The 144,179-nt window shown below is 36.6% G+C and overlaps 1 protein-coding gene across 4 annotated transcripts; it reads left to right on the top strand.

The window, feature by feature from the left end:
• The first annotated feature begins 33,625 nt into the window (after positions 1-33,625).
• Positions 33,626-127,061, top strand: TMTC4 (transmembrane O-mannosyltransferase targeting cadherins 4). 4 transcript variants are annotated; one of them, XM_020964015.2, is made up of 19 exons: positions 33,627-33,802; positions 45,389-45,604; positions 52,914-53,029; positions 54,392-54,608; positions 66,388-66,475; positions 79,575-79,675; positions 94,891-94,983; positions 95,221-95,385; positions 96,243-96,445; positions 98,317-98,488; positions 98,567-98,698; positions 107,415-107,494; positions 107,799-107,906; positions 107,999-108,140; positions 115,454-115,568; positions 117,538-117,650; positions 123,986-124,055; positions 124,225-124,309; positions 125,777-125,890. In XM_020964015.2, exons 1-19 carry the CDS (start codon positions 33,695-33,697, stop codon positions 125,805-125,807), a joined length of 2,355 nt encoding a protein of 784 aa, XP_020819674.1. In that variant the 5' UTR covers positions 33,627-33,694; the 3' UTR covers positions 125,808-125,890. The 4 variants fall into 4 exon arrangements, with proteins under 4 accessions (XP_020819676.1, XP_020819674.1, XP_020819675.1 ...); XM_020964014.2 differs by lacking the exon at positions 124,225-124,309 and having other exon boundaries at positions 33,628-33,802; positions 125,777-127,061; XM_020964016.2 differs by lacking the exons at positions 98,567-98,698; positions 124,225-124,309 and having other exon boundaries at positions 125,777-127,061.
• Positions 127,062-144,179: the final 17,118 nt, after the last annotated feature.

The raw sequence follows: 144,179 nt of genomic DNA, 5'->3' as shown, positions 1-144,179 counted from the left end.
GGCAAAGCTGTAAATCAGCTGGAAATTTATTTATTGTTTTGTTGATTGTGTAGATTAAAGAAAATGATGGGGGAAAATGTTAACAATGGAGACTTATCCTAAAAGTGTATCTAGCGTCCTTTTATTTTTTTTTCATAGTCATTCATTAACCATTTACCAGCACATTCCTGAGGTGATATAGCTCATCTCACCTGAGGGCTTATTCCCTGATGCTGGCTGAGTTGTAGATGTAACCTGTGGCTTCTAGAGATCAAGTTGTATCTTTATCTCTTCATGGTAAAAATAAAATGGAATCCCCCATTCTCTTAGGTGTATCAAGTCAAGCCTTACACTTTCTCTAGCTTACCAAATAAAGGTTTATTCTCTTTAGTATTTGCAAGCTAATTAGTGTCATCTGTGGAAACCTGTAGGTCACCAAAAGCATTTGGACTAATACAATGATCTTAGACAGATATTTGTCTGTGTTACCTTCAACCATCTCCAAAGACTGTGGACACTTTGGATAAGTGTAGCACAAAACCAAACAAAAATGGTGGCCCAGCCTTTACTTTCTCATAACCTGGCCAAACTCAACCAACAAGAGGCTGTCGGATCTACTCTGCTATACAGTCAGTTTTTTTCTTCTTCCATTTTGTGGTGTCACCATAGAAGGACAAATAACAGAGACTGGAAGAAACAGAGAAAAGTCCTTCTGCAAATGAGATAATCTGCCTCAGTCAATTAAAATTTGACCTTAATTTTTATCTATTCACTATGGCTCTGAATAGAGGTCAGAAGACAGAGGTATTGGACTTCAAAAATAAAAAGGTAGTTTAGTTCGATAAGTTGAAACAGATTGTATGTGGATGACATCAGCCTTTGTTATCTAATTATAGCATCCAAGCATTAATTTGCTGTCCGAGAAGCAAGCCCTCATGCAGATCAAGGCAGAGATGCATATTGTGGAAGAAATAAAATCAGTGAAACTGAGTTGACTGCTGTGTTCACATAATTTTTTATTACAACAGTCAAAATCTATTTATCTTTGCTATCTACATAAAAATAGACTAAAGCAGACTTTGAAAGTACCACCTGATAGGTGTTACAAAAATAAGTGGAAAGATATAAATAGATTGCTAAATTATCATACAAAACTTCGTCTTCCCCTTTTTTCTTATTTCCCACTTCTTTCTTTCTCTCATGCGGACTAGTGTATGGGGCAGCACAAGCAGACTGGGATGCTTGGCACCTAGGCATTTAAGGTGTAGAATTTTATATATATATATAGGGCAGCTAGGTGGTGCAGTGGATAGGTGCTGGGCCTGGAGTCAGGAAGACTCGTCTTCATTACTTCAAATCTGGCCTCAGATACTTATCAGCTGTGTGACCCTCAGCAACTCATTTAACTCTGTTTGCCTCAGTTCCTCATCCATAAAAAATGAGCTGGAGAAGGAAAGAAGGAATGATTTCTATGGCCACTCCAACATGCCAAGAAAACCCCAAATGGAGTCACAGAGAGGCTGTCATGACTAAAAAATGATGTAAAAATGACAAAATTTAGATAGATATGTATCTGTGTGTGTATGTGTGTACACGCTCATGTATTTGGACATAGCCACTGAGAGAATTGGTTTTTGTTGTTGTTGTTGCAACATATTTGTTACAAAAAATTTGCTTTCTTTTTTGTAGGGTGGAGAGTGAGAGGACAAAAAGGTAGGTTTCTGTTAATTTTTTTTAAAATAGAGAGGTGGGGGGCAGCTAGGTGGCACAGTGGGTAGGACCTGAGTTCAAATCCTACCTCAGACAGCTATGTGACTCCGGGCAAGTCACTTAATCCCAATTGCCTTACCAAAAAATAAAATAAAATAAAACAAGATAGAGAGGTAGGGGATGCTACAGATGTGAAATGCTTCATAAACTTTGGATGAAATCACTGCATTATTCATTTTACTTTGATGTTTTACTTAAGTTTTACTTAAAATTTACATTTTACATGTGTTACAAGAGACCTCTCACTAAGCAAGTAATCTGTAAATGTAGCAAACAAAATATAGATTGTTTTTAATATGTAAAAATGAAAACAATGAAGAAAGTAACCTGTGGTTGTCATGTCAAAGCAAAACACACAGAAAGTTTTACGTAAAAAGGAAAATGTAAAAATGTGAAAAAAATAAATGAATTGAGGAAAGGTTGAGAGATATTAATTATATGTTTGATTGAAGGAATGAATGAAAAGCATTTAAGTGCTTACTCTGTAAAGCAGGTATATTCAAGTCTTTTTTATTCTGTGACATGTTTGCAAATATTAAAATGTCAGTCTGCAACAGGACCTAAAGGGGTAAGTATTTGGAGTCTGATCAGGAATATTTCATAGTGTAGGGTGGGATCTGTCTCCCTGGAGCATTTTTTGGGGATGACACAAAAGTATCCTGAAACTTGTCAAACTTGCCCCCTCCATTACTACATTGAGTAAAACTTACATGGAAAACCCCTCCTTCCATCAGAAAGAACCTAAAAAAATATCACTAAGGATTACAAACTCCTGAGCAGAACACCAAAGACCTTATACGGGAAAGGGTGGTATGTTCCTCAATGTCACTAAATTAAAATAGAAGATTCAGAAGAGAATAGTAGATGTGCAAAGTGATTGATTTAGTGAAGAAGAATCAGAGAATGGGATTTAAAATCAGAGAATAGGATTTGGATTTCTGAACCAGCACTTAAGATTTAAATATGATCATTACTTAACCAGGGATGTACTGTATATTAGGTAGCCCAAGAAGAATATATTTGAATGAGATGTATTTCTGTACCCAACTGTATATTCTTCCATCCTTCAACAAGTTCAAATGAGAGTAACATTCAATTGTTTCCCACTTCTCCTAACCCTTTCCTCCTTGCTTGCAGAGACTTCTATTTCTATACCTTTATTATATGTGACAATTTTCCCCACCCCTTCTCTCCCTCCCCCCACAAATGTATTCCTCTTCCCCTCCCTATGCATTCTTCTTTTAAGATCATCAAAATTTGATAGAACTACTCCCAGGCCTTCTGTCTAATTAGACTTCTTCTATGACCCTTAATGATGATAAAGTTCTGATGGGATACAGGTATCCTCTTCCCATATTAGAATGTAAACAGTTCATCCTTATTTAACCCCTTATAATTGCTCATTTATTTTTACCTTTTAATGTCTCTTTTGATTCCTGTGTTTGTATGCCAAAATTTCTCTGCAGCTCTGATCTTTTCATTCAGAATGCTTGGAGGTCCTTTATTTCATTAAAGATCTATTTCCCCCGCCCCTCCCCCAGTAGGATAATACTCACATTTGCTGGATAAGTGATTCATAGTTGTAAGTTTATATCCTTTTTTTTCCTTTAAAGAGCTTTTTTCCAAGCTCTTTATTTCTTTAAAGTCATGGCTGTTAAATCTTATGTGATACTGACTACAACTCTTCAGTACATGAATTCTTTCTGGCCTTAGAGAAAAAACCACTTGCTGAGGAAAAAGTTGTTCAAGGTGTCTTGTTTTCCAGTAGCTAATTAACATATGACTCTTATAAGGACTTTGAGTTTGATAGCTGGGAAGCCCTGATAGTTATAACTTTTTATGACTGAGAATTGTTTATTGCCCGTCTGTAGCAAGTCTGACAAAAATTAAACTTTAGCTGCTCATCCTAATTTAGAGGAGAGTCATTTAATTCAAGGAGAATCTGCTTTGAGGCAGGAAAAGATAGAACAAGCAAAGGAAGTGGGAGTGGGTAGGAAAAGGAATCCAAAAAAGCAAATCAAAGACAGGAAAAACAGAGCAGAGACTGATCCTTGCTGCCTGAAAGAAGCAGACTGGAGATAATCAGACCCTAGTTGAGCTTAACTGAGTAGAAGACTTCATCTGATACTTCCCCTTACTTCATGAAAGGAATAGCACCCAGATGAAAGGATGGCTCATAGAAAAGCAGCTGAACTGATCATTGAAATAAGAGCTTAGAGCCTTAATTGCCCCCAAGAGTAGTACAATGGAGAAAGATAGTTTTTGCAACTATAGCTGAGAGCTGACCTGGTTGGAAAAAAAGCATTAATGCTAGTAGCTGATTGGAGGAAAAAGAATCCTAGACTTTATAACTCAACTGATTGATAGGTATAACCTCCCTAGAATTCCTTATTTCTTCAAAGCAGCCTAGCCAGGTTTTTTCAAGGGTCAAAATAATAACTCCACAACTAGGGGTTTTGAACTAGGAACAAAAAAACCTTCCCCCTAATAAAAAAAGGGGGTGGGAGCAGGGGAAGAGGATATGACTGACTATACTAAGCTTAAGTAGTCCCCAAATAAAAATATTAACCCAGTGCCACAAGATTTAATTTGGGGCCTACAAACATAGCTTTCCAAAAGGGTTTCATTATCTTTTGTGAGCAGCAAAGTAAACAAATTTCTAGCTCTTTGCTCTGAAAAGAGGGCTACTTGACCAACATTCAAATGAAGTAGCTAGTTTATGCAAATGTATTGTTTTGTGCCTTTGAGGTCTCTGGTAACTTTTTTTTGTTAAGTAAATGTGGGGGTTTTTTTCCTTCTCTTTGATTCTTTACCCTCTCTTTAAACCACACTGTGCCAATCTACTAAAGATAAGCTACTCAACTTCTTGAGAGGTTAAAAGAATAACAAGAATCTGCGTGACAGCCCTCCTAGCTTATTTTGTGTCTTTTCATGAACATAATGTTCAAGTAGCATATCAGTACAGGGGTAACACTCTGAGGATAAGATACTATCTGATTATTTTTCCACATGAAAGTTTTATGATATTGGAACAACAGACTTATCACAGAGGAAAGGGATACCTTATCTTAGGTGTAGTGAATGTCCCCAGGCCTGATTGTCTCTAGCATCATTCAAAAGGAGAGACTACATTTATAAGATGCATGAGCAATGGACATGGTAACATTACCAGGAAAGGACCATAATTGGTAAGTAGCATATTACCAGACAAGAGATTTTAAAAACAGATATGGGCTAAGGGTAAGTACACTTGAAGATGGGAAATGTAATCCAAGAAAAGAGACAGTAACAAAAACCAAAGGCCTAAAGTCTATCCACAAACGTCCAAAATTTGAGCAAAAACACAAACAGTATCAGACATCCTAGTTTGTACTCCTTTGATATGAATGCGAGAAATATTTACTATTTGATTATCTTCTTTGTCAGTTGTGTTGCTTCATGTCTTAATTAAATGCCTTTGGGATTGAATCTGTCTCCTGAATGGCCTAGCAAGGAAGAACAAGATTGCATTAGAGGAGGACTCAGGAATTGAGGTGAATAAGCTTTTACCCATAACTGTCACACTGAATCTAGGAGTAATGAAGAATATTACATGAACAAACTTGAATCACTCTTCTGATCAAGATATGCCAAAGTTTTGAGACAAAGACCATTGGTAATCCACAGTTGACTATAAATGAACAAGCAAGAGTGTGTTTGATACCTGGCCATGAAGAATGTTAGGGCCATGGATCAGAAGAGAAGCCCTCTGGCATTGTCTGTTGAGGTTCATTCCTCTTGTCAGAGTTCCTCTACCAGAAAATTGCCAGTTCTATACATTCAATATCTAACCTCTAATCTACTCCTGTCCAGAGTATAAATGGAAATATGGAGTTGAAGGATAGGGCATCTTCACTAAAGTCCTACTGTGAAGCCTAATAGTGATATAGAGATTAGTCTAGGTTCTCAAAGGCTGTAGGTTTGGCAGACTCAAGTAATTTAAAATGGATCTCAGACCTGTGTTACCCCCCTTTCCTTACCCAGTAACAGAAGAAAAAAAGTAGGCTTTGGTTGTTAATAATAACACAATTTTTAGATTGTCCATAAAAATTAATTTTAACAGTCAGTTCTCTAATATGACATGTTTGTCCAATGATGGAAAATTTGACACATTGCCAGAAAAAAAAAAAACAGAAAAGACTATAGAACTTTAATAGAAAACTTCAACAACCATAATAGAGAGCTACTTAAAGTACACAGGCAAGAATCACACAGCTTGAGAAAACACAGGTAGGTTATGTTTGGTAACCATGTAAGGAATGTCAATATCAGTAAGATCAAGTATTGAACTATTAAGTGAATGGGACATTTGACAGTAGATTTATATTTCATTGCATAGAATAATAGACCTGGTAGGATCCTTGGAAATCATGGAATTCAAACCCCTCATTTCTAGATGAGGAAACTGAGAGTGAAATGAGACAATTTGAGACAGGGTAGAATAATGGATAAAATACTGGACTTGAAATCAGAAAAACTTGGATCTGAATCTTCTTATCCTGAATCCTCTTACATATGCTGTCATAAATTACTTAACCTCTCTCAGTCTCCGTTCACTTATCTGTAAAATGGGGATAATAACATTTGCAATAGCTACCTCATACTACTATGATGATGAGGCGTACATGAGATAATACATGTTAAGCATTTTGCAAGCCTTTAAAAGCCATTCAGCCAAAAATCTTATTTCAGTTTTAAGCTTTAACAGTTTTTGGGACACTCCAAATACATGTGAGCTATGATGATGATGATGATGATGATGATGATGATGATGATGATAAGGAGTCTTGTCCCCAGGTCACGTGGCTAGTCAATGCCAGAGCTAAGATAAGAACCTAGGTCCTTTGACTCCCCATCAAATGGCTTATTCAAATAGTATTGCACTATAGAGTTGGAATCTTAAGATATAACAGACTTTAAAGAGTGAAATCTTTTGTTGCTGTTATGTCTTCTTTTTTCATACATCATTATAAAGGATGAGGATAAAGGGATGGAGGGGTGGGAAATACAGCAGGGAAGAAGTGATATAAAAACAAAAGCTATCTTTTTTTTAAAAAATTCTCAGTAAAAATTTTTTTTTAAAGAAACCATAGAGGTCACCCATTTTAACCTGTTCCTGAAGAATAAAGCAACATTAGTGACAAGTGATGGTTCTGCTTGAAGATCTTCAGTGAAAAGGAATTCACTACCTCTCAAGGAAGTTCATTCTATTTTATACAACTAGAAGTGTAAGGAAATTTTTCCTTTTGTGGATCTTGCTCCCTATAACTTCCACCTAGTCATTTTACATCGATCCCCCAGAACCATATAGAACAAGCCTAATCACTCCTTCACTTAACAACCCTTAAAATAATCTGAAACAGATCAAGTCCCAAATCTTCTCTTGTCCTAACTAAGCATACTCAACTCCTTCAACTAATCCTCTTAGGGCATGGTTTTCTGTTGCCTCTCTACCCTAATCAATTTCCTTTGAACATACTCCAATTTGTCAATGTCACTTCTAAAATGTGCCATCAAGAACTGAACATATGACTTCACATATGGTCGGATTAAAGCATAATAAAATAGGAATATGACCTCTTTTATTTTGGAGGCTTTTTATTAAGATAATAGCTAATGTTAATACAGCACATTAAGGTTTGCAAAATGCTTTATATATTTGATCTTCATAATAACCTTCTGAGATAGGTGCATAATTATCCTCATTTTACAGATGAAGAAACTGAGTCTAAGCAAAGTTAAGTGACTTGCCCAGGATCACAGTTAAGTGCCTCAGGTAGCATTTGAACTCAGGTCTTCCTGATTCTAAGATCAACATTCTAGTCACTGTGCCACCTAGGTGCCTAGGCTGCATTCATTTTTTTTTTTGCCTGCCACATCCCATTGTTGATTTGTATTTAACTGGTAATCCACCTGAGTCATAACCACCTAGACACATTTCCCCTATATCGAAACTTATGCAGCTGATAATTGAACCTAAGTGAAGAAAATGCCATTAATCCCTATTAAATTGCATCTTATTAGCTTTGGCTGAACAGTCCCAGACTGTTGGGATCTCTCTGGATCCAAGTTCTTTCTCCCATCTAACATGTTAGCTATCCTTGAAAATTGGAGAACCATTCCACCTAAGCCTTCATTCAAGTTTCTGTAAAAGCCCTAACACACCTGCCTCCCATTCAGGAAACCAAGAGAACATGGAGAACACAACCCACACAGGCAGACCCCTTGGGGAGGCTGAGCTAGCTATGGCTTCCCAAGATAAAGTCCACAGATGCTCCTGAAGGAGTGCAACAAAGTGCTAGAAGCTTTTTGCTCTAGAACCTTTCTCTTGACCTGCCTTGTTTCCCATCTTCCTGATTTAATGCTTTAGCACTCAGTTCTGATTTCCATCTCTCCTCTTGTATTCCATTGTCTCTCTGCTCTCTCCTGCATTTTGATAAGTTACACAGGTAGGTCCTCTCAGACTATCTGGCAGACCTGTGGTTGCCCTCTTCCCCTACAAATAAGCCCCAGCTTCTTTGTGAAGAAGTCTTACACAAACATAATGACTGACTAGCCCCAAGGCCATGGTACTCTGTCCCCATGTAGGTAACCTATGTGGAGAGACCTTAACTGCCACCCTGGAAGATTTTTTAGCCATTTCAACTACTAGAGGCCTAGATGGAGGGATACTAAGACATAGAATCATTCTATTTAAGTTAAAAGAGATCTTGGAGATCACCTAGTCCAGGCCCTTCATTCTACAGATGAGGAAACACATAGAGGTAGAGTGCCTTGCCCAAGATCATACAAGTTGTTAACTAGCAGAACTAGGATTCCAGCCCAGGCCTGATGACTCCAAAACCTGTGCTTTCTCTGTATCAGTTGTTTTTCAGTTGTGTCCTGTTATTCACAACCCCATTTGGGGTTTTCTTGGCAGAGATACTGGAGTAGTTTGCCATTTCCTTCTCCAGCTCATTTTACAAAAGAGGAAACTGAGGCAAAGAGGGTTAAGTTAATTGCCCGGGGTCACACAGCTAGTAAGTCTGAGGCTGGATTTAAAATCAGGAAAATGAGTCTTCTTGACTCCAAGTCCAGCACTCAATCCACTGTGCCACCTAGAATTTTTACTATACTGAGTAAAATATTGAACAGAACAGAGCCCTATAGCATTCTACCTCACTCTCCACTAACCACCAGGTTGATATCAAATTATTAGTTAACACTCGTGGGTTTCCTAATCCCTCAAACTTCATATACCCTCTCTGAACTCTACTCTGTTTATAGCTTAGATGTATCTGGTTATTTACATATCTCACCCATTAGAATATGAGTTCCTTGAGGACCAGGACTGTTTTTGCCTTTCATTGTGTGCCCAAATCAGCTTGCATTTATTAAGTGCCTACTATGTGCCAGGCACTGTACTAAGATCAGGGGACACAAAAAAAGTTAAAATATGGTCCCTGTTCTCAAGGAGCTCAGAAGCTAACAGGGGAGATGGCATACAAACAACTATGTACAAACAACATAATACAGAGACTGGCACATAGTAAGCACTTAAATATTTAATGATTAGGATATGCAATTTGAGCCTTTTTTTTAAATCAACCTATCATCTCTCTGACTACCTTGCTTCAAACTGTTAGTATAGCATAGAAATAGGAATTGCTGCCTTTGACCTCATAAGGAAAGTGAAGGTCATAGATTTAGAGCCCTCCTACAGCAGTTTGAGTTTTTCCTCTGTAGAAGTAACATAGTTTTGGATGGTGGAAATAGGAAAAAGGAGAATGGAAAACTAAGGTCATATGAGGTAGAATATTTCAGATATAATCCCAGGAAATAAGGCACCACTTATTTACATTTCTACCCAACTTTAAAATTGAATAATGCAGTAGATTAGATGAAACTTAGCTCAGCACCATATGGAAGTACAATAGAATAAATACAATAAGGGATGATAGAGTTGTTCCTAGAATAATTATCTACCATTAGGAAAAAATATTTTTAAGCACGATTATGTGTGATTTCTTCATTATACAGTCTTTTTTATCTAAACTTGCTCCAGCTTGCAAGATCTTTTATAACCAGAAGTTCCAAGACTGTGCACCAACAATCCTGCTGTGCAAGAAAAACCACATTTGAAAAAAAAATCAGAATTCGTTCTTCCAAGTTGTCAGAGAACACTTATCTATGTAGTTCTCTTTTTTTCTATCCAGTAAATCAAAGAAAATATTCTGAGGATATGAAATCACTTTGATAACAAATGTTGTGGAAAGATTTTTATAAATTAAGATTTATGCAGATTGAAAATCAACCCACATTCAGCCTGAAAAGAAATGGCGGTAGCATAGAAGTTTATAACCCAGCCCTCATGAAAATCTGATACTAGTCTTAGAGGAGAGAGTAATCCCTTCTAGAAAGACAAGCAAAGACTAGGAAGTATATTGAAAAATAAATTTTTGGCAATCAAAAACAAAGCAATCACCTGCTCTGCCCAACATTTAATAGTAAAAAATCTCTTAATGACTGTAATGACGACAAGAGCGATTTACGTAAACCTTTGGAAGGAAGCCCCCTGAGAAAAATTCCCAAGGGTGAGAAAAATTTGTCTCAACTTCAAGGCTAAAAAGATTATGTCTTCTCTGTGACTGTGGGTAGCCCATTATACTCAGTGAAGTCGTAAAGGAAGAATTAGATTAAAAGAACTCAATGAAACTTTGTTAACCCTAAATTCCCTCTTCTATTTTCAAAGTATTCCAAGGGGTTGCTGTTCAGAATCTGTACCAATAATGCTGGGAAAAAATTTATACATTGGAAGAACTCACTGCCTTCGAAATCAATGGCATGACTCTAGTCCAAAATAGGTGTGGGAAATTGAAATTTCTGAAGTAAATAACCAAGTATCCTTATCCCATTCTTTCAATATATATTTGATACCTTTACATTTGTGGTGGTGGTGGTGGTGGTGGTGTTTCAAAACTATAATTTCATTCATTGTGTTGGAAGTTCCCATAAAAGAAAGCACCACAATGCAGTTTAGTAACTGTTCCAACAACTGAGAGCTGGGGTGGAGAACCTGGAGGCTGGAGAGCCACTCTTGGCCCTCTAGGTCTTTGGGTGTGGCCCTTTGACTGAATCCAAACATCCAGAACAAATCCTTTTAATAAGGGGATTTCCCAAAGACCGGACCAAAATAACTGAACAAAAAATGTTACCTTGAAATCTGACTCCACCCTCAGAGTGTCCTTCTAAAAAGTCAGTTTAATGTTTTCATAAAATTAATTTCAGATACAAGGAAGTACAATTATATAGACTTGAAGTAGAAATGGGGGTTGTGAGAGATAGGTGGGGCAGAGATTTGTATACAAATAAGAAAACATCCAGAACTCTCTTTTATTTTTAATTAGCAAATTTTACACTGTGACTACTGAACAATCTTTTTAGGAAACAGCCAGAAGTTAGAACTGCTCTTATCAGCCAAACTAAGTTTCAGAAAATGATCAAAGAAAGTCACACCCTTCCTCAGGGCTAGCTACCCCTTTGAGGAGGGATGAAGAAAGCCATTCTTTCACCATTTTTTGAGTGTTTAAAAGGCTGTCAAGGTTTGAAAATCTATTAGAGCCATAGAATCACAAAAATATTTAAACTGGAAAGAGCCTTAAAATTTATCTAGTCTAACTCCCTCATTTAACAGATAAAAAAAATGAGGCCCATAGGGGATAAGTGACTTACTTAAGGTCACGGAGTTATTTAAAAACCAAATATCCTGTCTCAGAGTTCAGTTCTCTTCTACTACCTTATCCTATACTAGATAGCCCAAGTGCCTTAGGACTTAAATATTAGAATTAAATATAATTGCATAGGTTTCAAAAGCTTATTTATTTAATATCCCTTATTTCATATAAGAAACTCTTAAACTGAACCTATATACTATATATTTATCGAACCATAGCTGAGAGGAATGTGATAGAAAGTCAATACGAGATGATTAAAAGCATTTCTGTGCCTGAGGGTAGACCCAATTGAGATAGATAGCATTCATTTATAGTAAACCCAATCTGTGGGGTTGTATGGTTTTGTAAATTTTCTGCTGGGGAAGAAACTTAAAGGGTATGCTCAAATGCTTTGAATTTTAGTTTATGCAGCAGAAGGGAAGGGAACCAGCATTTATATTGCACCTACCAAGTGTCAAGTACTGGGCTAAGTGCTTTTACAAAGATCTCATTTGATCCTCACAATAACCCTGGGAGGTAGGTGTCATTATCAACCCATTTTACAGTGGAGGAAACTAAAGCCAGCAAAAGTTAAGTGACTTGCCTAGGGTTACACATCTAGAAAATGTCTGAGATTGGATTTGAATTTAGTTTTTCCTAAGTCAAAGTCTAGTGCTCTCTATCCACTGTCTCACCACTTTCTTTAGACAGAGGTGGTCTGTAGAAAGTAAAGGTCAATATCAATAACAAAACCAACAGAAATCATATGATTATCTCAGTAAATGCAGACAAAGCCTTTGACAATATACAATAACCCTTCTTATTAAAAACATTAAGAGCATAGGAATAAAGGGAGCTTTCCTTAAAATGATAAGTAATATTTATCTGAAATCATCAGCAAGCATTATCTGTAATGGAGATAAGCTAAAAGCCTTCCCAATAAGATCAGAAGTGAACCAAGGGCTCCCATTACCATCTAAATTATTTGATATTGTACTAGAAATGTTAGTTATAGAAATAAGAGAAGAAAAAGAAATTGAAGGAATTAGAATAGGCAATGAGGAAACAAAACTATCACTTTTTGCAAATGATGTGATATTATGCTTCAAAAATCCTAGAGAATCAACTAAAAAACTACTTGAAATAATTAACAACTTTAGAAAACTTGTAGGATACAAGATAAACCCACATAAAACATTAGCATTTCTATGTATTGCCAACAAAATTCAGCAGCAAGAGATAGAAAGAGAAATTCATTTAAAATAACTGTAGACCATATAAAGTAGTCTACCTGCCAAGACAAATCCGAGAACTACATGAACACAATTATAAAACACTTTTCACACAAATAAAGTCAGATCTAAACAACTGGAAAAATATTAATTGCTCATGGGTAGGCCAAGCCAATATAATAATGATAATTATACCTAAATCAATCTATTTATTCAGTGCCATATCAGACTACAAAAAAAATCATCTTGCAGAGCTAGAAAAAATAAAAATTCATCTGGAAGAACAAAAGGTCAAGGATATCAAGGAAATCAAGGAAAAAAATGTGAAGGAAGGTGGTCTAGCCATATCATATCTCAAACTCTGTTATAAAGCAGTAATTATCAAAACAATCTAGGACTGGCTAAGAAATAGAGTGGTAGATCAGTGGAAAAGATTAAGTACATATTACAGTATAGCAAATGACCTAGTAATCTCTAATATATGATAAACCCAAAGATCCAGATTTTTGGAACAAAAATTATTATTTGACAAAAGCTGCTGAGAAAACTAGAAAACTGTCAGAAACTAGGTATAGACCAACATCTCATGCCATGTACCAAAATAAGGTCAAAATAGGCACATGACTTACATATAAGGGGTAGCAAAATAGAAGAGCAAGGATAGTCTACCTCACAGACTTATGGATAAAGGGAAAATTTAAGACCAAAGAGACTACAAAGGGTATTACAAAATGTAACATAGATAATTCTGACTGCATAAAAGTGAAAAGTTTTTACACAAACAAAACCAATGTAACCGAAATTAAAAAGAAAGAAAACTGAGGGAAAAGATTTTGCAGACCTCTGATAAAGGTCTCAAAAATGAGTCAAATTTACAAAAATACAAATACAAATCCCCCAATTGATAAATGGTCAAAGGATATGAACTGGCAGTTTTCAGACAAAGAAAGCTATCTATAGTCATATAAAAAAATGCTCAAAATCACTACTGTGTGGTACAGCGACTCTAAATCAATTAAACTCAGAGACTTCTCAAGGTGGAAGCAAAAGTTACTTTTTATTACAATCTCAAGAGAAGAGCATCTGCTCCCCAGGGACATTTCCAGGAGGAGAGAGGTGAGGCACAGAAAGGAAAATGAGATTATATATCCTAATGCAAAAAACCTCTACCCACCACTATGCCTTACTCCCATTGGCTGGGGAGACCGGCTTACATTCTAGTCACGAAAATTCAAAGACAAAGAACAAGGAAACAATGCAAACATACATGTCCTTATTTAGTAAATCTAATGCTGACGCAGCAGTGGTGTGGTGATCAGAAGGGAGTTTAGGGCCGAATTCCCATGAGTTATGTAATTTCTAGGAAACCGAAATTTACTGCAATTTCCCCTCCCTAACCCCTTCCCACTTATCCCAGAAACAAGAAAAGGTGGGAAGCTTTTCAAAGGGCAAGCAGTTCAGGTTGGGGGCAGGTTATTTTTTCTGCTAAGCATTTAAAAAAAAAACAGGGTCTGAGCAGGGGAGGGTTTTGAAAGCAACAATCAAGAAATATTAACAAGTATTGATCCCCTGAGAGGCTTCACTTTTGAGAGATCATCTCTCACACTATTGATTGGAGAAATTTAAATTAAAACAACTCTGAAATACCACCTCATACTTGTCAGATTGGCTAATATGCCAAAAAAAAAGGAAAATGATAAATGTTGGAGGGGATATGGACCAATTAGGCTATGAATTGGAAATTGAGAGGATACCCATGAACTTGAGAATGGTTAAACAAGCTGTGGTATATGATTGTGATGGAATATTATTGTACTATACAAATGATGAGCAGGATGACTTCAGAAAAACCTGTAAAGATTTACATGAACTGATGCAAAGCAAAGTGAGCAAAACAAGGAAAATGGTATACACAGTAACAGCAATAATGTATGATGAAGAATTGTGAATGACTTACCTAATCTCAGCGACACAATGATCCAAGATAATCCCAAAGAACTCATGATGAAGTACGCTATCTGCCCCTAGAAAAAGAACGATACTGTCTTAATACAGACTGAGCCATGGTCTTCCTTTCTTTCCTTCTCTCTCTCTCTCTTTTTCTTTCTCTCTTTCTTGTACAAAATGATAAATATAGAAATATTTTACATGATTATACATGTATAAACTATATTGGATTGCTTACCATCTCGGGAGGAGGAGAGAGAAGAGGGGAAGGAAGGAACGGCAGAATTTGGAACTCAAAACTTTTTTTTAAAATGTTAAAATTTTAACACGAAGTTGAGGGGAAAATAAAATATTATAAAATGAAAAAAAAAGAAAGTAAGGGTCACATGGCAGGCCAATCAGGTAGCCTTTTTGAGCAAAAGAAGGTGGCCCCTAAGTATGTGAAAAAAGAAATCAGCTATCTTCCTTATGTTTAACCCCTCTAAAACACTGATTGACCTATGAAGTTATGACCAGCCCTTGACAAATTCTGGAATACTAGAAGTTAGATTATCTCATTAATTCTGAAAAAAGGGAAAACTCCAGACAAAAGTATAGACTTTGGATAATGAAACATACTACCTCAAAAGGTACTATAGGCAGAAAAAAAATTTAAATCCTATATATAGGTTCAAATATATATGTTATATTTAGTCATTTCCAATTCTTCATGACCTCTTTTGGAGTTTTCTTGGCAAAAATAATGGAGTGGTTTGCCATTTCCTTCTCCACCTCATTTTAGAGATAAGTAACTGAAGCAAATAGGGTTAAGTGATTTGCCCAGGATCACACCACTAATAAATGTCTGACGCCAGATTTGAATTCAGGTATTGCTGACTCCAGGCCCAGCACTCTATCCACTGCACCACCTAACCATCCTCAAATATGTGTGTGTGTGTGTGTGTGTGTGTGTATGTATATATATATATATGTATGTATGTATATATATATGTATGTATGTATATGTATATATGTATGTGTGTGTGTTCATAAATGACTAATCAAAAATGGGAAACTAAAGTATGAGGGGTGGGGGGTGGAGGTGGAAAGATAGTCTTAATTTTTTTATGCTTTGACACCTAATAAGAAATAACCATGTCCTCTTACTTTTCTCTTGAGATTGGTTTAAGAGTATGCCTCCTTTAGATTTAGCAAACCTGAGTAAGTGGCCAAAAAGAAAAAAGGAAAAACCCAGAGTCTCTGAAATGTGAAAGTAAAGACTTTTTCACGTGTAAAGGAAACATTCCACCCATTGGAAATCATCTAAGCCTTTAATAGCATATGGAAAGGCCAGCAAAAGCAATAAACGCCCCCCACATCACTGATTCTGTATTTTTGTCCCTAGCCACACATCTGCATTGACCTAACAAAAATCTCAGAAATGTAACTAGAGTGGTCACCATGAGTTAGGGTGGGGTCTCTCACTGTGGGAAAGCTGATCTGAATCAAGAGAACTTGTCAGACAGGAGAAGTTAAGTTTCTCCCATCTCCTACCTGGAAATGACAAATCTTAGAGCCAAGGCCTTGAGGGATTGTTTCTGCTGACAGTCTATGTCCTTACTGAAAAGAGCACTAAAATACTCCACCTGGTAGACAGTGGAGCTGCCCATCAAAGAGCAAGTTCTGGGAGTCCAGTGGATCAGCCTTTTTAGTAGAGATGCCAAATTCTGAAGAGCGAAATAGCCAAGCAATCTGCCTGGCCCAGCCTGAAGAAGCTGAGAAATCTGCCTGAGCTAGCCCAGTAACAGGAGAGAAAACAGGAGATATCTGCCTAATCTCTAGCCCAGCAGCAGCCTGATGAGGAGTCAGCTCAGTAGCCTAGCAATTTATTAGGCCCAGGCCAGCAGTGATCAACTCATCCAACCAAAGAGCTGTGATCTTAGATGAACCTGCCTCACTGAGCAGAAAAGCAGCTTCTGCATCAATAACACTATATCCTTCAGTAAATTTTGCGAAGACTTTCTTCGGAAAGATAGGACATTGTGGTCCTGTTGTTGTGGAGTGGTGACTTGCCTTGTCCATGTGTACCCCACCTCTTTGCCTCAATACCATCGTACTTTAAGTCAGTGCCTACTCTCCTCCACTCCAGACTCTGCGTGTAGGTATAGGAGAGTACATTCTAGGTTTGGGAGAAAATGTTTTATAACTACTGTCACTTGTTTGAGAAAATGTCTTTTTTAAAAGTTAACTGATCTACTGCTTGATTGTTAATAGAAAGCACATTGATGAAGACCTACAATGTATTACATTATCCCAGGGTTTTCCCTAGGATCCAGAGGTACCTCCTCTAGGGCCCTATCCTGCTAGTGTGATTATAACTGGGAAAGTTACCCAGAGGGATTGCTATATCACCATTAACAAAGCAAGGAGCTAGAATCTGACATAATTTTTAATATGTTATTTCAGCTTGCAAATCTGTATTCAAGTCAATGTTTTCTTTTGAGTTTCAGATGTCTAAAGTAAAGACCATTCTTATATATTTACATTGGTAAGTTTTTAAAGTTAATCATGTCTGGTAGGATAGAAAATATTAATTGACTTCTTGGATTTATATTGCCCTTTTCCTTCAGAAAGCTCAAGGTAAGAAAATGAGAAAACTTAAGTGGAATATTCACTGAAAACCAACCATATTGTAGATGCCTGATCAATATTATACAGCAATCCTTTAAATATAAGTATAATTTATATATATATATATATATAATTATATATTACATATAAATATATAGTTATATATAAATATAAGTAAAATTTATGCTTGATCAATACTATACAATGAACCACAGCAATCCTTTAAATATAAGTAAAATTTATCAGCTCTAACTCATAATTTAGACTTTTATTAACTGTGCTTCCCACAAACACAGATACCTCTGATAAATCATTTTTATTTGACCCCAAATAATTTTGGGAAGCTAAAGAAATAAAAGCCAAGCCATAGCTAAGACAGCATGGTTAACTAGGCCATAGGAAAATGGCCATAGGAGGACATAGAAGAGTATCTTACAAGGGTATGCTAGGGCTAGCTTGAACCAGTTCAGGAGAGCTGGTTGTTAAATTTTCAGTGTGAACATTTACACCTTGGATATCAGCAAATTCTACAAATTAGGCCCTGACTTATTGTATTGTTGATTGTTTAGACTTAAGAAAGTAGTGTAGAAAACATAAAAAATGCAGATAAAACTTAAAAGTGTCATTGCATTTTTTACCTTTCAGAGAGCCAATTACTGAACATTTACCAACACACTATTGAATCTTGATATCATTGCTATGATAAAAAAAAAAAACTTTTCTTGAAAGAAATTCTTAAAATGTCAATACTTTCCTACAAACACCTGTTCTGGCTCTCATACATAATCAATCTATTTTTGTATTTTCAAGAAACTCAACAGGTATACCAGGTTCAATTCTACACAAACTTGAAAACTGGAAATTGGGTAATTGTTTCTCTGGGTAGCAGCTGGATATTTTCTAAAAATAATAATTTACATTATGTTGTACTCAGGCTTGGATAATTTGTCATTTAGTACTTTGTAGAAAGGCACAAAAACGCTGAAATACTGTTTCTTGCATGTATACTCTACTAAGTGCCTCTCTGTTCACAGCATAGCTTTTAAAACTAGGGTTTAAAAACAAAAATAGGCCCACCACTTACATAAATACAATTTCTAACCAGCCGCTAAATGTTTGAGTACTTCGGTTTGCAGAATTGTATCCTAGTCAATGTTTTCTTTTTAAAATGAAGGTGATTCATTAGGCAGAACTTGGGTTTTTCTTAATGTTGTATGAAATGTAATTTATCCAAAATAATACGGAAATTTCAGGTAGAATCTTTTCTGGAAAAGAGTTCTGTTTTTAACATTCTATCAAAAACTGTGGAAAGGTCAACATGAAAATAAGACATGGTTGTAAAGTGTTTTAAATTCATTTACTATGAAAAAATGTGAAAGTAGAAAGCAGAGATGACCTTGCAAGCAATCAGTCAACACATGTGCTAAGTTCTGGAGATACAAAGACAAAAGGGCGGCCATCACTGTCCTTTAGGAAATTACTTCTAAGCAAGGGAGACACATACACACACACACACACACACACACACACACACACACACACACACACACACACAGAATATAACAAGCTGATTTGGGTTGATTCTATATAGTTTATACACAGAATATAACAAGATGATTTAACAGATGAAAGAATCAGGAAGGACTTAATGTAGATTTGGGTTGATTCTATATAGTTTATACACAGAACGTAACAAGATGATTTAACAGATGAAAGAATCAGGAAGGACTTGATGTAGATTTGGGTTGATTCTATATAGTTTATACACAGAATATAACAAGATGATTTAACAGATGAAAGAATCAGGAAGGACTTCATGTAGATTTGGGTTGATTTTATATAGTTTATACACAGAATATAACAAGATGATTTAACAGATGAAAGAATCAGGAATCAGGAAGGACTTCATGTAGATTTGGGTTGATTCTATATAGTTTATGCACAGAATGTAACAAGATGATTTAACAGATGAAAGAATCAGGAAGGACTTCATGTAGAAGGTGGTACTTGAGCTGAGCCTTAAAAGAAATTGAGGGTTCTCAGAGATGGAAGTGAACTGGGAAAACATTCCAGGTATGGAAGACAACTAATACAAAATCCGGAGGCAGGCAGTGGATTGTCACACTTGAGGAACAATAAAAGGCAAATTTGACTGGATTCTAGTGTATGGAAGGGGGGTAATATGTAAAAAGTCTGGAAAGGTAAGTTGGTAGAGGTTGTAAAGGCCTTTAAATGCAAAATATAGGCATTTATGGTTGATCTTTGAAGTGACAGGAAACTATCAGAGTTCTTCAGGAGTAATAGAGTAATGTGAGCAGCTAGGTGACATGGTGGATAGAGCACTAGGTTTGGAGTGAGGAAGACTCACCTTCATGAGTTCAAATCTGGCCTCAGACACTTACTAGCTGTGTGACTCTGGGAAAGTCACTCAACCCTGTTTGCCTTGGTTCCTCATTTGTAAAATGAGCTGAAGAAGGAAATGGAAAACTTCTCTAGTATTTTTGCCAAGAAAACCCCAAAATGGGGTCACAGAGAGTTGAGCATGACTGAAAAATAAACAACAAGAGGTCAGAACTGAACTTTATGAAAAACATGGGCAGCTGAATAGAAAAAGGATTGGAGTGGAGAGAGACATGAGGCAGATAGACCAATAGTGCAAGCAAGAGAGATTAAGGACCTTAGCTAGGAAAATGACTATGTGAACAGAGAAAAGGGGATGGATATATGAGGTGTCATGGATTTGGCAGCTGATCGGATATATAGGATAAAGAGTCAAGGATGGCACCAAGGTTGTGACCTGGGTAGCTAGCAGAATGGTGGCACCCTAGACAAAAATAGGAGTGTCTGAAAGAAAAATGGGGGGAAAAGAAAATGTGCTCAGCTCTGGACATGTTGAGCTTGAGATGCCCATGAGACATCCAGTTTGAAATGTCAAATTAAGTAGCTGCCAATGCCAACTCAGAAGAAACAGTAGGGCTGGATATATAGCTCTGGGAATCTTCAGCATAGAAATATGAATTAAGCCCATAGATATTAATGAGGTATGTGTGAAAGAGAGAGTAACTAGTTAAGACAAGTGCCAGAACAGAGCCAAGATGTACATGCAAAATTAAGGGATAAGATATGGATGGTGATCCAACATAGGAGACTGAAAAAAAAAATGGTCAGATATAGGAGAACCATAAGAGAGCAGTGTCATGAAAACCCAAAACTGGGTTTTGCATAATGTGAATGCATAAATTAATGAATTCAAAAGCATTTATTAAGAGCTTACCATATACTGAGCAATGTGTTAAGCTCTGGGGATATAAACACCATAATGATGAAAGTCCCTGATCTAAGGCACTTATATTCAAAAAAGGTAGAAAGGACACATATAGGGGAGTGGTGGTCAGGGAGGGAAATTTTGGTTGGAAAGTTATAAGAGGATGAATGGATGAATCAAAGGCAAGTAAATTGATACACCTTTTCCAGGAGTAATAACAGAGTTGATGTGATTATGGTTGTAGAACTGGAGGAGATGGTGGTAAGTGAAGAGAAGTTTGGGAAGGGAAGTAAGGTGTGGCTTGGGCTTGGACCTACATGTAGTAGGCAACTGAGGCAATTGCCATACTAGTGCAGGAGTTCTGTGTTTGAAAGGGTTAAGTTCTCTAGGGCTAGCTTCTGAACTGGGTGGCATATATAGCTTAGGGAAGAAAGGTTTAAAATAGCTTCTGTGGGGAGTGGGATAAACAAACGATTAGGAAATAGTAAAAGAATTGACTTGCAACTGCAAGGACTCCATTGAGATTAAATGACATAAATGTGCCTGTGGACACAGTCAACACAGTTGCATGTCCTTTTCCAGCTCCATTCACACAGAACACAAGTAGGAGAAGAGGAGGCAGATAGATGGTGTAAGTAATCCAGGGTTTGGTTTTGGTAAGGCATGAGTGGCAATCAACCAAGGCAGTAAGAGTTTGGAAAGCAGAGGACAACATGGAGTTAAACTGGGGTGAGATTGGGAGGGGAGGAAAGTAAAACCAGAACAAGGGAGATGGCCTAGGAAAGTACTGAGGAGAGGAGGTATTACAAGTCACTGTGAGAACAAAGATAAGTATTAGGAGGAGTAAGAAGAGATAGAATGACAGGCTATGATAAAATTGCTTACCTTCTCAATGAGGAGGAAGGAGAGGGATAATGGGAGAGAGAGAATTTGGAACTAAACATTTTTTAAAACGAATGTTTAAAATACATGTTTTTACATGTACCTGGAAAAAATAACACGTTTTCAAAAAGGTTATGATCAGAAAAAGAAATTTCAGAGTTCTTGATCATGGAAATGGAGCAATTGTTGGTAATGACAGTGTCATGGGTGGTACCATCTCCACATATAGTGAAGTACACTGGAAAAGTAGATCACAGGATTGGATAGATTGAGGAACTGGGAAATTAGAGTGTTTGAGGGTATATCAAGATGTTTGTTTAAATCCCTCGATATAATGGGAAGATGAAGGGAATAAACATTTATATATCACCTGCTATGTGCCCGGCACTATGCTAAGTGTTTTTTTATAAATATTATCTCATTTGATATAAGGGTAGTAGTTGGGGTAGAAAAAAATAACTACGAACCACATGCTGAACTTCTCAGGAAAGGAGGAAGAATGACTTGAAGACCAATAGAGAACAGCCACCAGGATCTGTCTTGGGTAATACATTCGGGTAGAATAAATCTCAAAAGAATAAATATTGCTGAGTGATGGTGGCAGAGGGAAAGTCCAGAAATGGCAGTGAGGAGCAAAGAATATTCTGATACCCTAGGACTAATGTGTCATGTTGTATGAGAAAAGGTGTAGCCAGCGCCAAAGAGTGTGGCTAGGAATGCAAAGTATTTGTGGTGATCCAAATCTGTGTGACTGCCAGCAGATGGAAGGAGCATGAAAGAAAGAGGGGCTACAATGAAGGGAAATTTGTTAATTATGAAATTATCATTCCAGAAGACTCAGTAGATGGAGTGGTAAGAGCCTAGGGGTAGGGTTAAAATGGATGGAAAGGAAAGAAAAAGGCAGTTGGAAATGTGAGTCTAGAGGTCAGCAGACCTGGGCTGGAAAAGTAGATTTGAGAATAATCAGCATAGAGATAATGATTAAAATCTATGGGAGTGGATAAGATCACCAAGTAAAGTAGTATAGATGGAGAAGAGGGCCCAAGGCAGAGCTCCGTGGGACACCCACAGTAGATGAGTGTGACCTGAATGAAGATCCAATAAAAGAGACTTACAAGGAGTGGTCAGATAGGTTAAAAGGAGAACCAGGAGAAGAAAGTAGTGTCCAAAAAACTTAGAGAGAAGAAATATCAAGAAGAAGGTGATTGACAGTGTCATAGAATGTAATAGAATTATTACTGCTTTGGCAAAGAATTATGAGTATGAAGAATTCAGAAAAACATGAGAAGACACGAAAGTGATGCCAAGTGAAGAAATCCAAACCAAGCAAGCACAATAAATACAAACATGTAAATAAAGAAAACACTAAGCAGTAACAAAACTTACATCAGGGAATGTATATATTATACATAAAAATATATATAATGAAAATATATATATTTTCAGGCATGACCAATGTGTGAACTTGACTATTCTTGTCTTTTATAAGGGAGAGCTTCCATTTTTTGTGGGGTTGAGGAGAGTTGTTCAGGGGGCTACAGAGGTAGTATTTGTGATAGCCAAAAGAGAAAAAGTGTGTCAATGAAATATTCAAAAGTAGACAGAAGTCAGTAGGCGTAAAGAAGAGCACTCAGACATGTGGACAATATGAATACTCCCATATTAAATTTAATCTATTCATCTATCTATATATCTATCTATATTTTACAAATCAGGTCTTGGTTTATTGTTTTATTGATTTTCTAGACTGAAGAAAATGACAGAGAAAATGTTAATAATTCAGATTAAACTTAAGAGGATGTCACCATTGTTTTTCCTGGATTACCAATTTAGAAATTAAAACATCTTAACATTATGAAAATAGTTTTGACTTTTTGGACCCCCAGAAAGGGTCTCAAGGATCTCCAGGGATCTATGGGTCACACTTTGATTACCACAGGTATAGATGACCTTAGTGGTCCGTTCTAACTGTGACAGTCTGATTTCTACCACTGTTTTACTATAGCCTTTTATGGCCTTCAAGTATATTAACATCACAAGGGTCCTATATGACCCATTTGGAGATTGTTTCCAGATCTCCCCTTCGGCCTGCTCTGCCTAAAGCCAGAAAAGAGTCTCAAAGAAGGCTTATCCATGAGACTCCAATTTCATTCTTTTGGAGAATATTCTCTCTCTCTCTTTTTAAATAATACTTTATTATTCCCCAATTATATGGGGTTTTTGTTGTTGTTGTTGTTGTTGTTGGGGTTTTTTTGCTTTTTGATGAGGGAATCGAGGTTAAGTGACTTGCCCAGGGTCACACAGCTAGTCAGTGTCAAGAGGCCAGATTTGAAATCAGGTCCTCCTAATTCCAATGCTAGAGCTCTATCTACCATTCTACCTAACTACCCCTCCCCAATTACATGTTGAGACAATTTTTTAACATTTGCGGTTTTTTTAAGTTTTGAGTTCTAAATTCTATTCTTCCCTCCTTTCCTCCCCTTCTTTCAGACAGTAAGCAACCCAATATAGGTTTACATGTACAATCATGTCAAACATTTCCATATTAGTCACTTTGTACAAGATGACTTGAGTTGAAAAAAAGAAGAATGAAAGTGCACAAATCCTTTAAAACCAAACTACATGAAATAGAAAATCTTAGTTTCATGTACAACTCCCTCTGTTCTTTGTATATGGAAATGTTCATGTTTCCTGATGTTTATCAAGTTCATAATAATTTTTTTTAGAAAAATGAAAATCATGACAACACTTACTAGCTGTGTGACCCTGGGCAAGTCACTTAACCCCAATTGCCTAAAAATTAAAAAAAAAAGAAAAAGAAAAATGAAAATCAGGTATTTTCTGTCTCTACTTGTCATACCCAATGCTTGATCTAGTGTCTGATTTGAGAGAAATTTGTAAAAAATAGTAAAGCCTGATCCAAACATACCATGGTCATTCACTACCATGACTGAAACTACTCTCTCAAAAGACCAGAAATTATCTCCCAATCACCAGGTGCTATGACATTTTTTCAATGCTTATTGAAATCTCTGCAACATTTGACATTGTTCACCATCCCTTACTTCTTCAAACTCTTATCCTTTGATTTCCTGGGCCCTACTATTCTGACTCTTTATGATAACTCCTCTTTCTCTTTGACCCATTGTCTCCTTCTATGCTTCAAGTGTGAGCATGCCCCCAAAGTTCTATTATCAGTCCCTTTCTCTCTCTATCTTCCTTCCCTTAGTAATTTTTCTGTTCCCATAACTTCAACTATTGCTTCTATACAGCTGACTTCCAAGTCTTTATCTTCAGCTCTGACCTGTCTCCCAAATCCAGGCTAGTCGATCTTTCCAGCTGTCTGCAATATATTTCCAGTGTTACATTATTTATTAAAAAAAACCAAGTTAATTATCTCTTTAGCTCCAGATCTAAAACCAATTCTACCTGATTCTCCATTTCTATTAATGCCACATTCCTGGTCATCCTGACTCAAAATTTAAATTATCTTTTATTCTTCTCTTTCCTTTGCTCCCCACTTTCAATCAGTAAATAAATTCTATATATTCTTCCTTTCCTTCCTTTGACCACCGTCTTAGTTCAAATCTTTATCACATTAAACCTATATTATTAAAATAGCTTCCTAACAGATCTCTCTGCTTTCGAACTCTTCTCCCTTCCAATCTATGTGGCACAGTGAGATTACATTAACATTCTTAAAGCAATATTCTGATCATGTCATTGTCCTGAATTCCACATTGCTTACAGAATAAAGTCCAAGTTCCTCCCCTTTGGGAGGTAGTGTGGTTTCATAGAAAAAGCCCTAAACTTGGAGTGACTGGACCTGAGTTTGAATCCTAGTTACTACCTCTGTGACGTTGGGCAAATCCCTTAACCTCTACTGGCTTCAATTCTCTTATCTTTAAGAAGAGGGAAGTGGGCTAGATGACCAATAAACTCACTTATAGCTCTGGACCTAAAATACAACTTTCCCAAGCTTATCATCCATTAATTTCTCAACACAAACCCCGTGCTTCAGCTAATGTTTCATCACCACATCCCATGTTTATACTTCTGAGACTTTGCTAATGCCGTGAGAGAAGCTAAGGGTGTTGCCATGGAGAAAATGCTACACTTGGAGTAAGGAACACTTGAGTTCAAATACTGCTCAGAACTTACTATGTGACCCTAGACAAGTCATTTAACTTCTCTCAGCCTCAGTTTCCCCATCTGTAAAATAGGGATAGTAATAGCACCTAGCTCCCAGGGTTAGAGCAACAATCAAGTGACATAATATGTAAAGCACTTTGCAAACCTTAAAGTGCTATATAAAAGTGCTACTATTATATATTAAATTATATGCTAATATAATTTAATACATATTAAAATATTAGATATTAAAGAACTACTATTATTGTTATTATTAGTATTATTCTCTTTTACCTAAATATCTTCTGTCCATCTTCACTATTAAAATCTGGCTTATCTTTCAAAGCCCAGCTTGAAAGCTTCTTTTTCCAATATTTTCCTCCTTATCCTTCAGCCAGAAGTGATTTTTCCCTTTGCACTCTGACAGCACCTGTACTGTTCATACAGTGCTTGTCAAACTCTTTTTTCTACTACAGATGTCAGCATATTGTCATGGAAAGATTTGGGTTTGGAGTCAGAGGACCTGGATGTGAATCTTAGCTCTGTTACTTAACACTGGATAGCTACTCTGAGCCTTCACTTCCTCTGCTGTAACACCAGTAGATTGGGCTACATGTATGTGGGGGGGAATGTTAAGAACCTGCGGCCTTGGGACCACATGTGGTCCTCTAGGTCTTCAAGTGTGGCCCTTTGACTGTTCAGGGCCATGCTTGAGAACCTAGAGGGCCACCAGTGGCCTCAAGGCAGAAGGTTCCCCATCCCTGGGCTAGATGATCATTAGGACATGAATCCAAGGATCCAATATTTCTCTTTATGTTATATCTCTCCTACTAGACTACTACTGTCAACTTGAGAACAAGAACTCCCTTTTCTATAAGAACTTCCCTTCTATATGTCCATCCTAAATAATACATTGGGACATAGTCAGTGTCCAACCAATGTATGTTGAATGAATGATATGGGACAGGACAGTTAAAGAGGAAATAAGCATTTATAAAGGGCCTACTTTATGCCATGTACTGTGCTAAGTGCCTTTTACAAATAATTATCTCATTTGATCCTGACAGCAATCCTGGGAGATTAGGGCTATTAAGACCCGTTTTACAGTTAAAGAAGCTGAAGCAGACTGAGGCTGTGATTTGCCTAAAGTCATACAACTAGTAAATGTCTAAGGATGAATTTGAACTCAGGTCTGTCCCAATTCTAGGGCTAACACTACCACCTAGACCACCACTGTATCACCTAGCTGCCTCTAGATTGTGGAAAATACTCTCTGACCAAGTATAGTACCATACTGGGACCTACACAATTAGGAGGCAACATGATGATACTAGTACAAGTTTGTGGTATTTGGTGGAAATATATAGCATAGATAGGAAGAAAGACGAGTCAGCAAGCAGGGGAATTTGTGAGGAAGCTGTTGTAATAGTCTTAAGTTTATTTAAGGTGATAAAAGCCTGAACTAGAGTGGTAAGGGAAGGAAGAAAAGGAGGAATAGACAGGACTTGTTTACTAATATCAGCTTCTCAATCTCAATTCTTCCAGTGAAGATAATATAATAATACTTAACTGGTTACCCTACAAAGTATACTAAAAATAAGAGGTATTAAGTAGTGAGCCATAAAGGTTTCTAGTTTGTTCTAAGGTCCCAAACGTAATAGACTTCTCTTAATGACTTAAGTTAATTTTTCTTTTTTAATTTCAACACTGCATTATCATAACAAAACACCATTCTGCTCCCTGAGACAGGTTATAGCAGGAAAAACACTGGAACCAGAGTTGAATCCTGAATCTGTTATTTACTTACTGTGTGACCTTGGCCAATTCCCTCTGTCTCTGAGCTTCAATTTTTTATTCTGTAAAATGGTGGTAAGGTCTGTATTACTTTCCTCTTAGAGTTCACATGAGAATCAAATGAGAAAGTAAATAACAGGTATAAAAAATCTCTGTAAATGTTTGCTACTAGTGTGTCAAAAAGAGACTTTGTCGGGGCCAGCTGGGTGGTGCAGTGGATAGAGCACCAGCCCTGAGTTCAAATCTAGCCCAGGCCAAACACTTGACACTTACTAGCTGTGACCCTGGGTAAGTCACTTAACCCCAATTACCTTAAAAAAAAAAGACTTTTTCATGTTTACCATTCTACCATGAAAGACTATATATTTATTACAGAGGAGAGGGAGCATAGCAGAGATGTATCAAGAACAGCAGATAGAATGAGAAATTGGAGTAAGAAAATTATGAATTCAAATCCTGCCTCAGAAACTTACTGGTTATGTGATACTAGACAAGTCACTTAACCTCTCTTGGCCTCAGCTTATCATCTATAAAATGAAGGGGTTGGCCTAAATTGCCTCTAAAGTCCCTTCCAACTCTAGATCTATGACCTAGATTGAGTTCCTTCCTTCAAGGCCCCAGCTCAGGGTCACCTTCTTGATGAAGTGTTTCCTGATCCCCTAATTAAAACATTATTACCCTTCTCAAATTTTCTTACATGACTTTAACTGGATGTCTCTTTCCCCCTTATTACTTTTTACCCTATATTATGTACAAGTCATATTTCTTTATTAGATTTTGAGCTCCTTTAGGGCAAGAATAGGATTATTTTTCATGTTTGTGTAGAATCTGGGGCCACTAGAAAAACCTATCCCCGGTTCAAGGCTCCTTTTGTTTATCAAGGTGTACTGGTTAGAATGTTTCTTCCTGCTGAGTAGAGACTGTCCATCTTTTAGAACATAGCTCTAGCTAAGTAAGATCCATCACATTCAACCAAGGAACTATTAAAGCTCCTGGTTTTCATGGCTTCTTTCAAGACTCAGCTCAAATACCACCTTCTGCAGGAGGGCCTTTCCTGGTCCCTGCCTACAGCTAGTGCCTTCCCTCTGAAATTACTTTCCTTCTGACATGCATACTATCTTATATGGATGTAGTCATTTGGATGTTGTCTTCCCTCATTAAAACGTGAGTTTCTTGAGAGAAAGAACAGTGTCTTTGCTTTTCTTTATATCCCTAGCACTTAACACATAGTAACAAAAGGTTAGTAAATTTTTGTTGACTGGCTCAATTAGAACTCATCCGTCTAAAGCTCTCATTTTACAGATAAGTTTCCTCTCAGTTACATGACCTCCACCAAAATTCAAGTCCGTATCATCTCTCACCTGCATTACTGAACTAGGTTCCAATTTGAATTAATAGTTTTCAAAACCTCTCCAAACCGTGCCACACAGCTGAAAAATAATCTTCATAAAGCATAAGACTGACTTCCACTCCTCTACTCAAGAAACTCACTGGGACAAAATACAAACTCTTCAGCTTGGTATTAAAAGTCCTTTCACAGTGTCTTAAGGTTTGTTGCTGAGTTAAGCCCCCTCAGAGTTGTAAGAGAAACTGTCACTCTGAGAAAGAAGTTGCTTCAGTTTTGAATAAAACAAACTGGGAGATATGGAAATAAAAATTGTTGTATGATTTGGGAGACAAATACAGGACATGTTGGTGAATGTTTACAAACTGGCTCTAAAAATGTACACATGACACATTTTTAAATTTAATCTGCATTATTAAATTTTTCTCTATCACTTTAGACAATCAACAAAACAATAAACCATGCCATGATTTGCAGCATTTGCTGATTTCTAAGGTATAAATACTAACATCCAAAATTTAATAATCAGCTTTCATTAATGAGCTGGCTCCAGCAAAATTCTGGACAAATACAACTTATCTGATTATTAGACAAAAAATGAGAATTTGATTATCAATCATAAACTGAATTGGGGCTGTTCACAGAGAAGATCCAAAGTTTGAATCAAGAAGGATAAAAGAAAAGAGGGAGAAGTGAAAAGGGGATATTTTAGAACTGTATAAGCTAAGTTTGAAGTTAGAAGCAATAGATATTAGTTGTTATTGGTGAGTAAGTTTAGCTGAGAAGAACTGATTGCAAACAGAGAACCACAGAACTCACTCAAAAAGATCAATTAGTTTGGCTGAAATGTCACGTCCAGAGAAGTGTCAGCCAAGCATAGCGAGTATCAACTTTTGTGAGCAGTTCCTGAGACAGAAAGAAAGCACTGAAGTTTACAGTTGTAGAGTTGTGACTTACCTTAAATACATGGGTTTTCCTCATTTATGTGCCTCCGGGCAAGTTTCTGTGTGTATGCCTATTCTTCCCCCCAAATACTGAGTATATTAATAGGACAGTCCAGTTTAGGTATACGCATGGCTTATATTTCTTTTTATGCTATTGCTTCATTATATGAATACCCATGATATTATTCTTTATTTCCTCCTTATTGTTAAGTAAATGTTTAAGAACTAAAAGTATCACTGTAAGGAACTGATGGTGAAATAGAAATGCACCATTGGAGGTGTGAGAGAAGGCTTAAATGCCAGAGTGATGAGTAATGGGAGTTTATTTTCCTTCAGCAAGGTTACCCTTAGAACTTGGAAAGAATTGGAATGTAACTTCTTGGTCGTAGTCATTCTCTAGGAATCTAGACTTGCTATTGTAAAAGTGAGTGATATAATTATATGATTTTTTTAACTTTTATTTTTGATATGTAATCAATTATGTTAATGGTTTTCCTTATATTAACCGTCTCTGCCTTCCTGGTATAAATCCCACTTGGCCATAATGTATAATATAATCTTTGTAATATATTGCTGCAATCTTTTAAGTAGTATCTTTTTTTAAGATTTTTGCATCCTTATCCATTAATGAAATCGGTCTATAATTTTCTTTCTGTGCTACTCTTCCTGGTTTAGGTAACAGTATCATATTTGCTTCATAAAAAGAATTTGGTAGGATCCCTTCTTTGCCTATTATTCCAAATAATTATTTAATATTGGAATTAGTTGATCTTTAAATGTTTGATAAAATTCATTTGTAAATCCATGGGGGAAGGAAGAAAAAAAGGAGGAAAAAAAGAAATTTATATGATAACTTTATTATATATTTAAAAGGAATAGCAAGTTGTATATAATAGATTTGCAGTTTCATGTGCAATCATCTTATTTTTTATTATACAATGTTATGGAAACGTTTGTTTTATTCTATAAATTAAAAATAAAGTAACTTTTTAAAAAAGTGAGTGAGATAGCCCAGAGAGTGAGTAGGTAGGTGACCACATGTCCATGTTGGAGGTATGAGATTCTACTGTCTTACATAAACCAATTATATACATTTCCAGGTTTATTTTACATTGCTCACCTTAAAATATCATACCCATTCCAGCCAAAGTGGCCTATTTGTGATTCCCTCCACTTGGCATTACCATATTCTGCCTCTGGGTTTTTGCAAAGGTTCTTCCCCATGCCTAGAATGCATTCTCTCCTGAGTTCTACCTTTCAGAATCTCTAGTTTCCATCAAAGGCTCAGCTCATGTGCCAACTCCTATGGGAAGCCTTTCCTGATCTCCTGAGCTGTTCAAGCTCTTCCTCCTCAAACTGTATATACCTATGTGTTTATACGTATACCCCTGGAAGAATGTACCTCCCCAAGAACAATGACCAATTTCCTTTTGTCTTTGTATCCTCAGGGTCTAGCATGGCACCTTCAACACAGCAGGAACTTAATAAGTGCTTTTTGGATTAGACTGTCACCTGTGGTCAGAAGGGCCCCTTCTCACAAGTAGCTCCACTCTGGACTCTCACAGAGCCTGGATTCATCTTGGAATTGGCCTGACCCCAAAGAGAAGGAGTCAGGCTTCTCTCTACCTTTTTTTGGGGGGGCAAGGTAGTTGAGGTTATGAATTGCCCAGGCTCACATAGCTAGTGTGTCAAGTGTCTGGTCTGAGATCTGATTTGAACTCAGGTCCTCCTGACTCTAGGGCCAGTGTTCTATCCGCTGCACCACCTAGCTGCTCCAAACTATGTCATAGGAAATTTTTTTTTTTGGTAAGGCAATTGGGATTAAGTGACTTGCCCTAGTCACATAACCAGCGAGTGTTATGCGTCTGAGGTCACATTTGAACTCAGGCTTTACTGACTCCCGTACTGGTGCTGTATCCACTGCGCCACCTAGCTGTCCAGGCTTCTATTGCACTCTCAGCTTGTTATGACTCCAGCCCAGACTATGATTCCAAGGAAAAGGTCTAAAATAAAGCCTAAGTATGGCTCATGTCAAGGGTCTCCTGAAAATGGATTAAAAGGTCTCTTCCAGAAACGGTATTCAATATACAGAATGAACATCAGTTATAGGACAACTATTTCTTTCCTCCACTACAAAAGAAATGTTTAAAATAAAAAAGATTCATGATCCTGAATCAACAAATACTCAAAACATAAGACAATAATCGAACACACCTATTATAGGAGGTAAAGACAACACTGTGGGACTACTGAACAGATATTCACATTCACCTAGGATCTATGCTATCTAAGTAACTCACAAGGTACAGATCTTCTGGCCAGCCAGCAAGTGGACTTTTGGTCCCTTCTGGTTCAAGAATATCCTATTTACATTTCTCTTCCAAGAAGTGATAGAGTTGCAAGAACTATCTTTTGCTGGTTAGCCAAGCATCCACTGAAGAACACAAGAACTCTTGAGCTCATAAAGTGACAACGTCCACTTCTCAGACTCACTTGGAAGTTTGGTGACCAGTGTTCCTTATTTATGTGCAATGTAAGTTCCTCTAGGATAGAAATTTGTCATTTTTTCCCAATCCCTAGCACAGCGCCTTCCACATAACAGTTACTTTTTAAAAATTAAACTAAAAGCTCCTAGCTTAGGGATCATGGAGAAGATAGAACATAACCAAAGTTAGAAAGGAATAGGATTTCAACTGGGGAAGATGTCAAGGAAATATATTCCCGTCATGGGAAACCACATTAGGTTAGAAAGGACAAAACAAGATATGGAATTAGATATGGGATACTGGTTTAGTTGGAAAGTAATAGAGGTTTGAGAGTAATATGAAAAAAGACTGGAAGGGTATGTTAGAGAGATTGTGGCAGGCCTTAATAACCAGGACATAGAGTATGTATTTTACCTCATCATCGATGACAGGGTATCACTGGGTTGCAGGTTTAACAAGTGGCTTTCAAAAAAAAAAGTATGGCAGGACACCCTTTTAAGTTTTATCTGCATTATCAACATTTGCTCCATCACTTTTTTAAGTCAAGAAAATCAACAAAACAATAAAGTAAGTCCTAATTTCTGGAGTTTGCCAGTATCTGAACTATAAATGCTCAGAATGAAAATTTAACAAACAGCTTTGTTGGCTCCAGCACACCACTGAGTGCAGTGATGCTATCATATTTGTGCATTAGGAAGATGACTCCAGAAGACAGGGAAATCAGTTAGGAGTCCAGGAGAGAGACGGTGGCTGCAGAAAATGATTAAAAGAGATCTTGTAGAGATACAGTCACGAGGAGACGGCTGGTAGGTGATAGGGAATCATTGAGAACTTTAGAAGTTTTGCACCTGGATTGCGGAGGATAGTGGGTGCCACCAACAGAAAGGTGGGAGAAGTAGCTGGATTGGGAGGAAGAAGACCATGAATTCAGTTCTGCACACGTGGGGCTGGCCATTCATAACTGTCAAATGGACTTCCGGATGGAGGAAGAAGGGATGGCGCAAATGTTGGAGCAGAGAAGTTGACAGAAGACGCAGAAAAGAGAGAAGGGGGGAGAGAAAAGGAGGAAGAGGCTGGAAAAAAAAGAACTTTTTAAAGCTTTGGGGGAAGAGAAATAATGGGTGACAGAGAATGCTGGAGGAGTGGGGAGGACTTGATGAGTAAAGCTACCACGCTTACACAAACCCAGGGCCTGCTTCCCAGGGTTTAGGAACTCTCTCCTTCAGCCTGCTCCTTCCTCTTCCCCGCCCCCTGGCCCGCCTTCATGCCCAGCTCCCCAAGGTGGCTTCGTCCGCTCCTCTTCCTCCCAGAGAGTCTGACCCCTCCCTCTCCCGTCTCCCCAAGGCCCGACTCCCTCCGGCATGATGTCACCGGCGAGTTTGCCAATGAGCTGGCGGGGGGCCGGCCGGTCGCCTAGAACTGACAAGCTGCGCCAGCCAATCAGAGCGCGGAGGAGGCCGGACGGAGGAGGAGAGAGGGTGCGTGTGTGTGTGTGGATGCGTGTGTCCGCGCGCTGGTGGAGGGACTCGCGGCGGCAGCGCGCGACAGGGGGCGGGGGGGAGGGAAGTGGCGCGCGGGATGGCGAGCGAGCGGCCCCTCCCCCCTACCCAGCTCCGGGGCGCTGAGAGCGGCCGGGAGTTTTCGCACCCGGGAGGGAGATGCCACCCTGGCTCTGGCTTGTTGCAGGTAACGCTCGGGGCGGCCCCCGGAGCTAGTGGCGGCGGCTCCTCCGGGGGATTTGTAAAGGGGGAAGAGTTGGGGTGAAAGAGGGGAAGGAAGAGGAGCCCCGTGCTCCTACCCCGCAGCCCCCCCCACCCCGAGTCTAGGTGGGATGGAGGGGTCGAGGACTGCATCTGCTTGGGCTGCAGAGGGGCCTCTGCAAGGGCTTGGGGAGGGGGACAGTCTCACCCATTTCCCGGGGCGCTGCGCTTGTGAATTGAATGAGTTGGGTTCCAGCCCTACTCATCCCCTTACTGCCCACCAGCTCCCCCAGGGTGAGGGGCTTGAGCTCTTGAGAGCCTGGGCAGGGATTAGCGAAGAGTTTGAGCCGCGGTGGTCAGAAGGCACTGGCCAGAGGCCACTGGAGCCCCGGTGCTAAGCAGTGCATGGTTCCCTGGGACAAAGGAAGGAGTGGAAGAACGCCCTGCGTGCCACGCTCTGGCTCGGGTCCACGGCAGGAGCTCGGCTGGGGTGAAGGGGGGCTCCCGCTTGCAACCCCCTCCCCCTCCCGTTTAAATCTCCCCGCCTCCCCACTTTGAGCCGGACAGCCGCAGAGACTGGCTGAGTCCAACCAGGACACTGGCGAACCCATCAGCCACCCGCCCCATCCCACCTCGTTCCTATTGTATTCCTTTCCTCTACCCCTGGAGGGGAATGGCCACCTGGTTCTCACCGGTTTTCCCCCAGTGAGGTTTCCTGGGCCATACCCCAAAGCTACTGCATTATCTTGAGCACTTCATATCGAGAGCTGGCAGAATTTGTGATGGATAAAACCCAGGTGCTTGGCCGATTGCCCCTGGGTTAAAGGGTGTGCAAGCTGAAGGGGTGCACAGCAGCCAGATATGATAAAGCCCCACCAGAAAACAAAAACAAACAAAAAATAAATACAAAGGAGCATGCTTACCAGGGCTTACAAACCAGTGAGTTATAGGTGTGGATTTGGACTTTTTGAAAAGGAGAGCAGGTGCTGCCACCATCTCCTCACATCAGGCATACGCTGCATGGCTCCTATTTTGTTTCAGTGTAGTTGGGGTTTTTTGTTTTGCTTTTGTCTGTCTTCATAGTAACAAGACAATGTAGAATTGTCTATCCTGCCATAAAAATTATTAAAGTGAGGGTGCCTGTTCCATTTCCCACTGTCCTGGAATGAATAGATGAGGTGAATTATTCAATTTCTTAAGAAACATTTATACTAGTGGACTGACTAGTTCTCCTCCCTTTCCATCTGCTCATCCCATTCTTATACCCACAAGCAATGCCTGTCTTGCCGCTGATGGAAGTATAGTTAAATGATGCCAGCCGACTGGGATGAGAAAATGGCTACAAGCTAGCAAGCTGGAAACTTTCTGGGAGAGTTGAGTTATGGGCAGCTGCTTCATTGTGAATTGTTAACGACGTAGTTCCATGCTGTGTGGCATTCATCTTTTTATTAAATTTAAAACCATGAGTGTGATTATGAGAGAAAGAAAAGTTGTCTTTTAGTTCAGCACTGCTTGGTGAAGGGTGGGTAGATAGAATTTTCTCTAGCTTTGACAGAGCTGGTGATTGTGACAACGCAGACAAGAAGGCAGTTCTTCAAGGTGCCCAATTGACCCCAGTAACGAAGAGCCACAAATGAGCTTCACTTTTATCTTTTATTTACAGATGATGGAAATCACTGATCGTATTAGAGTGATATTCTGTTTCAGTGAGATGGCTCTCAAAGACTGAAAGACCTTTCCACACCACAAACATGAAGATTGCCCTGTAGTTAGGACAGTGACCAATTTTTGCAGGCACTGTCATTGTCTGGGCATGCACTTCAGTTTGACCATTTCTGATGGCTCTTCCTCAGGTTGGTCCTTCTGCTGCAGTCCATAGTGCTATCGGATTTGCTTGAACCTTTTCTCTCACCATCAGCATTACTCTATTTATAGCAAATGACTTACCTTCCTTTTTCTCATGGAAGATCAAAACTCTACTCCCCTGCATTCCTCTTAACTTCTCAGCAACATCATCTACTCTTTCCTTTGGTTATGGAAGAAGAGTTACCCTATTCCCCATTAAAACAAATTCTTCTATTTGTATCCTTAATTCCAGCAGACCTTTAGGATCTTGCTGTGAGTTCTGACCTACCTTCAGAGTTCCAGGTGTATGTATTTACAGGCCATCTCCTCCCACCCTTAAGTTTAATATATCACAAAATGAGGTCACTTTCTTTCCCCTTAACCCTGCTTAAGGGTTTCCTCCTTATTTACCTGTTGCTATTTGTGGTACTACCAGCTTTCACTCAATCTCTCATGTTCATAATCTGGTTTACCCATTCTCTTGCCTTGATCTATAATTAGTCATCAGATCCTGTCAATATTACCTCCATAATATCTCTTGCATCAGGCCCTCCTCTCTTATCATTTCTGTCATCTTTGCAGATGAAACATCTATGTGTTGAATCCCCCATTAGAATGTGAACCCTGAGAGTAAGGAACTGTCTCACTTTTCTCTGTGCATCTTCAGTATTTACTACAGTGTTCTGCACGTAATAAGCTTTTCTCATTTAACTTTCATCTTTAGAGGTCTTCATTACTACCCACCTAGGCCACCATAATAGCCTTCTTATCATCCTGCTTCCATTCCCTTCTTCCTGCTACTGTCAGGATTATCTTGTTCTCCTAATGTTATTCCTTCTCGGAAATCGTTAGTGACTCCTTTTTGCCAGCTAAGTGACAGTTCAAATTTGACATGAAGTGATCTAGAGCAGTGGTGTCAAATTCAAGTAGAATCTCTGTGTTGTATTACATTTTTATTGATTTTGTTAAACATTTCGCAATTACATTTTAATCTGAATCAGGCTGTACTGGGTAGTTTTACCCTTGAGTTTGTCACCTCTGATCTAGAGCCACCTTTCTAGCCTTATATCACCTTAGTCCCCTTCCTGTACAGACTACTCCAGCCATGTTGTACTCTTTTTCCTTGCAATGAACTTTGCACTTTCCCACCTCCATGTGTTTACTGATGCTGTTATCCCTCTGCCTAAATTTTGTATTTCTGCAGCCTTCTTCCGTGCAGAATTTCTATCCAAATTTTAAAGACAAACTCAAATGCCAGGTTTTCCCCACCAACTCACCCCACCCCCAAAATCCCCAATCTCCCTAGTCAGAAATAACTTTCCTATGCAGAACTCAAAGAGCATTTTGTTTTGTGACTCTAATTAGTGTGTAGTACAGTTTATCACAGTTATCTGTGGTTTATTCTCCCAAAAGACTGAAAGCTTCATGAGGGCGTGGATAATGCATTATCTAAACTTGGTCTTCCCTAGCACAGGCACATAATAATGTTTGCCAAACTAAATTGCTTAGAGATACATATTATCTCTGACTCTGTATTTGTACCTTATATCTTAGGAACTGTTACAAATCTGCCATTTGAGCCTGTTGTATTTTTTTAAATTCACATTCCATCTACAGCCAGATTCTTACAGCTCTTTCTCCTGATCCAGAATCAGAGAATCTGGATTCAAATACTACCTCATACATTTACTCAGCATATCACTTAGTCTCCCTGGGCCTCAGTTTCCTCATTTGTAAAATGAAGGGGCTGGACTAGATGATCTCTGAGGTCCTTCCAGCTCTAGGGCTATTTTCCCCTGATCTTCTAAGTACTTTTTAGGTCTTCCTTTTTCTTTCTGTGGCAATTCTTCTTGCATACTTTATTCTAACAGTTACTTCCTACCTATTTTCTGTGCTTTCCTCAGTATTCTATACATTTTCCTTATATGTAATTACTAAATAACTTTACCAAATACTATTTATTCTAGCACACTTTCCAGTAATGACTTAGAGGACACCTGTTGTGTAAAATGTAGCTCTTCATCATCTAGACTTGAATCAGGCTTGAATCTCTTTGCAGAGAGAATCTAAAACTGCTCTTTTTTTCCTCTCACCATCAGCATTCCTCTCTATTTACAGCAAAATAAGTTGATATATAGAAAGAAGCCAGGTAGCCCAGTGAATAATGTTGGACTTGGAGTCAGGGAGATTTTAGTTAACCTCTCTTTCTTATTTGTGAAATGGGGATAATAGTAGCACTTAATTCGTAAGGTTGTCGTGAGGATCCAGTGAAATACTGTATATTGTATTTTCATTTATTTTGTTAAACATTTCCCAATTACATTTTAATCTGGTTTAGGCTGTACTGGGTACTTTTGCCCTTGAGTTTGACACCTGTGATCTAGAGCCACCCTTTCTTTCTAGCCTTATATCACATTACTTCCCTTCATGTAGAGGACACTCCAACATTATCTGAGGAACTCCCTGGCTTCTTTCTATATGTCATCTCATTTCATCCTCACAACTCTGTAAGGTAGTGCTATTATTGTCCACATTCCACAGATGAGCAAAATGAGGCTAAATAAGTGACTTTCTTAGAGTCACATACCTAGTAAGTATCTGAGGCAAGGTTAGAACCCACATCATCCTGATTCCAAGTCAAGCACTCTATCCACCATAGCACATACCTTTATCCTCTCTCATGTTCTTAAACCACATGTTGGCCCTTTAACTATTCATTGTGGGAACCATCAGAAAGGAACTGTGTTTACATTTATGTTTTGTGCATCTTTTAAAATGCCGTTTCTAATAATAGTGCTATAGTGATTGTGTCTTTAATTTGATTTGTTCTTCTGTAATGTAGTTTTATTATTTTGCTTTTTCTTCCTGGTTTGGTTTGCTGCTTGTAAGACTTCTTCATTCCTCAAGAAATTCAAATAAGAACTAGTTATTTAAGTTTTCGCTTTGGAAGGAATGTTGGCCCACACCTAGGCCTTTCCACACCGTTCCTCAAAGATGTATTTGGCCTTTAATTATATTCATGTAAATACGTATACATATTATTGTTGTGGTTCAGTCATGTCTGACTCTTCATGACCACATGGATCATACTCTCCATAGGGTTTTCTTGGCAAAGATACTGGAAGGGTTTGCTAGTGATTTGCCCAGGTCTCACAGCTAGTAAGTGTCTGAGGCCAGATTTGAACTCAAGTCTTCCTGACTCCAGGCCCAATACTTTATTGGTTGAGCCACGTAGCTGCCTATACACTCTCACTCTCTCTCTCTCACACACACATACACGCATATTTATATTTGTATGCGTATATGTATATGCATCTATACACATAATATGTATGTAGATACATATGTGTCTATGTATGTATGTATATATGTATGTGTGTTTGGTTAGTACTTGTGATTTCATTGTTAAAGAAAACTTCATTGCAGAAACTCCCTCCACAGATGCAAATCAATAATTCATTTGTGACTTAACCTCTTCGGGTCCTAAGAAGCTCCAAGACTATCTTAGCTACATTACATGTATCATCTCATTTGAACCTCACAACAACCTCAGCGTGGGTGCTATTATTATCCACATTTTATAGGGGAGGACTGAGGCTGGCAGAGGTAGTGTAACTTGCCTACTTGTCCCAGCTGATTTGTGTTAGATACCGGCCTTGAGCCCAAGTCTTCCAGAGAAGCCCTCTGTTCATTACACAGCACTACCACATAGCGCGTTCAATTTTTTTCATAAAGACCTTTTATATTCACCTATATATTCAAAGTTTTATAGTCACTTAGTGTTCAAAGATTTATTTATTCAAAGATTCACTTATCTATTCAAAGACATACAAATTTGTAGTCACATATAAAAAGATTGTGGTGATTATAACTTCTTTCTTATGATTTACTTTCAAATGCTTATTGCTGTTGTGTTAGTAATCCTTCAGTTCTGAGGCCACATTCATTTATTTTGTATTAATTTGAGAAGTAACAACTTCTTGACCCTGTGCCTTGAGAAATAAAGTATCCATGTATCCATGGTCTTCAGAAGTTAAAGAACAAAAAAATTATATATGATAGAACATTTTGCTCTATTATTATAACATGATATTGACATTTAGTTAACAGTATATTAAATGCTGTAGCTAAAGTGACTCTTTTCACTTAACTGGGAAGTAGGTTATGATAGATTGAAAACCAGTTGTGAGATTAGAAGACCTGATTTTCTAGTCTTGGCTCTGGCACTTAATGCATTTGTGACAAGTACCTTGTAGGCAAATACCTTGTGACTATGAGCTGCAGCTTTCTCGTATGTAAAATGGAATTTTTAGTAGTTACACTGTCTAACAAACTGTCTCGTAACTAAAGTGCTTCATAAAGAATGAAATGCTATATAATAATAATTATTATTATTACAACATCTAACATTTATTTAGAACTTTAAAGTTTGTAAAGTGCTTTATAAATATTATTTCATTTGATCCTCACAACAAACCTATGAGGTAGGTCCTATTATTGACCCAGTTTTACAGATGAGAAAACTGAGGCAAATTTGCTTTCCCAGGATCACACAGCTAGTAAGTGACTAAACCAGGATTTGAACTCAGTCCTTCCTGAGTTCTTCCAAGTCTAACATTCTATTCTCTGTACCATGTAAATGTGGATTATTATTATTATTAAGAGTTATATAAGTGTTGACCTCAATTTATTGTTCATTCATTTGTCATTTCTGACTCTTCTTGACCCCATTTGGAGTTTTCTTGGAAAAGACACTGGAGTAGTTTGTCATTTCCTTCTCCAGCTCATTTTACAAACACAGAAACTGAGGCAAACAGGGTTAAATGACTTGCCTAGGGTCACACTATTAGTAAGTGTCTGCAGCCAGATCTGAACTGAGGAAGATGAGTCTTCCTGGCTCCAGACCTGGGGCATTATCCACCACATTACCTGGCTGACCAGGTTAACCTTAATACTTTCCTGTGTACTTCCATACTACAGTAATATAGTTTCATAGCCTTCATAGTGATTTTTTAAATCTAAAGTCAAAATTTTCATTTTCATTTTTCTACCAAATTAAATAATGGTATATCTTGACTATATGGTCTTTTAATAGTGTAAGGAAGCAGTAACTTAAATAAGTTGAAGCACAATGCCATGGGCATGGAGAGTCTTACACAGAATTTGTAGCTGTAGTGTGGGTACCTGAGAGATGATTTACCCATTCATTGCCAGGAGGAAAGATGAGGGAGGTAGTAGCTGGAATATTGCCTGGCAGCTCTTATAGCAGTCAGAATGGTTCAAGAGATTGACATTAAATGAGAAGCCAAGCCTTTCATCTCCAGTTGTAAATCTAAACCTTTCTCAGGCTGCTAGAAATTAAAAGGTGTTACTATCAGATGATGAGTCTCCTGTCTTGTTTGATCTCCATTAATGAGCTCAGTAAAAATAAATGTCTAGAGTAAAGCTGTCTCTGTTGTTGGACCTTTGTTGACTCATTAATTCTGTAGTTTGCAGAATTAGCATAGGAAATGAGGATTTAACAGATCTAAGCTATCTTCTCAAAATAAGCGGGGAGGTGCTGGTCCTCCTTCAGCTGCTCAAAGCTTAGAGTAGAAAGACCTAAATGTGGGTTAAGTCCCTTTGTTGATCAAGAGAGTGTAATCAGTTCTGAAACTCTTATTCTACCAAACTATTCACAGCTTCTATGGAGGATCACATAAAAAAGAAAGAGAAGATGGGAATCCATTCCTGCCCTTGATCTCATTGTGGATAAATCCAAAGAAAGAACCCAAAGAAGAAATAAGGGATAGGTGCCATTTGTAGTGAGTTGATATTGATTTGGATTAAGCTCTAAGGGAATATGAGGCTTTTATGAGATTTATAAGATGCAGTGTGGGAGATCATGTAATCATAGACTTGACCTGGAGGTCATTTATTCTAACCTCCCACTTATTGCAGGAATCTTTTCTCCAGTGCAGCACAGTGGAAAAAGCACTAGAAAGAGCTACAATCTTTAATTCTAGTCTCAACTGTATTTCTAACTAGATATGTGTCCTTAGACAAGTCACTTAAATTCTCTGGGACTCAGTTTCCTTGTGTGTAAAAGAAGAGAGTTGAACTTGGTGATCTCCAGTGCTATGGCTTGAACAGTCCATGAATACCTGATAGCTTCTGCTATAGTACCTGCCTTCTAAGGTAGCCCTAGTTATTTCCTTTTTTCACCCTTAACTTTGAAACAAAATCTCTTTATGGCGTGTCCTTTATCTGTCCTTTATGGCAAAACAGACATCCACTCTGTCACTATAGCCTGTTGGCTGTTATGCCGCCCCTCAGTTCTTTATTACAGATTGAACATCACCAATATTTCATCTATTTTGGCTGCAGCATTGTTTTTAGACCCCATCACTCTATTAATAAGTTTTTTCCAGACACACTCCTTTGTCAGTCTGTCTTTTGGCATAAGTTCTTCTCAGCTTGGCTCTAACCAACCATTCCAGCCTTATATATTACTCCCATTTATGTACCCTTTTAGTTTAGCGGAACTGACCTTTTTATTCCTCATACATGATACTCCATCTCCTTTGTTCATGTCTTTTCCCAGGCGGTTCTACATCTACCCCTGCCATGCTTGGAATACCCCCTCTCTTCCCACCTTAGCCCCTTAGGATCCCTAGTTTTCTTCAAAGTTCAGATCAGGGGCCCCTCCTAAATTTGTCATTTCCTGATACCTCTCTTCTTGCCTGTGAGGCTAGTGCTTTTTACTCCAAAGATTGTCTTGTTTTTATTTTGTATATACTTAAATGAATTCATGCCATCTCCCCCACATAATGTAAGCTTCTTTTTTTCTTTTTTTTTTTTGTGTGGGGCAATCAGGGTTAAGTGACTTGCCCAGCTAGTAAGTGTCAAGTGTCTGAAGCTGGATTTGAACTCAGGCCTTCCTGACTCCAAGGCCAGAGCTCTATCCACTGTGACACCTAGCTGCCCCCCTAAAGAACCCACCTTTCCTTATTATTCATCTTTTTCTTTTTTCTTTTTTTTTTTTGGCGAGGCAGTTGGGTTTAAGTGACTTGCCCAGGATCACACAGCTAGTAAATGTGTCTGAGGTCAAATTTCAACTGAGGTCCTCCTGACTCCAGCACTGGTCCTCTATCCACTGCGCCACCTAGCTGCCCTTAATGTAAGCTTCTTGAGGGCAAGTCTTGTTTTATTTTGTCGTCAGTGTTCTCGGTACCTGGCATAGTGTCTGACACGTTATGGGCATTTAGTAAATGCTTGTTGATTGACGATCTTTTTCTTGCAATTCCCACTGCTACCATTGGAGTCTAGGCTGTCACTTCTATATGCCCACAATAGCTTCTTAACTGATCTTGTTGTTTCTATTATCTAACTATTCCAATTCTTTTTTCTTACTGCTGCCAAATTAATCCCCTTGAAGCAAATGTCATCCCCTTGCCCAAGAATTCAGTGATTTTCTGTAATCCATTAGAGTAAGTCTGACCACCTAGCAAGGAATCCTAGGTCTTCTATCACTTTATTCCGCCTTGCTAAGGCAAGCTTATTAACTCCCTTTTCTCAAAAAACAAAAACAAAAAGCACCACCTTTTAAGCACCTTTTAAGACTGCATTGATGTCAGTTATAGACTAAAGTCCTACACCATGCTTGTTCCCGACTTTGTTCACTTGTTCTACATTTTCTCTCTACAAACCTAAATCTTACACATCTTTCAAGACCTAATACTAGTCCCACCAATTCCACAAAAACTTCTTTGATTACTCCATTCAAGAGGAGGGGTATCAATATCTGAATTCCTCTAGTACTTAGGTAATACTACTTATTTCAGGACTTACTAATCTTAAATAGTTATCTTTTTATGTGTATATATCTTGTGTCCCTAATTGGGTTACAAGTTCCTTAAGGGTAGGAATGATGTACTCTACTTTTTTTTAATTTCCAATGGTGAGTGCTGTATTTTATATCTACATATGTATGGAAGTATATGTATTTCATATATGTGAGTATGTCCATAAATATACATATATATCTTCATTTCATTCATTCAGTAGTATCCACTGTGGTGGATGAGGAGTGTCCTTTTTGGATGAGTAGAGTGTCCTTGTTTCCCAACATGGGCTATTCTCCTCCCTTTTCTCTACCTATGAATCCTTTTAAAAGATCGAGTTTACAGCCTCCTTCTATGAAGCTTTGTCGGACCAATCCAACCTCCTCAATTGAAAGTTAATCATAAGCTGCCTTGGCCGTTTTATATTGAGCTGTAATTTATCTCCTATGTTATTTGGGTTTTTATGTGATTCTACCATCTACTCATTGTTAAGGGGATTCGAGTCCGTGTTGGTGGTGGGAGTATTTGTTTCGGTTTCATGGTGTGTTATGGCAGCACCGTCTCAAAGAATTCAGTCAGGCCACCTCTAATCCAAGTATAGGCATTTATTGAGGATTGATGCCCAGCAGAAGCAGGCTAGGTCCCGCCACTTAGTAAGACTACACAAGCAAATTTATAGTGTAATGATGCTGATTACACAACAGAAATTATGAATATTAAAAAGGCAGGAGGGATTTGTTAAGGGATTAGGTAATGGGGGAGGGGTCCCAGCCATGGTAAAACTGCACGTGCGATTACCCACAATGCATAATTTGGGGGGCTTATATGTATGATAATAATATTATAATAAGCCTCTCTACATCATAACGTTGCCCTAGGTCAAGCCCTACTTAGGGAAAGGCCCTTCTATTGTTTTGGGGTGCACATCCTTCTCAGGCATCCTAGTGGTGCTGCTTTCTGATTGGCTGACTGTTGTGGTCCTGTCTGAGATTAGATGGTAATTGAATGCATGGACATGTTTGTTGATTCTGTGGGAAATATGAGGAATGGTCTGGGGTCAGTGGCTAACTAGAGGCAGTGGCTGGGATCCCATCACATGGACATGCGTGATGTTTCTGTGAGAAATATGAATTCATGGACATATCTGCTATTCAGGGAGCAGTGAGGCATATATGAGGAAGTTAGGGTATTGAGTCGGGTTGGGGGAGGTAGTGGCTGTATTGAGTCTGGGGGCAGTGGGCCTGCTGTTCAGTGGGGCTAGGAGCAGCTTTATTAGGATTCCATCATGCTCACACCAATAAAATGATAGGTCATTGAGGTATCATGATATAATTGAAAGAGTGCTGGATTTGGAGTCAGAATTTGGGTTCAAATCTCAGCTCTACTATTTACTATCTGGGTGGCCTTGTAAAAAATTTACTTAACCTCTCTGGTTCTCAGTATCTCATTCATAAAATTAGAATGTTGGACTTGATAATTTTTAGGTTTCTTCTAGCCCTAAATAAAATTCTAAGAAAGAAATAATTTTTATTTTTCTTACTGAGAACAGGGAACATATACATTTTTTTCCCTTACAAAGCCCTTAGTTCAGTACCTTACAAACATGGACATTCTGTTGATTGGCTTAGAAGGGAGGTAGCTAAATTTTTTTTTAAACTGGCTATAGGACTTTGTGGTAATGAATTTATTGCCCTAATAGTTGGTTAAAATTGTCGAGTCCATTGAACTTTTGTGATTGGACCTTATATGTTTTCTTGTCAATTTAATATATTCACTATAAAAATGCTCATAATATAAAAATTTTGTGTATTTATTTAATTTTTTGTATTTCTTTGTATATTTATATGCATTTACCTAACAGTACCATTTATTATCTGTTAAAATACCTGTTATATGTCTTACAGATTTCTAATCAGCATAATGCTGGAGCGTCAACCTTGGAACCAACATTTTTCAAAATGACTGAGGTGGATGTTAATTTGGATCAAGTCATACCAACAACCATTATTCCCACTTACTGGGCAAAACTCCTAGTGGCATTTGTTTCTTTTGTGTGCTTTGCCCATAGTTATGATGGAGACTTTGTCTTTGATGACTCAGAAGCCATCGTCAACAATAAGGTTTGTGTCTCACTGTGACTGCTAAACTGATGTTAATAACCAAACTTGACCCTAAACACAATACTTGTTCTCAATTTGACATTTTCTTTATAAAATGATCTTTTATTCTTTTCCGATTATATGTAAAGACAATTTTTGACATTCATTTTTAAAAATTTTGAGTTCCAAATTTTCTTTCTCTGTCCCTCACCTCCCCCCCTCCCCAGATGGTAAGGAATTTGATATAGTTATACATGTTCAGTCATGCAAAACATATTACCGTATTAGTCAGACATAGACCCAAAGAAAAAAAAACATGAAAAAATACAGAAAATGAAAAATAATGTGCTTCAATTTGCATTCAGACTCCATCAGTTCTTTCTCTGGAGGTGGATAGCATTTTTTATCATGAGTGCTTTGGAATTGTCTTGGATCGTTGTATAATAGCTAAGTTATTCACAATTGATCATCATATAGTATTGTTATTATTGTATACAGTGTTCTGGTTCTGCTCATTTCACTTTGCATCAGTTTGTATAAGTCTTTCCAGGTTTTTCTGAAATCAGTCTGCACACTCTCGGTTTCTAATTCTTTGCCACTGCAGAAAGAGCTGCAATAAATATTTTTGCACAAATAGGTCTTTCCCCCCCCCCATTTTAAAAATCTCTTTGGGATAGAGACCTAGTAGTGGTTTTACTGATCAAAGGATATGCAGAGTTTTATAGCCTTTGGCCATAGGTCCAAATTGCTCTGCAGAATCAGGATCAGTTCACAGCTCCACCAATAATTTATCAGTGTCCTAATTTTCCCGCATCTTCTCCACATTTATCATTTTCCTTTTCTGTCATATTAGCCAATCTGACAGGTGTAAGGTAGTACTTCAGAGTTGTTTTAATTTGCATTTCTCTAGTCAATAGTGATTTAAAGCATTTTTTCATATGACTATAGATAGCTTTGATTTCTTCTTCTGAAAACTGCCTGTTCATATCCTTTGTCCATTTTATCAATTGGGGAATGACTTGTATTCTTATAAATTTGACTCAGTTCTCTATATGTTTGAGAAATGAGGCCTTTATCAGAGACACTTAACTGTAAAAATTATTTCCCAGCTTTTTGCTTTCCTTCTAATCTTGGTTGTGTTGGTCTTGTTTATGCAAAACCTTCTTAATTTAATATAATCAAAATTGTCAATTTGATATATTTTCAGCTCTTGGGGGACTTTTATCTCTAGTGATTGAATGTTTTCCCCCATTAGTTTCTGAATTTATTTTTGATTATGCATAAAATATAGTTTAAAATTTGGTGTGAGAACACAGTGTGCAGTGGATAGAACACCGGCCCTGGATTTAGGAGGACCTGAGTTCAAATTCGGCCTCAGACACATAACACTTACTAGCTGTGTGACCCTGGGAGAGTCACTTAACCCCATTGCCTAGCCAAAAAAAAAAAATGAGCAGTGTGATGCCCTTTCCACTTCTGCTGGAGTCATAGGACCATAAAATTAAATCCAGAAGAGACCTTAGATTGTATCAAGTTGGTCTTTGTGGTTTGTTTGTTTTTTCTGCATAAAAAAGCAGCTAATTTTCTGCTTAGGGTCATGGAATCATAGATTTTGAGCTGTCCTTAGAGATCACCAAGTCATCATCCTTAGACCTTTACAACCTGCTACTTTCCAAATTTCCCTATTTATTCCAAGGTCAGTGGAAAAAATTGAGAAGAAAAGGGTTGTGGGGAACGTAATGACTGCCCTCAAGTATGTGAATAGTTGACATTTGGAAGAGAAGAATCAAGCGTGTTTTACTTTTCATCAGGAATGGGACTAAGAACAAACTTTTGGATGCTACAGAGAGATTTAAAGTTGATTTAAGGGGGGAGGGGGGAGGAGCTCCTAACAGTTACAGCTATCCAAATGTAAAGGGCTGTCTTGGGGGCTTCTGAATTTCCTGTAAACAGAAGGTGATAGATAAGTGGGGGTGGGATGGATAAGTGGACAAGTCTTGTAGAGAGACATATGGACAACAAAGGAGTGGGTTAGACTAGGTGAGCTCTGGGGTCTTTTCCAACCCTGAGTGCTTCTATGACATCACTTCTAGCCTCTGCAGCTGTCAGTCAAGCATGGCCACAGCTCAAGTGCTTCAGTTTATGTGAAAAGTGGTATGACAGTGGGAAAAGTTGGGAGCATGGCCATATGGCACCTACTGTCATTGATGTTAGGGCGTTTCATGCTGACTGCTGCAGGTGAAAGTGTCGTGAGCCATTCCTGTTGCTGTGTGACTTTCACACATTTTGTACCTTGAGAATCCAATTGGCTGGATGTATAAGGTCCTCATCCGTTTTATTTATTAGTGGATGCTGAGTATGAGATGGAAAATGCTATGCTTTTTCTTCATCTGCCAATGAGAATCAGGAAAAGGGAAAAGTGGTAAAAAATAAAAATAAAAATAAAAAAATAAAGGGAGATAGAAAAGCCAAATGGAAACAATAGACATTGACTTTGAACACATTTAGAAGGGGTCATCTGGACTTGAAACCGAGTCCCTTTTGAACATCAATAAATTTCGCTACTGGCCTACATTGTTTCTGTTAAATCTAGCTGTACTCAGGAGAGTTTTTGTGTCTTGAACTACAAGATAAGCTTTAAGAAATACTTTCACCTACCTTTGCTGTGGAAGCCTACATGCATTTGTGTGGCATTCCCTTGGAAAACTTAATGAACTTTATTAAAAACTCATGGTGAGGAATTCTTCTAAGTGGGAAATAAATGTTGCTTTTATATTCCTGAATTGTTTCACAAGTTGATAAATCTCTTCATGAAAACAATGGTGATTTGTGAAAATGAAGTAAATTATGGGTGCTGTAGTAGCTTAGAAAGAAGTAAGATGCATTTTTTCCTTTCTTTTTTCGGAGTGTGGGTAAAGATAACAGACTACACCATTGCTGATGTTTGTTTTCGGTACAATTCCTTCAATTACAATTTTCCTCCAGTTCATCCAGCAGCTACTGACAGATGTTATTGCTTCAGCTTATTTAAAAAAAGTAAAGAAGTGAGAAGGAAAAATTAAGATTGTGGCTGCAGGCAAGTAAATCAAATTAAATCAGTTGTTTAAATAACCTCACTCTTATTTAGATATAATGCTTTTTTGAAAACTAGAAGAGAGTTGATTTTCAAATTAATTTTTTTAAAAATTGTGTTCTTTCTTTTGGTTGGATTTTGGTGATTAGGCCTCCCTCATAAAAAATATTAACTAACTGCCAGGGCAGAAAAACATTGGCCAAGAGACGAAAAAAGGGCAAAGTGTTCCTTGGCTTTATTAAACTAGATATTTCCAGTTCTTTTCTTTGTGAGATGCAGCAGGATGAAGTCATTTTGTATATCTACTGAGCATTGTTTTGCCAGGGTTTTCTAGGGCACCATACTGTGCCCCTTTTGTTAACTTGCTAGCCCCCCTTTTCTTTCCTGTTTAATGAAAGATACTCTGTTCGTTGGCACAAAGCCTACCATAATGTGAAACAGGCTGTTACTGGATTTTATTGGTGTTAAGGACTCTGTTCCAGATGCTTCCTTAAAGTGTTGAGCTGGTTTTTTTGTTGTTCACTAGGATGCTTTTCTTCAAGACGTTGAGTTAGCAGGAATCTCAGGCATAATACATCTTTTACATAAATCATTATGTAGAAAAATTGACCTTTCTTCAAGTATTGCACCCTGCTGTGTATAGACTACAGCTAATCAAATATTTAGAGATTTCTTAGGTAGTCGTCTTCTTTTTAGACGGGAGAAGTAGGCTATATAGAATCTTTTCTCAACTATGTACCCCCATATTTGACAACTAAAGTAAAGGAGGCTTTTGAGTTTTGTTTTCAGGTAAATCCACAGTAGTGTATAAATTGTGTATCTTTAAAATTTCTGACTAATTTTTATGTGAGCCAGTTCATCAGGCTCATAAGGACCTTGGAGCAGTTGTACTTAGAGGCAGTGAAATTCAGTCACCAAAGATAGTATTAAATAAACAGCTCTAGCTTTAAGTACATTTCCTATTGAAGATTCCCTTCCTTTAACATAGCAAACAAATAGTTATCAAGTGTTTAAGTGTATATGTACCCCCAAAAGAATTCATACTAATTTTCCTCTGTAAAAAAAAAAATCCCTGATTAACATTTCTTTAGCTTCAGCATTTTGTTTTGTATTTAAAATTATACAACACCTTGAGGTTTCCTTTGTTACTCTTATAGGGAATCTAGGGGGTCCAGTGGGTAAAGCACTGGCCTTGGATCCATTTGGAAGCAGACTTGAGTCCTTGGGCAAGTCATTTAGCCTCTCAGGCTCAGTTTCTTCATCTGTAAAATGAAGATAATTTCGCACCTAGCTCACAGGGTTGTTGTGAAAATAAAACCAGATAACATATGTAAAGTGCTTTGCAAACCTTAAAGTGCTATTTAAATACTAGTTGCTGTTTTAATTATTATTATTAGCTGATTAGCTGATTTATAAGAATCCCTTTAGAATTTTTAAATGTCAGATTATTTGAAAGAATTCTCATTCTCTCTATATATATTTGTAATACAAGTGCTTACATAGTTAGGAAACTTTAAAGTATTGTATAATTTGGGGTTATTAATGAACAAATAGGGATTTTAAACTTTGTGATTTTTTTATACTTTCTACAACTTCTGTGGATGAGCTTTTTCCCCCCATAATCTACTGAACACTCAATAATGAAGAGACTTTAAAGAAAACAGGCTGCCCTCAAGAGAAGTAGTTTACTCACATAGAGAATTGGAATTATATTGATGAAATGTTTTTGGTAAATGGACCTCAGATTATTATGTATGTGATTTAAATAAATTGCTTTATTAATTGAAGGGAATCTAGGGAACAAGGAGTTACTCAGCCTTGAAACACCAAACTATTTGCCTACCTCTTTTCCTATGTCTAAATACTTATTTCATTGATGGGCCAGCTCACTAGAGAGCTGTCCTTTGTAGCAGAATTTCTGAATGAAAGCACTTCTTTGTCATGAAAAAAAAAAAAGCAAAAAATTAAATAAGTAAAGGCCCAATTAGGTTAAAGTTGCCAAAAAGCAACATTATTTTCTTTCTATCTAGAAAGCAAAGATCTTATTTGATATAAGAATATGGAGTTATAGTCATTTACCAGACTTTGTCATATTTTTCATGTCTTTTTGGTCATGCATACTTGTTAATCTATGTATGACACTTTCTGTGTGTCTTTTTTTACTCATATCTTCATGAGAACTAAAATTTTGTAGTACCTTTATGTTTTTATTTAGCATTTATAAGATAGATATGGCATATATTATTCCCACTTAACAGATTAAGAAACTGAGGCACAGAAAGGTTAAATTATTTGACTAAACTACCTAATAGGAGATCTGTACTCTGAAGCAGTAGACTATAGTTCTCCTAACTCTGCACTATATTCTTTTCATTGCATTATTCTGCTTCTATTTCATTAGTATTCTGATTAATCCATTTAGTTTATCTAAGCCATTTTTTTTACCCCAAGAGTATAATTCATCATCTTATGCTTCTTAAAAATGTCACGATGTGAGAGTTACTCTCCCCATAGAAATCACATCGTGACATTTATTAAATGATAACTATTCATTGCTTAGATTAGTAGGATACCATGTTGTAATAGAGCACTGGATATGGAGATAGATAATAGGGGTTTGAGTCCTGCATCTGCCAAGGTGTATGTGCTGAACAAGTCACTGAGCTTCCTTGGGTCTCAGTTTCATCATTTGTAAAATGTGGGGTTTGAAGATGATTCCCTACTCTAAGATTCTGCCCATCTTCAAACCCCGTGATCCTCTTCTTAAGGATCCGTGTATTCAATTCTGATTTTTTTTTCCAGAGTAAATTCTTAGTTGTTATATTTAGTGATGTGATCAATAGCTTATAATTAAGTGATCTTTCCCATGGGGTTTCATTAATTTTTCATCACTAGTTTGCCATTCTTTATCTTTGCTTCTCTTGTCTAGTGTGGTTTCCCTGCTCTAGGAATAGAAAAGCAGCAGATTGTTTTCATTGTACTTCATATAAAATATGTGGACAGAAAAGCCGGATACACTTTTTTTTTACAAGCATTCAGAAGTGCTAAATTTCTATCCTAACACATCGCATCTTCCAGATGCTGTGTGCTGTGTAATGAGAAGAATGCAGCAGATCCTTACCTATTTCAGTTGAGGATGGGACTAAAAAAAATATGATGGATCAAATTCTGATTCCCTTTTCTGTATCTTTTGCTATATTCATCACTCCCTCTGAAGTCTACAAGTATTCTATGCACAGAGGGAACATGTCAGGTATGAAGGGGAATTAATGCTTAATTATTGTAATGTCTTATGTTTATTGAATGACAATATGAAAACTCCCTGGGTAGAAACCCAGATAAATAGTAGTTTCTTTTTAATGTCTTATTGAATCTTTTTTGAAACTTCATTGTCACTTCCTAATAACCTTCCCCCGTAGAATCTTTTTTTTTTAATGAAGAAAGCAGATAGGCAAAATAAATACAGCAACCATCGCTCACAGTATATGCAGTTTTTGCATTTGTAGCCTACTGCCTCTGTCAAGATAAGTGAATATAGGGGGGCAGTAGGTGGCGCAGTGCATAGAGTACTGGCCCTGAAGTCAGGAGGACCTTAGTTGAAATCTGGCCTCAGACCAAACACTTGACACTCACTAGCTGTGTGACCCTGGGCAAGTCACTTAACCCCAATTGCCTAATTAAAAAAAAGAGAGAGACAGAGAGAAGTGAATATATTTCACCAGCAGCCATTTGGAAATAAGACTGATTAACATCGAATTAATATGAATTATGAGATGTTGTAGTGTTTTTTTCCCCTGTACTAGGTGATCATGGTGCTTTTTCTTTTGATTCTACTTTATTCTCTCCATGTTCATTCATATAAGACTCCCCAAATTTCTTTGAATTCTCGATATTTGTCATTTCTTAAAGTGCTATAATATTCCATTAACATTAATAAACCAAAATTTGTTCAGCCGTGCTTCAATTGATAGGTATATCAATTAACATATTTTCGCTACCATGGAAAGAGCCAGTATGAGTAATAATTCGTTCCCTAAGATGACTTATTTTCCAAAGGGTGTGTTGGTTTTCGTTCTTGATAATACATACCCCTCTTAAATCTGTTAACAAGAATTTGCAGGTGTCTGTTGATTGAGCTACTGCTCTTCATGTAGTAACTGCTTTGGGTATGCCAACCCTTATCTTCCTTTTGAAAGACCAATCTGGAACATTCTGTGACATGTTTTGGGTTGGGTTTTTGTTTTAAATCTGTTGTAGGACCTCCGAGCAGAAACTCCGCTTGGTGACCTTTGGCAGCATGACTTCTGGGGTAGTAAACTCAGCAGCAACACTAGTCACAAGTCTTATCGGCCACTCACCGTCCTAACTTTCAGGTAAGCTGTGCTGAAACACACAGTGATACTTGGTTGTTCCAAGTTTCCTTTCATGCTGTAAGATAATTTGTGTGGTGTTTTTCACATAATAAGTATTTTTAAAGTAGTGGTAAAATGAATGAATGATAATTCATGTCTTATTCCAAGGTAACGATAAACCAATTGGAGTGTTGGCTTCTCTGTTGAGAGGATATTAACATATTAATGGAGCTCTGAAGCAGCTGTTTTTCAGACATTTGGAACACACAGCATTTGGCCTGCAGGTCATAAAAACATCAATAGTATATGTATGTAGGCAGACTTTGAGTCAGCATTCTATTTATAGTTCCACATGAGAAGTTTAGATATGCTAGCTGTAAAAAAAGTGCAGTATTCCCCCACCAAACAAACAAACCCTTGACCAAGCATTGTTGTTGTTGTTCAGTTGTGTTTAACTCTTCGTGACCCCGTGGACCATAGCATACCAATACTGTCTGTGGGGTTTTCTTGGCAAGATACTGGAGTGATTTGCTATTTCCTTCTCTGGTGGATTAAGGCAAAGAGAAGTTAAGTGATTTGCCCAGGATCACATAACTAGTAAGTGTCTGAGACTGGATTTGAACTCGGGTCTTCCTGACTCAGGCCCAGCACTCTTTCTGCTGAGCCATCTAGGTGCCTCACTAACAAAGTATAAGCAGCTATTATTTTCATTACGGTAAGATTATTCACTTCATAGAGATTGCTCTACATTTTTAGTGCATCTGTATGAGTTTATAGATCATTTGCTACTTACTAGAGAAACATAAAACTAAAGTTTTGAGTAACTGAAAATTAAAGATCAATTGGAAATTAAAATCTCAGAAAAATATGAGTCATTTGGAAGAATGTTTCAATTTCCTGAAAGAAAACCCCCCCCCAACAATTTACGCACTTTTAGGGGACACAGTTAGCTTATGCAAGCACATGTACACACACAGAAGACCAGTATTTCTTCCTTCTAGATGCTTATAAGTAGTATTTCATAAACTGGCATATTCTTTTGATTAAATTCTCAATTTAATTACCCAGTATCATCTTTATATTTTGAACTGCTCTCTTAAAACACCTAGTTTTCTGTCTTTTTCATTTCCTTTACTTTTTACCTTCCTTTATAATAATACCCTTTCCTTCCATTTCCCCTGTGCAACTAATTCTGTTCACACTTTTTTTGTTCTTTGAATCAACAGATTTTTTTCATTTTTAAAGTATTTTTATCCCTAAATACACAAAGTATTTCTTCTTACTTTGACATTTTTACTTGCAACCATTTTTCTTTGAGTTGTCTTAGCTTCTTTGTACATATGCTTTCTTGAATCTAACCCAAACATCCTTTGTTTGCTGCAGGATTAACTACTATTTATCTGGAGGTTTCCATCCAGTGAGTTTTCATATGGTCAACATCCTCCTGCATTGTAGCATTTCTGTCCTGATGGTTGATGTCTTCTCAATATTATTTGGTGGTCTACAGTATACCAGTAAAGGAAGAAGATTAAACCTGGCTCCCAAATCGTCCCTTTTAGCTGCGTTATTTTTTGCCGTACATCCAGTGCATACAGAGTGTGTAAGTACTTACCTGTTGCATCTCCTTTCATAAAGAAAGTTATAAGAACTCAACTATTTACATATTTCTATCCACTTTCATAAAATGGTCATTCTGTGATTCTAAAGTGGTGGGTAGTATACTCTGCCATCTTCATCTGCCGTCTGCCAAATACGAAACAATCAGGAAATGTATTTATTAAGTACTTAAAACTTCTTGATAGCAAATAAATCAAAAGTAAGCTTAAGAAGTAAGAACTTCCAAACGTTGTTAATGCTAACTCCTTTGGCTATTTTAGCAACACTAATTGTAGTGATGTGAATTTCCATATTCAATAATATGGAGTTCTTACAAGTATGTGGTTATGGTTAAAAATTGCTTTTAATAGAATTCATTTTCTACTCAAAACAGCCCTTTAGAATAGTATTATTATATCATATCATAATAGTGTTAGCATTATTGTCCCCATTTTACAGATGAAGGAACTAAAGATCTATAAAATTAAATTGTTTGCCTGAGGTCATATAATTATTAGGAGGCAGCTTAATGGCTCAGTGCATAGAACTCTGGGCCTGGAGTCAGGAAGACCTGAGTTCATATTTTGGCCTCAGACACTTACTAGCTGTATGACCTTGAACAAGTCACTTAATCTCTGTTTGCCTTAAGCCACTGGAGAAGGAAATGGCAAACCACTCCAGTATCCCTGCCAAGAAAATCCCATGGACAACGTTGGCATGCTATGCTCCACAGACGTGACCGAATCGACTGAATGCCACCAAGAAGTTGTTAACAACATAGTTATTTAGTGTATTAAGTAGGACTCAAACCTAGGTCTTCAGGTTTCAAGTCATATTCTTTCTTTGTTTATTTTTTCCTTCCTACTTATCTAGGAATATGGATTTGTAGGCATATGTAACATATTTGTTTATGGAATTTATATATTTCATTTTATATTTTTTATATATGCTATTATGGATCAGCTAGGTGGCACAGTGGGATACAGTGCTAGGCCTGGAATCAGGAAGACTTATATTCCTGAGTTCAAATCTGGCCTCAGACATGTACCAGCTGTGTGATCCTGGGCAAGTCACTTAAACTTGTTTGCCTCAGTTTCCTCATCTCTACAAATTGAGCTGGAGAAGTTAATGGCAAACCACCCCAGTATGTTTGCCAAGAAAACCCTAAATAAAGTCATGAAGAATTGAATATGACTGAAACAACTGAACAACAACAATATCTATTATTCATGTTATTCTGCTTGTACTAACATGAATCAGAGATATAGAAAGAGTGCATTTTTCTTTTCTCCTTGCTTTCCTTAATAGGTTAATTATCAAATTTAATTGGGCCTGGTCTTGTCTGGCAGTATAATTTGCCATCACCTCATCAGAGCAGCTGAGAGTATCTAGATTTTAACTATAGGTTAAAGATTATTTTGTGACTGTGTAAAGCATTTAAACCCTCCCCAGCTGTCTTATTTCTAAAGCACCAGTCGAGACAGCAATCCTGGAATGAGGAGCTCTTCACCATCCTTGTAGCTTGGATCCCTGGAACAATCCTAAAATCAATGGACCCCTTCCCAGAAATAATGCTTTTTTTTAATATAAATTTATTTATTTTTAGTTTTCAACATTTACTTCCACAAGATTTTGAGTTCCAAATTTTCACCCCACTCGCCCCTCCCCCACCCCAAGATGGCATGCATTCTGAATACCCCTTCCTAGCTGCCTCCTTCTATCTCTCCCCACCCTTCTCTTATCCCCTTCTCCTTCTATTTTCCCATAGGGCAGGATAGACTTCTGTACCCCATTTCCTGTATTTCTTATTGCCCAGTTGAATGTGAAAACATTTTTTTTATACATGTGTTTTTAAAACTTTGGGTTCCAAATTTTCTGCCTTCCTCCCTCCCCACCCACCCTCATTGAAAAGGCAAGCAACTCAATATAGGTTATACATGTGCAGTTATGCAAAACACTTCCATAGTAGACATGTTGTGAAAAACTAACTCTATTTCCCTTAATCCTATCCTGCCCCCCATTTATTCTATTCTTTCTTTTGACCCTGTCCCTCCTCAGAAGTATTTGCTTCTGATTACCCCCTTTCCCAATCTGCCCTCCTATCATCCCCCTGCTCTCTTGTCCCCTTCCCCCCCTATTTTCCATACCCAATTGAATGTGTATGTTATTCCCTCCTTAAGCCAAATCCTATGAGAATAAGATTCATTCATTCCCTCTCACCTTCCCCATTTCCCCTCCACTGTAAGAGCCTTTTCTTTTCTGTTTTTTTGAGATAATTTACCCTGTTCTACCTCTCCCTTTCTTCTTCTCCTAGTATAATCTTCTCTCATCCCTTAATTTTATTCTCCAGATATGACCCCTTAATCTTCAACTCACCTTGTGCCATCTACCTATCTATCTATCTATCTATCTATCTATCTATCTGTCTTTATATATACATATAATTTTTCCCCTCCAACTACCCTAATACTGACAAAGGTCTCATGAGTTATAAATATCATCTTTCCATGCAGGAATGTGAACAGTTCAACCTTAATAAGTCTCTTATGATTTCTCTTTCCTGTTTACCTCTTCATGTTCCACTTGAGTCTTGTGTTTGAAAGTCAAATTTTCTATTCAGCTCTGGTCTTTTCATCAAGAATGCTTGAAAGTCCTCTATTTCACTGAATGACCATTTTTTCCCCTGAAGGATTATACTCAGTTTTGCTGGGTAGGTGATTCTTGGTTGTAATCCTGTCTCCTTTGCCCCCTGGAATATATTACTCCATGCCCTGCGGTCCTTTAATGTAGAAGCTGCTAAATCTTGTGTTATACTGATTGTGTTTCCACAGTACTTGAACTGTTTCTTCTGGCAGCTTGTAATATTTTCTCCTTGACCTGGGAACTCTGGAATTTGGCTATAATATTCCTAGGAGTTTTCCTTTGGGGATCTCTTTCAGGAGGAGATCTGTGGATTCTTTCAATTTCTATTTTGCCCTCTGGTTCTAATATATCAGGGCAGTTTTCCTTGATAATTTCTTGAAAGATGATGTCTAGGCTCTTTTTTTGATCATGGCTTTCAGATAGTCCAATAATTTTTAAATTCTCTCTCCTGGATCTATTTTCCAGGTCAGTTGTTTTTCCAATGAGATATTTCACATTGTTTTCTAATTTTTCATTCTTTTGGATTTGTTTACTGTGTCATGATTTCTCGTAAAGTCACTATCTTCCAATTGCTCTATTCTAATTTTTAAGGAAGTATTTTCTTCAGTAAGCTTTTGGACTTCCTTTTCCATTTGGCCAATTTTGCTTTTTAGGGCATTCTTCTCCTCACTGGCTTTTTGGACCTCTTTTGCCATCTGGGTTAGGCTATTTTTTAAGGTGTTATTTTCTTCGGTCTCCTTTAGCAAGCTTGTTGACTTGTTTTTCATGATTTTCTTGCATCACTCTCATTTCTCTTCTCAGTTTTTCCTCTACTTCCCTTACTTGCTTCTCAAAATCCCTTTTGAGCTCTTCCAAGGCATGGGACTGATTCATATTTTTCTTGGAGGCTTTGGATGTAGGAGCTTTGACTTTGTTGTCTTCTTCTAGGTATATGTTTTGATCTTCTTTGTCACAAAAGTAAGATAATATAGTCTGACTCTTTTTGTGCTGCTTGCCCATGATCCTGGCTAATTACTTGAGTTTTAAAGTCTATGTTAAGGTAAGAGTCTGCTTCCAATGTGGAGAATGTATTGTCCCAAGCTTTGGGGGTTTATACAGCTGTTTTCAGAGATACTTGTAGGGACCTGTAAATTTTCAGTTCTTGCAGGGTGGTATGATAAGGGGCAAGGTGTTTCCTCCTTTCCTATCCTGTGCTCTGGTCTGTTAGTGACCACAAGCACTCCTTTCTGTCCTGGAACTGTGAAGAAGGTTTCCTCTGCACTGCCACTACAAGCTCCACCATGCCAGCACTCCTCCTTGCCCCAGGACCGCTGCCCAGAACTGTGACCCAGATCCATGCGTGGGCAAAGCAAGAGATTCCTCCCTCAGCACTGGCAAATAGATCCCTGCAATCCCCCTCTGATCAGCCACTCGATTCCCCCTCAGGCTGTGGGCTGGATGCTCAGGATGCAGCCACTGCCCCGGCGCCTGCACTCTTGAGCTGACTCTGACCTAGCTCCTCTCCAAGCACAGAAACAGACTTTTCCCACTGACCTTCTAAGTTATCTTTGGTGTTTGTGGGTTGAGAGGTCTGGAAGCCTCCACAGTTACCTGTGATTCAGTCCTCTGAGGCCTGCTCCAGGTTCACTCCACGCCACAGTGCGCTCCTCTCCCCGCCCGGCGCGATACACCTTTCTGATCAACCATCAAGGTTGTCTTGGGCTGGAAATTTGCTTCACTCTGTCTTTTTGTGGGTTCTGTTCCTTTAGAATTTGTTTAGAGTTATTTTTTATAGGTATTTGGAGGGGTTTGGGGGAGAGCTCATGCAAGTCACTGCTTTCACTCCACCATCTTGGCTCTGCTGAACAATTCAAGTATCAAGGAGCCAGAATAATGCTTTTAAATGCATCAAATATACTACAAAGATTACAAAGAAACTCCAGGAATTTTGATGCTTGGCCAGTAGAAATGATGGGCAATATAGCCAAGGGAGCCTTATTTAGCTGGAGGTATTCTCAGTGCCAAGCCTCATGGACAGTATGGTCCTTGGGGTTGCAAAGAGTTGGACATGACTAAATAACTGAACAACAACAACAGCAATGGGGTTCTAAGAGGCAGAGAAAGAAATGAATCTGAGGAATTCAGAAACATGAGAAGACCTGGATGAACTGATTCAGAGCAGAATGAGAAGGATCAAAAGAACATTATATATACAGTGGCTTCCCCAGTGAAACTGGAAAAAAAAATCACTGAAAAGAAGGCCAAGCTTAGAGTAACTGAAAAACCTGTACTGGTTCTGGAGAACAGAAAATGAAGCATGCTTCACTTCTCATGGCTGGGAGATACTTGGACATAACACGTGGGCAGGATGTTATATAAGTTGTCAGATACAGTTATCATATCCAGAATTCTTGACAATTGTTTTCCTTGGTTTTAAGAGAGAGTTCCATGAAGAAGGGGAAGAGGTTTCTTTTTTTTCCCAGAAATAACTGTGGTATAATATTAGAAGGTATCATACTTTTGAAAACTTTTTTTTTAAATGTACTTTAAAAAATGGACACAGTTGCAATTCTAAGCATCAGTTACTGTTTGCTATTGTTCTCTACTGGCATGATATTATGATTAAAATCAGAATTTCAGAACAGGAAGGTTCTTTGGTCATAATCTAGTTCAGTCCTGTCTTTTTATAGATGGAGAAACTAAAGTCCCCCCAAAAAAGTAATTTTCCTAAGGTCATATTGCTACTATTAGAATTAGAATTCTAACTCCAGCCATCAAGGAAAGGGGCAAAAATGGTTTAAATTAAAAGTTATTCTGTGCCCAAAAGGGTGTAAAAATTGCATACCCTCTGATGTAGCAATACCACTACTAGGTTTGTATCCCAAAGATATAAGAGAAAAAGGAAAAGGACCTATATTTACAAAAATACTTATAGCAATTCTTTTTGTGGTGGCAAAGAATTGGAAATTGAGGAGTTCCCCATAAATTGGGGAATGACTGAACAAGTTATGGTATATGATTGTGATGTAATTCTATTGAACTGTAAGAAATGATGAGAGAAGTGGGTTCAGAACAAGGAAGACTTATATGAACTGAGGCTAGTGAAGTGAGCTGAACCAGAACATTGTGCACTGTAACAGCAATATTGTTATGATGATCATCTGTGAAATACTTACCTACTTTGATCAATCCAAGAAAACTCCAGAGAACCCATGAAGAAAAATGCTGTCTACATCCAGGAAAAGAGAGAAAGAACTCGTGACCTTAAATTGAAGAATACTTTTTTCACTTATTTAATTTTTCTAGTTTGTTTGTTTTTGCAACATGGCTAATATGGAAATGTTACATGACTTCACGTGTATAATTGATATAATGTTGCTTACCTTCTTAATGGGTGGGAGAGGGCTGTAGGGAGAGAGAGAATTAGGAGCTCAAATTTTTTTTTTAAATGAATGTTAAAAATAAAGTATAATTATTTAAAAATTTAAAAAAGAAATTAAAAGTTATTTTTAAGGAAGATTAAATGAACCTAATTCTCAGCTCCATAGGCTGTTGTGAACCCAATTAGAAAAACTCATTGTAGATTGACGTGGGAAGAACAGAATGTTTTCCTAGCCTTTGCCTATGCCCTTTTGTACTGCACTTGACCATAGTATGTGAGGGCTTGTTTTGGAGTAGCCTGTTTGGGGACAGGAGTATCAGTGCTCATGCTTGAGTATTTCCTGAGTAACACTTTCTGGGCCGTCCTGTGTCTACATTAGCCCGCTGGGCACAGGATGTCACTGGTCTGTAGTGCTGCTTTTTAGTGAGCTCTACAACACTAATTCAGCTGAGCTATTGTTAAATATACTTGGCACCAACTGTATTAGCCAGTGGTATTCAGGATAGGGTAGCTGGGGATGGGAATTAAGTTTCCTTTTGCACATATATGACTTGGTAAAAATTACAGAAAACCATATGTAAGTCTTTGAAAATTATTGCTTGGGCTAATGGCTTAAGGGAGTCTTGTCAGGTACATTTTGGGGCTAGATGACCTCTGAATCCTCCTTGAAATTTAGCGATCATTGAGTCTAACTAGCATCTTAATTTTACAAATGAGATTTTACTTTTCTCTACCCCCAGTGGTACTCAGCATGAAGTGTATAATATTTCTGCTTCTTTTAAAGTTCTATTCTATATTCAGCTAAATGACTTCCTGAGTACAATATAGTGAATTTAACACCTTTCAATAAATTTATGAACATTTAATAGAATTTCTTTTAGGGGTGCAGTCTATGACAGAAAAAATGAGATTTGATTAAAGAAGCAATCTGGGTTTGTTGGGGTCTGTTTATTATTTAACAGCTGCTTGTTTATGCTTTTTTTTTTGCATTAGAAAATTCAGAAAACTTCAGGACCCCACCCCCACAGGCTGAAAACTGCTTTGAAAGTTTAGACTTAAGCATGTTCTTCCTTGCTTTCTTTGTTTTCTTTCTTCTTTCCTTCCTTCCCTTCTTTCTCTATCTTTCCTTTTTCCTTCCTTCTTTCTTTTTCCCTATATGTGCATATGTGTGCGTTTATATATATGTATGTGTACATAGATATACACACAGACTATGTCTCATTATGGCTTGTCTCTGTTGCCTAAGTTGGAGAATTGAAACACAAAGCCTTGAACATGGGTTCACCAAGAAAGATTATAGACCTTCAGAGCTAAAAGGGAATTTAGGTAGACAACCTGTATGGTTAGAGGATTACAGACCATGTTATGGGGTTTAAAGGAATGGGGAATTTTTAGCCTGGCGAAGAAAAAACTTGTGGGGAGCAAACAGTAACTCTCTTCGAGTGTTTAAGGGCTTAGACTTGTTTGTTTGACCCTGGAGAGCAGATCTAAGAGTAATGAGGGGAAATTGTGATGGAGAGAAATTCAATTTGCTTGATCTAAGGAAAAGCTTTATAACCACTACAGTTGTCTCAGTGCAGGACAAGTTGCTTTGACAGGTGGTAGGTTCCCCAATTCTTTGTGTTTGGAGGTATCCAAGCAGAGTCTCAGTGACCACTTGTCAGGATCGATGTAGAAAGAATTCCTATTTATGGACCTATTTGGACTACATACACTTTGATTTTGTGATCTTTGAGGTCCCTTCTAACTCTACAATTCTGAAATCAATCCCTTCATTTCACTGATGAGAAAACCTAAGGCATCATATCTTGTTAGTGCAAAACCTAGGCAAAAAAGCAATCCATTGTCCTTTCTGCTACACCAAGCTTTCATCCCTAATGAACAAATGTCATGCTTTGATTCTAATCACAAAAATGTAACCTTAAACCATCAGAAATTAAACGAAGCATTGAAGAACTGGCAGTATTCTGATTTTAATAATGTCTTATTTATATTTTGGCAAGTTTTATGGTTTAAGCACTTTTCCTCACAAATAACTCTGTGAAAGGAGTAATATAAATGTTATTAGCCTTATTTTATAGATGGGACAACTAAGGGTCAAAGAGGTAAAGTCAGTTGTCCAAGCTTACAAAGCTAGTGAAGTGTGAAAGGTAGAACTTGAACCAGGTCTTTTGACAAAAAGCTTTTTCCAGTAGATTGTACTGCTTTGTAGCTCTTTGAAAAAACTTTCAAGTGCTGACAGTTGTTAAGTGTGTCTAGTCATACCATTTGGGGCCTGCTAAACACTTGCAATGTCCCCAGGTATCCTATGCACCTGAGAAATATAGTAAAGTTGTTAGGTAAACATCCTGGGCTATTAGGGAGAACTTTAGGGTAATCCAGGCTACAAGAGAGAAATGGTTATACATAACTTGGTTCAGCCTGGAAGATTCCTTAAAGACCTCGGTATTGATCATGATACCTACTGCAATGTTTTGCACACAGTAATTCCTCAGTAATGATCTGTTAATAACAATAATACTAGCTAACATTTATATTGTGCTTACCACTGTGCTAAGCAGTTTACAGTTATGTCATTATATAAGGAATGCTTATTCCTGCACTATCTTTGTCACACTGTAGGCCCTAAGACAAATGTTCAAACTTAAGTGGGAAGCCACATTCAAGGCTGTTTAGAACAAACTTCTGTGAAAAGGAACTGTTTTGCTGCTGTAACAACAATGTTCAGCTTCCAAGGCTGCTTTTCCCCTTTTTTTATCTCCCTGCCCTACTCCCATTTCAAATGGGATTTTTTTAAATGAGCAAAATTAGGACCACCCAAGATAGCAGATGGAAAGACAGCTTCTCAAAGACTTTCCAGGGTCAGCCTCTATTAGGCAGCATTGTTTTCTTCAGCTGTTGGTCACACCATTTTCATGGGTTAATGGCTTTAGGACACAATGTTGCCAGACTGAAAATTATTCTTCAGCTGCCCTGGTATGAGGAGAACAGTGTACTTCTATGTGTATTTATCATACTGTTTACAGTATGCTGTTTACATTTAGTATGGGAATATAAAAGTAGGTTGGCACATTCTGAGTTTGCTGAGTTTGAAATAAGTTGGTATATTAAGACTAAAAATATTTTCACATACAAGAGTTTTCAGTGAATGACGTATATCTAAAAGAGAACCCAAAAATTTATCAGGCTGTTGAAAGTTTTACTGAGCTACTCTTATCCACAAACTCCTACAGGTAAAATAAATGAAGTTAGTATTAAAAATATTCAGTTGGCATACAAGTCTTATTTTTATAATTTCTTAATCATCCAGCCTCTGATGGGTCATCCTGCTATGAAAGTGACCTAGTGGTCTCAAGACTTTACCAGCAGAGCACAACCTCTAGCAGATCTGACTGAGCTGAAATAGCTTCAAGTAGGGGACTGGGGATGGACTGTATATTCTCTGTCTCAGATCAGCCTAGCTAAATGTGGAGAGGTTATGAATTTTTTTAGCCACAGCAACTCATAAAGACCACTTACTAAAGTATTCAATGGCTGTGATTTCTGTTAATAGGAGTGCTTTATCAAATGAAATCATGGCTCTTTCAAGTATGTGCCAATGTGGAAGGCATTCTGTGATGGAACTAGTAGGAAGAAGGGGAAAAGAAAGTCAAGGAAGAGGGAGGGGAAGGAGAGTCTTAAGTGGGTCAAGCCATTTGTGCCTCAGGCTATTTCTGTAAGGCCCAGGAGCAATTTGCTGATGTTGGACAGGAGATCCATAGGTGGGGCTACTCACCTGAGACCCAGTTGCCCTGTTCCTGTCCTAGCTGAGAAGATTAACTAAGGTCTCTATCATCAATCAACAAACATCAATTAAAGTCCCTACTATGTGCTGAGCACTGGGAATAGTACAAAGAAAGAATGAAACATTCTATTCTCAATAGGAATTCATTCTGCTTTCTAGGGTAGTGCCCACTGCTACATTATACAGATCAAGAGTTGGCAGTAATCAAGCATAACAGAAAATGGCAGATCCTAGGGACCTTTTTCAAAGTTTCTGTGCTCTTCCAATAATGCCATAGTGCATTTCAAATCATAGTGAAATGTTATCTTGCTTAAATGATAAAGGATAACATTTTGCAAATATTTTCCTCCAAAAAAAGATAAGCTGCTATGTCTAGGTCTGGCCACTAAGTAAAAATTATGCACCCACATTTAGCTTGGACAAGGTTTAATTACTTTGTGTATTGTGTTCACTCAAAGTAACTGTATGGGGAGGGGGAGCAGTTCATACCTAATTTCACTCTACTAACCCTTTTCTCCTTCATTACATTCTAGGCTTTTATGTTTCTTATTAAATGGTGGAGATTGAGGCATATGTGTTGCCCTTAAGGAATTTCCATCAAGAGTATATAGGTTAGCCTTAAATAGGCTTAGAGATAGTTACTACCTTTAAAGGACTGTTTTAAACATTGTTTTTCTAAGCTTTTGGTTATGATATTAATATGTAATAGTTGTGAACATATTCTTCATTTTCAGTGCAACTTTAATGTTATTTCCTACTCCCTAAGCTCTCTGTTAACAGTGCATCATATCTTATGTTTTAGTCTCTAGAAAAATTAAATTAATCTTAATTTTACTACCCCCATTGATTAAAGAGTCAAAATTTGATAATGTCAATAAAAGCTTTGTTACTTGAAATATTGGGAAAATAGAGTATGTCAATCAAGAATCTCATTGAACTAAGACTTGTACTTATAAATAGACTATATTATGAATTAACATGAGTCATTTGAAAAGAACTAATTAGATAAACTGTCTTGGAGAAAGTATGATGGAAATGCAAACATGTTCTGCCTTAACATCATTAATTGGCTCCACAAAAACACAACTTTTGATGATGTTAGAGAGGGTAGTTCTGTATATACAGTGTTGTAAGTGGGTGACCAGTAAATCATGTTACAGTGGCACTTTGCAACATTCTGGGTGGTGTGGAGGGAAAGAAGGAATTAGACAGGGGTGCGTGGGATGAGTGTATTATGATAATAATATTATTGTAACTGTGTTGGGTGAAACAGTGTTTTGTGGCATCCCTGTACACATAAAAAATTTCTTCTGGATCATTTAGCTAAGTTAAGAGAGAGTAGCTTGGCTAAGAATAGAGTCCGTTGGATGATAAAATGCTGGGGGAGGTTTGGAGTAGGAGATATGAGGTTCCATTTTCTTGCCTAGTATTTACCAAATACTTCTGAAAGTTTTATTTTCAACTCCATAAGTGACTTTGATCTGAGGATACTGAAGTAATTTAGATGCAACATCAGATTTGCATTTCTAGCATTACCTCTCTGACTTCTTTAAGGAAAGCTTTATAATCATGTCATAGTTCTTCAGGTCTATTTCTGTCTATTTTTCTCATTAAATTTTATTTTTGAAATATTTTTCATTTACCATGAACTTTCTTATTCAAGATTTATGTTAGAGGATATCAATAGTGCCAGTTTCCAGAGCATTCTTTTGGTAAATGCTAGATAAATTAGCTCCCTCAATATTTAAACACTTTAAAGTGTTTTTCAGTAGGTGCATGGAAAGCCCATTTTCTTCTGAAAGTAAATAAATCTTATCACTAAAAGCTGAAACTCCAAATGATTGTAAGATACTACCATAAAATGAAATAATTTATCAGAACAGCGTTGCTATAGTTTTTGTTTCATGTTGCTAAGTAATTATATTTACGATTTTCCCAAGATTAGAGTTTTGAAAATGTATGTTGTTATGAAAATCTTTTTTCTCTCTTTTTAAGGTTGCTGGTATCGTTGGCAGAGCTGACCTCCTGGGTGCCCTCTTCTTTTTGCTATCTTTCCTTGGCTACTGTCAAGCATTTAGAGAAAGTAAGCATTGTTTACCTTTTTTTATTTTATGTCTTATTGGTAAATTTTTATTCAGTTAAACTGAAGTTTATTTGATATACATACCTTATAGGCTTTCTGAAGTCTAGAAAAAACTCAATTTTAGGGAAAGGCTGCTCTAATAGAACTGCATGATTGAAAGGAACCTCAGACATCATTTCTAATAGCTCCAACCCAAAGCACGAATCACAACTACAAATGCTCAGCCAACTTTTGCGTAAAGACTTATAGTGACGAGGAACTTGCCACTTAGTGAGGCAGACTTATTTCATCTTTGGATAGCTCTAATTGTTAGAAATTTTTTATATTAAACTGCAATTTCCCTCTCTATGAATTCTACCTTTAGTTCTGGTTTTGTCCTCTGGGGTGAAGCAGAACAAATCTAATTTTGCTTCCATATGATACCTTCAGATATTTGGAGACAGTAGTCAAGTCTTCTTAAAGTATTCCCCTTTCCAGGCTAAATGTCCATAGTTCCTTCTACAGATACTCTTACAGCGTGGTTTCAGGTCCTTTCATTTTCCTCATCATCCTCTTCTGGGTACATTTCATCTTGTCAACCTTCCTTCTAAAATGTGGCACCCATAATTGGACATGGCATTAGAGATGTTGTCTGACAAGGTATACTAGTAGCAGAAGCTACTTCCCTTCCTGTGGTGAATGTACTTCTAATAATGTAGCATAAATTTGCATTATCTGACTGTCATATCATTTCTGACTGTCATCCCATATTGATGATTCATGGTGAATTTGGAATTGACTAATCCATAAGATGTTTTTTTTCATTTGAATTGCTTTCTAACAAGATCTTCCCCAATTATTTGTTTATACAGTTGATTTTTTAACCAAATGTAGGGCTTTTTACCCTTAATCAATTTCATCAGCTTTGCTTTAGCCCGCATTCTTGCCAGTCTTTTAGCTATCACTTCCAGATTCATGTCTGCAAATTTGATGTGCCCTTTATGCCTTCCTATAAGAAGTCATTGACAAAAGTGATGAACAAACCGAGGCCAAGGACAGAGCCCTGTGATGCTCTACATGATGGATCCATTATTTATCATTTCTTTGGGTCTGTTGAGTCAGCCAGTTCTGAATTCACCTTGCCGTTGCTGTCATGCAATATGCTTTTCTTCCCAACTCCCTTACTTCTCTTTCAGTATTTAGTCTGTTTCTTCCCTATTACTCTTTCATTGAAAGTATTCACACAGAGGCAGGATAACCACTTTTAAGGTTTCTTTTAGAGAGGATTCTTTCTTAGGTAGGGATGGTCTATGCGATCCCTTTTAATTCTGAGATTGTAACTTAACAACTATATGAAATTACATTGGGAATAGATCCTTAGAATAATGTATACTCTTCAGTTAAATATTTTTGGTACCATTACTAAATCAGTTAATTTTTAAAAATTGTATTTTTTCCCCTCGTTTTATTTTTAGTTTCATTAATTTATTGTGATTTATCAACAATCACTTCTATATGCTTTTAAGTTGAAAATTTTTCTCCCACTTCATCCCTCCCCACCCTCCCCAAGACGGCGCACAATCTGATATAGGCATTACATTTACATACCCATTAAACATATTTTCACATTAGTAAAGTTGTAAGTAAAAATTAAAACCAATAGGAGGAACCATCAGAAAGAGGAAACAAAACTCAACTGAAGGTAAAAATTAGTGATAGTGATTCGACTTCCATAGTTCTTTCTTTGGATGTGGACAGCATTTTCCATCCCAAGGCCTCTAGAGATGTCTTAGATCCTCGTAATGTTGAGAAGTGTTCAGTTTAACAATCTTAGTCATTGCATAATGTGGCTGTTATTGTGTACAAAGTCCTCTTGGTTCTGCTCACTTCACTCAGCATCAGACCATACAAGTCTTTCCAGGTTTTTCTGAAGTCAGCCTGTTCATCATTTCTTATAGCACAATAGTATTCCATTACATTCATATACCACAACTTGCTCAGCCATTCCCCAATTGATGGGCATCCTCTCAATTTCCAATTCTTTGCCACCACAAAAAGAGCTGCTATGAATATTATTGTACATGAGGGTCCTTTTCCCATTTGTATGATCTCTTTGGGATATAGCCCTAGAAGTGCTATTGCTGGATCAAAGGGTATGCACATTTTTGTAGCCCTTTGGGCATAGTTGCTAATTGTTCTCCAAAATGGTTGGATCATTTCACAACTCCACCAACAATGTATTAGTATTCCAATTTTCCCACATCTTCTCCAACATTTATCATTTTCATGTTTTGTCATGTTGGCCAGTCTGATAGGTGTGATGTGGTACCTCAGAATTGTTTTGATTTGCATTTCTCTAATCAATAACGATTTAGAGCATTTTTTCATATGACTGTAGATGGCTTTAATTTCTTCATCTGAGAACTGTTCGTATCCTTTGACCATTTATCAATTGGGGAATGGCTTGTGTTCTTATAAATTTGTCTTAATTATATATTTTAGAAATGAGGCCTTTATCAGAGAGACTGGTTGTAAAAATTCTTTCCCAATTTTCTACCTTCCTTCTAATCTTAGTTGCATTGGCTTTGTTTGTGCAAAAGCTTTTCAATTTAATGTAATCAAAACTATCCATTTTGCTTTTCATAATGTTCTATCTCCTGTTTGGTCATGAATTCTTCCGTTCTCCATAGATCTGATAGGTAAACTATTATTCCTTGTTCTCCCCAGTTTACTTATGGTATCAGCCTTTATATCTAAGTCCTGAACCCATTTTGACTTTATTTTGGTCTATGGTATGAGATTTGGGACTCTGCCTAGTTTCTGCCATACTTTTTTCCAGTTTTCCCAGCAGTTTTTTTCAGAGTGCGTTCTTATCCCCAGAAGCTGGGGTCTTTGAGTTTATCAAATAATAAATTACTATAGTCATTGACTACTGTGTCTTGCATATTAAAATTGTATTTTCTTATAATATTGTGAAAAGAAAACTTCAAAAATGTTTTTATTACTAAAAAGTCTTGAGGAGAGATGCAAAAAGAATTAGATTTCTAAGCCTGAACTGTTCTTTAAATGTCATGTCAATGTATATAAATTAAGTCTTCTTATTAAAACTGTTACCAGAATTTTCCAGATTCAAATGACTGTTTAGGAACGCAGAAATTTACATTGGAATTGTTTATTTTTTTTAAAAGATGGTCACATTTTACATACAGTCTGATATAATTTAGGTCAAATCACGTCTCCCCTTCTACTTATGGATGTTAGAGTAGAAGAGGTCTGATGAAACACTGATTTTATCCAGGTTTGTCAGTTCCATCCCTAACTTTCCTCATGCCCCAGAATGAGTCAGATATATATATGTAGTTTCAAGACTAGATCTTTGTCAAATAATTTATTTCTCTGGAACATAAATATGGAAGATAGGCATGAGATTATCTTGTTTTTATTCTTCCTTTTGCTCATGGATCTCCTCTTAACTCTTTTATCTTGGTTCCCAAGGAAGAAAGTAAGTTCAAGCAACTAAGAGTCAAGAGACTTTAGTCACTATTTGTTACATCAAAATAAAGTATGTTTTTTATGTTCTTCAGTGAGGTATTGCAAATGTAGCTAAAGGGTCTTACTCCTCTACTGTCTTCTCCCAAAAATTCACCCATGGTCTTCCCAAATTTTTGCCCTTTGTGATGGTGAGGCTTTGAATCTTTGCCCCTCACAAAAGTTTCATAACTCAAACCACTGATTACAAGAACCTTTTTATGACCAATTTTACCTCTACTGGGATTATGAAGCATCACTTTAAAGGAGACTAGCTAATTACATGACTAATCCAGTGGCAGGCACATTGTGATTATGAATCACTGATAATGATGGAAAAACTCTCTACCACCCTTTTCTGTTAAATGTCAAATATTAGTACTTTGTATTCTTGAGTTGTGAATTAAATACATAAAACAGTCACATGAGATGAAAGGTTTACCAGTAGTCACCTTTTTCTTGGAGAAAATAATTCAGTCTGTTGTCTTTTCTCTGGAATAACTGTAGATCAATTAAATGTTTTATTAATTTTAAATTATGTCCTTTCTAAAGTAATTATCAGATCATCTAAATCTATGTCAAGGAGAATATATAAGGACTTTTTAATGAATAGAAAGCAGTAAATAGAGATTTAACATTTGGGTTAGATCATCTGAGAGATACATTTTAAATCTCTCCCTTGGTTAGTTGACACTAAAATAATCAGAAATGAAATAATGTGGTTCTTTGTTAAATTCTATTTTGGAAACTAGGTAAGTAGCAAGGTAAAGATTCTTTCATCTTTAGGTATGACTATTTATCATTAAAATAATTTTTCTTTTAAATCTATTTATATTGCTACTCTCTGAATCTTTTTCTTTTCAGAAAGATTTGTTAATCTGATTAGACATTCCTCAGAACAGAGGGACAGTTCTGTGTAATATGACTTGGGAGGGAGGGGAGATTGTAAGCTGCTAGATAGGGGTTGGAATTCTTACACTAAACCTCTCAAGGAAAAGATGTTAATATTTTATAATTCAACTCATATTCCTTGAAAATGAATAACCTCTTTTCTAGTGTACTTTCTGAGAAAAGAAAAATTAAACTAAAACCCAGTCTTTGGCATTGTTGCACAGTTAGTTTCAAGTCTCTTGCAGCTATTAGCACCTCTCTCCGTGGAGAATATAAAGCTTTAGGATGCTGTAGGGGTTCTGCATTTCCTGAAGAGATTTATTCATCAGGACATGTGGTTACTAGACTTTTAGGCTTATTTTCTGAAGGCACAATGGATATCCTTTAACTCTGTTCATGTGCTAGGAAAGTTCTGAATTACAGCCACAGTGTCATAGTGGTTTTGCTTTAGAGTTAAAAAAGGTGTGTAAAATGTGAGTACCTGATGCTACATGAGAGTAAAGTGTGGTTATTAATTTGGTTTCCATTGCTATTTCCATTTTGGACTCATTATTTTCGTACCACATACTACTGATAAAGCTATACATGTAGCCTGACTAGAGTTGCTCCATTCCTCTCAATGGAGCCTCTAGGTTTTACACAACTTTTACTTTTTAGCAATCCATTTTTAATTAATAAGTTTTCTAATAGAGAATTAACTGTGGCGTTCTAAACATTGAGCCATTGGAATAATCTCTAATCTTCATGGTAGTGTTCAACCCCATGTCTTTGACAGGTCCCTAAATGTTAAACTCATGAATATGAAGTGTGTCTTCCTTCTACAATAAATGCCTACAGAGTTCATTGTGGTGGTCCCAGTACTTCCGGTTTCTGTTATATTTCTGCTAGATCTTCTGGGGCCATTTTGATCAAAGTCAAATCATTTATCTTCTTTACCTATTTCTATCACAGCAGAGTTGCATCTAAATTCTTTTTGCAGATTAATCTATATAGATTTTCCATTTAATGTTCTTGGAGTTGATTCATAATTTTCAAAATAATTCCATGAGTAGGTTTTGGGTTTTTTTTTTACTGGCTTCTTGTTTCATAGACTAAAGGGATATTTTAAAACTATGTTATTGGCTGAGCAGTGGGCATCATGCCTAGAATCCCTGTGCTGGGTGATAGCATATTCTTCCATAGCAACATGCTGGACAGTAGCTGTGGTTTGCCACAAGGTGTTCTGAATGGAGCCCTCATCACAGGGCTGCTTAGTATTCATAATGGAAAGGAGGCCAGCGAATATGAATACTAGATGTTGCTTAATGTTTATTGGGTACCCATAATAAATGACCTGCTGTTCATACTTATTAGATTGAAGCATAAATTAAGGGAGAGATCCAATATTAGCTATAGACAAGCTTGAAATATAGGGAGAATAGAGTTTTATAGAAGAATGAATTATTTGAAGATCATTTAAACTAATAACTTAACAAGTAATTTTAAAGCTGTTCTAGAGAATGAATTCCTTTCTGGTAACCTCATTAAATTCCTTTAAAGAAAAAGAGGAGATGACTATATTGCAAGCCTCTGTATCATTTTAAACTGGCTGTATTTATTATCAAGCAATTTTGTGTTAATCTTCTGGAATCCTGGCATTTTCATCAAATGAAAACCTAGTGAAATAACATTTCTAGGGCCCTGCCCTTTTTGTGAGTGTTTAAATGGGATGTGTGCCGGCAAGATCCTTCACAACAGGATTTTATGAAAAGGAAATGTTTTACAAAGGAAGCTTACCTCTCTTTGATATAACCTGTAAAGAAGAAAGCTTAACTCATTGTAAAAGAAAATTTAAGAAAAGGAAGTTCAAAAAGTATATTCATTACAATTTTCACATCATCTCCCCAAGGAAAAATAAAGTTTTATTGGCTTGGATGAAATATCATCTCAACAATTGCATCTGTCTTGAAATCTCATTTTTCAGATAGAAACATTTGTACATTTCTATGTAACAGTTCCATGTTTGGACTATCAAATTGGCTAAATCCATTATCCCTTTTCTTTTCTAAGCAAATAGTCTAAAAGTTCCACTTACTGGGCATATACGACAGGATCTGATTTTATCTAGTGGTAACTATTTGCCTCAGGAGAAGAGGAATTATTTATGACTGAGAGCATTTTTTCTTCTTCTTAACCTTTTGTTTTTCTCAGCAACTCTAAATCTTGGTGTCATTCAGTATTTTTTAAATGATCTAAGATAACAAGTAGTCCCTTAGAGAGACCCTTAAAATCCATTCTGAACTCAGCAACACTCATACACACCAGTAATATAGAATAAGCTAAAATGTGTCAGCTCTTACTCCCAATATATTGCTTCTCCTATTTACCTTTCTTGGTTAATTATCTATTTATTTTGATCTTGAAGTTCTTAAAAGCAAAACATGTACATATAGTTTTTAGATTTTTCCCCTTATTGTCATGGATTTTCTGGTACTGGTATTCACGTGGACATTGTCTTCACTCTGCAAATTGCTTTGGGTTATAGTATTGCCTGCATTTCCCCAAATGATCTTGCACTCAATGAGAATAGCAATATCCAATTCCCTTCACTGTAGGCTTAGAAGCACTACTTGGGCTGTTCCAACTTTCTGAACAGGAATCTGATGCTCATTGTGTTTCTTTGGCATTTCTACAGTCATGGCCATCTGTTGGGGTGGCATCCTTCCCACTTACAATATGATGTGCCAGTTTCAACTCGGCATAGGTGCCAACTATATATTGGTTGAGAAGGGTATCTTGTACAATATGATACTTTTTCTGAAAGAACTTCCCAGTGGAAAGCAATGCCAAATCAGGGGCACATGCTTCAATGAATTGATCACATCTTTTGGCGCTTGTTGGTGTTAAAATTGAAAAGTACCTTCATGTTGTTTTTTTCCTGTGTTCCCACTCTCTATCACCCTTTACCTCAGTCTACCTGAATACTGACATTTCCCCACATTAAACCAGAAGTAGATACTCCCACACATCACCATTTTCTAAGAGTGGCTCCATTTTTTAAGCATTGAATCATAATCTGGGAATTTCCAGGACTTCTTAATTAAATATACCTGAGGAAAATATCCTTTTAAGGATCATAGAGCAATTGGTCAATAGTTTGCTTTCAGGAAGGAGAATATTGGCTTGGTTTTTTTTTTCCTTTTCTACTGGTCCGATGGAACCTGAACTTTATTAGGCAGAGGTGGAGGAAGAAGATTCAGAGCAAAGATAGTCCTGATATGTTTTTTTATGATTCAGATGTACACAAAAGTAAGTTCTGTGGCTTGGGAATTCCTCTCTTAAGAAGGATAGTTGTGAAAGCACATGAAGTAGAAAGAGAAGATGTCTCTCTCTAATTGGAATAATTTCTGTTGCACTCAGGTAACATTATACTTGATAATTCATATCACATTAAGAAATGAAATTGTTTTTCTAAATTCATATTTGCACTTCTACTCAAAACAGATTTGCAAAGAAAAAGATTCGCATTATTAGTAATTGTATTAATAAATAAAGTGAAAATAGGATTTTCATGTATTGCAAAGCATCATTGTCCTTCCAGGAAAGTCTGACCTAAAAGTCAATAGACTGTTTCTGTTTCCATGATTCAGGGTGATATAATGGTTAGGTTGCCAAATCTTTGTAAATTCGACTTTCTTTTCTCAAACAGGTTAGGTGAAATTAAAGTTATACTATTATGAAATAGTTGGTGTAAATCAAATATATTATAGCACAGTGCTTAGTAAATGCTTGTTGCATGTTGCCATTGCTTTACTAGGATGGTCAAAGGTGGATTTATTTAAACATGGAAATTTGATTATTAGAATTCAAATAACATAAACTTCCCAGTGAATCTCTTCCTAAAGGACGAGAAGATGAGAAGGGCGAAATGGAAATTTATCATCTTGGCATTGCTATTCAAGGAATATTGAGAGTATAAGAACTCAACTAATTATTTCTGAGTTAAGACCTGCTTTTAATTCATGAACTAGGAACTTATTCTTTTTGATTGAAAGCTATTGGCTTATGAAAATGTTGGAAAAGTTGTGAGCCACTCACAAACAAAAAGCAATTTAATTTAGTTTTCTAAGGATATAGAAATATATTTTAAAGCCAGTTGTTTTTAAAATTGAGAACAAAGAATGCAAAAGTTTATTCAATATATAATAAATTAGCTCTGCATTTTAACCAGTTAAGAGGAAGAGGCTAGAAAAAAATATGTTGAAAAATATGTTTCACTACATATGGACAATAAGTTCAACCCAGAATTGTGGAAGAAGAGGTCTTGGATCATATTTGGAAAACTATATATTGCTTTCAGTGATCCTAAGCCATTCATTGCTGCAAAAGTCCTTCTTAATAATAGCTAGTGTTTATATAGTGCTTTAATGTTTGTGAAGTGCTTTACAAATATCTCATTTGATCTTCACAACAACCATAACAGGTAGGTATTATTATTGTTCCCTGGATTACAGATGAGGAAATTAAGGCAGACAAGTTAAGTGACCTTCCCAGAGTCATATAGCTAGTAAGAGTCTAAAGCCTGATTTGAACTTGGGTCTTCTTGACTACAGGTTTAGTGCTTTCTCCACTGCACTACCTAGCTGCCTCTGGGTAAATAATTCTGAGATTCAATACTACTCTTGTCTTGGTGATGTATATGGGAAGAATCATACAGTACCATGATCTTGAAAGAATCAAAATGGCAGGCGACTCACAGAGTATGGAAGGATGTGTAGCAGGTGAAAGTTGGCTACATCAGTGACATTAGCATAGAAGTCAGAATTGAAGCATCAATGTGACTGGAAAAGGAGTTAGTCCAGTTATATAATGGACATTCTGAGAGCTTCACTGACATTCAATATAATAGTAAAAAAAAATTTTTTTTAAACATAGGCTTCGAAATGAAGCTACTGATTATTAAGGTATATCCTTGTCTTAGTGTGGAGGACTTTGTCAAATTCTTTATAGCTTTTCTAAATTTCTTTGTATCTTCTGGTTTTATTGATAATGAGAATGTCAGCAAGGTGGTAGTTTAGTTTTTCTTTCAGTGTGCCAACTCCTTGGGCATTGGATAGAGATCATCTAAAGAGTAGAACATTCATTTTTTTTAATTTAATTTTTATTTATTAAAAATTTTTATTTGATATTTTAATTTTTCCCTAGTTACCTGTAAAAATAATTTTTAACATTCATTTTTAAAACTTTGAGCTCCAAATTCTCTCCCTTCCTCCCTCCCCATCCACCCTCATTGAGAAAGCAAGCAATTTGATACAGGTTATATATGTGTAGTCATGTAAAACACTTCCATAATAATCGTGTTGTGAAAGACTAACTTTATTTCCCTCCGTCCTATCGCGTCGCCCATTCATTCTATTCTCTCCTTTCACCTGTCCCTCCTCAAAAGTGTTTGCTTCTGATTACCCCCTCTCCAATCTGCCCTCTCTTCTATAAACCCTAGTTCTCTTAGACCCTCCTCCCCTACTTTCCTTTAGGGTAAGATAGATTTCTGTACTGAGTGTGTATGTTATTCACTCTTTAAGCCACTTCTGATGAGAATAAGGTTCACTTATTCCCTCTCACCTCCCCCCTCTTCCCCTCCATTATAAAAACTTTGTTATTGCTTCTTTAATGCGAGATAATTTATACCATTCTACCTCTCCCTTTCTCTTTCTCCCAGTACATTCCTCTCTCATCCCTTAATTTTATTTTTTGGATATTATCGCTTCATATTCAACTTACCCTATACTCTCTGTCTATATATACTCCTTCTAGGGAGGAGAGACTGAAGGAGGTCAAAAGCAAAACATTAGTTAGGGGGGGGAAGGAGAAAGGAGAAAGAAAAGCATAAACAGGGGAAAAGAGGATGGAGAAGAAGACACAGATAGTAATCATAACTGTGAATGTGAGTGGGATGAACTCTCCCATAAAATGGAAGCGGATAGCAGAATGGATTGAAAACCATAATCCTACAATATGTTGTTTACAGGAAGCACATTTGAAAAAGAGTAACACATACAGGGTAAAGGTAAAAGGCTGGAGCAGAATATATTATGCTTCAGCTGAAGTAAAAAAAAGCAGAGGTAGCAATGAGTGTAATGGAATACTATTGTGCTATAAGAAATGATGAACAGGCTGACTTCAGAAAAACCTGGAAAGACTTGTATGGTCTGATGCTGAGTGAAGTGAGCAGAACCAAGAGAACGCTGGACACAATAACAGCCACGTCATGTGATGACTGATAATGATAAACTTAACCCTTCTCAGCAGTTAGAGGATCTAAGACATCTCCAGAGGCCTTGTGATGGAAAATGCTATCCGCATCCAAAGAAAGAACTATGGAAGTTGAATTTCTATCATTTTTTTCTCTTCTGTTGAGCTTTGTTTTCTCTTTCTAATGGTTCCTCTTATTGGTTTTAATTTTTACTTACAACTTCACTAATGTGAAAATATGTTTAATAGGAATGTAAATGTATAGCCTATATGAGATTGTGAGCCGTCTTGGGGAGGAAGGGGGAGAAAAATTTTTAACTTTTTTTTTTTTAATTTAAAGCATATGGGAGGCAGCTAGGTGGCACAGTAGATAGAGCTCCGGCCTTGGAGTTAGGAGAACCTGAGTTCAAATCCGGTCTCAGACACTTGACACTTAACTAGCTGTGTGACCCTAAGCAAGTCACTCAACCCCCATTGCCTCACCAAAAAGAAAAAAAAATAAAATAAATTTAAAGCATATGGAAGTGATCGTTGTTAAATCAAAATAAATAAAAATAAATTTAAAAAAAGAACATATTCAGAGCAAGGTAACTATGCTGTTGAGTCCAGGCATGTAACTTTAACCTACAGACTTTTAGTGGGCACCAGCTAATTCCAAAAGTACATCCTGTTTCTTGTTTATGAAAAGTCCTGATTATTGTGGGGTCCAGGGTATTTGTCCTCAATTGGCATATATCATGTAACTAGGTAAAGTATCTCAACTCAGTTAAACACAGCATAATTTGGAGGCTGAAAGTACCTTCTCTGAGTATTCAGGATGTGTGAGCTTTGTGAAGACAGTGGACTGGGCTTGAAAAATTCCATCTCAAGGCAGTCTCTCTTCCGCCATCACAAGGCCTTTTTTGTCACTGTGCTCTGTCTACCTGTCGTACTCAGACTGCTTGATTACTTAGCTACTCTTTTCCTCCTCTAATAGTATAGTATTCTTGCTACTTGGGTCACCTCAGATTTAGAACAGCTGTAGGAGAGCTAAAGATGTGTCTTTTTTGCCCATATGATATTCCTAGTATATTTTGCAATAGCAAGGCATCACAGGATTGTAAGACATAATATTGAATCTTGCATTTCTCTGATAAGCAAAGCTTCTATACATAGTTGTATATACTATTTACAGAGACTGGGACCATCTGCCTCTTCAAAGGAAGTACCTTCTTTAGTATCCGTTTCCCTCCCTAGATGATGTCCTGATTGTAGGGGAGAGGAAAGAAAACCCTTTATACACTGTCTAAAGTTGCTCCAAAAAGTTTTGTGAAGTTACCCCTGCAACCTTCTTGCATCTAGTCACTCCACTGGTGGTGAGAAACCCTGGTGCCGGTTCGGCAGGTCTTCAGGATAGATTCTTATCATTCCCATCATGGTGGCAGGAGCAACTTCCTCCAGGAGTCGCCTTAATACCAGATGGACCCCCAGAGATCACAGTAGGAGTTCCTTGATGTGATATGTCAGAATAACCTGTGGGGTGACTGATATCTTAGAAAGAGACAGGTTGCCAACTTTCAAGTCTCATGTGAAGGAGACTTTGTTGCCAGGGCTACTCTTGCTCGCTTCCTGAATATGTTTCTGAGCACATGCTAAGAATACCAAAACCTGAGGAGTAGAAATCCACATTAACAAGAGGGTTAGTTCTCATTAATTGTGGGTATCAATCAGCAATCATTTATTTAGTACCTACTATGTGTCAAGCACCATTGTAGGCATTAACAATATGATGATGAAAGTGACAGTAACTGTTCTCAGGGAGCTTGCATTCTATTGTGGGAGGCAACCTGTGTGTGTGTGTGTGTGTGTGTGTGTGTGTGTGTGTGTGTGTGTAATGCAAAATAAATACAAGACAGTTTAGGCAATTAAAGGAATTAGGAAACCCCTTGCATAGAAGATAACACTTAAGCTGAGTCTTGAAGGAAATAGCAGATTCTTTATAAAGTGGAGGGGAAGGAGGGAAAAACATTATTGTACAATGGCACAGTGATGGGAAATGGAGCGAAGTGTGTGAGGAGCAGCAAAGGTGACCAGTTTAGTTAGATCATGGATTGTGGAAGGGGAATAACATGTAATAAGTATATGCTTATGTATAGTGTTTCTACTAAGAAATAAAAATCTAGGAAAGAAACTTAGACTGTAGACCTGTAAGAAACCTTAGTGATCAAACCCCTTCATTTTACAGAGTAGGAAATTAGACCTAATTATATGAAGTGATTTGCCCCTAAGACATAGGGTAACAAGTAAAAAGATGATGTCACCTGGCTCCAAATTTGGAGTTCTTTCTACTTCACTTGCCTTCCAAAGACTGACAGAAATTCTTGAATAGTAGTTACCCAAGATAAATGTCTCGGGTTTCTTTTATCATTCCTCATGGTGACAAATCTTTGAACTGCCCTGAATAACTTATATAATTTATCTTAATTGACAGGTAACAAGGAAGGAACTCAGTTTTCTACATTCTGGGTGCTGCTGAGTATTCTTTTCAGTGCTGTAGCTATGCTGTGTAAAGAACAAGGGATCACAGTACTGGTAAGGGCTCTGAAATAGAAACCCATCTCTGATTAGTCATATATGTCTGCCAATTGTTTCAACTCTCATGTTACTGCTGCATTGTGACGTTGCTGCCCACGGATGTATGCTGTTATGACCCATTCTGGCATTTTGGTGAATTTTTTTCAGCCACATATGTTGAGTACACCCACCAAATTCATTTTGGGCTGTCAGTTTAGAGAGTATATTTCTTCATGCCCCAGTTACTGAGAAACAATTTAATTTATACTTGTCTATAGTATGTTCTTTTCCCATTCCTTATTGAATGACACTCTGAGATGCAAAGCTTTTCTTTCTCTCTACTAGATTTGAATGCCTACTCAAAGTCATGATTCTTTCTGGAATAACCAGTTATGGTCTTCCAGTGATCATGGTGATTACTTCAGATAGGGAATTGGCCGTAAGCTGTAATTTGTAAGGAATGATCAGCAAGAACAGTTTAGATTTTAAAATAACACAGATCCGTTACAAATGTCTCAAGAAAAAGAGAGTAACTGCCTTGAAAATGTGATTGTTGCCTAATGGACTCAAAACTTTTGTGACTGATCGGTGGCTCTTTAAGATAATTTTTTCATCATACTTATTGTAGCAGTAATACATTAAAGGCATTTTCATTCCTAGATTTGGTAGGTACAGTGAAACTTCCTGTATTTAAGCTAGTAGTGATGAAAGGTTGACGAGATTGGGTGTGTCACTGAATTTTGCCTTATGACTTTGGGCATAAAGAAACTCTGTGAGTTTCTTTATGTGTAAAGCTGACACTAGAATCTTCCTCTGTCCCCAATTTGTCATGTACCTTAAAGACCCTTTGTAAAGTTTAAGTTGTCTAGCTCTCAGCTTAGTACCTAGAAAAGAATCTACAACAATATTGCTTAAAATAGGATTTTGTACAATATTGCCAAACTATAACAATATTGCTTAAAAGGGGATTTTTGTTTTCAGAGGGTTCTGATCAACCTAGATATGTTATAAGTTCACTGACCTTAATTTAGAAATTGTAAATTTGAATTGTAATTGTAAATTTAGAAATTGTAAATTGTCTTGTATGCCATATTCAAAATACATATCTTACATTATCAAAGTGTTTTTGAAGATGATTCATAGGTGTGTTTTGGGGAGGAAATATAGCTACTAGCTTAAATTTTCAGTTACTTGGAGAAAATTCAACCTGAAAAAATCTTTAATAATTTTTAATTATTTGTAACAATGCTTTTTAAAAATTAAAACTATCATTTGAATTATTAAAATCTCTACTGTTCTAAGTAACAATATCTGTATAACCTGAGTGAGTGTGTAGAAAGAGAGCATTGCATAGTGGGTAAATAGCCACACTTGGAAACAAAAAGACTCAGGCTTCAAATCCTGTGACCATGAGCACAAATCACTTATCCTTTTTAAGCCTCAGTTTCAAATCTGTAAAATGGGAATTAAAAAAACCCATATAGTTCTTACCTCACAGTGTAAGGCTAATATGAGAATTATCAAAAATTTTATGTGAAAGATATGTGATGTGTACTTGAAGAGTTTTTTTTCCTGGTAGTGATGAAATTAGCTTATTCCTTGTGTAATTTGCTATTTTAGTTTTGTTTTCAGGTTTATCATCACTTTAATCATTCAGTTAACAGGCAGCTTAAGTGGTGGAGTCAGAGCACTGGGCCAGTAGTTAGGAAGACCAGAGTTCAAATCCAGCCTCAGACACTTACTAGCTCTGTGACCCTGGGCAAGTCATTTAACCTTTGTTTGCCTCAGTTTCCTCGCCTCCAAAATGAGGATAATAATAACACCTACCTCCCAGAGTTGTTGTGAAGATCAAATGAAATAATTATAAAGAGCTTATAGCGCAGTGCCTGGCACAGAGTAAGTGCTGTATAAATGTTAGCTATTATTATTGTTATTATCAGATAATCATTGAGTAATTACTGTATGCAAGACACTGTAGTAGGTGTTATGATTGATATTGAGGTCTTTAAGAAATCTTTTAGGCTGAGCCAAGTTATAAAAGAAACCAGTTTCTAAGTGTTGTTAAGGAAACCTGGCAGAAATTTTTTTAAAAAATTAAACAAGTATTCTAAATAGGTTGAACTATATAATACAACCCAAACTGGAAGTGGGATTAGGGGAGAGAAGAACTGCTATACTCTTCTCCTAGAGCAGAGGTTCCCAAACTTATTTGGCCTACTGCCCACTTTTCAAAAAAAAAAAATTACTCAGTACCCCCCTGGAAATCTACTTTCTTTAAACTTTTAATTTTTTTTTTAAAAATTGCATCATTTCAGATGGGGAGAAAATTTAGAACTCAATCTTGTGGAAGTGAATGTTGAAAACTAAAAATAAATTAATCTTTAAAAAAATTTTTTAAATAAAATAAATTATAGCATTTCAAATATATAATTTTTGAAATGATGCATCTTAAATTTAATAATTTATTGTAAATTATGGGGGGTTTCCATCATAGTTTTGACTTTGCAATGATGATGCAATATTTCATCATGTAACTGTATAGTATCGTATTATAAACAAGTCATTGTATGCACACGTTCCTTCCGATGCATGCTGGACTTCCCAACAATGCAGGACAGACTCACTTGCCAACACTTACTTGTCTGTGGACTTCACCACTGATTGGTTAAAACTTGCATTTTGTGTATTTATTTGGAAAATAATGTGATCACTGCGACTTTAACTGTGTTATACAACAGACAAAACATATACAAAGTTTTTCAAAATTTTTTTTAGCTTTTCTTCTTCCCTTATGCTTCTACAGCCCCCTTCTTTTTATTTAATACTCCCCAATTGCCCCCAAGGCTATTACTGTCCCCCTGATCAGTCCAGCACCCCTCAAGGGACAGTATCACCCACTTTAGGAAACTTTGAGAGTAACATCAGGAAAACCTTCCCCTGGCTGTTTAAAAGCAAAACCAGATAATGGAGTTAAAGGCACCAGGAGAAGAAGCATCTCTTCTGCCTGTCATCTCCTTCCTGGCAATTTCTGCCTTGTGATGTTGAAAAGGGGAACTACTGATTTGGAAAGGGGTAGAACTAGAGGAATGAGAAAGAGGTAGGACCTGGTTAGCTTCAATACAAGTCTATTAACCAACCAGATCACAGCACTGACATAGCAGTTAAAGAGAAGAGATGTTTGATAATAAGTTAAGTTTGAGAGTAAGTGAAATTAGCATATTGTCATCAGAATCTTTGTATTACTTCTGAGGAGGGACAGGGTCAAAAGAAAGAATAGAATAAGTGGGAGGGCAGGATAGGATTAAGGGAAATAGAGTTAGTTTTTCACACCATGTCTACTAAGGAAGTGTTTTGCATAACTGCACATGTACAACCTATATTGAGTCGCTTGCCTTTTCAATGAGGGTGGGTGGGGAGGGAGGAAGGGAGAAAATTTGGAACTCAAAGTTTTAAAAGCACATGTTTTTAAAAAAAATGTTTTCACATGCAACTGGGAAATAAGAAATACAGGAAATGGGGTACAGAAGTCTATCCTGCTCTACAGGAAAATAGAAGGGGAAGGGGATAAGAGAAGGGAGGTGGGGAGAGATAGAAGAGAAGGCAGACCAGGGGAAGGGGTATTCAGAATGCATGCCATCTTGGGATGGGGGGAGGGGTGAGAAATTTGGAACTCAAAAACTTGTGGAAGTGAATATTGAAAACTAAAAATAAATAAATTTATATTAAAATAAAAAAGAGAGAATCTTTGTATTAAATTATTAAATGCAAAAAAGCAATAGTGTAAATAGACACATTAAATAATAATAGCTTAGTAGCTATATAGTGCTTTACATACATTATCACAGTTGAGTCTCACAGAAACTATGTAAGGTAGATTCTGTTACTATTCCCATTTTATAAATGAAGAAACTAAGGGTAAGACCGGTAAAGTTATTTGCCCAGGGTCACTCAGCTAATTAAGTGTTTGAGACAGGATTTGAATTCAAGTCTTCTTAATTCCAAGTCCATCATCTTTGTATTTGTTTAAAATTTGTCTGTTCAGCAAGTTGGATACTTAGTTATAAATCTGGGTAGGCTTGACAAGAGCATTCACATCTTAAAGCTGTAGGAAATCTCTTGCAGCTTAAGCTGTATGACCAGGGCCCCTCAACCACTACCTAGAGATAGTGGGATCTAAAGTTCAAAGGCAAAAATAGAAAAGCAGGGGCAGAACCAGGATGGCAAAGTAAAAGCAGTGACTTGTGTGAGCTCTTCCCCAAACCCCTCCAAATATCTGTAAAAAATGACTCTAAACAAATTGTAGATCAGCAGAACCCACAAAAAAGACAGAGTGAAACAAATTTCCAACCCAAGACAACCTGGATGGTTAATGGGAAAGATCTGTTGCCCTGGGCTGGGAGAGGAATGCAGTTCAGCATGGCCTGTGCAGGCAAAGACCAGGCCTCAGCAAACTGGAACAGTGGACCTCAGTGAACTGAATCACTGGCAGCTGTGGCAGTTTCCAGACTTCTCAACCCACAAACACCAAAAACAACTCAAAAGGGTCAGTAGGAAAGGTCTGTCAGACCTCGATGAGAGAGGAGTGTGATATGGGCCCAGTCCTGGCGCAGCCCTGGGAAGGCAACTGCTTCCAGAGCTCTCAGCCCACAGGCAGAGTGGGGATCAAGCTGCTGATCAGGTGATTGCAGAGATCTCTTTGCTGCAACTGAGGCAGGATTCTCCTGCTTTGCCAGTGCTTGGATATGGGTTGCAGTTCTGGGTGGTGGTGCTGGGGTGAGGAGGAAGAGGTAGAGCTTGTGGTGGCAGTGAAGAGGGAATCTTCCTCACAGTTCCAAGGCAGAAAAGAGTGCATGTGGTCACTCACAGACCAGAGCACAGGTCAGGAAAAGAGTAAACACCTGCCTTTGATCACACCACCTCAGAAGAACTGAAAATTTACAGGTCCCTAGAAGTATCTCTGAAAACAGCTGCATAAAACCCCTGAAGCTTGGGACAGTACATTCTACACACTGGAAGCAGACCCCTTACCTTAACAAAGAGTTTAAAAGTCAAGTAATTTACTGGGAACATGAGCAAACAGTACAAAAAAAAAAACCACAACCTCAAACAATAGAATGTTACTTTGATTACAAAGAAGATCAAAACATAAAACCAGAAGAAGACAACAATGTCAAAGCTCCTACATCCAAAGTCTCCAAGAAAAATACGAATCAGTCCTAGGCCATGGAAGAGCTCAAAAAGGATTTTGAAAAGCAAGTAAGAGAAGTAGAGGAAAAATTGGGAAGAGAAATAAAAGTGATGCAAGAAAATTATGAAAAACGAGTCAACAACTTGCTAAAGGAGACTCAAAAAAATACAGAAGAAAATAACACCTTAAAAAATAGTTTAACCCAAATGGAAAAGGAGGTCCAAAAGCTCACTGAAGAAAATAATTCCTTAAAAATTATAATGTAACGAATGGAAGCCAATGACTCTATGAGAATTTGAGAAATTATAAAACAAAATCAAAATACAAGACAATGTGAAATATCTCATTGGAAAAACAACTAACCTGCAAAATAAAGCCAGGAGAGATAATTTTAAAATTATTGGACTCTCTGAAAGCCATGATAAAAAAAAAAAAGAGCCTAGACATCATCTTCCAAGAAATTATCAAGGAAAACTGCCCTGATATTCTAGAACCAGAGGATAAAATAGAAATTGAAAGAATGCACCAATCACTTCCTGAAAGAGATTCCCAAAGGAAAACTGCTAGGAATATTGTAGCCAAATTCCAGAGTTCCCAAGTCAAGGAGAAAATATTCCAAGCAGCCAGAAAGAAACAATTCAAGTATTGTGGAAACATGATCAGGATAACACAAGATGTAGCAGCTTCTACATTAAGGGATCAGAGGGCTTGAATATGATATCCCAGAAGTCAAAGGAGCTAGGATTAAAACCAAGAATCACCTACCCAGCAAAACTGAGTGTAATTCTTCAGGGGGGAAAATGGATATTCAGTGAAATAGAGGATTTTCAAGTATCCTTGATGAAAAGACCAGAGCTGAATAGAAAATTTGGCTTTCAAATATAAGACTCAAGAGAAGCATGAAAATGACAAAACAGGAAAATGATAAATGTTGGAGAGGATGTGGGAAAATTGGAACGCTAATACATTGTTGGTGGAGTTGTGAAATGATCCAACCATTTTGGAGAACAATTTGGAACTATGCCCAAAGGGCTACGAAGATGTGCATGCCCTTTGATCCAGCAATGGCACTTCAGGGGCTATATCCCAAAGAGATCAAACAAATGGGAAAAGGACCCACATGTACAATAATATTCATAGCAGCTCTTTTTGTGGTGGCAAAGAATTGGAAATTGAGAGGATGCCCATCAATTGGGGAATGGCTGAGCAAGTTGTGGTATATGAATGTAATGGAATACTATTGTCTATAAGAAATGATGAACAGGCTGACTTCAGAAAAACCTGGAAAGACTTGTATGGTCTGATGCTGAGTGAAGTGAGCAGAACCAAGAGGACTTTGTATACAATAGCAGTCACGTTATACAATGACTAAGAATGTTAAACTGAACCCTTCTCAGCATTATGAGGATCTAAGACATCTCCAGAGGCCTTGGGATGGAAAATGCTGTCCACATCCAAAGAAAGAAGTATGGAAGTCGAATCGCTATCACTTATTTTTACCTTCAGTTGAGTTTTGTTTCGTCTTTCTGATGGTTCCTCCTATTGGTTTTAATTTTTACTTACAACTTTACTAATGTGAAAATATGTTTAATGGGTATGTAAATGTAAAGCCTATGTCAGATTGTGGGCAGTCTGGGGCGGGGGAGAAAAAGGGAGAAAAAATTTTCAACTCAAAAGCATATGGAAAAAATAAAATAATTAAAAATAATTTTTAAAAAAAAGAAAAAAAAAGAGAAGCATGAAAAGTTAAACAGAAAAGAGAAATCCTAAGGGACTTACTAAAGTTGAACTGTTTACATTCCTACATGGAAAGATGATGCTTGTAACTCATGAAACCTTTCTCAGTATTAGGGTAGTTGGTTGGTGTGTGTGTGTGTGTGTGTGTGTGTGTGTGTGTGTGTGTATCTCAACAGAGGGCACAGGGTAAGTTGAATATCAAGGGATGATACTAAAAAAGGCAAATTAAGGGGTGAGAGAGGATTGTACTGGGAGAAGGAAAAAGGGAGAAGTAGAATGGGGTAAATTATCTCACATAAAAGAGGCAAGAAGAAACTTTTTCAGTGGGGGACAAGGGGAGGGAGGTGAGAGGGAATGAGTGAATCTTACTTTTGGATTTGGCTTAAGGAGGGAATAGCATACACACTCAAATGGGTATGGAAATCTGTCTTACCCTATAGGAAAATAGGGGGGAAGAGTATGGGGGGGAGGATAATAGAAGGGAGGGCAGACTGAGGGAGGGGGTAATCAGAAGCAAACACTTGAGGAGAGATAGGGTCAAATGAGAGAATAGAATAAACAGGGAGCAGGATAGGATAGAGGGAAATATATTTAGTCTTTCACAACATGATTATTATGAGAGTGTTTTGCATGACTATACATGTATAACCTATATCAAATTGCTTGCCTTTTCAATAAAGGTGGGTGGGGAGGGAGGACGGGAGAAAATTTGGAACTCAGAGTTTTAAAAATGAATGTTAAAAATTGTTTATATATGCAACCAGGAAATAAGATATACAGGCAAAGGGGTATAGAAATCTATCCTGCCCTACAGGAAAATAGAAGCATAAGGGGAAAAGAGAAGGGGAGGGGATGATAGAAGTGGGCAGATTGAGGGAAGGGGTATTCAGGATGCACGCCATCTTGGGGTGGGAGGAGGGGAAAGATAGGGAGAATATTTGGAACTCAAAATCTTGTGGAAATGAATGTTGAAAACTAAAAATAAATAGTTTAAATTAATTAATTTAAAAATAGAAAAGGAAAAATAAAGTTCAAGGAAAGTAGCAAAGGGGGAAAAACAATTTCTTAGAAGCTAAAAACACAAAACAAAAGCTTTGTGATGAAAGCATGGATTGTAATTAAATTCTAAGGGAATTATATAGTTCAGAGCCTGCATTATATAGTCATTTTGTAGATGTCTTATTGAGAGTGACATGGATCTGTGCGTATCTAGTAAAAGTAATTTATAAGATAATTTAGTCAGATTAACCCAGCTCTGAAGAATGTTTCCAGTGATCAACACCTCCTAGAACTTTTTGTGAGGTGAGTCAGTAGTATTCTCCTTTTTTTCACTAATAACTTTAAATTACCACTGGTTATTTATGTGCTGTCACTTTCTCTGGCTTAAAGTCCCATAATGGAGAAACCCAAGTAATTCAGAGATAATGTTATACTTACTACTTTTAATCTCCATTGATAATCGTGTATATGTTGTAGCCTCTTTACCTGAGTAAAGTACTTTACCCCTGCACTACCAAGGTAATAGTATGTATCTTTTTTTCATAAATTAATATATTTGTAGTTTTCAACATTCACTTCCATAAGCTTTTGAATTTAAAATCTTCTCCACTTCCCTCTCCTCCCCCCTCTTCAAGACTGCATGCTATCTGATATAGGCTCTACATATACATTCTTATTAAACATATTTTCACATTAGTCATGTTGTAAAGAATTAGAAAAAATGGGATGAACCATGAGAAAGAAAAAACAAAAAAACAAAAAAAAAGAAAGCAAATGTATGCTTTGATCTGCATTCAGAGTCCATAGTTCTTTCTCTGGATGTGGATAGCATTTTCCATCATGAGTCTTTTGGAGACATCTTAGATCCTTGCATTGCTGAGAAGAGCTAAGTCTATCAAAGTTAGTCCTCACACAGTGTTGCTGTTCCTGTGTACAATGTTCTCCTTAATTCAGGAATTCTTAACCTGAGGTCCTGTGAACTTTTTTAAAAAATATTTTGATAACTGTATTTGAACATAATTAATTTCCTTTTTGATCCTATCTATTTTATTCATGCATTTAAAAACATTATTTTAACAAGGGTATATAGGCTTCACCAGACTCCCAAATGGGGTCCAAGACTCAAAAAAGGTTAAGATTCCCCAGGCCAGATGGTATCTAAGCTCCCTTTCAGCTCTAATTCCTATAGCGCTATAAAGCATAAATACTGCCCAGGCAGGCCTTTGAGGGTTACAAAAATAGGAGCTCTATCTTCCAAACCTCCTGTGTAGTGAGGGAAGTGACAGATTGCCATATCTACTGAAGAGGTACTTCCAGGAGAACCCACTAGCCAAGGAGATGGTATGAAATTTCAGGAGATAAGCTTGTACTCAAGTCATTGATGTGACTATTATTGAATGTCTACATGGTATGGCAAAAAGAGTGCTAGATATGTAGTTAAGAAGGACATGGGTTTGAATGAAACCTCTGTTGTGTGTGTGGTGGGAGAAAGATGAAATGACTGAGTAAACAAAGGTTCAAGCTCCCAAGTTTATCAATTTATGAAGCAATGTATGCCAATTGCCTAACAAATGAGGACTAGTCACCTTCCTCAGCTTTGGCCTTGGACCCCAAATTTTTATACATTAAAAGCAATCAAATAGGGACAATTAATTAAAATGAAATAATAAACCAAGATACATTAGGTAATCTGATTTCTATTTGGAGGAAATATTAGAGACTTTCCAAGTTAGGAGGGGGAGAGCAAACAAGTACAATTCCCTGAAATCAGAAAAAGGCATCCCACTCCCCTCAAGATCTGTATGCAATCAAAGGAACATGGAAACAATAACTGATTAATCAGTATAGGGCCAGTTTTCAGATAAGACATATGGATTGCTTGAGATGTATAATTATGGGGGGAAAAAAACTCCTTACATCAGTCGTTGGATGTGACCAGGTTTCTGGTCAGTATAACCTAGGTCCTTAGTTAAGGGTCTCTAAGCAGCAGGTAGAGGTGGTCCAGCTTCCCAGTCACAGGGAGCTGGGTTCAAACAGTACAATAAGGTTTTCTCCCAATTCTCACAAATGAATAAAGTTTTCTCACAAGACAAAAGTTGAATTAGACCCATAATTGAATAGAAAGGGAAATAAGCTAGCTCCAGAATTGAGTCTCACAAGATAGAGTCAGTGTGGTTCATTCAGTTCCCACAATTAACCATTTGCTGTCCTAATCCCTTCAATTCCTTCAATTTCCTCATGCATCACTTATCTATAAGCCAGATCTGTAAGGTTTTTTTCACGTGTTCATAATCAGAATTACGTAAATCAGATTACAGATCAAACTACTTAGAGCGCTCACAACAGACTAATTTTTGGAAGGGAGATTTACGTAGAAAGATAACCAAGAAAACAAACACCATGAAACAAAAGGCCAAAGCAATACAATAATTATCATTAATGTTAACTAACATCAAGTCTCCTTATATCCTAGTAACCCATTCTAATGTCCATTTAAATATTACATTTTGAGTCCAGATGTTTCTTGTGTTCATCTGGTCCCTAGATATCTTTTCTTGGACAATCTGGAATAGGCTTATTCATTCTCATTCTCAATTCCATTCTCAGAGAATCTCTGAAGAGGACTCTGCTTCTCTGGTTCCAAACCATTTGTGAAGGTTCCTTGGATAATTCTGCTAAAATCTGCCAGTAATAAGACTTAATACCATTTAGTACAATCTCTTAAATTTGGTTTTCCAATAACTAGTTCATGTGATGAAAACCAGGTCAAACCGTATGGTTTGGGCTCTATTAACAACAGAGTTATAAGAACAACATCAAATTAGGAACCCACAATTCACTTGAAACTTTAGAGAATTTCAGTATTTATATACTACCTACTATTTTTATCTTTACCTAAACCCTGTACCTGATAATAAGAATTTTTTAAAAAAATTCATGAGTGTCTAACTTGTAAAATGAACTCTTCTGTCTTTTAAAATTGACAGCAAGGTAGAGCAGTGGATAGAGCACTGAGCTTAGAGTCAGAAAGACATGAATTCAAATGTGGCCTCAGGCACTTACTAGCTTAAGGAAAGTCACTTAACTCTGTTTGCCTCAGTTATTCATCTGTAAAATGATCTGGAGAAGGAAATAGCAAACCACTCTAGTATCTTTGCCAAGAAAACTCCAAATGAGGTCACAAAAAATTGGACGTGACTGAAATGACTAAACAAAACCTAATGAGTAAAACAAAAATCTTTTAAAGTTATTAGATACTTTTAAATGGGAAAATAATTTCATTTTCTTTATAATTATCGATATAATTATATGAAATCCTCAATCCAGTTCTGAGAACTTATTACTAAAATATGCTCAAAGCCTGAATTTCCATGCTAGATGCATTTGGAAGCTAATCATGTGTATATATATATATATATACATATATCTATGTATATATGTATGTATGTATGTATGGAGAGAGAGAGAGAAAATTCTTAGAGAAAACAATCTAATCCTGTTGCTTTCTCAAAATTTACTATTCCATTTAATGAGAAAACTTATATTATATCTTTGTCTTATTACTTTAATTCCCCTAATAATAATTACTCTAATTCTCCCTTCTGAAGGATGTTATCCCTATGTTATAATTTGATAACAAATACAGATTAAAATTGTAAGATTTTTCGTACTTGCATCCTATTATAGTAACTCAATGCTGAAATAACTCAGAGGTGTTCCAGTATCAATCTACTAATTCCACTGTTCACCTCCCCTTAGTATACAAATTCGCTATGAAAGGAAAAGGAAAGGCATAGTTGTAATTGTGTCAAGACTTGAGCCCTCAAGGGCACAGACTGATCTGACATATACCATAACAGGGGAAAGCTCCATATGAGGGAAAAGCTCTGTTTGATTCCAGGTATGAGTCATGATCAGGTAGTCACAGGGTATCAAAAGCCAGGCTCAGGACTAACCAGATGGGGAAATTGCTTGTTCATAAAAGAAATAGCACAATAGTCAAAAGGAACTTACCTTAGGCCATGCCAAAGTCTGCCCCTCAACTTTTTCTCAGGGACAGACATTCACCTGTAGTTCTTAGAATGCAGCATATGTCCTTTTCTGCTATTGCCTTCATGACAATTCAGACAGTCATTCTTGTAATCAAAACTCAAAACAGTAGTAAATTATAGTCCCAAGAGTTTTTACCTCAAATAGCAAAATTTCATTAACCACAACTTAGAGCTTGAATCCTATTAATTTCTTATGTTTCCTTAACAGTTACATTTCATTTATCCTTTACTTATAAATTAAAACTAACTACATTCTGGAGTTTCAGACATACAGCAAATACTTGATAATTGACTCATATTAATATATTGAAGTTACGTCTTTAAACTACCCTATACATTTTCATAATTTTTATGTGATGGTAAAAAACTTTCAAATGAAAATGTTATAGTAAACATTATTATTATCATTATTGTTATCTGTTTTAAAAAAATATATCCCATTAATTATTTAACAGTTTTAAATGTTTTTATTAAAATCTTTTAAAAGCTGAATTTATAATGTAACAGCATCCAAATTTAAAAAAAAAAGTTTTTTCTAACAGCATTTCTGTTATAATGGTTTTTCCAAATTTCACAATATAAGAAAAATTTAGAAATACATTAATAAGAAACACAATATTATACATTTACAATATGAAATAAAACTTATTACTAGTCAGATGGCATCAATTCAGTTGAATGCAGTTTTGAATTATTTTACATAGAAAAATAGTTTATCTTATTACCTTTGGCATTTTATACTAATCACATCTAAAATCTAGTATGCAATTACATTCAATTAAGAAATAATAATAACAATAGTCAACGTTTATATAGTGCTTACCATATGCCAGTCATTGTTCTAAGCACTTCACAGTCATTGTATTTCTTGGTCCCCACAACAACCCTGGGAGTTGGGTACCATTGTTATTTTCTTCCTTACAGATCAGGGAAGGAGATAAACAGAGACATGATTAAGATTACACAACTAATAAATTAATAAGAACAGAGTGTAACACAGGCTTCCCTGCATTTTTCCAGCTTTTTCCCCCCAGCACCTTTATTTGGGAACCTGAACTGAGATGAGAGGGGCTAACAGGGTCAGAGCGGGAAGGTCTCTGAGCTGGGGGAGTCATAGGAAGTCTTTGAGCTGAGAAAGTCACAGGCATTCTCAGAACTGGGGTGAGAGAAATCTCTGATCTGGGATGAGGGTGAAAGGGGGCAGTTGGGGGCTCAGGGAGTCCTTGATCTGGGATAGGAGTCAGAAAGAGATCTTTGATTTAAACAATCTTTCCTCTTTTCATTGTCGAGGTAGGGTAAATTTAACTGCAAACCACATACCTATTTTTTTCTTCGCTCTGGGATTGCTTTCAAACTATCTGCCTTCCTTTATTACACTAAAACAATAGGTCTGTCAGTCTTCAGGGGGGGAAGTAATCTAAGTGTTACCTCTTGCTGAATGTTTTACAGAATTTAATTCTTATTTTTCCTTAAAATAAATTCTACAGAGTGGTCCCCAAAATTCTCCCAGATATTTCAACATAAGTGAAAATGATTAATCTCTAAACTCCTTAATAATTAATCTCTAATCTCCAAACCTTCAAAACTTACTAAGATATTTTTTAGCAATTCTACAAACCAGGACAAAAGTTTTCCTTTCTGTGATTATCTCACTTTATCTCTTTAGTTCCAATGTGGCCAGGGTTGAAATGACAAAGAAAAAGTATCTTGTAGGGTTTTTTTTCTCTTTTCTTATAACCTAATCTCCTGCTGAAAGCCTAAAGTGGGAGTTAATCGTGCTTACTAGGACAATTGCTTCAAGTATGAAACTTCATTAATCTTTCCTCTCTTTGGCTTCAGCATTTTAGCAATTTTTCCAGCTGGTTGCATTTTCCCCTTTAGAAATCTTTTAAGGTAATATAATCTACAAACACAAGACAAGGCAGATATTTTCCTACATTTTACCAAGACATAAAAACATAGATAAAAACAATAAGAAACCAAAAGTTCATCTGATCAGAATAAGATTTTCAATGGCTAGCCTTAATTTTTTTTTCCAATTTGCAATAATGAAAACAGCTGAATTAGGTACAGAAAACAAATTACCACTTGGATCCCTTGTAGATTTATGTCAGATGTCACATATCTCAATAGCATACTGTTTAGTCATTCTTGTAACTATCAGAAGTGAAGTCCTTCACTACCAAAAGTTTACTCAGAGAGGAACCCACTGGTAGTTTACTACCACCGAAACCCATAATCCTGCCCCAAGGGAAAACTTAATTTTTAACTTAAATTTAATCTTAACTTAATCTAACTGAACTAAACTCTAAATTCTCCTACCCTGGGGGACCCTTCTCCCTGAGGGAAACTAACTTAACCTAAACTAAACCCCAGTTTCCCCTCTCCTGGGAGAACTGTCTCCTGGGGAAAACTAACTTAACCTAAACTACACTCTGAATTCCCCCCTTCTGGGATGTCTCCTGGGGTGAACTAACAACCTAGCTAAACCTTATCATAGCTCAGAAGGAAAAAAAGATCAAGAGCAAGAGTCAGTCCTCTGGAGTCAGGCTTCCATGGGAAGAGTCTGTCACTGAAAAATTAATCAGAGTACTCTAGGGAGTTTTTCTGAAAGGCTATTGGCCACAGGTTGGAGTACTGACTCAACCTAGCTCAGCTCACCAAGAAACTGGAGCAGGGGAAAGATGAAAGGACTGAGGAAACAAAGGTTCAATCTATTGAACATATCAATTTATTAAGCGATGCATGCCAATTTCCTAATAAATCAGGACCAGTCACCTTCCTCAACTTTGGTGCTGGAATATAAGAGTAGAGAACAGAAACCCTTGCCTGTTGCTTCCTTTTTCACGTTGCAAAGGTGAAAGTCATCTGTGTGTTACAGGTGGTATATATATATATATTTTTTCAGAAATAAGTGGATCCTTTCTGAAACACTTCCTTGATGACCCTAAATTTCTATATATACCATTTCCTATATTACTTTCATTAAAAACAGCAGATTTTGATATTAGTACAGTCACAGATGTGATAGATGGAAGATTTGATATAATGAAAATTTGACATACTAATTGATCCTAAGCTGCTGTCACATAGAATCATAAAATTTATCTTTTAAGAAATAAATGGGACCTTATCAGTCCTGCAGTCCAGTCCTCTACTTGCCTGGGTACTCATTTTACAATAGTAATAAAGTTGCATAGTGGTATAAAACAGAAAGACTTCTCCATCATTAATTAATATTTTTGTTGTTTTTATAGGGTTTCAATGCTGTGTTTGATGCCTTGGTGATAAGCAAATTAAATATTTTAGAAATTGTTCAAAAGGTACAACATAAAGACAAATCATTAGAGGTGAGTATGTATGTTCTCTTTAGTCAAGACATCCAAAATGTCAAGTACCACAGCAGATTAAAATTCCATTTTCATTATATTTCATGCAATTTTTATATTTTAAATTAATCTAGCTGCTAAAACACATCAAAGTAGTTGAGGCAAAATTGCTCTGCTGGTGTACGTAACTGCACCACGGCTACTGGGGCACTGCTGTAATCAATGTCAGTATCTTTGTTGTTTTTTTTTTCCTTTTAGAATATTGGATGGCTTAAGAATGGAGGCCTTCTCTTCAGACTGACCCTCCTGTTTTCTGGAGGGGCAACAATACTTTATATGCGCTGGAGAATTATGGGCACTGGGCCACCAGCCTTTACTGAAGTTGACAATCCAGCCTCTTTTGCAGAGAGCATGTTTGTCAGAGTGAGTCTGGAGTCTTGCCATTTGGATTTCTTTATTTAAAAAAGATTCCTGTTTCTTCATTGGTGACGAGTCCTTTAGGCCTACCTTTGATAGCACAGAGCTTATTTTTTAAGACTAATAATGATTATTCTAAGATTAGAATTATTTCTTGGCACCAGGAGTTTAGGGTAAGATACACCTATTTTTCCTTTCTCCTTTGTGACTGAAGGAAAAAAGGTATTCTTTCTTTTAAAAATTAAGATTTTCTTCCTGTCTTAATGGATTTTCATTACTCTTAATTCTCCCAACCCACCTTCACTGAAGGACATTGTGGATTGGTATTTGATGGCAGGAGACATTAGTTTTATCCAACAATAATGTGAAAACCCTTTAAAAATTATTTGGGCTTGCTTTATTTTTCTAAAACCCAAAAAGAGGAAAGAGGGAGGTGGTCAAATGGCAGATTTTATCTGTGCTATACACAGTAAGGAGGATTTAGGAACCTATACTAGAATTCCATTACAGGGAACTGCTTTCAGGGAACTAGAATAATAACCCTACTATTGACTTTTTATGTTACAGACAGTATATGTCACTGTGTACATGGGGAAATGGTTTGACCTCAGGTTAAAACAAATTGGCTTTTTTATACTGTTTCTTTTAAATGGGATTTGCTGCATTTTATTTGTTGAAATCTGAATGTAGTTTTGCCAGATTATAAAATACTGTCCCATGCCCCAAACAAATCTTCAAGATTTTACTTCACCCAGCCTTTTTCATTTTTAACAAGAAGTATCTTAAAAACCTCAAAGTGAAGGTAGGATTTATTTTTTTAAGTTCAGTGTCAAATAAATGTTTGTTTTCCTTTTGACTGACAGGCTATAAACTATAATTACTACTATTCAATGAATGCATGGTTGCTGCTGTGTCCCTGGTGGCTGTGTTTTGATTGGTCAATGGGCTGCATACCCCTTATTAAGTCAGTCAGTGACTGGAGAATAATTGCACTAGCAGCACTTTGGTTCTGCCTAATTGGCCTAATATGCCAAGCTCTATGCTCTGAAGACAGCCATAAGAGAAGGTAAGAGACAGTGCTGAATTTTAAACTCTACACTAGGTTGAGTCAACAGAACTTCGCTAAATTCAGTACTGATCATTTTAATGATTCAGTGGAAACAATATCCAGAAATACATGTTTCAAATAAATACTCATGGCGATTACTACAGTTTCATCCCAGTTTGGGCCTGCCATCAGCAGTGACTAGTGGGATGCAGACTTGGAGGAGGAGGTATGGATGGCCGCTTTATTTTTTCAAATCCCCATGAAGTGGCATTTTGAGATCCTTAACACCATAGGTGGTAAAGAGTAATTTGTGGTCAGAACAGAGAGTGTAATTGATGTATGTTGTGGCCATCATTTCACAATTCTCCTTTTAAAAAAAAACACTCTCATGAAAGCTGTAGTGATTCTTTCTGTCATCATGGTTTGATACAAAATAAACTGGTGTCCCAAAGAGATTATTCTTTACTGCTAAAAAGGTTATTGAGAAAATAATTGGAAAAAAACAATTGTGTTTTGTGAAGAAGAAAAGTAGGTTTACATCCTCTTGTAAGCAAAAGTCTTTTGATTGTCATCAAATTATTAGTTTCTCAAAATAAATGAAGTTCTGAGTTCATTAGTGCTTTTAAATTGGTTGTAATTTTAAAGAAAAACAAACTCATGTCCTCATGCAGTCATTTCTACAAGTGAAGTGATATTTTGTGAGTATCATAAGAACAGGATCCATAAAAGAAGGCCTCAAATTTGATCTGACTTATTAAGCACTCTGTTTCCATTGACTGTTTGCAATCATCTCTCTCACTCAGAAACAGTAGCCTATTTCCACAACTATATTTGAGTGACCAACACACTTAACCTTTGCTTGAAGATGTTGAAGGTGACATAGCCCCCATCAAAGAAAGACATAAAGCAAAATGCATTTGCATTTATCATATTCATGTAATCCTTATATGAAGTATGTTAGTAAAGTTTCTAAAATAATTATTTCTACTTAAACCTACGTAATTAGGTAACGTTTTTATTGAGCTCATTCTGTACTTAAATGGTATAAGATATCTTAAAGTTGTTCTAGTTAGTAAGCCTACAGAAATGGAAACACTTTTACTTAATTTATTAAAGTAATAGGATTTGCAAGCTTCAGTGTCATATGTTTGAAAGTAATCTTCCCAGACAATTAGTAGAAAACATTCCACCATAAAAAAGTTTTGGGTATGTTAGAGTACAATGGAAGAAAAATGGACATGGAATCAGAAGCCAGGTTCAAAATCTACCTCTTCCACTTAGTACAACCCCAGGGAAATCACTTAACCTCTGTAACCTTTGATTTCCTTACCTATAAATAGGGGATTAGATGAGGGGCCTTTGAGTGTCATGATGCAATGCTAATGGGTAAAGCTTCATCTGTCTGTTTCTTATATGCTAATTTTCTATCTTATATGCTGAGTAAAATAATTTTATCTAAATTATTGGTGGACATAGTATTCCAGGTTGCATGGTCCTAATAGCATTGGTTAATAGTAACTGACAATGTCATGTATTTTCCAAACAATATGTAATATTATAAGCTATACATTTTGCTAGCCTTTTGACAGGGAGAAAAAAGTACAGATATGATAATATGTTGTTTCATTTATACCACAGAGGATTAGGTTTCAAGTTTTGAAGAAAATAAAAGTCTACCATGAGGTTAAAAAAAACACCTCAGTAGTATCTCTTATTCCTTCCTTTCATTGCCAGATTAAACTCCCACTGATGATAATTGTCTTTGTACAAGTTTTCTGATGATGGTATGACATAGTCTTCAAAAGTGGTTGATTTAATACTTATAGGTTATGTTGAAAAGTACATATTTTTCTTCTGGTATAACTATTTTACTATTCTTTAATTTCTAGAATACTCACTTTGGGATTGGGATTTCTCATCATCCCATTTCTTCCTGCAAGTAACCTGTTCTTCAGAGTGGGATTTGTTATTGCTGAAAGAGTCATCTACCTCCCCAGTGTTGGATACTGCATGCTTCTAACATATGGATTTGGAATACTAAGCAAACATACTAAGAAAAAGGTATTATCCCTGAACTTTAATACAGTAGACAGTGGTGAATTTATTAGTGAAATTTAACACATTTCTCTTTTCTTTAAGAAACTCATTGCTGCTACTGTAGTAGGGATTTTGCTCATAAATATGGTGCGTTGTATTACTCGATGTAGCCAATGGCGAAATGAAGACCTGCTTTTCAGGAGTGCCCTGTCTGTGTGTCCTCTCAATGCTAAAGTAAGTTGGTTGACTTTTAAAAAAAAAATACTTAAGGGAAATCATTTAAGCCCAGCCGTCCCGTTAAGAAAACATTTTAGTTCTTTTCACACCATCAAGCATAGCACCATAGATTTAAAAAAATATTAATGTTTTTCCATAACTTTTGTAGTTACCCTATAAAATTCCACATCATCAAAATAGTCATTCAAAATTATTTAAATCCCATATTTTTAGTCGTGTGTCAAAAAATTATTTGAAGTACTCATTTCAGTTCAAATTGACTAAATTATCCATTGAAATTGTTGTAGGGGTGGTGACATTTTGGTGAAATGACCTAAAGGGAACTTAATTTACATATTCATTGCACTGAATTACATTAGAATAAAAACAGACTTTTGGAATTAGTAGGGGCTTTAGAGATCATCTAGATACTATCAAGGCCTAGAGCAAGAAGAAGAATTTTAGTTAAGGAGAATTTAGAAGTCATCTGGTCTAAGTTCAAAGGGATCCTAGGATTTAGGGTGGAAAGGGACCTTAGAAATCATCTAGTTCGATGTCATCATTTTATAGGTATGGCAACTGAGCTCAAGAAAGATGAAGTGATTCATCTCAGGCTATATAATAAGTGGCAGAGCTATGATTCCAACCCCCAATTCAAATCCAACTCCCTTGTTTTATAGATGAGGAAAGTAGCAGAGCAGTTCTCAAATAGAGGTCTTCTGACTCCAGTTCAGGAGATTTTTTTTTAACTAAACTGTGTTTCCTGATTTTGACCAGGCAAATGTCTAGTGAATAGGGAGGATCAGAATTCAGTTACAAAAACCTACATAAACTGCAGAGTGTTCATGTTTTTCATCATTTGCCATGTTTTACCCCTCATCCCCATGAATTATATGTTCTCCTCTAAATCTTTCAATATCTAAGATCAGGGGAAAGAAAAAAGAATAGAACAAAGGAAACCCTGTGATCTTCTCCTGACATGAACCCTGGGATCTGTACTATAAATGATGTATTTGTTTTTCTTCTTTCCCTTATCAAACTGTAAGCTCCTTGAACTCAGAGGCTTTTTAGAATTTCATCCTTGTATTCTCCGTGTAATGGCTAGGACAGTCCAAACATGTAGTAGGCATGTACCTACTTACTGAAGGTTGAAATAGAAATAAAAAGCATTTTAAAACATATCAGGAACAAAAGAAAAACTGTCTTTTAATAATATCAACAAATCCACAAATACCTGCTTTATATAAGACCTCCAACAAAGTGCTGTTTGTAGAAAGAGAATTTTGAAATATAAATAATGTATACCAAAGAGATATTTGTCCTACTCAGAAGAACAGACCTGGACTTTTAATACTGGAGTAGTTTTTAGTCTTCTGTTCTACCTCTCTGCCTTCAAGTAATGAAATGATTGAAATTACTTCATTTTAATTAATTAATCAAGATGAAATTTAAAAACAAGGAACAGGAAAAACCTAACATAACAAGGGAAAAGCCATCTACCTAGCTATGTAAGGCTTTTAATTATGTTCTTCACAACATTTTCATTGAAAAACATTGTACTTGGGCCTAACAGGTAGAATCTGTTTTCCTCCATCAGAGGAATCATAGGAGTCCAGTGACAAGGCATAGGTCAAGGAGACTGGTGATGGCCCTATAAGGATCATGGATTTAGAGCTGTAAGGGATCGTAAGAATCATCTAGTCCATAGCCTTTATTTTATAGAGGAGGAAATTGAGGTTAACAATCCTGAAGCAGGTACTTATGGGAATTATCCTTGTTTTACTCATAAAGAAACTGAGTAAGTATAAAATGTAAGTGAGAATTTCTTGATGATATAGATTCTGAAACACTGAAGTAGACTGTTAAGAGACATTGAATCTCAGATCTTAAAAACTATGAATTTTCATCTTCCTGGGGTGTCATAATCATCTTGCTGTCAAATTAACTTAAAGTTCTGTACATCTTTTTTTAGATTCTATCATATTCACAAGAAAACAGTAACTTCAGGTAGAATATGAAATTATGTAATTAGGTCTAATAAATAGTTGGCCTTTTTATGAACCTAAAGGAAAGCATAAAAGGTGCTTGCTTGGGCAGCCAGATAATTCAGTAGTTAGAGAACTGAACCTCATTTTAGGAAAACCTGAGTTCAAATTCTGCCTCAGACATTTACTTAGCTGTGTGATCCTGGGCAAATCACTTAACCTCTGTCTGCCTCGGTTTTTGCATGATAATAGCACCTGTCTCCCTGGAGTGTTATGCAGATAAAATGACATAAAATAATATTTGTAAGGCACTTTGCAAATATCAAGGTACTATGTAAGTGCTAGATATGTCTCATTTCAATGTTGAAAAATCTTTTTCATTATTCAATTTGAAGAGTTGGCCAAAAAACAATGAATTTCCTCAAACTTCTCTTTAATTTTATTTACTGACCTACCATTTTATTTTTAATGTCACTAAAAATAAATTGCCTAATTTCACAAATGTTAATAGATTTACTTTTCTATTTTAAAGGTACTAATCATTTAACTGCCCTTCTATTTATTCCTATCTAAGGAACTCAGATTTATTTGTAGGATCCATGTAATTCATCTTCATTATCCTCTCTGAATAATTTAGTTAGAGGAAAGATGGTATTCTCTTCATTCTCCAGAGTGGAAAACTGAGGCATCAAAAGTTTATTGACTTTGTCTATGTAGATTCCATAACAATTGAGCTGTGAAGACTACAACAAATCCACTAGATCATACTATCTCCTTTGTAAATTGAAGAATCTCATGATACTTGTATATTTGAGGTTAAAAGAAAATCCAAGTAAATTCTTGCATTGTACAGTATTGAAGTGTGTGAATAGTTTTTTAAACTAATGGAAAACGAATACATATGCAACATAACTTTTCTTTAAGCAAATTGTGTAATAGTGCTCCTTTTTGAGAAATTATTTTATGCCATAGTGGATAGAACACCAAGCTAGGAGTCAGGAAGAACTGAGTTCAAAACTGGCCTCAGACTCTTACTAGCTTTCTGACCCTGGTCAAGTCACTTAACCCTGTTTGCCTCAGCTTCCTCATCTATAAAATGAGCTAGAAAAGGAAATGACAAACCACTCCAGTATATTTGCCAAGAAAACCCCAAATGGGGTCATGAAGAGTCAGACATGACTGAAACAACTGAACAACAACACTGAACTTACAACAGGGTGATTATTGCAGACAAATTGGATGCTTAATAAATACTAAATTAAATTTTTTTCTTCATTTAACTTTATCCTAAAATTGCTGTTAACTTACTCATTTTGTTTTAATAGTTAATAATTTTGCAGTACATTGGAGAATCTATTTGAGAATTATCTTTCCCATTTTTCAAAAGAACCTAGGTTGGAATCAGAAAAAAGCATCATATATAGGAAAAACCACCATCAACAACCAACACTTGTGTCAACACAACTATACAAAAATAAGAAGGGTTTTTTTGTCCACAAAGATGTCAAGTAGTTATGTATGCATTTTGTGCCCCCCCTGGTGACTAACATAGATAGGCAGGCAAGTAACAGTCATTTATTAAGCACTTACTTGTGCTAAGTACTGGAGACTCCAGAAGAAAGTCACCAATGGGAGAAGGGGATCTTCCAAGGTGAGAAAACTGAAAGTCTGAGTGAGGTTCCAAGGTTAAGATTGCAGCATGATGTTGAAGTCCTGAAAGTCAGAGGTATACCTTGGAAGGGAATGAAAGTTGGCCAGCCTTGGCCCCTTCCCAAAATGGAAGCACTGGGAGGAACTCATCAGTGGAAGGAGACTGACCTGGTGGAGGAGTTTTCCAGAGTGAGGAGGCACATTAAATTCTTGTGGAATTTAATTGAATTTACTCATTCAGTGTGTATTATTAAGCCCGTTCTATGAGTGAGGTACTATGAGGGTGCTAAATATTTAAATTAAGTGTAGAAAGCAGGAGGGTATGATGGAAAGAGTATACTGGATTTAATATCAGATGACCTGGGTTCAAATTCAGGCTCTGCTACTTACTACTTTTGTGACCTTAGGCAAATCATTTCTGACCCCCAACTCCCCCATCCTAATTTCCTCAGCTATAAAATGAGGGGATTGGACTTGAAGATCCCTTCCAGTTCTAATTTCTAAAAGTTATTAAGAATTAAACATTTATTATATATCCATTTTCAACTCCAATTTAGTTTAATATTAGTTCTTTTTTTTTTCATTTTTACACATTCAGTTTTATTGGGTTTTTTTTCTATGTTACAAGCATTTACAGATTATTTCTGATTTGTGAGAGGTCTCTTGTATCTAAGACCAACAGTTAAGTACAACTAATAATGTGACAACCTTGTCTCATTCAACATTTCACATCTGTAGAATTCCCCCCCAACTCTCTATTTTCTCTACTTTTTTAGATCTAAAAAAGGGATCTTAGAGGTCTATCTAGTTTAGCCATCTCATTTTACAAATAAGGAAACTGATGCTCAGCAAGGTTCAACGATTTGCCTAAAGTCAATCAATTAATATTGTTTTAACAACCAGAGAGAATATTTAAATAATGTCTTACTTAAACACTGACCTTGAGTGATTTAGAAATTTCTTTTAATGTGTTTATAAATTTGAGATTCAGTTTTTGCAATAAATGTAAAAACTGATAACCTTTTTATTCTAGATTTTTATTATAATAGTGCATTTAACCATTTACACTTTTTTACTCTACATGTGCCATATTTTACTGAACTGTGTTAAGCATTTCAATTTCCTGGGCTTCTCACACTGGTTGCAATTCAGGAATTATAGGGAAAATTGAAAATTAAACAGATATCTTTTCATTTCTTTTAAATTTCATAGAAAAGAAAAACTACTCATTCTCTAAACACCCTTTTAATAAACTACCTGATAATAGGGTTGTGTGATTTGTGTGCAATATGTCAACCCAGATCTGTTCTCGCTGCTCAAATAATGCATGCTAAAATGGCATACATGCTAAAGCTGACCTCTGGGTAACTGTTTTCCAGCTCTTAATTATGGGAAGTGTTTGAGAGTACAAATTATGTTCAGGGTTCTGTGAGACTTTCAACTAATTATAGAGAGAGCCGTAGTTTTTATTTAAGAATTGTGATTTTTTTCCTTGCTTGGCGTTACGGTCTTTGGTGCTCTGTGCTTGCTACAGAAAGCTGTCTGTACTGCAGAGGGCAGTTGAACTCTTTGTCTGAGCTTTTTATTTAGAAAACAGAATTTCTCGTAACAAAGGAAAGCAGCAGGAGCTAGAGAATGGAAGAGGCTGGAGTCATGTTGAAATCTGAGTTGAGGCTGTATTTGTATTCTTGCTGTTGCAGCAACGGCAGTAGAGCTTGGCTTCAACTGCCTTCAGTCCCTTTGTGCTTGGTGGGATGTTGAAGAAACAACACCCAGGGCTGTGGGAAATGGCAAAATTATAAGCATTTAGAGCAGACTTTTAACAATGTCTGTTCTAGTGTTCGTTTTAACTGATTCTCTTCCAAGCTGCAATTTTAAGACAGTAATACCCATGAATGGATAGTAATTTATACCAAAAAGTTTAAATTATATATATGGTACACAGTAGTGCATACTCCTATCACCTGTGATTTGCCCTTGTTACAATGCCCTTCTTGTAGGATTAGGTAACAATACATGTATATGCTTTAGAAGATGACAGAGGATTAAAGAAAGAAAATGTAGGTCTTTGTTAGCTGTGTGTTCAAAGACCATCACACTACTTAATACCCTCCCAGAAAATTCAAATGTTTTGTGCTTTTTTTTTTTTTGTACCTTTGGTTTCAAAATCAGTCTAGGGAGACTCCCGGCAAGGAGTCCATCTACCAGTGCAGATCAGCACCTTCTCTATAATTCACAGTCATAAAGAGTTGCCTGGGTTGCCCATCATTATATTGCCAGCTTGTATTTGACAGGATTTGAACACAGGTTTTCCTGACTTTACAGCCAGTTATCTGCTACACTGTGCAATTAATGTAATGTAATTACAAGATAGATGAAACAGGATGTAGGCCTAAGTTTAAGACAGTTATAAGATAGAGCCCTGGGTTAATTCTAGTTTAGGGTTAGGTTGTTTTATTCCCCCAAAGCATTTCTGTATCTCATCAAAAGAAGAAAAATTTTTTTTTGCTATATTAGGATGATGGTGTGGGCCCATCCCAATAAATGCATTGACTGACTCCTTTGCTTACAGGTAACATACCTAATTATTTGTTTATTAAAGAGCTTCTTTAATATCTGCATCTATGTCCGTATAGTAATAGATTATAGGCCTTTAAAGAGCAGGGTTCATATCTAATTTGCTTTATACCTTAGTCCTTGCATTTAGGTACTCAATACAGGCATACTTGACCTAATGTTGCTGTGTCTCATAATATTTTTCGCCGACGGTGTTAAGCCATTATAACCAAACCCTGCCGTCAACATTGTTTAGGGAATTGCTTATTTATATCATTTCTTCCTCCTATGGAACTGATAGTTGTTCCCATGATGTTGTTTCCTTAATTGGCATATTTTTGTGGAACTAAGTAACAGTGTGAGGCAGTATATGCTTTAAATTCTTTATATAAATGTGTTTGTGAGGAGGATGATAGAAGCTTGGTTTCTTCTGGACAAATTATTTATTGTGTGATTAACTTAGTTCACTGATCTCTAGTTTTTAAAATAGATGTAATATATTCATGTCACCTTTGAGGTGTCCTCAAATCTGGGACCCTTGATAATGCTTCTCCTGCATCTGCTTTGTTTTCCTCTTTTTTTCCAGTGGATAGGAATATTTCCTATCTTTCCTTTGTTGTTACTTGTTTTGTTGTTACTGGAGTTTGTTGTTTGTTAGTTAGTTGTTAGTTACTAGTTCTTAGTAGGATAGAACTAGGAAGCAATGTGGTATAATAAAAAGGAATTAGAAATCAGGAGCCCTGGATACTGGAACTGGTTCTGCCACTAGAACCATGAAGTCTTAGAGTTGGGGAAGAACTCTGAGTTCATCCAGTCCAGTCAGCATCTGAATTTCTAATCCAATCGAAGCTTCATCAAATCATTATTCACATATTTGCACCAATGGAAAACTTAGCATCTTGGTCCATTTCATTTTGGAGCTTCTCTGGTTGTTAGGAAGTATTTTCCTTATGTGAAACTGAAATCTGCCTCTCCACACCCATTCATTATTTCTAGTTTTGCGCTGTGGATATAAACAAAACAAGTATCTAATTCCCCTTGAATACAACAACTCTTCAGATACTTGAAGAAAGTTATCATGTTTCCCTTTGGGTTTTTTTTTTAATTCAAGCTAAAATTCCCATTTCTTTCAATGGATCCTCATATAGAGGATTCTGTCCCTTCACTGTCCGGATTACTTTCTTTTGGGTAAATTTGTGCTGCTTAATGTCTTTTCTAAAATGTGTTAGTTACTCGGAACTGAGCCCAACATTCCAGATTTGTTTATCCCTGACCAGACCACAATATGGCAGCATTATTGCCTCCCTTGTTCTAGATGTTGACGTAGCCTAAGATCCTATTAGCCTTTTTAACTTCCATGTCAGTGTTGACTCACATTGTATTCCACTAAAAACCTCCCACTGTTTTTCACATATCACATGGAGTCACTCTTCCTCATCCTGTACTCTTACATTTGATTTTTCTAACCCAGATATAAGACTTTACATTTATCCTTACCTAACCTTATTATATTATTATATTAACCTGTAGAGAATAATTTAATTCAGAATTCTACCATACAGCTAGCTCCCAACTTTGTCAGCTTATATACAAGTTATCTATCCTTTCCCAAAATCATTAATGAAAAGATTAAACAGAAGAGCTTTTTTACAGGTTGACATTGATCCATTCATCTTTACTCATTGTGGCCAATTCAAAATCTACCAAACTATGCTACCGTCCAGACTATATCTTTTCCACAGAAATATTATGGGATATTAGTTGTATTTTCTTAGGCAAGTCATGCTCATTTCCTTGGGCCTTAATTTCCTCATGAAAATTGAAGATTGGACTAGATGTCCAGTGTCAATTTCAGCTCGGTGACCTATATTAAAAGACAGATAAGGTTTTGGAGAATTTGTCTTCTCAGTAGTGAAAATATACATTTTCATCATCAATGAGCATTTAACATTCAAGCATAATGGTAACACATTTTGAATTTTATGGATGAAAAAGACCACATATATGTGATTTTGAAAGTCTTGAATCAGATCAAAAGGAGAACAATGTCTTGGTGTTAACTTTCTTTTGACTATACTTTCCAGTTTCATGAAGAGTTTTAATGATATGGTCTTTTCTCAGTTAGCATTGCCAGGAAACAAAATACCAAGTGTCAGACTGTAATGGTTTAACTTTTAACAATTTTTTATGAAAGTTCATGAAGTTTTTTTGGTTACCATTCCTTCTGGAAATATCAATATCTTTTAAACAATATTAATGCCTTTCTTAAGCTGTAGTTTCTTTGTGTGGTCTTCCTTCTTCCAAACTTCACAGAAAGGGAGGAAAAAAATAAATAAAGGTTATGACAAGGATAAATTAAAGAACAAAAAAAAGCCAAGTCCAAGGATTCTCTCCATGCTTCAAGGACTTGACTAAATCCTGGCAACTCAGTTTTTAAAGTACTTCATGTCTTTACTTGAAAGAAACCATAAATTCTAGTGCTCTTGATAAGAGAAATCTAGCTGCCAATTGGTTGGTTATGATTTGTGGTTTGTTTGTTTCAGGTTCACTACAACGTTGGCAAAAACCTGGCTGATAAAGGTGACCAGATTGCTGCCATCAGATATTACAGGGAAGCTGTGAGGTAGGGAGAACACTACTTCACTGGCCTATTGAAATATACATATAGATGTGTGTATATGTGTGTGTGTGTGTGTGTGTATACACATATATATATGTGTATACACACACACACACATATATGTAATTATATGAGAGAGTCTATCAAATAACATGTAAACATGTACAGTATTTTATCTTCTCAGATAAAAAAAATTTAATTTTGAATGACCAGATTACAAAGTATTATTGCCATTTCCTGATTGCATAGTAAAAACACTAGGAATAAGTGGTTTTCTGTTTTTGTTTTTTTCCCCCTCACAACTCAGATTGAATCCTAAATATGTTCATGCCATGAATAATCTTGGAAATATCTTGAAAGAAAGGAATGAACTACAGGAAGCAGAGGAGCTATTGTCTCTTGCTGTACAAATACAGTGAGCATTGTTTACACCAGATTACAGCATTGACAAAAAAATCATTCCCTACATTCTGAGGTTTGAGATTTTTTTTTTAAATAATTTTCTAGACCAGACTTTGCTGCAGCATGGATGAATTTAGGCATAGTGCAGAACAGTATGCGGAGGTTCGGAGAAGCTGAGCAAAGCTACTGGACGGCAATTAAATACAGGAGAAAATATCCAGACTGTTACTACAACTTAGGACGTTTGGTAAGCTTGTGCTGTACATTTGGCAGAAGAATTTTTATATCTGTGTGCATCTGTGTCTGTGTAAGGTGTAGGAGTTTAATTTCTTTTCTTGAAGTTCTTTAATTTAAAAAAAATCCTTAAATTGAGAACATTTCTCATTTTACTTCATCAAAACTAATTGATAGAGAAGACAGATGCTTTAGAGAATAAGTTAAACTAGGAAAAATAGTGGTACCTATATCCTATGAAGCCCTTTCATCAGAGTGGCTTCTTGAAACCATCAGTTTCTTTTTTTTTTTTACAATTTGAATGAATAAAATCTTAATTAAAAAACTCACTATGTAACTTCTTTGTTTAATCTTTCCTTCATCATGAAGAAGCTAACTGTATTAATCAGTAATTTAATTCTAATGATATTCTCTTATCTACTATCTATAAATAATGATTTATCTTTCTGAAAATAGAAATAGCAATACTTGACTCAGGGATATCAAGTTAGCAATGAGTTCTTGTCTACAAAGTGCTTTAAAACTATTTGATAAAAACCAGGAGACATTTACTTATTGATTTATTTTTCAAGTTTTAAGAGAATATTCATGTAGGGATAGATACATTTTCCTTTTCCATAAAAAGTAAAACAAAAAAAGATCTCCATATATAAATATAAATATATATAATATATGCACATAACAAAATACCCATAGAAAACATAGTCTGCCTTTAAAAAGAAATGTTTAATGTTTCTTCCTTAGAATTTTATGTTAATTTTAACTTCCTATGAATCAAAACATTTTATTTTTAGTTCCCAACTCTTTGTCAGAGAAAATGGTTAAGAAAATTTATCATTTTGCCAAAACTAGAATATTATAGTCTTTTTTTATTGTGCAGTCAGTATATTGTAGGATATTAGACAGTGTCTCTCATTTATCAACTCAATATAATCCTGTGCCCTAAGGAGGATTATAACTACACTGATTCTAAGCATATAGTTATCTTGCCTTAAATATCTGTAGGGAAAAACTTATCAATCTCATTCTTACAAAAGTTCTTATCTAACCTAAATCCCCAGTGCTTTAAAATAAACTTATTTTTTCCTTCTATCTTTAGGGGAAAAGGAAAGCAGTTAAAAACTATTCTGAACAGAGGATAGCTGAAAAAAAACCCTCTTGTACTTGAAGACTGTTAGTATACATTCGAGCCTTGTCTAGGCTTTTGGTTTTTGGCTAGGGCACTTTGCTTTTGAGTTGCATAGATATAATTTGGACAGTGTTGCCAGGGTAGAATATAGAGAACACTTGGCAATAGTGAGGGGCTAAAGGGTCTAAGCTTTTGGAACAGAATTATGTATGTCATGAATTCTTATCTACCTCCCTACTTAAATAATAAAAACCGTATAGGTGTGCAGAATTGTTCCACATTCAAACAAAAGCTATTTTTTAATGAGGGTGGTGAAAAATAATGGAAATAACATTAAAGTAACAGAAGTAGTAAGACTAACTTATTTCAAAATATTTTATAGAAAGGTCTAAGTCATTTAATAGCTTTTTTTGCTTGCAAGCTTATATCTGTAAAAATGGGCTGATAATGTTTGTCTTGTATGTTTTTCATTACTCATGAGATTAAAAACATTTAAAATCTATTATATTGTAAAGAAATTCAACTTGTAGCAAAGTGTTTCATAATACTTATTTACTGGAATACTGAGGGCCTCATATAACTCTGCTTATAATATTTTTTATCTCCATGTTTATTTGTGAGGCTTTTGTATCTTTAATTCTAGTAGTTTTAGGAAAGCTAAAAGTTAATGTCATATCACTTCTGGAAATTTAATATTATGCTCCATTATTTTTATCAGCTTATCCCCTAAAGCATATATTTGGCTTGCATTTCAGTATAGTACTATGCTGTATGTAAGTATCCATACAAGTTGTTTTAGCTTTGGGGGAAGCTAACTCTTCCTCTTCTTTTAGGATGTCTCTAAAAGTGAAGACTCTGCCTATAGCTTTTCATCTTGGACTTTAAGGTCCTTTCACTTTGCAATTTGCGTTAACTCTCCATACTATCTCCAGTAACTGTTATCATTTCACTTCCTTGGAGTTGGGGAAGACAGATAATTTATGTTATATAAATTTTACTTAAGAGTCACTTCATAGAGAATCTAATGTAGAATATAAATTTTACCTAGCTATTTGATGGCTAGTATGTATTTCTCTTAGAAAAGCATCTATTATGTTGAACATATTGTTTATTAATTATGTTACTGTGAAATGATCTATGTCACCTACTGCCAGCTGTTCTTATTATTTAAAGATTTTGGTCGGCATTGTTGTTTTATGTTTTTTGTCTTGACAAATTTTTTTAAAATCTCATCAAAGCTTAACTTTTAGCAGTTATTGTGAATTCAAGAAGCTTGATAACTTAAAATTTCATTTCTTTAAATATTCTTTTGCCAAAAGAAACACCTTGAAAGAAACTTGTTGCTTTATCTTGCTTGATAACATTTATTTGTGTGGAGCAAGTATCTTTCATGAATTAGTTGACAGATAAATTCGTTAAAAAGAATATTATCAGCTAGCCCCTACACAAAGCCTTCCCTGTTTACTGCATAAGAAAGTTGTGTTTCACATATTTTCCAAAAAAATATTCTTAGATTTTTTTTTTCTACACCACTCTTCATTCTACAAAAGATTCTACTTTGATGCTTCATCATGTTGTGGAAGTAACAGTTCTCAAAGGCTATATTCGAGCACAGCAGGAGCTCTGTCATGTCCTTTAAAGCTGGAAAGACTTCCAAGTAAAAGCCTGGATATAGATTGTTGGTCACTGTATCTTAGTACCAAACTAGCTAACTTTAGAGAGGGTCATCCCAAGCAAGATTGTCCAACAGAAGATGAATTCTTTGACCATCATAACGTACTAAACTTCCTATATCTCATGTGGAAGACATAATGATTTATCTTCTTTCCCTTTCTGGAATAAATTATTTAGTGAAGACTTTTTGTAAGTTCTAATTTCCACATCAACACATATAGGGAATGTCATTCTCCATTATGCTGGCCTCCGAGCTTTTTTTGATCATGATACCCCATTAGTTTAAAAAAAAAATCATACACACTCCCAATATGTATGTGTTTATTTGCAAATTTTATACATGTACTTGTGTGTTATATACATTATAAAACATAAAACTGGATATTTTAAAAATGAAATAAAGATAAAATAAAAATAATTTAAATTGTAATTTTAATGGCATAAGAAACATTTATGCTTACTAAATAATAAATAGTCTTACATTATGTTAGTAGCATATTGATTATATTGTTACATTTTTCTTATTATGTTAGTAATACTTTCATTGATAATAATATTTAGTAAGGTCAACCGATGATGAACTTCTTATATTTGAATCCACATGCTTTTTTTTAATTTATTTTTTTTCACATGCCTTTTTTTTTTTAGAGAAAACAATATGATTGAATATTTTTAAACTCTAGATTTGGCACTTTGTGATACAGCAATTCTGGTTCTAAATTCAAATTTTTAAATTTAATTTTACTATTTATCACAGCTGAAAAAGATACTTCGTATAGATGTGCAGTTGAGAAGAAAAAAGTAAACTGTTGATTGTGCTTACTTAAAACATGATTCTAATTTTCAATTCTAGTCACCATTTATACAAAAGTTTTTATGAAAATTCAGCTAATAAATTTCTGTGTTCCTGATATCAGTTACTTGTTCTTGAAAACTAATTAAGTGTTGCATTTCTATATTTTTAACAAATGGGTTCAAAAAACACTGAAGCTCTTTGTTTGGAAGATTTTTAAGCAGGTTAGAAAATTATTTTTCCAAGTTTTTCAGGTGCAGGTATAAGTGTTTTTATAAGTAACACCTTGTAGAAGTATTTCCAAACATGTATTTGAAAAATGTTCTCTCCATAGCAAGCATTTCCTTCAAAAAGTAATTTTTTTAATCATTGTTAAAATGTTTCCTTTACCTTGAAACAACAGATTAAGTGAGTTTATTTTTTCAAAAATACTTGCTAAATATTATACTACCAATAACCACTTGTCATTATAAAAATATGGTCAGCAAATTGGAATGCCTTTTTAGTAAAGAATGTATACTTGATCATGAGATAAACAGCAAACTTCTATATACTAACAATAAAAATAAAGATAACCAACACATATAGTACTTTTAAAGTTTGCAAAGTGCTTTGCACTTATTATGTCATTTAATTGCAAAAATTTGGTATAAGAAGATTTTTTAATGATCACTCCCCATTGGGTTTCTTGTCAGATCTGATTAAACTATCACTGCTTTTACTTTGTAATGGCTGACAAATAGCTTGTTCTAGGAATAGAAGTGGCAACTCTACCATTTTCTTATCTGCTTAGACTCACATTATTAGTATTAGCTTCAATCAGTAGTTTCTTTGCAAGAATCTTTTTAAGCCACTTGCACATTTTGTGAGGGTTAGTTTGGTTAAAAGTAAATAATATAATGCATAAATCCATTTAACCAGACACTAATAAATTGTAATATATCACAGTATTCTTGAAGCAAACAAATGATTATTGACATCAGTCAATCTCTCCATTTGTAGAACTCCTTCTCTTCTCTCAAGATGCCTTGCATTCTATGTGGAACATGTGACCATCTGATACACAGATAGAATGAAGGTGCCAATCAATGTCAATCTCTATATTAAGTATTAACAATACTTATTTTTTCTTTTTTTTAATTAAAAATGTAAATTCTAATATTTTCTTAAAGCATTCTATGATTTGGTTCATGCCCCCATTCTAGATAGTAGTGATCTAGAAAAAACCAACCAGTAAGAAAAGAAATACATAGTTTCATAGATTTAGAACTACAAGGAACTCTAGAGATTAGTCCAAGTGAAGAAACTGAGGCCTTAAGGGTTATTTGGCATGTCCAGATTCATACAGCAAGTAAGGTCTGAGGTAGGAACATACCTTGATATCAAATCCACCACTCTATCCACTATACCATGCTGCTGAATTAATGCTTAAGATTTAAGATTATATAGTATAGGACTTCAAAACCAAAATTTTATCTGACTCAGTCTTGTTCCTCTCTGCTTTACTTTAATAAGAATTAAAACATATACTAAACACTTTGAAATTCTAAAATAAGTTCGTTCCTGGCCATGTTAATAAATGGTGTCATAGTGGCTTTTGTCCTATTGATTCATCCTAGTGGCGCAGTCCAATTGACTAAGCATGAAAGATTCTGCTGGTCATTTGCTTATGAAAAAATTGGGGTGGAAGGATTAATTATAATGCCCATGTGGCACAGGAAGGAAAGTAAATGCTGATTTAATTGAGATACCTATGTTTACATTACTTCTTTTCATTTTGAACTTTTCACCTAATTTCTGTCAGATAAGGGAGGAAATGCTGTTGCTTTAGTTTCTAAGTAAAGCTATGCAAGAAATTCTGACAGCACAAGTAAATGGGAGCTAGTAAATGTCTCCATAATTCATTAAATTTTTCTTTCCTTTGCATAATATGTCATTTATTTGCTATGAAGGTCATAGGGCAAGTCAAAATGTTGCTGTTGTCCCCATGAAAGGAAGACAGACTGGACAGTTTGTACTAGAATGTGCACCATCTTTAAATCTCAATAAATTACCATCACTGGCACCTTCACTAGAGTTAAAGAAGCAAAACTGCATTGGGATAAAGCCCTTATTAGAACTTAGTGAAAGAGTGCATGGGGTTAGAATCAAAGAAATCTCTCTTTTTTTTTCTAGGTGTTTTGCTTACCAGTTATGCAAATTAAGAGCCAGCCATTTTGAATTCTAATGACTGATTTAACAGTAAAATGAAACAGAAAACCTCCCACCCACCCCCCAAAAAAGGAATTTTTAATTTGAATATGTTATAGGCACCCAGATTATAAATTGGAAGGAGGGCAAATAGAGAAGATGAGTTTGGTTGGAGCCATACCTTATGAGATTTTTCCATGTGGAATAGAGAGTATGTCTAATATAAAACTCAACTTTTTTCACTTTAGTATAGAGCTAAAAGGGGAGCAACAAAACTTAAGATTCATTGACTAGTAACTAGACAAAATAACTTTTAACAAAGACACAAAGTTGATTTACTTTCTAAATAATATTATTGTATACTTTTACCTTGAAAAAGCAAGAAACTAGTAACTAATCAGTTCAACAAGTCTTTATTCAACATTCATTTATAAAATGCCTACTACATACAAGACCAAAGGCTTGAAGGTGCTAATGGATAGAGTCAGCCTCAGAATGAGGAAGACTTCATTCTTTCTCACCTCTGACAAACTAGCTGTCTGATCCTGAGCAAATAACTTATCCATTAAGTTAATTCTCCAATTCTATTACCAATTGCCCATCTTCATTGGTAGAAGTTCCTCACACCAGTGAATTCAATGCCTACTCTGTCTATACACGCACACATGCGCGCACACACACACACCCCCATTGCACTAGGTACTAGGGAACACAAAGGAAAACATTTAAAATGCTTACCCTACCCTCGAGCAACTTCGATTTCATTGGGAATACAACAGGGAAACAGAAAAATAGAAGGTAATATGAAGAGACAGAGAGCACTAATACCTGGGAGGATCAGGGAAGGCTTTGTATGGGAGGTAAAATCCTTGCTGAGCCTTACAGGAATCTAAGGATTCTAAGAGGCAGTGGTAATGAAAGAGGGCACTTTGAAGTATTCAGGATAATCTGTACAAAGGCATAAAGGTGGGAAAACTTCTGGGAACCACAAGTAGGACAGTTCAGTAGAAATACAGAGTGTGCTAAGGGGAGTAGTAGGAAGTAAGCCTGGAAGGGGAGGCTGGAGACAAATTGTGAAGTATTTTAAATACTAGTCAAACCTCTGCATTACAATATCAGTTCAGAAGTTATAAGATAGATGTATTGGAGAGGGAAGAATATTAGAAACAGGGAAATCAGCTAGGAGACGATTGCCATAGTCCTGGAGAAAGGTGATGAGGGCTTGAACAAGGGTGGCTGTCATGATAAGAGAAAAGAAGATCGATGAGACAGATATTGTAGAGGTAGAAATCTGACACTTTGCAGCATATATAGTATATGGAAGGTGAGGAAGAGAGAGAAGTCAGGACTCAATCAGGTTTTCAACTCCTTTCTATAATGTGAATATATATTTTAAAACATGGTGTCATTAAATAGGATTTTTTTTCATCTTAAATGTTACTTCAAAATTCAGCCTTCTATATTTTAATCCAGTCACAGAAGCTTAAAAAGGAGTAATGAAAACAAGAAAAATTCATTTAAATTGTTGCATTATTTTCAGTATGCAGATTTAAATCGTCCCCTAGATGCATTGAATGCATGGAGAAATGCTACTTTTCTGAAACCAGAACATACTTTGGCTTGGAACAACATGATCATACTGCTTGATAATATAGGTATAGTGATTTTTAACAATATGTTTGAACTTTGGAGAAAGTGGTTCTGTGTAAGTTCAAAATAACAATGCATAGTTATGATGTCACATAATAATTAAGAGCTATAGATGGTTCATTTGTTTTTTTAATCAGATAAATGTTTACTAAATGTGCCTTTCTTTTTATCCAATTTCTTGAGACATGTAAAATGGAAATTTTGAGAAAACTAAAATGCCTTTGTAGCATTGTAAAATTTAGGGCTAATTCATTCATTTATTTGAGAACTTTAGTCATCCATCCAGACATAGCCAAAAAACCATAAGTAAGGAGAAGTCCCATGAGCAACCAAAAAAAAAAAGAGATTTGAAAAAAAAATGTTGCAAAAATCAATATACCCAAGCTTGTGAACTTTACTTGGTCCCTTACTCAGTCTGTTCTTTCTATTTTAGGCACTGTTGTAACAGGCTTAGTTAATCTGATTTCCTAGCGCATAGGAAATTTGAATGGTTGGGAAGTTCAGCTGAAGGCAGGAACAGTGATAATAATTGTAAAGAATGATAGCTGGAAGCCTGATAAAGGTCTGTAACTACACTATAGCTTTTGGGGTCATTGCCACATTTGGGGATGCCCTATTCCCCAACATGTTTTATGTACTTCATAATTATTTGTGAGACCCCATTATTACAAGATTTCTGCATATGGCCCTGGCCTGATAGCAAGGGGGGAAAAGGAAACTATAAATTCAAAAAACATAGTAGGCTAAGAAAATTATATGTTGGAGTAAATGCTCACTACAGACCTAATAATTCTTACTGTATTAGAGAACAGTTAAGTAATTGATCTGATTGTATATTCACAGTGCCCCTGATTAAGAAAAGGTTAGATGATGCAAAGTATACTCTCAATAAGAATAAAAGGGAATATATAATTAATTTAGAAAAGATTCCCATCCAGATTTTTTTTTCTCATTTGGTAATTTAAAGGGGCAAGTTCAGTCATTTGGCTTATTCACCCATGATGCCCAAGTGGTTTCCCCGCTGATGCCAGATCAATAAGGCATTACTGTGAGAAACTATAAGCAGCTGAGGGAATTAAAAAGATAATCTAGTCACATAGTGTTCATCATTCAATTATTGCTAAAGTCATTATTAAGTTGATTTGGCAGTTCTTTAACAAGCTAACAGAGATCTTTTGAGTTGCATGTATTGGTCTGTGTCTCTTAGGTGAATAGAAATTGAATGTATATATGTATGTATATTCAAAAATATATTTAAAAAATATTCAAAGTCATCAGTCATGTTATTGGGAAAGACTTATTTGTAAATTTGTTATCTCTTCTAACATTTTGATTATAACTAGCTTCTGTAAGGAAACACGTTCATATTACTGCTGAAGACTATAACATATGCTTTAATCAAAAGCTGTATGAATAGTATCACAATTGGGATAAATTGCAGTGATCTTCCCCATTATGAGGACCAGTTTGTATAAATATTCTGCTCTCACCCTCCACTATGGATGTCTTAGAAAGTGACCACAGTGATGTAGACTCTTTAAATCTAAAGGGTTTTTTTTTTAAATATTTTGTGTGTTGCTTTTTAGTGTTCTTGTGGTCCAGCATAGCATAAAGAAGAGAGCTGGCCTCAGAGCCAGGACTGTCTCTCAATACTGTAGGAAATTCTTTTAAGACTAAGTTGTAAGGAAAGTACCCACCTGCATTATTAGAGGGAGTTCCACTACTGCTATTCCTCACAAGGGAATTGCCCATAACAGTGAAATAAAAGGTTCAGACCCAGTTCTTATCCTTTGATCCATATTCTCAAGTTCCTTAAAGTAACTAAATAACTTCTTTTTTTCTTGGGCAATTTTGATTTATTTGTAAACATTGTAATATGCATGACTTTTTTAATTACAGGAAGATAGACCAAAATACCAGAAAAAGAGTTTAAGGTGTTATTCATTTTGTTCTTTTTCTCTTCCTTAATCCTAGGTAACTTAGCCCAAGCTGAAGCAGTTGGAAGGGAGGCGTTAGAATTAATACCCAATGATCACTCTATTATGTTCTCATTGGCAAACGTACTGGGGAAATCCCAAAAATACAAGGTTTGTAAACTGTAGTTCACTAGGTTTTTTTGTACTTAACAATAGCATCTGATAAAAGCCATAAATATTAGTTTTGCTTAGTGAAATCCAAATGTAGGCCAAAATTAAAATAGATTCCATTCCTAGGACTAATTTCTCTATCTACAGATAACTGGACAATGGTACACTTGATAGAGCATAGTCAATTTTTTTCTGGAAGAAATTGTCCCAAAGGCAGATCTGTAGGCTGAAAAATAAGTATATGTATTTTCATGTCAGAGTTCACTGCCTCTGCCTGAAAGACAATAGACAGACCAAAGGAAGGTTCTATGGTTTAAGAGCCATGAAAAGGGCAGGCAGCAGAGGAAGAATCTCCCTGTCCTAAAGGATTGTCTCTAAATGTGTCTTACTGATAGTAAGACATATGCTCACAGTGTAGCTGCAGCTGGGCCTTTCTGGCACAAGAGTGCTTGGGTTTGTTTGTTTCCAAATCAGCCAGGGTTTTGTGTTTTGTGTATGGGGTGACATCTTTTACACAAAGATCATAACACAACCCAGGGTGCATAAATGGCCTACTTAGGATTTCTTCTTACTCTCCTCATCTGAGGTGCATGGTAGAGTAGCTGTAACCATTTAGATTCCTCACTTTAGAAAAACACACAGACACAGACAGACACACACACATACACACCCCACTTTAGCACCAATCCTGACACTAAATATAAATCCAAAATACACTGCAAAGTGAGATTGGGTCGTGGTCACAGGATTATAGATCCGAAGTTGGAAGGGACCTCAGAAATAGCCCAAATAAGGAAACTGAGGACCAGAAAAATTAAAAAACCTGCCTGACATCATTTTTGTGTCTTGGGCTCCTGTGACCATCTGGCAAAACCTGTGGACCTCTTCTCCGAATAATGATTCTAAATGCATAAAATAAAATATGTAGGATTACAAAGAAACCAGTTGTATTAAGTTACATTATCAAAATATTATTCACTGTATCTCAGTGAAGAACCCCTGCTCTAGAGCTAATGCCCTGAACCATGCTACCAGAGGTAGACTTCAGTTCTCAATATATTCAGGAGTAGTGTGCCTAACTTATGTTTTCCGTGGAAGAAGTATTCTTCTGTTTCAGAGACTGGGTATTCATCTTCTTTGTTTGCCCCCATGATAACTAATAGGGTGGAGAAAAAGGCATCCGCTCATGATATTTTTTGATTCTTTTTGCCTCTGTGGCATAAAGTCCTCAGTCAATATTTTTAAATTTGATTCCTTTTGCCTTTCAGGCACTGTGCACTTGGCACAACTCTTGGCTCATGGTAGGGGCTTGATAAATGTTTGCTGACTGACTGTTTCTGCCCTGTTCTAGAGTTATGCACTGTTCTAGTCAATCTGAATTTTCTGTCATGATCATAAATTTAGCCCTATTGCTCATACTTGTGATTGATAAAGAGTCACTATTGCTTCCCTGTGATTTGTTAATCCTTCTGGATTTTGCTCTGAACATACTTGTAGAAAAGGAAAAAAAAAGGTGAATACTTTCTGACTTTTGTTTAGGTTCATCTATGTAGTTATCTGTGTTAAGGTGGGTAAGTTTCAACCCAGAAGCCCAGCTACAATAAATCTTTTTCACTTTATGTCCTATGTAATCATTCTATTGTTATTTTTGTCATCTTAATGCCTCTATATTAGAGCTTCGTGCTTTTTGACATAAGCAGTATTTCTTTTGATTTCCACTTCACCTTGTATTTTTTTCTCAAGATGAAGTTGAAAATACTTTGTAAGGCAAGAACAAGAAGCCAGTTTTCCCATTTCTCTAAACATCTTGCATTATAAATATGCAGGGCATTGAGAAAAGACAATATAGAAGAGAAGGAATAAGAATCTTTTGCAAGGAATTTTAATGTGTACTCCATTGGGACAATGGATATGATAATATTTATGTGACTCGTATAACCATGGCACATAAGTACTTTGGCACTTATTAAATTGTTACAAGTTAAGAATTTGGAATTTTGTGAACATATTTATTATAATATAAAATTGTAATTCAATTTCCTCAGGTAGGTGGTACAATGGATAGAATGCCAGGCCTGGAGTCAGGAAGACTCATCTTCCTGAGTTCAAATCTGGCCTCAGACACTTACTAGCTGATGTGATCCTGGTCAAGTCATTTAACTGTGTTTGCTTCAGTTTACTCATCTGCAAAATGAGCTGAAGAAGGAAATGGCAAACTACTCCAGATTCTTTGCCAAGAAAACCCCAAATGGGGTCACAAAGAGTCAGACACAACTGAAATGACTAAACAATAACAACAAAATAAATTTACTGACAAATGCATCTACTGCTATTTTATCATCTACTTACTTTGTATTGTTTTTCTGTATAATGAAAGAGGCTTTTATTTTCATGTCATAGTATGGCATGATAATGAAGATTCTGGGAAGAAAGAATCCTTTCGCCACTAAGTAATTATAATGCTAAATAACTGTAAACATCAAAAATTATGTGAGCATACTCCAGTCTTATCCTTCTCGGAACTCTTATGACATCTATTGTAGGTACCACTAATTTTATTATTATCATTAGAATAACTGATATGTATATAGCACTTTAAAGGTTTACAAAATGCTTTACATAAATCTGACTGGCACTTCACAACAACTCTGCCAAGTAAATACTACAGATTGTGGAAACCGAGGTTGAAGATTTAAGTGACTTGTCTCTGGTTTTTGTAAAGGGGAGATAATGAGACTACAATATATTACTTTGGCAGATGTATAAAGTTGATTAAAATTTTATTGGTTTTCTCTTTCTTCACTTTAAAAGAAAGTTTTGTACTTACTTGTAGCACATGCTCTGGAACTATTCACACTTAACAAGTTGGGTCCCCAGAAGGTGATAGCTAATTCTTCCTTCAGGGTTCTAAGGAGCCAATTTTTCTAATTCAAAATAGCTCCAAAGCCCTTACTGTTGTACTTCCTCCCTGTGCTTATCAAATGATATAATTAGTTAGCTATACCTAATTAGCTTTAGAAAGGTTTTTTTACTAAGATGCTGTAGTAAGATTGGTTGGTACAAAGCATCCTCCCAAAAATCAGTGACACACTCACCCACCAGATGTAGTAATGTTTTAAAATAGGGGTTCTTATCCTAGTGTCAGCAAAATCTTTTTCAGAAAATATTTCAATAGCCATATTTCAAAATACTTTGTTTCCTTTGTAATCCCATGAATTTTATTTTATGCATTTTAATACATTCTGAGTAATAACAATAACAATTATATCTAACATGGCATCTACAATGTGCCTGATACTGTCCTGAGCACTTTACAAATATTATCTTGTTTTTTCCTCACAATAACCCTGAGAGGTAGGTGCTATTATTTCATTTCACGGATGAGGAAACTGAGGCAAACAGAAGTTAAATGAGTTGCCCATCATCACACAGATAGCAAGTGTCTGTAGCTAGATTTGAACTCAGGTCTGCCTGATTCTAAGTCCAATGCTCTATCCACAACACCACCTGCAGGATTTCCCCAGACTGCAAAGTGGTCTGTGATTCACAAAAAAAAGTTAAGAACCCTTGTTCTAAAGTATGGAAAGTTACATTAGAGTTGAAACAGAGGCTATGAAAACATAGCCCATTTAATTTGTCCCCATGAAGAAATACCAGATTAGTTGGCGTTTTTACCCAGCCCTAATCACTTTCCTGACCTCCAGTCTCATATTTCCAACTACATATCTTGAACTGGTGGTCCCCATAAACACTTCAAACACAAGATGTCCAAAATGAAACTCACCTTTCCCTCCAAAACTCCCTCTTCCTTATTTCTCTGTACTGCCATCCCCCCAGTCACTCTAAGTGTCATCCTCAACTCACTCTTCCTCCCCGTGTCCACTTTCAGTGTCCTATCGATGCTTCTTTTGCAGTGCCTTTCTTCTGTGGCTCCTTCTCTCCTCTCACACTGCTACCACTCTGGTGCATTTCCTCATGCCTGGACTATTGCAGTAGCTTCTTGGTTGGTCTTCCTGCCACTCTGTCACTCCAGCCCATCCTCCACTCAGGTGCCAAAGTGATCTTCCTCAAGTGAAGGTCTGACTATATCACTGTCCTGTTTGATAAACTCTGCTGGCTCACTGTTACCCCAGGATCAAATATGAAAGCTTCTGTTTGGCTTTGAAAGTCCTTCATAAACTGGATTTCTCCTCCTTTTCCAATCTTATACTATATTCCCCCTCCACATACCCTTAACGCTCTGTGATACTGGCCTCCTTGTTTTTCCTCGAACAAGACATTTCAACTCCCAACTGCATTTTCACTGATTGTCCCCTAGTGCCTGGAATTCTCTCCCTCCTCATCTCTGCCTCCTGGCTTCCTTCAAGTCCCAGGTAAAATCCTACTTTCTACAAGAAGCCTTTCTCTCATCTCTGTAATGCTTATGCTTTCCCTCTGGGATTAACTCCAGTTGATCCTGTATATGTCTTATTTGTACGTAATTGTTTGCATGTTGTATCATAAACTGTGAGCTCCTGGAGGACAGGGACTGATTTTTTGTTTTTGTTTAACATTCTTTTATCCTCAGTGCCTTAGCACAGTGTTTGGCACATAGTACGTACTTAATAATTGCTTCTTGACTTGAAATTGGTTAAATAGATGGACTAAATCTTACAATATAGGAAACTGTATTCCTTGACCTTTGATTTAGAAATGCAAATTACTGACTTATATTTTCTAACTCATGGCCTACTTTTTAGTTCCTTTTTGGTCGTGTTTCTCAAGTATAAGTTGATCTCTGCCAGTTCTGACTAAGAAATAGTAATTTCAGAGGTGTTAGTCCAAATTCTTTGCACCAGATGCTCAGGGATTATAGTATACAACAGCTTGATAAAGTTGTTCTCCCAGCAGATGATGAAAAGGTAGAGACAGACAAGAAATACGTCGGAGAAACAAAAATGGTGGCAAGAGAGAAAATAAAATTCAAGAAATGAAAACTTCAGAATAAAAATATTTAAGATTAATGTATACTATCTGCTTTTAAGTTTGTTAGGCCTTTTAGAACTTAAAATGTAAATTAAAAGTTTGAAAGAGCCTGTAGATATTACTATACCCAAGTTATTTGACAGCCTAAAGCAGGAGCTCTTAGCCTGGAGCCTGTGAACTTTTTTTTTTTTTGATGACTAAATTTCCGTATAATTGGTTTCCTTTGTAATCCTATGTATTTTATATTACGCATTTGAAAATATTCTGTAAAGGGTTCCATATACTTCACCAGGCTACTGAGAGAATCCATGTCACAAAGAAGTTTAAGAACCCCTGATCTGGATATTGTTTTGGAAAATTGTTGAGCATCCTAATTCCTTACCACTTTTGTCTTTATATCACTAGGGCCCAGTTCCTCGTTTAGAAAAGGGGGATAGTAATAGCAGCTATTGCACGGGGTTGTTGTGATTATCAAATGAATAACTGAAGTGTTCTGCATACCCTAGAGCACTATAGGAATGCTAGTTGTTGTTATTCTTTCCCTTGCTGCCCATCTTTTTTTTTAGCTAATGGGACTTTTCTTGATTGTTATGGGTTCTATAGATGGTTAAAAAGATGAAATGACTCTAACCCTTAATTTTAGAAATATGGAACTTAACCTGCCAGTGTTGGCTACTATAGAAAACTGCTTCATTTGCCACTGCTGTTCACAGAAACTCTAACTCTCTGTTGCTTTATTATTTCTAAACCCAGTCTTTCCTTTCATCCCTATGCTACCCACTCCTTTCTTTCCCTTCTCCCCCTGAAATACACACACACACACACTTGGGATTTTGGAATTGTAAATAATTCTTTTGTGTTGAAAACTGTAGAAATAGCAGGCAAAGTGCTCTTAGTCTGTCAGTACTGTGGCCCTCTATCCAGGTCTCTTTATGACCTTGTGTCATACTCTCACCATCTCCCTTTCCAACCTAAGCTCCAAGGATTCCCCTCCTTACCAGCTCAGTGGGAATCCTGCTACTTATACTTCAGCCAACACCATCACTACCACATTCATCTTCTCAAGAAGGAGTTTTGATCATTGGAATATTGTCATGGGTTCTTTTTGTTTGTTTTGGTGGGAAAGTGATGTTGGTCAGAATATAAGGGTCATAGGATAAAGAATAACTTTGCAAACCATGGGCCATGGAGGCTAATATGCTTTTTTGTTCTTGCTGTTAATTTTTCTTTTCAGTTCCAAATTCTCTCTTCCTTGCCACCCCTCCCCCACCCACTGAGAAGGCAAGAAATGCAATACCCATTATAGTTAATATGCTTTTAAATGATTTGTACAAGTACATTGCATTTTGACATCTCAATTATTTACTTAGGAATCTGAAGCTTTATTCCTCAAGGCAATTAAGGCCAATCCAAATGCTGCAAGTTACCATGGCAATTTGGGTAAGGTACTTTTTTTCAGTATGAATCTTACCATAGTGTAGTTTCTAATGAAGCAGGCTGATTTCTACCAAAGCAATATTCAGAGAATGATTGTTTCACAATTACTTGTCTGTGCTGCCCTGTAAAAACAGAAAGTCAAAAATTCATGCTTAAGGTTTTCCTCCATTAGGTTTCCTTCATTTCATTCTTGCAACCCAATGTTTCAGATTTTTAAACCTAGCCATGGTTGCCATGACCAATGAATTCATCACCAAGTAAGTAAAGGTTTTTATGATGATTCTCTGCACACTTACGCTGATCCCTAAGATAAGCAAGTCTATCAAGGAATCCATATTTGAAGCCTTTCCAGAAAGTAGACGCTACCAGAGTTGGCACTGCAGGCCTTGCTTTTGAGGGCCTAGTTAACCCCATGCTACAAATGAGGCATTAGAGCAGGACTTTTGTGGAAGCTTTAGAATATAACCTGTGTTAATTCAGAGACTTATATTTGTTGGATAATAATTATCAATCTAGTTATCTGTCCTTGCTACCTTATCCCATCATGGAATAACCATGAACTACTCTAGCAGATTAGATCATATTAGTTACATATTATAGCACCAAAACGATCAGGTTACTTTGGCACCACATGGTTCTCCAACATTTAAATAACTACAGTTCAGCATATTTGTAAACTATGTCAAGTTACACAGAATTGTAAAATAAGCAAAGTTCTTCTTAGATGTCTCAGTTATTCTCCACCTCCCATCTTCTTTGGTCCCTACTACTCAAGCACATAGTGGGTTTTTTTGTAGACCACCATTCAGATTCTCCCTCTATACTTTGATTAGCCTTACCCTCCCTGGCTACCCAGTCCATCATCAAAAGGTTAATTGTTTTGTTCTTTATGTTAATGGGTGTGAAGGCCTCACTCTTTCCAGGTAATCTTTCTGTTTTATGTGGGATCTTCTAGAGACTGCCTTCAAATATGGGTTTGGAGTTGAAAAAGGCCTTCTACTATGAATTTCAGGGTCAGGATAGGGAAGATGTTTGGGAGCTACTGGAACATTATGTTGCCCTTTAAATCATTCCAACATCTAATCTATATGTAGAGCTAGTAGCATTTTAAATTTGAAATTATACAAATGAACGATAACAAAGTTTTAGAACCAAATCCCAACATGTAGATTAATTTCTCTACCTTTTTATTGCCCAGTTATTTTTGAAGTCCCTGTCCTTCAGCTGACAGAATATACAGCCAGATATTGCTGTGCTGAGATAGCTAGAGAAACTTGACTGAAAAACAAATTCATAATACTTTATTGTGATGATAAAAATAACCACATGCCCAGACCTTTAAAAAGGATCAGAATTTAAGCACAATCTAGGAAATTCAGCACTAGCCTTAAGAAAAGTTTGTTCTATTTTGCCTTGTCTTTAACATAATTCCTTTATGTCATTAATATAGTCCCTCTTATTCTTTTTGCAGTAGCCAAATATTAGTGTTTCATTTAGTGCTAGGGACCAATTTAAAGACATGGGGGTGTCTAGAAAGGAATATTATTACTGAAGGTAATTAAGGTAAAGTAAGTTATGTGATACAGAGAATTTTCTTAGGTCTAGTGATTTTTTTGAAGTATCAATGCTGTGATGTATTTGAATGTTTTTTTTTTCAAGAAATGATTGAGTTTTGCAAATTATGCAGAAAGATTTCCAATAAAAACCGCTTCTTGCTGTTTCAGCTGTGCTTTACCACCGTTGGGGAAACTTTGACTTAGCCAAGAAATATTATGAAGTCTCTCTGAAGCTTGACCCTCTGGCACCAGGGACCAAGGAAAATTACAATCTACTAAAAAGAAAACTAGAACAATTGCAAACAAATAGTGTTTGATCATTCTTTTCTCTCGCTTTTTTTGTCCATGCATGATACAGATCATTAATGTCTTATGGTTATTTTTAACCATGTAAAAAAGTTTTAGTCATGGTGTTCAAATTTGGTTTTTTATATGAAAATAAAAACATGAAGATACAAAAAAATTATTTGCAGCACCAGCAATATGCTTGATGTTGTTTTTGCATTGGAAATGTATTTTTTCAATGAGCTTATAGATTCTAAAAATTCAATCCTAGGATAAAGTCATTTTCTAATTTAAAAAGAAAAATAAATATCTTGAGGTACTTTTAATTTCTACCAAACCAAAATTTGCAGTGGGGATGTGAAAAATAGTTAAGCATAAATGAATACTATGAAACAGCATTCATCATGATGGATAATTGGCAAAACTGACTTGAGAAATATACACAAATATCATAAACATCCTTTTATCTATATATTGATGTTTTTATTTAATGACAGAAGTGAATGAAGTTTTTGTATTTGATCTATTCTCTGTATAGTATGCTATGAACATTGAAAGAAATGCTTCTTTGTGTGTGTGTGTGTGTGTGTGTGTGTGTGTGTGTTTTAAACAAGGAAAGAATAATTGAGCCTGAGAATTAGAAAGTTTAGCTTCTTCCTCTGTTCTACATATTTATTTTCTTTAGGAAGAAATTGACTCATGCAATATTTGCAGATACCTCTATTTGTGTAGTAGGGCATTATGGACCATCCTTAATTGTTCATATCCACATAAAATCTCAAGTTAGCTTCATTTCTTAGGTAAAGATCAAGATCTCTCTTCTTTTTTCATTTATGTTTTAATTATGTTTGAGAGCTACATTCATAAATATGAATGGTACTTTGTTTCATTTTGTAATTTATAATCCAAGTCTATGCTTCTGACTAATATGTTGCTTTATGGGCTGTAGACATTGATATTCCAAAAGTAGTAATTTTCCTCCAAAAATAAGCCATATTAGTGGAGTTCTCTAGTAATTAGGAAGACTGAAAATCATTTAATCATACCCACTGTTTGCTGATTGGCTTTTTATTAGTCTGTGCTTCTTTTTAAATTACCATATTATATGCTATTGACCTACTGGTTCATACAATCTGTAATTCTTTATTCAGTAAAGTTGTTACATAAAGTGGTGTGAAGTTTCTTAATATTAAATTCAAAAAATATTTATTTAAGTGCCTGTGGTGTTCAAAGAATTGTGCTAGGTATTTTGGCTACAAAGACAAAAATGAACCAATATTTGCTCTCAAGGAACTTACAGTCTACTTGGGGAAGGTGGGGGTACAACATGTAAACAAGTAAATGTAAATATATACAAAATAATATGAAGTGAGATCAAGAGGAAAGAGTTTTAATAGCTGAGGGGAGTTGAGGAAGGCCTTGAATAAGATATGGCACCCAACCTGTGCTTTGAAGGAATTCCATTAATGAGGAACCACTTGTGAAAGGCATGGGAGTGTGGAAAATGTAATGTTGTGTACTGGGAATAGCTAATATAGTGTCCAGTTCAACTGAAATGGACAATGCCTGAAAGACGGTATGAAATTAATAATGGAAAGAGCTATAAACTTTGTCATCTAAGTTGATATAAATGGAAATCTGTGGCTGGACTATGCAAATCAACCTTGAAGGTCTTCTGGAAAGAAAAGAGTTTGGGGAGAGTCAGGCAGAAATGAGCCAAAACTTGCCTCAAGAAACAAGGAAATTAGTAACCCTCCATATAATAGTAATAAATTAAATCCATTTACAATGGGCTGCAGCTTTAATTTTCCTACTGAAACTAAGAACTTAAAGAATTAAGTCAGAATTTCCATACTGAGGAGACCTGCTTACAAATCTGATTCCTTCCAGTATAGCTTTTACTACTGTGTCACCTAGGATTTCTATAATCCCTTATTTCTTTCTAAAGAGACATCTGTCCAGAAAACAGCTATTCTTAATTTTATCAACATATTTTATTGAGGATTATGCCTCTGCAAACTTGTGGCACTTTAATATAGTTTTAATTTGGATTTGTTTTTTCCTAAGTGCTTCAATAGCAAAATGACCTTAATCCACCAAAATGAAATGTCATCCTTAAACTTGTTTAGTGGGAGCTAATTTTTAAAATGAGAAAGTCAGACATGGAACTGTGAACCCTTCAAGAAGTTTTCAAAAGAATTGGGTACAAAAGAATATGATTCATTCTGTAAAGTATATATTTGCATTTCTCTCCTATATTTCTGCCTATCGCTGTTATTCTTAACGTTATTATAAAAAGGTGTCTCATATGATGAGTTGGTATAAAATTTATATCTGTAAATGATAACCAAGTACTGCAGGTTTTTGGGTGTTTACATCGACCAAGTTTGATTCTGGAGGCAATCCTATGAAAATCATTTTGGCTCATGTTGCCCAGACTGGGAGTTCCCTCTGGAAAAGCACAAGAGATATTTGGTCCCTGAGTCTCCACAGACTTAGTTAAAAGATTTTGCAGATTTTGTACAGCACCCAGGGTGGCAATGCATACAGAACAGTCTTTATTCCACCCTCAGAGAAAATACTAAAAAGCACAAAGGACTCACTGTAGCTCATAAGTACTTGGTTTCTCTCACTCTCCAGTGAATCCTCTGCCGCTGGGCTTTCTACCCTGGTATCAAACTCATTGCCAGCAAAACTCAGAGTGAGCCAGAACCAGATTAAAATGTAATTGGGAAAAGTTTAACAAAATAAAATACAACATAGATAATGTTAATTTGTGGTTCTCAAAGTCAATATACCACCACCACCCCCTCCCTTTTCCCCCGGGGATCTGTTTCTGTTTGAGTTTGACACCACTGCTGGAGACTCAGCACCACTCTGGATTGCACTTGCCTGGGTAGGGAAACTAATTTGGGAAAACTAGTGTAGCCATTCCTTTCGTTAGTGATTTCCTACAAAGCAGCTATCCTTTTGGTACTGCTCTGAAAACTTAGATTTCTCCAGAAAGGAAATGTGGGATTATTAGGCAGATAAAACCCTATCAATTGGGCCTACACTTATACTCTGAGCTCTCCTCCAGCTCTAGAGCTATGGTCCTATGAATAGTAGTAGTGAAGGACAAAGGACATGTCTCTTATGCCCCGATATTGTGGCTTAGACTCTCCCACTGTTTCTTCAGCTTTAGGTCCCATATGTCCCCAAATCTTCTTTGATGAGTTGCCCAGGAATTCCCCTTCTCTCTTGCCAAAAGGCTGGTTCCCAGGAGATGTTTCTCTCTCCAAAAGGTTAGCAGTCTCAAAAAATTCCACCTTTCTCTCCAGAAGGCTAAATTTTGTAATTATGCTTCCCAGGATATCACTTCTTTCTAGAAGCTTCAGGTTCATGAATTCTACTTAATTTGGGGTTCCCCTCTCCTCAAACCAAATGGTTTTTACTTCCGTGCTTTTGCTTTTACCTCTCCAAGGCTAAGTCCAGGAATCTTTAATACTCCAACAGAGCCCCAACTGGTGCCATCTCTGTGACTAAGAATAGGATTGTTAGTCCTTAGAGGAACCAAAGCCTGCTCTATATCTGTGATCTCTCCTACAATAAAGGCATGACTCTGCAACTATTTCCTTTTTATAGGCCCACACAAAGAGGTAGCTCAGTCCTTCTAAATGGTCTAAGATAGTGGATCCCCAAAGAATAGTGTGTTAAATAGGTGTGTCCACATCCTACTTTCAGAGATGTTCTCAGTTCAAGAAACAGTGGCCTCTTACTGCCTCTAGAATAAATTTTTCCTAAAAATAATTTCTAAAAAACCTATTCCACTTAGTTTTTAAAAGCTTTTTTATAACCTTACCCCAAACAATCTTTCTAGCTCCATTGGACATCACTCTTTCCATCTTCATACTCTGCAATCTAGCCAAACTGGCCTCTCTGTTCTTCATACATGACAATCCATCTCTTCATGCTTTCGCACTGGTTTCCCACACCTGGAATGTACTTCCTCCTTAACTCTGTCTCCTAGAATCCTTTTCCCTTTGCCTTTCCTGATCCTTTTAACTGCTAATGCTCTCCTTTTTCAAACTGCCTTATATTTAATTTGTGACTCAGTGGTCATAGCAAGGCTCTTTTATCAACAACCCAAAAGGCTACTGTACACATGGACATCACCAGATGGTCAATTTCAAAATTAGATTAGTTATATACTTTGTAGCCAATGGTGAAAAAAGTTCTACACAGTTAAAACAAGACCTGGAGTTGACTGTGGCTCAGATCATGAGCATATTTTGCAAAATTCAGACTTAAATTCAAGAAAGCAGGGAAAACCATTAGAGCATATAGATATGCCCTAAATAATGCCCCTTATAAATATGGAGTAGAAATGATGACCAGATTTAAGGGATTAGATCTGGTAGATAGGCCTGAAGAACTATGAACAGAGGTTTGCAATATCAAACAGAAGGCAGCAACAAAAAATATCCCAAATGGCAAAAAATTGGGGAATGGCTGAGCAAGTTGTGGTATATGAATGTAATGTAATACTATTGTGCTATAAGAAATGATGAACAGGTTAACTTCAGCAAAACCTAGAAAGACTTGTATGGTCTGATGCTGAGTAAAGTGAGCAGAACCAAGAGAACGTTGTACACAGTAGCAGCCACGTTGTGTGGTGACTAATATCGATAAACTTAACAGTTCAAGGATCTAAGACATCTCCAGAGGCCTCGTGATGGAAAATGCTACCCACATCCAAAGAAAGAAATTGGAAGTTGAATCGCTATCTTTTTTTTTCCTCTTCTGTTGAGTTTTGTTTCCTCTTTCTGATGGTTCCTCCTATTGGTTTTAATTTTTACTTACAACTGCACTAATGTGAAAATATGTTTAATAGGAATGTAAATGTATAGCCATATCAGATTGTGCACCACCTTGGGGAGGGTGGTGGGGAGGAAGGGGGAGAAAAATTTTAAATTCAAAAGCATGTGGAAGTGATTGTTGATAAATCAAAATAAATAAAATTAAAAAAAAAAATTTTAAATCCCAAAGAAAAAGGAGAGCAAGAAAGCAAAATGGCTGTCTAATGAGTCTTTACAAATAGCTGAGGAAATAAAGAAAGTGAAAGAGAAAGGAGAAAGGGAAAGAAATACTCAACTGAATGCAGAATTCCAAAGAATAACAAGAAGAGATAATAAGGTTTTCTTAAATGAGCAATGCAAAGAAATAGAAGAAAACAATACAATGGGGAAGACAAGATCTCTTCAAGAAAATTAGACATCAAGGGAATGTTTCTTGCAAAAATATGCATGATATTGAGACAAAAATGGGTAGGGACTTAACAGAAGTAGAAGAGATTAAAAAGGGATGACAAGAATATCTTGAAGAACAATACAAGAAAGATATTAACATCACCAATAATCATAATGGTGTGATTATCTAGAGCCATACATCCTGAAGAATGAAGTCAAATGGGCCTTAGGAAGCATTGTTAACAATAAGGCTAGTGGAAGTGATGGAATTCCATCTGAGCTATTTAAAATCCTAAAAGATGATGCTGTTAAAAGTGCTAGATTCATTATGTCAGCAAATTTTGAAAACTCAAAAGTGGTCACTGTTTTGGAAAACATCAGTTTACATCTCAATCCTATAGAAGGACAATGCCAAAGAATGTTCAAGTTACTGAACAATCATACTCATGTCGTACACCAGCAAGTTTATGCTTAAAATTCTGCAATATATGGCTTCAGCAATATATGAACCCAGAATTACCAGCAGGCTGGTTTTTGAAGAGGCAGAGGTACCGGAGACCAAATTGCCAACATTTACTGGATTATGGAAAATCAAAGGAGTTCCAGAAAAACACCTATTTCTACTTCATTGATTATACTAAAGCCTTCGTGTGGATCACAACAAAATGTAGTAAATCCTCAAAGGATGGAAGTACCAGATCATCTTCCTTGTCTCATGAAGAAACTGTATACCTGTCAAGAACCAACAGTTAGAACCAAACATGGAACAACTGATTGATTTAAGATTGGGAAAGGAGTATGACAAGGCTGTATATTGTCACCTTATTTAACTTATATGCAGAGTATATTATATGAAATGCCAGGCTGGACAAATCAAAAGCCAGAATTAAGGTTACTAGGAAAAATATCAACAATCTCAGATATGTAGATGATACTATTCTGGTGGCAGAAAGTGAAGAATTAAGAAGCGTCTTGATGAGGGTGAAAGAAGATAGTGTAAAAGCTGGCTTGAAGCTTAACATTAAAGGTGTGTGTGTGGTGCAGGAAGGGGGTGCAAAGACTAAAACCATGACAATTGGTCCCATTACTTCTTTGGCAAATAGAGGGAGAAGAAATGGAATCAATGTCAGATTTTATACTCTTGGGCTCAAAGATCACTACAGACAATGGCTGCAGCCATGAAATTAAAAGATACTTGCCCCTTGAAAGGAAAGCTATGGCAAATCTGTACAGCATACTAAAAAGCAGAGACATCATCATGCTGACAAAGGTCCATGTAGTCAAAACTATAGTTTTTCCAAGTAGCAGTGTATGGCTGTGAGAATTGGACTGTAAGGAAAGCTGGGTGCTGCAGAATCCACACTTTTGAATTGTGGTGCTGGAAAAGCCTTTTGAGAGTCCTTTGGACAGCAAGAAGGTCAAATCAGTCAATACTTAAAGAAAGTAATCCAGACTACCCCTTGGAAGAACAAAGACGGAAGCTGAAGTTTAAATACTTTGGTCACATAATTATAAGGCAGAACTCATTGGAAAAGACCCTGATGTTGGGAAAGATTGAAGACAAAAGGAGAAGAGGACAACAGAGGATGAAATGGATAGAGAGTGTCAGGAAGCAACAAACAGGAGCTTGGACGGACTTCAGGAGATAAGAGAGGATAGAACCAAGGATAGAACATGACTGAACAAATGAACAACAAAAATTTTTTCTTTTAAAAATTTTCTGGATATCTTTGGATATCTTCTTGTCTTCTCACTTAGTATGAAAGTTTCTTACAAGTACTAATTGTTTCATTTGTTATATTTGCAACCACAGGTTTTAGAACAGTGTCCAGCACAGAATAGGTACTTAATAGATATTTATTAAATGATAAATTTAAAGTCCCAAACTATAAGCTCATCAAAGTCAGAGTTCTCCTGTTCCTCTAAATGTTTAAGGGTACTGTAATCTTGTGCAATGAGACTTTATTAGTACAGTATCATATCTATATTACCAGGGTGAAATTGTAATGGGTTCAACATTAAGTATCTAATACTGAACTGAACATAATAACTTCAAACTTTAACAGAATTTTTCATTGAAGATAAATTTAATTAAGAAAAAGTCTCTCAGGGAAGCTAGGTGGCACAATAGATAGAGCTCCAGCTTTGGAGTCAGGAGGACCTGAGTTCAAACCGACCTCAGACACATAACATTCACTAGCTGTGTGACTCTGGGCAAGTCACTTAACCTCAATTGCCTCATTAAAAAAGAAAGAAAGAAAGAAAAAGTCTTTATTTACACCAATACCAAAATCCTTCCTAAAAATGTCTCCCCAGCTTCCTGGACTTCCACTAATTAGAGATTCATTTTGGGTTAGTGTCCTTTTATCAGTAATTATGGCTTTCCTGCTTACCTAACATCCAGGTGAGATTCAAGAACTTAATGAGGAATAAATAGCCTTAGATAAGGCCAAGATGATGAGATAATAACAACTGATAGCTATATCCTATTTAAAGTTTACATTTTGCTTACATTATTACATTTAATCCTCACAACAATCCCATGAGGTAAGTGGTATAGGCACTATTATCCCCATTTTACAGATGAGGAAATTGAGAGGTAGAAAAGTCAACACGGTCACACAGCAAATAAGTACAGAAGCCAAACCCACGTCCAATGCCCTTTTCACTAAACCACACTGCCTCTCACGAGATGAAGGAATCAAACGGGGACAACAAAGAGAAAAAGGAGCAGGAGGAAGATAGCAAATGCTAAGGCTTTTAACTTCTGTAGCTTTCATTCCCAAGAACTTCTGAAGTTACTGTGCTTTCTGAACCTCCTGCTTTCAACCTATAGAAACAAGTTTTGATCTGAAAAGACAAATTGATTCAGCTTCTAAGTTTATTCTGCTGAACTGAAAGATCCAAAGGCAACTTTGGATTTATGTTTCTTTCACTTTGTCTATAAGTTTGATTATTTTTAACCAAGTACTTTCCTTATTTTCCTATTGTTTTTCAGAACTGCCTAAAGCTTTCTGCATTTCTAATGAAAATGTATTTTTCCTTCTAAGTTTATTTTGCTAAGCTAAAGCTATATGACAATTTTAACTTGTGTTTTTATAGGGCATTTTAAAGATTTATTGACAAAACAGGTGAATTTTAGTGTCATCAATTCCTGGTTACTAGTTGAAGATTCCACTGGAGGGAAGATCAGAAATACCGTTTTCTACAGCTTTCATAAATACTGTGATGAACTAGTCTAAGAAAGTTCAAACTGCCCATCCCCCTCAAAAAATAAGCCATAATAGAATACTTCATAGGAAGAAATAAGTTTATTTGACAAAATACTGGCTAATTAGGTGTGTAGACACAGCCCTGGGCCTGGCGTCAGGAAGACCAGAGTTCAAATCTGCCCTCAGATGCTCACTAGTTTTGTGACCCTAGTCAAGCCACTTAACGTTTATATATCTCAGTTTCCTCAATTGTAAAATGGGGATAATAACAATACCTACTTCACAGGTTATTGTGAGAATCAAATGACATACGATTTAAAGTGCTTGGCATAGTGCCTAGAGCATAATAAGTACTATATAAATGCTCACTCCCTTTCCTTACCTTTACCCTAGCTCATCCCTTAACTGTGTATATAACTTTGGCAAGACATAACATTTCCAAATTGATTTTCTTATCTATGTAAGATGTGTGTGTGTGTGTGTGCGTTTTCCATTTGACTTATAGATATATCTACATGAGTTTTGTCTAAAGGCAGTTCCCCCAAAAGGCTTTGAAAGATATCTCAGGAATCTCCCCCACCCTTCTCCAGGGGAGACTGATTCCTGGTTGGTGCGGACCTGGAGGTGGGGCCACAAGGCTGGCCACTCTCCTCTTCTCAGAGAGGGAGAACTGGACTAGAATGATATTTATCTGTTCCTCCAAATAATGCTAGTCTAGGGGAAATGACTTCATTTTTAGGCTTAAACTGCTTTCCTGGTTGCTATTCCTTTAAAGAGAAGGAGTGTTTCAAGCTTGTATCCAAAGGTTTGATTCTTTTCCCACTAAATGCTTATTACACAAAAAGAACATCACAAAAAAAAGAATAAGCTCATTTATATAGAAGTTTATACAGATTAGAATATATCAGATCATAGAGATTTAATAAGCTCTTCCACTAAGAGTAAGGTAAATCAACTCAACCAAGAGAGAATCCCAAACTCACCCAATGGGAAATTCCTCAAAGTCTCTAGGGAAGCAAACTGGAAATTACAGACATGTATAAGCACCTGCTCCTCTACATGCTTGCTGTTTCCCAAAGTGTCTTTCCCCAAGGGGCTGTCTTTGAAGAGAGCCAAGAATATGTGTCCTCTATGGAAGCCAGAAGAAACTCTTCTCTTCTAAGCTCTTGCCAATTCTGTCCCTCAGGCAGGCATATAGTATTAAGTAATCATTCTCTTCAGCAAAACAAATGCACAAGGATTGAACCCCAGATTACATTCATAAGATGAGAGAATCAAATGAAAGTTTCTATGGGTGCAGTACAGCTCCAAAGTTCACACTTAGTGAAATTCTCAACATATATTAGGTATGTTGATAGACACTAGTAACTTTATTGAATACTTAAATGATTAACCTCAATAATAGTATGTAAACAAGATACTAATTAAATAACTTCAAATTACTTTGCCTCTAATATTTCTGTATTTAAATACATTTTTGTATTTTAACTGATATTTACACCTAAACAGAAACATGAATGTTGACTGCCTATCTTCCTGGGTGTCAGTCTCCCAAAATGTGCCTATGCAGATAGATATCTAGAATTGATAACTGGGGTAACTCCAAAAAAGCAATGTTTGGTCACAGAGTTTACAGGCCAACAAAAATATTTATGGCCTAGTTATACATTTTTGGAATTTATCTTTATTGTGAGGAAGAATCACAACAAGATGAACCATCTCATCTCAATGGCTTTGGAGAACATATATAATTTCAAGAATAGATATTAAGTATCTCTTGTATGTAAAAAATTAAAGTCTTAAAAATACAAACCATCACAGGGGTCCAGCTAGGCAGCTCATCTTCAGAATATGAATTCTAGAAATACCAGAAGTGAACTTAATGTAAGTAAACTTGGCTTCGGTAAATTGACCTGCTAATCGTTTAGTGGGGGAATCTGATGAATTGCAGTCCCCTGAACTTGCTTATCTGATTGCAACCTGGAGTTTTCCTCCAAGAAAGAATCATGATGATCTGTAAAGGGGAGTATCTTGGAAAGTCTGTGGAGCATATGCAAACATTCCATAACTGGTTCCAGGTAGTTAACCACATGGAAAAGAAGAGACTCTTTGATCGTCTTCAGAGGCATTCAAAAAAAGCCTGTCAGGGTCAGCCCAAGTCCCTTTACTTCATTCCATCTTGGGGAGATTGTTGATTCTTTCATTCACAGCAACCAGCGAGAGATCAGTGAGGCAAAGGGAAAGGTCTTCTGAGAGCATATGAAGTCAAGAAACAGGTCTCCGTCTGGTCTTTTTAGCTTGTTCTCATCTGCTCTAGACAGAGATGTGCTGGAACCAGTTTATGCCAGCCAAGCCGGTTCAAACCAGCTGTTCAATTTTTAGAGTATGCACTTCCACCTTGGAAATCAGCAAATACTACAAAGCAGACCTTGATTTATTATTTTGTTGATAGTCTACACTTAAACAAGTGATGGTGAAAATGTTAATAATGCAAATTAAATTTAAAAGGATGATGTGTATAGACCTTGTTTGCAGAATCCATTGTTAAACATTTACCAACATACTCTTGATTCTAATTTCCAAGCTTGGGGTTTTCAAACTTAAGGAGAGGGAGTTGAAATGTAGGCTGAGTTTTGCAGCCAGTGCCACGTTGAAAGAGCACTTTTTCAGCCCAGGAAGGTTTATGGAGACAGACTGAGATGTCACTAGGTGGTTCTGATCTGAAGAGCAGAGTGCAGTGTCCCAGACCAAAGGGAAGCCAGCAGGTCAGTCACTCTGAACCTGCAGAGACCCCTAGTTACTGTTTGTTTCCCATAACTTGTTCCATGCCAGGGCCAGCATTCATAACACCTTTTCTTTGCCTTTGCTCCATGACCCAGAAATGTCTAGTGGGCAACAAAGCCGCTACTGGATGGCACTCCTTCCTGCAACTAGTGCTTGCGTGGGAATCACTTGAAATCTCTTTCTGGTACCCTGTGTTGGCCCTCTGTTAGTCCCTGGGTACTGGAATACTCCCAAAGGCTGCCACAGGGTCCTGGCCAGACCCCTCCCTAATATTTACAGAACTCTCCATCTTCCCAAGCTCAAGACTCAAACACACAAGACAATGATTCCGTAACATACAGAAGCAACGCCTCAAAGAAAAATGCAGCTTGGACACACATCCAACAAGAATTCCTAGAAGGGTTAATGCAAGAGTTAAAGAAGGGCCTAAAAATTATTTTAAAAACTAACTGATACCAGTAGAGGAAAGCATGGGAAAAAATGCAAAAGCTAGGGAAGAAAGATATGAAAAGAGAATTAATGGCTTGGAAAAAGAGGTTAAAAACCTTACTAAAGAAAATAATTGCTTGAAAATTAGTGTAACCTGAGCATTTCTGTACATACCCAGTTCACCTAACTTAGAGGCAATCTAAGTAGTATTTGGAGCATATTCAGATTGCCTAATGTGGAGGTCTCTGTACCCCTACCATATGGGTGGGTATAGCCTCATTTAATTGGTTGCCTTCCTCTTTAACTCTAGTGAGACTGAGCAAGTTACTTCTCTTTTCAGCTTCTCCTTCTTGCTGCAACCGGAGGGTGAAGGTCATAGTTCACCCACGGCATGAGCACTATCAACTGAACTCATGAGAAGGGAAGGGCTCCGTTACCCTGTCCTCCTTCTTTTACCACAGTTCTATGAAATGGGCCGAGGAGTGGGTGTTTCTTTCTGTTCTATATTGTTTGTCCTCAGTTTCAGGTGCCAGAGGTGATCCCCACTGGACTTATGAGTTCAAGGCATGGCATTGACCTTGGAGCCAAGATTTCAAGTGAGATGGTACATGTGAGAGAGAAGTCAAGGATGACACTTAGGTTGGGACCAACCGGGACTGGGAGGATGGCGGTGTGCTTGAAAGTCCAGTGTGAAGCTGGAAAGAGAGGAAGATTTAGGAAGAAAGACAATGAGATAATGAAAGATAATTTTGGACATGTTGAGTTTGAGATGATTACAAGACATCTCGTTCATGATATCTGAAAGACAGTTGGTGATGCAACAAGATACTAGGCATGGCAAGCACCAAATAATATGAAAAGAAAAAGACTGTTAAAAGACAAGAAATAACTGGGTACCAAGGAGTTATTACAGAATTAGTCATATTCCAGTAAAAATAATTTCAGAATTCATTGAATTACTGAATTATTAATGAGAATTACCATAATAGTTTTTTTAAAGATTAAGTTTCCCTATCTCACCTAGCCTAGAAGTACTGGGGCTATTCATGGGACTCACGGTCTCACTCTCAGTGATCTTTGATCTACTCAATTTCTGACCTGGGCTGATTTGTCCCTTAGGCAGCTTGATAGCTCCCATACTCCCAAAGGCTCACCATGTTCATATGTAATTTAGCACAGACACCCCTCCCAGCACCATATTAATTTCTAAAAGGAAATTGGACATTTCTACAGTAGGATTATAGCATCTACTAGTTAAACCAAAGGTTAAAATTAGGACCAAATTAGGAGAAAGGATAAAACTGAAAAGACTGTGTATGTAATTGAAAAACTGAATGAAAAAACACTTATTAGCATTTACTATGTGCTATACATAACATTGGAGATACAAATGCAAACGTGAGACAATCTCCAGTCTCAAAGAGCTTACATCCTAAAAGGAGGCCACATATAGGAGAATGATAGCCAGGGAATGATGTTTCATTCTGGGAAGTCACAGAGATGGTTAGTGTAGCAATAGGATAGCCAAATGACACACCTTTACTTAAAGTAACAGTAGTACTGTTTTATTACTTTTCCTAAGTCAAGAAGTGGAGAAAAGAGTGGTCAATGCATTGTAAGAAGAAGGAGGATAAGAAGAAAGTTAGGATGAAGCATGGCCATGATGGCACCAGGCTACAGTGGGTTTTCATCAATCAGGACAGCATTGTCCCAAGGTGAATGTTCAAAAGCTGAATGACTCAGCTTCTCCAGAACATGCTCTCTGGAATTTCAGCTTGAATGACATAACTGCAGGGGGATACACAGCAAGGGGATGGCCTGGCTGATCTATGTTCTGGTCTGGAGCTAGCTAGATATACTGGGATCTTACCAATAAGCACATATTTCAAAAAATTAGAAATGGATACTAGTGAAGCCAAGAGCATCATGGTGAGCCAGGACAGGGGATGATGAAGATGTTACAAAAATAAACTCTGAGGGGCAGCTACATGGCACAGTGGATAGAGCACCGGCCCTGGATTCAGGAGGACCTGAGTTCAAATCCGACCTCAGACACATAACACTTACTAGCTGTGTGACCCTGGGCAAATCACTTAACCCCATTGCCTAGCTAAAAAACAAAAACAAAAAAAGAATAAACTCTGAACCACTCCCCAATTGATAAATGAGAAAAAGATATGACTAGGTAGTTTTCAGATGAAGTAATCAAAGCTATCTACAGCCATAGGAAAAAATGCTCTAAATCACTATTGATTGGAGAAATGCAAATTAAAACAACTCTAAGGTACTACCTCACACCTATTAGATTGGCTAATAGGACAGAAAAGGAAATTGACAAAGGTTGGAGGGGATGTGGGAAAATCCAGACACTAATGCACTGTTGGTGGAGTTGTGAACTTAACCATTATGTTGAGCAATTCAGAACTATGCCCAAAGGGCTATAAAACCATGGATACCCTTTGACCCAGCCATACCACTACTAGAAATGTATCCCAAAAGAGATAAAAAATAAAAAGGAAAATATTTATAGCAACTTTTTTTCTGCAGGCAAAGAACTGGAAATTGAGGGAGGCCCATCAATTGGGAGATGGTTGAACAAGTTGTGGTATATGGCTGTGATGGAGTACTATCATGCTATGAGAAACGATAATCAGGATGCTCTTGGAAAAACCTGTACTTACATGAACTGATGCAAAATTAAATGATTAGAACCAAAAGAACACTGTACACTGTAACAGCAATATTGTAAAATTATCAACTGGGAATGACTTGGTATTCTCAGCAATACAATGATTCAAGACAACTCTGAAGGACTTATGATGAAAAATGCTATCCATCCCCAGATAAAGAACTGATGGAGTCTGAATACAGATTGAAGCATACTTTTTTTACTTTATTTTTCCTGGATTTTCTTTTTTTGGTCTATGTTTTCTTTTACAATATGACTAATATGGAGATATGGAAATATGTTTTACATGACTATATATGTATTAGCTATATCAAATTACTTGCCTTCTCAATGAGCAATGTGCAGAGGGAGGGAGAGAATTTGAAACTTGAAATTTTAAAAATGAATATTAAAAATAGTTTTTATATGTAATTAGGGAAAAACAAATCACTAAATAAATAATTTTTTAAAAAAGAATTAACTTTGTGCTGTACTGATTTTGCATTACTGATTAAAACTGATCTGGGAGGAAGAGATAGTGATTCTGTGTCCGCACTTCCTTTCTACCTTTCCAAGCTGAAGCTAAATGTACTTGCCTATTATTTATTCATTTTTGCTGCCTGCTTATCACTGAATGTTCATTTGCACTTTGAGCTTTTAAAATGTGATAAACCTGGGCTGAACCAAGATGGCGGAGTAAAAGCAGTGACTTGCTTGAGCTCTCCCCCAAACCCCTCCAAATACCTGTAAAAAAAATGATTTTAAACAAATTCTAGAGCAGCAGAACACACAAAAAAGACAGAATGAAACAAATTTCCAGCCTAAGACAACCTGGATGGTTGATAGGAAGGTCTGTTGCTTCAGGCTGGGAGAGGAATGCAGTTCAGCATGGGCTCTGCAGGCAAAGATGAGGCCAGAGTAAACCTGGAACAGACCTCAGGAGACTGAATCACAGGCAATTGGGGAGGTTTCCAGACTTCTCGACCCACAAACATCAAAGACAACTTAGAAAGTCAGTGGGAAAAGTCTGTTGGAGCTGGGTGAGAGAGGAACATGGTCCAGTCCTTGTCCTAGCCCAGCTCCCTGGTGGCAGCCAGGGCAGCAGCCAAAACAGCAGCAATTGTTTTTGGAGCTCAGGGCCCACAGATGGTGTGGGGATTGAGTGGCTGATCAGAGGGGGATTGTAGGGTTCTCTTTGCTGGCACTAAGGCAAGATTCGGTTGCCTTGCCCATACTTGAATCTGGGTCGAAGTCCTGGGTGGTGGTCCTGGGGTGAGGAGCAGCATTAACATGGCAAAGCTTGTGGTGGCAGTGTAGAGAAATCCTCCTCACAGTTCCAAGGCAGAAAAGAGTGCTTATGGTCACTCATAGACCAGAGTACAGGCCAGGAAAGGAGGAAACACCTCTCTTTTGATCATAACAACTTTGAAGAACTAAAAATTTACACGTCCCTAGAAGTATCTTTGAAAACAGATGCCTAAAACCTCTGAAGCTTGGGACAGTACATTCTCCACACTAGAAGCAGAGCCCTACCTTAACAAAGAGTTAAAAAGTCAAGTGATTGGCTGGGAACAAGGACAAACACCAGAAAAAACCCAGACTATGGAATCTTACTTTGGTGACAAAGAAGATCAAAACATATAACCAGAAGAAGACAACAAAGTCAAAGCTCCTACATCCAAAGCCTCCAAGAAAAATATGAATTGGTCTCAGGCCATGGAAGAGCTCAAAAAGGATTTTGAAAATCAAGTAAGAGAAGTAGAGGAAAAATTGGGAAGAGAAATGATACTGATGCAAGAAAATTATGAAAAATGAGTCAACAGCTTGCTAAAGGAGACCTCAAAAAATATTGAAAATAACACCTTAAAAAAATAGACTAACCCAAATGGCAAAAGAGGTCCAAAAAGCCAATGAGGAGAAGAGTGCCTTAAAAGGCAGAATTGCTCAAATAGAAAAGGTGGTCCAAAAGCTCACTGAAGAAAATAATTCCTTTTTTTTTTAACTGTGCGTATCCTTTATTTAATTTTTTATTTTTTCCATATGCTTTTGAGTTGAAAATTTTTCTCCCTTTTCCTCCCCCCCACCCTCCCCAAGACGGTGCACAATCTGATATAGGCTTTACATTTACATACCAATTAAACATATTTTCACATTAGTGAAGTTGTAAGTAAAAATTAAAACCAATACGAGGAACCATCAGAAAGAGGAAACAAAACTCAACAGAAGGTAAAAATAAGTGATAGCGATTCGACTTCCATAGTTCTTTCTTTGGATGTGGACAGCATTATCCTTCCTGAGGCCTCTTAGATCCTCATAATGCTGAGAAAAGTTCAGTTTAACAATCTTAGTTATTGCATAACGTGGCAGCTATTGTGTACAAAGTCCTCTTGGTTCTGCTCACTTCACTCAGCATCAGACCATATAAGTCTTTCCAGGTTTTTCTGAAGTCAGCCTGTTCATCATTTCTTACAGCACAATAGTATTCCATTACATTCATATACCACAACTTGCTCAGCCATTCCCCAATTGATGGGCATCCTCTCAATTTCCAATTCTTTGCCACCACAAAAAGAGCTGCTATGTATATTTTTGTACATATGGGTCCTTTTCCCATTTGTTTGATCTCTTTGGGATATAGCCCTAGAAGTGCTATTGCTGGATCAAAGGGTATGCACATTTTTGTAGCCTTTGGGCATAGTTCCAAATTGTTCTCCAAAATGGTTGGATCATTTCACAACTCCACCAACAATGTATTAGCATTCCAATTTTCCCACATCCTCTCCAACATTTATTATTTGAAGAAAATAATTCCTTAAAAATTAGAATGGAGCAAATGGAAGCTAATGATTCTATGAGAAAAACAAAACCAAATGATGAAAAAATAGAAGACAATGTGAAATATCTCATTGGAAAAAAAAATGACCTGGAAAATAGCTTCAGGAGAGATAATTTAAAAGTTATTAGACTACCTAAAAGCCTTGACATCAGCTTTCAAGAAATTACCAGGGAAAACTGCCTTGATGTTCTAGAATCAGAGGGTAAAATAGAAATTGAAAGAATCCACCAATCACTTCCTGAAAGAGATCCCAAAAGGAAAACTCCTAGGAATATTAGAGCCAAAATCCAGAGTTCCCACGTCAAGGAGAAAATATTGCAAGCAGCCAGAAAGAAACAATTCAAGTATTATGGAAATGCAATCATGATAACACATGATTTAACAGCTTCTACATTAAGGGATCAGAGGGTTTGGAATATGATATTCCAGAGGTCAAAGGAGCTAGGATTAAAACCAAGAATCACCTACTTAGCAAAACTGAGTGTAATCCTTCAGGAGAAAAAATGGATATCCAATGAAATAGAGGACTTTCAAGCATTCTTGATGAAAAGACCAGGGCTGAATAGAAAATTTGACTTTCAAATACAAGACTCAAGAGAAGCATGGAAAGGTAAACAGAAAAGAGAAATCATAAGGGACTTACTAAAGTTGAACTATTTATATTCCTACATGGAAAGGTGATATTTGTAAATCATGAGACCTTTCTCAGGATTTGGGTAGTTGGAGGGAATGTATACATACATACATACATACATACATACATACATATATAAATATATACATATATATACACATATACATATGTATATGTGTGTGTGTATATATATATATATGTATATATAGTATTGATATACAAAGTGTTCCAAAAGTCATAGTTCAGTTTCAGACTGACTTTTGGGACATCTTGCATGTTATCCTCTTGTTTTGTCTGCCCCTAACCTCCACTACACAGATCAGAAGGCTTCTGCTGTCAATGGGAAGCAAGAAAGATATGCAAGGGATAGAGACAAGGCATGATAGGAAGAGAAAGGTACCCCAAACAAAATAAGGATTAGCAACTAAGATCAGATGACACATAACCTTTCTGCTACTGGGAAACAAACCAAAGCGCTCAAGGTCAGAGACACAA

Source organism: Phascolarctos cinereus, unplaced genomic scaffold (genome assembly GCF_003287225.1).
Source record: "Phascolarctos cinereus isolate Bilbo 61053 unplaced genomic scaffold, phaCin_HiC Scaffold_7;HRSCAF=346, whole genome shotgun sequence".
NCBI lineage: Eukaryota > Metazoa > Chordata > Mammalia > Diprotodontia > Phascolarctidae > Phascolarctos > Phascolarctos cinereus.
Note: the sequence above shows the minus strand (reverse complement) of the source record. Positions and strands in the feature narration are given on the sequence as shown.

Bases quoted from the DNA above. Each gene is read 5' to 3' on its own strand.
- TMTC4 (XM_020964014.2), top strand. From the start codon at position 33,695: ATGGCGAGCGAGCGGCCCCTCCCCCCTACCCAGCTCCGGGGCGCTGAG. The intron at 45,605-52,913 runs GTTTGTGTCTCA...AATCTGTTGTAG, and splicing joins AAGCCATCGTCAACAATAAG to GACCTCCGAGCAGAAACTCC. The intron at 107,495-107,798 runs GTAGGGAGAACA...CTCACAACTCAG, and splicing joins TATTACAGGGAAGCTGTGAG to ATTGAATCCTAAATATGTTC.